The 117,654-nt window shown below is 31.9% G+C and overlaps 2 protein-coding genes across 5 annotated transcripts; one reads left to right on the top strand and one right to left on the bottom strand.

The window, feature by feature from the left end:
• Nucleotides 1–16,593: 16,593 nt before the first annotated feature.
• On the bottom strand, nt 16,594–32,204 carry LOC143080509 (eukaryotic translation initiation factor 2 subunit 2-like). 2 transcript variants are annotated; one of them, XM_076256379.1, is made up of 9 exons: nt 32,039–32,204; nt 30,051–30,225; nt 27,592–27,680; nt 26,090–26,261; nt 25,513–25,610; nt 24,282–24,430; nt 19,645–19,701; nt 17,970–18,055; nt 16,594–17,099 (listed from the first exon to the last, which is right to left on the bottom strand). In XM_076256379.1, the coding sequence occupies exons 1-9, from the start codon at nt 32,054–32,056 to the stop codon at nt 16,924–16,926; spliced, it is 1,020 nt and encodes a 339-aa protein (XP_076112494.1). In that variant the 5' UTR covers nt 32,057–32,204; the 3' UTR covers nt 16,594–16,923. The 2 variants fall into 2 exon arrangements, with proteins under 2 accessions (XP_076112494.1, XP_076112493.1); XM_076256378.1 differs by lacking the exon at nt 32,039–32,204 and adding an exon at nt 30,604–30,639.
• A 10,210-nt stretch (nt 32,205–42,414) lies between these two features.
• Nucleotides 42,415–115,914, top strand: LOC143080508 (H(+)/Cl(-) exchange transporter 7-like). 3 transcript variants are annotated; one of them, XM_076256375.1, is made up of 25 exons: nt 42,415–42,633; nt 52,268–52,300; nt 63,515–63,682; nt 64,986–65,060; nt 68,516–68,581; nt 70,382–70,414; nt 73,822–73,957; nt 74,278–74,387; nt 76,248–76,391; nt 86,052–86,138; nt 88,745–88,903; nt 89,386–89,499; nt 90,289–90,343; nt 93,295–93,355; nt 95,635–95,776; nt 96,349–96,442; nt 99,308–99,486; nt 103,886–104,062; nt 104,803–104,888; nt 105,338–105,455; nt 106,104–106,172; nt 108,088–108,174; nt 108,601–108,684; nt 109,594–109,674; nt 110,040–115,914. In XM_076256375.1, the coding sequence occupies exons 1-25, from the start codon at nt 42,535–42,537 to the stop codon at nt 110,136–110,138; spliced, it is 2,556 nt and encodes an 851-aa protein (XP_076112490.1). In that variant the 5' UTR covers nt 42,415–42,534; the 3' UTR covers nt 110,139–115,914. The 3 variants fall into 3 exon arrangements, with proteins under 3 accessions (XP_076112490.1, XP_076112492.1, XP_076112491.1); XM_076256377.1 differs by lacking the exon at nt 70,382–70,414 and having other exon boundaries at nt 42,416–42,633; XM_076256376.1 differs by lacking the exon at nt 52,268–52,300 and having other exon boundaries at nt 42,417–42,633.
• Nucleotides 115,915–117,654: the final 1,740 nt, after the last annotated feature.

Below are 117,654 nucleotides of genomic sequence, written 5' to 3'. Positions count from 1 at the left end.
AAAAACATTGAATATATCTTTCTGACTATAACTTATTAATGAAACTGAAACTGTAACCTTTCCAATATTGTTCCCATCTTACTATGTTGAAAGCTGAAGTGTCAAATTTTTAATTCCCCGAGGGTATCATCAGCCCAGTAGTTAGCACTCAAGTCTGTTATCTTGAATTTATACTAGTGTCCTATAGGTAACATGCATAGTCGCATTTGTCATCCATTCTTATGATTATTCAGATTGAGTTATTTTGGGAGAAAAACGACAAAAAAGGAGTCCGGATATGATTTCGTCATCAGATTGAATTTAAGTAATAGATAAGACTTCCGGTTTGAAACATGCACAAAAACAACCAATCGTATGATAGATAACAAAAATAAATAAGCCAATCAGAGCGTTCTCAATATCATGGTATTTAGATCGCAAGATGTAACTATTATACCTCCTTATAGAGGACAATTATTGTTCGCGTTTATCTACATGTAAACTACGATTAATACTACTTCAATATATATAGAGACTCTGTATTCTGTCTACTGTTTTCATACGTCATATTCATCTATACTACTAAACGAGAAGACCTCATTTTGTGTGTCGCTTCTCTTCCTTCCACAATAAGTCAATCATCATGCCTCTGTGTCCTATAGGTAACACGCATAGTCGCATTTGTCATCCATTCTTATGATTATTCAGATTGAGTTATTTTGGGAGAAAAACGACAAAAAAGTAGTCCGGATATGATTTCGTCATCAGATTGAATTTAAGTAATAGATAAGACTTCCGGTTTGAAACATGCACAAAAACAACCAATCGTATGATAGATAACAAAAATAAATAAGCCAATCAGAGCGTTCTCAATATCATGGTATTTAGATCGCAAGATGTAACTATTATACCTCCTTATAGAGGACAATTATTGTTCGCGTTTATCTACATGTAAACTACGATTAATACTACTTCAATATATATAGAGACTCTCTGTATTCTGTCTACTGTTTTCTTTGAAATGTAAACGTTTACTATCTAAGGGGTCATACCAGTTGCATATATATTAAAATAAGTAAACATGTGACACAAGTACAACCAATTGTATGAAAGATAAAAAAAAAATGAAAAATAAATAAGCCAATCAGAGCGTTCTCAATATCATGGTGTTAGATTGCAAGAATAACAACTATTACATGTAAACTACGATTATACTACTTTAATATATAGAGACTCTCTGTATTTTGTCAGGGACTTTCTATGTTAGTATAGAAAGTTCCTTGATTCTATCTACTGTTTTCTTTGAAATGTTTACTATTTAAGGGGTCATACCACTTGCATATATATTAATAAGTAAAACATGCTCAACTTCATCTAAAACTACCTCGACCAAAAACTTTAACCTGAAGCGGGACAGACGGACGGATGACCGACCGAACGAACGAACGCACTGATGCACAGACTAGAAAAAATAATGCCCATAAATGGGGCATAAAAAATTATGGTTGAAAGGGAAAAATAGTGATTTGGCAAAAATGAAAGTAAGGTAGAGATTATAGGGAGGCAAGACCTTTTTCGGGGCGTCGGCGGGATCGGGTGTTTTTAAGCTCGGGATTTGAGGATTGATTCTTACCGATTACGGGAATCTGTTTTTCGATTTCGGGATTTTGGGATATGAATTTCTTTAAATTCTGCATCTCGGGATTTCATGATTTTAAGCCCAGAATTTCGGTATCAGGTCCTCTCCGACCACCCTTCAAATTATCCTAAATCGGTCTTAGTCATTTATACATGATTCATATCCTACCATTGGTATGTTAATACTTGGCTCTAAAAAGAAAAGGCACTGATGGATTGTCCTAGAAGCATATTTTATTAGACTAATAATGGTCTATATATATAAGCAGTTACATTTATTTCATGTTTGAAACGGTGCAAATTTTTAATTTAATTTGACTTTTACCAAAAGAAGCATTGTAGCAAATGAAAAGAATAATTGTGGTCTGAGGCCCGAAACAAGAAAATAATTGAATTGAACAGAAAGGAAACAAATATCGGACTTTGGAAAATGGGAGAGGGCTTTTGATACCTTTTATGAAATTCTCCATACATAATATCTTTTACAAAAAATCATCCTACAACAGTTCACAAGCTGTATATGCCCGCGATTACGCGGGTGTGTTCTAGTTATCATTGATATGGCCATAATTATAACCAGGTGCTCCGCAGGGCGCAGCTTTATACGACCGCAGAGGTCGAACCCTGAACAGTTGGGGCAAGTATGGACAAAACATTCAAGCGTGATACAGCTCTGAATTTGGATTGTGATCAAATTTTTGACATTATATGTTTTTTTTTACAAAAAACAAATGTCAAGATTTTACAAATCAATTAAAGATTTCTTCTTCAAACTTATTTAAATCTAAAATTAAATAGTTGACACAGCATAGGTTTCTGACACAGAATGAATGTGGTCTAATGAACTTAAAATATTTTTTTTTGCCTTTGAGCAATTCACTATGCTGTTGAATATTAATACTCTCAAAAAAATGTTTGAAGAAATTTTCTTTTTATTTATGAAATCTGAAATGAGAAAAATTTAACCCCCCCTTTTTTTCACATCCTCCTTTCCCTTTTTCCAAAACTGATATCAATTCAAATTTCTAATGGAGTTTGCAACAATAACTACTCTTAAATACATCATAAAATATTAAAATGTGAAATAAAGTGCTTGTTATCACTGAATGGTAAAGATTGGTTGGTAGTAAAAGTGAATATACATTGTATATTGTATAAAACAATGATTTAAGTTGATTCAACTACTATTCTGAACAAAGAAAGATAACTCCAATTGAAAATTTCTTGCTATTGCACAATATTGTGCAATTAGATATTTCTTGCTATTGCGCAATACTGTGCAATTGAAAATATTTGCTATTGCACAATACTGTGCAATTGAAGATTTCTTGCTATTGCGCAATACTGTGCAATTGAAAATTTCTTGCTATTGCACAATACTGTGCAATTGAAGATTTCTTGCTATTGCTGAATACTGTGCAATTGAAAGTTTCTTGCTATTGCACAATACTAAATATAATAATTTTGGATCCTGATTTGAACCAACTTGAAAACTGGGCCCATAATCAAAAATCTAAGTATATGTTTAGATTCAGCATATTTCAAAAAAGCCCAAGAATTCAATTTTTGTTAAAATCAAACTTAGTTTAATTTTGGACCCTTTGGACTTTAATGTAGACCAATTTGAAAATGGGACCAAAAATTAAGAATCTACATACACAGTTAGATTTGGCATATCAAAGAACCCCAATTATTCAATTTTTGATGAAATCAAACAAAGTTTAATTTTGGACCCCGATTTGGACCAACTTGAAAACTGGACCAATAATCAAAAATCTTAGTACATTTTTATATTCAGCATATCAAAGAACCCCAAGATTCAAATTTTGTTAAAATCAAACTAAGTTTAATTTTGGACCCTTTGGACCTTAATGTAGACCAATTTGAAAACGGGACCAAAACTTAAGAATCTACATACACAGTTAGATTCGGTATATCAAAGAACCCCAATTATTCAATTTTTGATGAAATCAAACAAAGTTCAATTTTGGACCCTTTGGGCCCCTTGTTCCTAAACTGTTGGGACCAAAACTCCCAAAATCAAACCCAACCTTCCTTTTATGGTCATAAACCTTGTGTTTAAATTTCATATCTAACTTATACTAAAGTTATGGTGTGAAAACCAAGAATAATGCTTATTTGGGCCCCTTTTTGGCCCCTAATTCCTAAATTGTTGGGACCTCAACTCCCAAAATCAATCCCAACCTTCCTTTTGTGGTCATAAACCTTGTGTTTACATTTCATTGATTTCTATTTACTTATACTAAAGTTATTGTGCGAAAACCAAGAATAATGCTTATTTGGGCCCTTTTTTGGCCCCTAATTCCTAAACTGTTGGAACCAAACATCCCAAAATCAATCCCAACCTTCCTTGTGTGGTCATAAACCTTGTGTTAAAATTTCATAGATTTCTAGTCACTTAAACTAAAGTTATAGTGCGAAAACCAAGAAAATGCTTATTTGGGCCCTTTCTGGCCCCTAATTCCTAAAATATTGAGACCAAAACTCCCAAAATCAATCCCAACCTTCCTTTTGTGGTCATAAACCTTGTGTTAAAATTTCATAGATTTCTATTCACTTTTACTAAAGTTAGAGTGCGAAAACTAAAAGTATTTGGACGACGACGACGCCGACAACGCAGACGACGACGCCAACATCATACCAATAAACAACCAAAATATTTTCAATTTTTGCGGTCGTATAAAAACTGTTCACAATACTTAGAATTTTTTGAAATACTAAGGCTTTTCTATCTCAGGAATAGATTACCTTAGTTGTATTTGGCAAAACTTTCAAGTTTAGGAACGTTGGTCCTCTATGCTCTTCAACTTCGTACTTTATTTGACCTCTACTTTTTTTTTTATTCGAGTCACTGATGGGTCTTTTGTAACCGAAACGCGCATCTTGCGTAAATACCAAATTTCAATCCTGATATCTATGATGAGTTCATTTGATTTTAAAATACACTTGATTTTTTAATAATCTTTCATTTTATTAGTACACTAGAAAAGAATACAACACCAGAGTATTCTTAGCATTCTAGGAATCTAGCCAATGGTTGATTTCTAGCACATCCTTGCTCATTGTAACAGCATTATATGTCAGTTCAGTCTATAAACGGAAAAACACATATTTACAAATGTGGTTATCTGTTTAAAGAATATATTGTGTCATTAGTTGAGGTTGTCTCGACTATTATTTTTCATAGTAGTAGACAAATAATGATAACGTATGTGTGTGTGTGTGTGTAGTAGTAGCGGTGGTGGTGGAATGGGGCTGCATTTGATTATTCTAAACTACTACATTAAACATAAAACTTGATTAGAAGCTAGATAAACGCACTGGAACAAAGATGGAAAAGGAAACCTATGAATATTTGCTTTCACAGAAGTAACCTAATCATCTTTAGAATACACAGCATAAAAATTATTAAACAAATGTAAACAGGTAAAAGGGAAGTTCCACAACAGAAGTGTCTACAGATGAACTTACTTGTCAATCTGAAACGTATATAGTTAGAGAACGACCAATTAACATCATGGGGAGAGGGACACAGACATTGGTCTCTATTTTTGTACAGGAGTTTCCTCAATTTAGTGTTGCAGAACACTCATTTCCATCCTGTCTTGTGCAATATTATTCATTTCGACTCCTACCAGGCCAGGATATCATTTTCAAAATTCTACTCCTCGGAAAAACAAATGGTTTCCCCTACTTTTAAACTCCAGTCTACAGAATTAATATGCTTCAAATCTATTTAAACTTTCTGTAATCATTGATACCAAATGGTGTACCAGGACATGGTTCATTGATTAGTGAAATTTCCGACATGATTTCTTCATATGCAAGACGATTGCTGAAGTCCTTGGACTCTACATGGTTCATACATTTGTATAGTGAAATCATTGGCATTAAAAATTTTGATTGATAAGCATAATGAAATCCTTTGAATGGAAATGATTCATTGGTCAGCATTAAAATTCAACATGAAATCCTTTGCATTTTATATGATTCAGTGATTTGAATAGTGAAATCCTGCACATGGAAATAATTCCTTGTTAAATCCTTTGTATTTATATGGTTCATTGGTTAGCATAGTGAAATATTTGGCCTGGATCTGGTTTGTTTATTAACATCGTGTATTCATTAGCATGGACATGTTATAATTAATACACGATATAAATAAATAAATGAACCAGATCCATGTCGAAGATTTCAATATGTGAATTACTGAATCAGGCAAAGGATTTCGCTATGGATTTTACTGCTGATCAATGAACCACTTCCATGTCAAGAATTTCACTAAGCAAACCAACGAACCATAGAGAAAATCAATATGGTCTTTTAGAGGTTTTTATGAATTGTACTTGAATTTACAGTCTGCATCATTTCAACATGACATGGCTACCAAGTGAAGGCTCTGCCTCATTTTAGCCTAACTTTATATTGATATCACTGAAAATACATCATTTTTTTTTTTTTACTTTCACATAGAACCTGGTAATTTATGAACAGCAAGTGTTGTATTTCTTAATAGTCCAGTCAGTCTAGCATAAATTTGCCCCCAACCTTGAAGTAATTGCAACAGAAGATTTTAAAGTTTTAATCGTAAGCATTATACCCCAAATATACACAGAAAAAAGTCCCATAAAATCTATCTTGAGGAAAACTAAAAATCATGATTTGAAAATTGCTATGGAGATTTACATTGATATGGGAGATAACTCTGCAAAAAAGGCAGACATATCAGTAAAAATTTGATTCAAAATTATAACTTTACAGCTTCTGTTCAACAGAATGTATTGATTCTTGATATTTTAGAGTATAACAAATAACTCTAAAGGTGTTTTCATATCTTTTATCAAACTTCAACTTAGATTTCTTTATTCATTACTTGACCATTTATTAAGACTTTTCAGCATGTCAAGGTAAAGAATCTCAAATTGAATAAAACTAATTAAGCATATATTCTTCTTTTTGTGGTTTAAAGTTTTTTTAAACAAGGTAGATCGTGAACAAATATACATTACATATATAAACAATACCAAATATTCACATTATTTTTTCAAAATGGTCACAAAGCCATAAATTTGCAAAAAAAAAATAAAAATACCCACAACACTTCGGTTTTGTACATTTCATGAGCAGAAGATTATATAATATAGTCAAATACAAACTTATAACCCCATCAAAATATCACATTTTACATGAATTTTAAGAAAATCAACCAACAGCTGGAAAAAAGACTAATTTTTGCAGAGTTATCTCCCTTTCCAATGTTAATTTCCATAAGAAATTAAGAATTGCAAATTTTGAGTTTTCCTCAAGCGATTTTATGGGACTTTTTTCTGTGTATATTTGGGGCTTAATGCTTTGGATTATAAATAACATTTTCTGTTGCAATTAGTTTGAGGATCAAACTTAGTTTGACTGGACTATAAATCATAATTCAGTTAGAAAAGTTCATCATAGAAATGTGTCCTTACTTCACCTATAAGAGACAGGATTTATGCATCATTCAAAAACTTCTGAAGTTAATACAGTTACAATTTTATAGGAAATTTTTTATCTTTAAAGCATTAATTATTTCGATGTTTTTGTGAAAGAGAGCACACCCTAAAATGTATTGCCTATCATTACTGAATTTATGTCCAATTTTGTCATGTTTGTATTAATCATCAATTTTTTCCCTGATATCTCACCAACATTCAACAATTTCAATGGTCCAAGTAAATGAGGTCAAAGTCAGATGAACAATTTAAATCATTCTTGTTCACCTATAATAAATTGTACAATTGATTTTATTATCTGAGAAATTGACCTCATTATGAAACTGAATATCTACCAATGAACAATGAAAATGAGGTAAAGGTCAGAGATCAAACATTATAATTTATAACAATCACTATGTTTTCTACATGTTCTATGAGCCAATTTGTGACCTTACAGAACCTCTCTATTGTATAAATGGTTAACAGTCTCTTGTTCACAATATGCATGACACAAACAATAAATCAAATAATCAGAAGTCTTGTTCTGCCAGTGCCATTAATGATCTGATACTTGTGTTCAGAAAATAGATCAATCAAAAATATTTAAAGCAAAGAGATAAATTCATCCAGATATTTAGTTGATTCATTCAAGTAAGAACTTTTTAAATTGAAAGGGAACCTTCATGAATTTAAAAGTTTTTTCCCATACCTTTCAAAGGCATGAATCAAAGAGCTGATAGCTCTGAAGTGGAAGAAGGTGAATAAAAGGTAACTTGAATTACCATAAAAGCAGCCCCACTTACCCAGGCTGCTTTGTTCCATTATCGTTAAATGTATTTTTTTTCTTCAAACAAGAAAAGGTCATAAGCACATGGATTTCCCATCCGTACAATCATTTTCTATGTTCAGTTGACTATGAAAATTAGGTAAAATCTTTAATTTGGCAGTAATTAAGAAGATCATATCAAGAGGAACACATGTGTACTAAGTTTCAAGTTGATTGGATTTCAACTTCATCAAAAACTACCTCGACCATAAACTTTATAACCAGAAGCAGGACGGACGGACAGACTAGAAAACATATTGCCCATAAATGGAGCATAAAAATAGTCAGACTTGTTACATACCTGCCAACTTTTGAAAGTTCCCATATGGGTTTTTACTGCACAACAATTTTAAAGGTTACAATTTTTAGCGACGTATTTTGCAAGATCTGGATTGTCTAGAAAAAGTGTCATATTTGTATGATGAACTTACATGCCTTTTCCTTAAGTCTGTTTGCATGATTCTAGTTATATATTAAATCGGTAGAAAAAATATACATGAAGCTAGCAGACCAGGGTTTATTTTCCAGATTAAGAATATTAGATGCTTGTTGAAATTTCCAATTTTGAATTATGCACAAAGATGGACCTTTAACAGGTTGGGAACAACACTCCAAATGAGGGTAACCTAACTGGAAGATCATCACAACCCACTATAAAAAATGAACACAAAATAGAATTTTTCAATAAAATGCTGAAAATAGGCTTTAAAGTATTAAAATGCATTGCAAAAAACAAATATTTCATTAAATAAATTTAAGTAGAATATTCCTATGATATTCCTTTTCATATTGGATACAAATTTTATTGAGTCTACTGCAGACACTTTGTAGTCAAAGTGTTTCAACTGAGGTACTACACAGGCGTCAAAAGGCGTCATTATGGAGTAAAGGGGGTGGCGTCAAAAAGCGTCATTATGGAGGAAAGGGTTAAGTACTGAATGGTCAAAACATCATGTTTTTTTATCGACATAAATTTTGTCATAAATGTAACCAAATGATGTAGAAATTGTGTTTTTTCTTCAAATTTCCATCAAATTGTAATGTTTATAGTTCCATTATTGCCTCTCTATTTGAATAAAATAAAATAATAAGAAGAATCTGTTTCTTGTTTTGTTTTGTTTTGTTTTTGACAAATGATTGTTCACTGCTAGCAAATGAATCATTATATTTATATATCTTATCTGTATGATGTAGAAATTGTGTTTTTTCTTCAAATTTCCATCAAATTGTAATGTTTATAGTTCCATTATTGCCTCTCTATTTGAATAAAATAAAATAATAAGAAGAATATCGTTCGATGATATTGAGGCTTGTATAGGGTATATTGGGATACGGGATATTTGCCATTTTAATTTTAGGGATATGGGATATTTGTCCTAAAAGTAAATGGGATATGGGATTTTGATGCATTTATAAGGATATTGAACTTTTAACATGAAAAAAAAATATGTGGAATTTAAAAGTTAAGTACAGAAATATTTACATCTCACTTGATAGTCCTTGATAAAAATTGCCCAAAAAAGTTTAATATTAAAGGTCATTTTAGTGCTTTTTTATTTTAATTGAGTTTAAGGTCGTTTTATTTAAAAGTCATCCAAACCCAAGCGAAAAGTATTGATTTATATGCTCATGTGTACTGATAATTTTAAAAGTATTTGTTTTGCTTTCCATACCTCGTTCCTTATTGTTAATTTTCCTTTTTTAGATGGTGATGTTCCTTTGGCACTATCTTACGGTGTTTGTATATCACAACTCCTCCGCTTTGCCCGTGTCTGTTGTAACGTTTTGGATTTTAATGAACGTAATATATGTATTACTGGTAAATTATTAAGTCAGGGATTTCGTTACCACAAATCACTTAAATCTTTACTAAATTCTAGATTTGGTTTTGAAGTTTGGTTCTACCTGTAGAAAACTTATTTCCAACGGGATAGCACATCCTCATTTTTACGGAGATGTTGTATACCGTGCCATTGGATGCTGGATGTGTAATAATTGATAATTTAGTCTCAAGTTGCATTACTTTTTATTAGTTGTAATTGGCATTGAACTAGCTGTCAGTTACTGCGAGTACTCTCAGATCTGTACTGAGTGTCTTTTTTTTATGGGATGTACAAGTACTCGGTCACGTCCACTCTCTGTTTTTGTTAGATGTATTTCTATTTGTATCCATCTGATGAATTAAGCCTTTTTCAACTGATTTGTATAGTTCGTTCTTATGTTGTACTGTTACACCACTGTCCCAGGTTAAGGGTAGGGTTGGGATTCCGCTAACATGTTTAACCTCGCCACATTCTGTATGTATGTGCCTGTCCAAAGTCAGGAGTCTTTAATTCAGTGGTTGTCGTTTGTTGCTGCGTTACATATTTGTTTTTTGTTCATTTTTTTATACATAAATTAGGCCGTTAGTTTTCTCGTTTGAATTGTTCTACATTTGTCATTTCAGGACCTTTTATAGCTAACTATGTGGTATGAGCTTTGCTCATTGTTGAAGGTCGAACGGTGACCTATAGTTGTTAATTTCTGTGTCACATGGTCTCTTGACAATTGGCAATCATACCACATCTTTTTTTTTTTATATTATATGCTCATATGCATTGATAATTTTCTTGAAATAATCATAGATTTTTGTTAGATCTGATCTGATGAGTTAAGCCTTATTGTTGTCAATGTTTTTATTTGTTTTGATGCTTTATATGATTACAGGATATTTTCTAGTGTTTTACCTCTTGTTTTTTACGTGGCGAGGATCTTCAGAGGTCTCCACATTTCACAGATTGCTCTGTTTTGCCAAACAAGCTGGGGCCGAGGGACGTCAGAGCACGTCCCATATCAAAAAGTAGATATTTCGCCGTATAAACTATGTTAATAACGAATAATTACTAAATAATCAATGTAAATTAATATATTTTCTTTCTATTACTGGTGTTGTGAGGAAGGAAATTAAAAAAAAGTAACAAAAATATTGGGATCTATGTAATTCATAAATTTCAAGATCACAGAGTCAAATGTTGTGTTGTTTCTTTGCAAAGCAAGGGCTGTGCAAATTTTGCCTGCTGTAAAAATATTGCAACAGTTAAAGTGTAATGTAGGTACATTTAAGCAGAAAGCTTTCTTGTGTTAAATTTTGAGTTATTGAACTTGCATGCTAAATATCCACTTTTTGTTTGATATGGACGTGCTCTGACGTCCCACAGTCTCAGCTTGTCTGGCAAAACAGAGCAATCTGTGAAACATGGAGACCTCTGAAGATCCTCGCCACATAAACAGAGCAATCTCGGACAAGAGACAGGATTGAGTCCTTCTGTTCTTTCCAACATAGTTAACATGTAGGATGAAGTTTCTTATCAATGAAAGAAGAATGCTATCAAAATGAAATTTTACAGTCATATGCATCACGGTTTGAACTATTAAAAAAAAGTCTGAATTTCAAATTAGACCCCTTACACTAAATTTATCGTTTAAGATCACATAAAAAGAGATTGATGGAACACTTCATCTTTTGGACATATATATTCTTATTTAACACTGGAAGTATGCACTGTAAATTTCCTTTAACACAGTTTGTTTTCCCAGTCAAAATTGTTGACGTTGTGATGATGAGGGAAAAAATGGGCTTGGGAATGAATTTATAATGATTTTTTGGGATATTTCAAAATAGTTTTAGGGATATGGGATATTTGTAAAAAATATTTATTGGGATATTAGGGGTAAACATTATAGGGATACGGGATATTGGGATAAAACCTTAATGGGATATGGGATATTGATACCCCCCCTAAACAAGCCTCGATATTGTTCTAAATATGCCTATTGATATTCTATGCATTATTACTATTTGTATACCAGTTGTATGGGCCATTGCAAATTATTGTAATTGAGTTTGTGCCAATAAAATATTTGTATTTGTATTTGTATATTTTTGTTCATGTCTTCATCTCCTTAATATCATTTGTAAATGTATAGACAAATAAGAAAGAAATAAGCTCCACATGTATATTTGCAACATCGTAAATTAATTAAACAACATTCTGTTGTAAACAAAATTATGATATAAACTTCAATTTAATCCTTGAAAGGAGGTCTAGATTGCTAAAATAATTTATAAATTTTAATTTTTTTATTTGTCCAAAATCATTTAAATTCATTTAATCAACATCCTTTTATGATTATTTGATTAAAATATTAATCATTTATAGTCTTTTTACAATTTACATGTTTAAAAGCAAAATAACTGAAAACAGGATAAAACAAAGGGAAGTAACAAAAAAGTATTTCAATATTCCCAATACACATCGTTTTGATAACACAACGGCAGTTAGCCGGAGGTAAACATCGTTGATTACCAGTATGTTTGACACCCAAGCTGTCAAGTGAAGCCATATAATTATACATCTTCTTTGATGTTCAGGTAAAATTTAACACAGGTGTCAATTACACCCGTACAGTAGTAAGAAATGATCAAATATGGCGTCTGAAAAATTACACGGGAGTTTTTTTCTCCTAAACGGGAGGTTCACATGTATGTTACGAAGGGCATCTAATTCACATGACAAAGGAAAACCATGAATAAAGACAACACTTTATATATCCTTTTTGTCGAGCCTTCGACTTTAGTCGAAAAAGCGAGACTAAGCGATCCTACATTCCGTCGTCCTCGGCGGCGTCCACAAATATTCACTCTGTGGTTAAAGTTTTTGAAATTTTAATAACTTTCTTAAACTATACTGAATTTCTACCAAACTTGGACAGAAGCTTGTTTATGATCATAAGAAAGTATCCAGAAGTAAATTTTGTAAAAATAAAATTCCATTTTTTCCGTATTTTACTTATAAATGGACTTAGTTTTTCTGCGAGGAAACATTACATTCATTCTGTGGTTAAAGTTTTTAAAATTTTAATAACTTTCATAAACTATCCTTGATATGTACCAAACTAGGACAGAAGCTTGTTTATGATCATAAGATAGTATCAAGAAGAAAATGTTGTGAAAATAAATTTCCACTTTTCCGTATTTTACTTATAAATGGACTTAGTTTTTCTGCAAGGAAACATTACATTCACTCTGTGGTTAAAGTTTTTAAAATTTTAATAACTTTCACAAACTATCCTTGATTTGTACCAAACTTGGACAGAAGCTTGTTTATGATCATAAGATAGTATCAAGAAGAAAATTTTGTAAAAATAAATTTCCACTTTTCCGTATTTTACTTATAAATGGACTTAGTTTTTTTGCCAGAAACAAAACATTCACTCTGTGGTTTAAGTTTTTAAAATTTTTATAATGTTCTTAAACTATCCTGGATTTCTACCAAACTTAGACAAAAGCTTATTTCTGATCATAAGATATTATTCAGAAGTAAATTTTGTAAAAAAAAAATTCACTTTTTCCGTATTTTACTTATAAATGGACTTAGTTTTTAAAGCAGTTAACATTACATACAGTCTGCAGTTAAAGTTTATAAAACATTTATTAGATTCATAAACTATCCTGGATTTTTTTACCAAACTTGGAAGCTTCTTTCAATCAAAAGACAGTATCGTGAGGGAAATTTTTATTGATGTTTTTCCTCATTTTTGTTGAGTCTGCGATTAACAGAAAAAGTAGGCGAGACACCGGGTTCCGTGGAACCCTTACAAATTTTTATTTATATAAAAACAAAATCTTCTTGTCTGCAGGATTGCTAATTCGTAACTTCAAGGGCGAACTTGTAAACAGGGCGAGTTGTCCCGATACCAAATTCACGCATGCGTAATACAAATATCTACAGTTAAAACATCCTGTTACAAGTAAACAAATAACGTTCATGTGGATGAGATGAAATCTAATAATTTACATAAATAAAAGGGTCATATTTACGATAGTGATTGTTTTACAATCATAATTTACAAATTAAATGATTCAGATGCCTAATCATGTGTAAAAATCGGTGTCAGGAATCTAAGTTGTTTTGAAATTGTAATACACGAAATGAATGCGGCATACGGAGACTCAATGCCAATGGTCAGCCCCTTAAGTCTTCAGAAGACTTGACGTCTTCTTCCACTAAAAAACCACCGATATAATTCATGAAATTCTGCATATGACCTTGATAATGTCATACAACCATTTGTGGAGGAAAACTAATTAGTACCTGTTCCTATCTATCTCTCTCAAAATTTCTGTTCTTATCAAGCATTTAAAGCTTTTTACGTTTCCTCTCGAGATATATTGTTCTTACCAATTAATGTGTAAACATCAATTGTTCTTAGTACATTTTTCATCAAGCACATTAGAGCGGACTTTACAATGTACACAAAAATACTGCTTCTGTATCATTAAATTCTTTCCTAATTTACAAGCTTTTGAACAGAATGTAGTAGAAAATGTTTGAGTCGTGTATGAAAGATCTGTGTTACTTGACATCTCCATATAATATGTGCATAAATGGTTGACTCCAAGTTAAAGTATGGATAAACACAAGTCACTGAAATATAATTTACATATGGGAATAAATCTGTCCATGTTTGGTGGAATTCTTTCAAGTCCATTTTAACCCAGTTACTGATTTACATTGTACATAAAGAGTAAGGCAGCATCACATAGAACAGAAGTGATCCTTTTTGTGTTTGTACTTATGCTGTCCCCTAAACATAAAGTGTGACTTGAAAACTGCAGATGACAAAATATATCATTGTGTGTAGCCATTTACAGCTGGAGACAGTAAAGCAACTATATATAGTGTTATAATTACTATAGCATGAATAAATACTTTTATAATAAATTACTGTTAAGTTCAGATATTTTAAGTTGTTTTTAGTACTGTAAAATTGCAGCAGAAATTGATATTTGCATTTTAAATTTTTGGCATTTTAGTATGCAGCATTTACTGAAATCAATACGATTGAGCTTACATTTTTTTCCCAATCCTTAAAAAGCGCAAAATAAAAAAAAATCAAAGAGATGAATAGCTCTGAGGGGAAAGACGGCCCTTGTTTCTTTTGTGTGTGTGTGTGTGTGTGTGTGTGTGTGTGGGGGGGTATCTTTTGATAGTCTTCATATAAAGAATGAAAAAAGGAACAGCTAGAACATGTAGAAAGGTTGACAATATTGAAGTCAATTGTTGTTGTTTAATCTAATTTTGTTTCCTTAGTTTAGGATTCTATTTGGAACAATGGAAGATATCTGCATCTTCTAAATCTAAACATTCGATTAACGTTGATAGTTAATAAATATAATGTAAAATTCAAATGAATTCTATCATTTAACAACAACTACTCTGTTTTCTGAAATCTTAATTGTGTACCACTAAACTGCAGGCTAGGCCATTTTCCATTTTTTTGTGATAGTACTCTAAGATTTTTAATTATTTTCTTAAGAATTAAGTTAGGACTGAAAAATCCATTCAGTTTTAAATTTCCACTGATAAAGTTCCCAGTTACAACTTTCATCACAGGGATACAGGTACTTCACCCCGCCGCAATTTTGTGCCTGTCCCAAGTCAGGAGCCTCTGGCCTTTGTTAGTCTTGTATTATTTTAAATTTTAGTTTCTTGTGTATAATTCGGAGTTTAGTATGACGTCCATTATCACTGTACTATTATGCATATTTTAGGGGCCAGCTGAAGGACACCTACGGGTGCGGGAATTCTCGCTACATTGAAGACCCATTGGTTGCCTTCGGCTGTTGTTTGCTCTATGGTCGGGTGGTTGTCGCTTTGACATATTCACCATTTCCTTTCTCAATTTTACTAATAAAAAAAACCAATATGATTGATGTAAACTGTGTGAAGCTTGTTTCCAGATCCTACATTTTAAAATATTTGTAAATTTCATGAATTAATAGGTTTAAACTATAAAATGCAACGTTTTTTTTTAATTTTTTTTTACCATTACAATGATTTATCTATGATGAGTTTATTTATTTGTTGGTACACACAATTTAGTTATAATGGAAGACTACTAATCATATACTAAATGTACCATTTTAAGTTTTATTTTAGTGGATAATTACTCTTCAATTGAGGTGCTCCTGATTTGGAGGAAGATTCACAAAACAGAATTTTACAGAAAAAATGAAAAAAAATCATTTCTCTCCCCAATCTCTTGTATCTCCACAAACTTTGTTTACATTGAAAGTTGTTGACCTACAAATTAAAGTATTGAATGTTGATGTTTGAATCATCTACAGCAAACATAATTATGTTAAAATTTAACAAACAGCAATATAAAACTGGGTTGGGACCCCTAAAGTTAAAGAAGGCCGGATATATTTAGAATATCTCGTCATAATGATTTTTCCGGATTGTAAAATAAACGTAAATAGTGTGAAGGAGAGCTCAAAATACAATAATTTCTCTAGAAACAGAAGGGAAATGTGTAGAAAAGTGTTTAAAGTCAATCTATTCATTTGTGTGTTTCCTTCTTATCAATCTCAGTAAGATTTGTTGGGGGGTTTTCCACACTATTAAAACAAAATGAATGATGTGAGGGGATGTCACTCTGGTCAACCCCATAGGGGATTGACGGCTTGAAGCTGTCTTTCCCCAAAAAATTAAATTTTTCGGAGTTTACAGTTTCTTACATTATAACTTCATCACTAATTATTATCATATACTGATTTATAGATAAAGCTTTATTTCAATAGCTTTTTCCAGGAAAAAAAAGTAATAAACAATATTTGAATGAAAATTTATGAAAGAAATATCATTATAACTGTATAAATTAAGAATAGTTAAGATACACTGATCTCTTAAATGCTGAATTATCCAATGAAATACACTAATCATCATCAGTCCTTTCAACCAATCTTCCTCTTTATATCCACTGGCATTCATCTGACATAACGTCACCAAACTATCAACAACATTCAGATTAATTGTACCATTACAAGTACACAGATGATCACATTTAAACTGTTTTGACTTATTAGTGACAAGTGATAAAAGCTTTTTAAGCCATTTAAAGACAATATATTTATCCATATTATTAAGCTCTGCCATGATTGTCTTATGTGGTTTTCGCCCGTATTGCAGCTCTTTTTCCTGTGACGGCCTGGAAACCAGATTTGATGCTAGCGACAGAGCATCGAGATCCACATGTTTCACACTGTAGAAAGAAAAGTCTAGTATCTTTTTGAAGCAACGTGTCAGGTGACCTACAAGTATGACAGGTAACATACTCTTCTGCAAATAAAAAATATAGTCTCATTAAATATAGAGCATACTTTTCAAACTGCAAACTTCTTTTAAATATGGCAAACAAGCTTTGTCTACAGGTGTGATTTTAGATGAAACTTTTTTGGTAAAGGAAAAACTTACCTCTATTTTTAACAACATTTCTCCCCATAGAAACATGTGTGAAACAATAACCCTGGATAAACAGAACATGATCAAAGAATGTTGACACCAAAATTGCATGGTGCTTTGATTTGAAAATTTCATACATGGGCATTATGTGTAAGAATATACATGTATCAGTATTACTGAAGTTGAGCAATTCTTTGTATGTCTGTACTGAAATCAGGAGCCTGTAGTTCAGTGGTTGTTGTTTATTCATGTCTGTCATATTTGTTTCTTTCTAAATTGTATTGATATAATAAAAGGCATTAGTTTTTTTGTTTGAATTGTTTCACATTTTTCATGTCAGGGCCTTTTATAGCTGTCTCTACAATATAAGCTTTTCTTATTGTTAAAGATTGTATGGTGACCTATAATTGCTTATATCCACATCATTTGAACATATTGTGTCTAGCAGCTATGCAGACAACCTGATAATCGATTTATTGGGTTGTATTTGTGTGTTTTGCATGATAGAAACAAATTATTCTGGTGAAAGAAACAAATTATTCTTTGTTTCACCAGCAAACTAGAAAATGACCTGATAAAACAAATTTATCAACGTCGGTTCATGTATTATGACATCAGTGATATGTCCCAGTCAAAGTCATTAATGCCGGTTCAACATATTTGAGGTCACAAGGCTGTGATATGTATTTATATTAAGAGCTGAGCAAAGTGATACAAATGATGGGACGACAAATAATCTATACTTACTGATATATCTTCTAAGGACATTTTCTATCTGTTTCTGGTTATATTTGCCTTTGATAATCAACTGATTATTACCATCAACAGAACCACTGCAAGATAAAATATTATGTCAATGATGAAAATACTTGAAAAGTAGGAAGTAAGACGACAGTTAAATCGTTTGAATGACCATTCATAATGAAGCGAATGTAAGCCAATCATATGGTTTTAGCTAGCTGCACATGAAAGTTTGACAAATTATAATTTCATGTTTTTATGCTATTAAAAGATACAATGATGTGAATTGATAATTATCTGAAACCAGAAATTTATTTAGATTGCATTTGTCTTACCAAACTTGAAATTGTATTGATGTCTAATATATGTCAAGGCCTTATCAAGAAAGTTGCTTGAAATCTCCTCTATGGTGTGGTTCTAAGTACATGTATTACTGTGGATTCATTTTTATTCGTGGTATACCAATTTTCGTGGGTTTCGTGGGTCACAGCGAACCACGAATTTAAGAATTCAACGAAGAATAATCCCGAGAAATGTGTATGGAGTTGGATGTTTATTTCCGGTTATGTTATGCAGTTCTAGTATAGTGTTGACTAGCGATAAATATTGTAACATAACACGTGATTTTTATTAAAAGAAGATACAAGTATTTTGATTAAATCGATAATAAATATATCGAATATCAGTGATAATTAACTTTTTAAAATTGATTAAAACTGTTCATGGAAAATAACTGCAAGTTGTTAATTACCGTGTCATAGTTTGGTTTACCTGTGATTAAAAATCAATAGGATTAAGTACGGGGATATTGCCCGTAGGTAATATTGTTTATGACAGGAACATTTATTTTCACACCTTATACTTATATCACTGTTTATTATATCGTGATTAGGGAAATTAGCTTTCAATCATAAAGTTTTGAATGCCTTATAGAATTCAGACAAGAATTCATAAATTGTAAAACAAACAAATAATTAGTTGTCTCTGCCCATTATTGTAATCGAAGTTATCAATGAACACTTTAACCTAGAATGACCAATTAAGCGAGGATTTTGACAATTCAAAACTTTTTCAATGAATTCCTTCTTTTTTGTTTTGTTTTTATTATTGATCGAACCAAGGATGTTATATGATCTCCTAAATCAAAAAGAAATCCACGAAATACGTATCTAATTTTTTTTGTTGTAATCAGCGATCAACGAATTTACGTATACCACGAAACGTCTTTTTTTCTCTATCCACAAAAATTGATACCCACGAAAATAAATGAATCCACAGTAACTATTTCAGAACAAGCATCATATGTGGAGTACATGTATACACCTACAGAAAGCAACCCAACAACTCAAACAACAAAAGAGGATGATATACAAACTAGTAACATCACTCAACAAATGTCCAAAACAGAAAAATATAGATTGTATTTTTAAAGTTTTGATAGTCATAACTAGATTGAAAAGCATTTCATTACAAGACATTGATAACAAACACTTCTCACTGGCCTATATTGAAAGTTGTACTGTACTATTTGAACATCTTTCCTTTGAAAGACATATCAAGCTTTTAACCAGATTTTTTCTAACACCTTGTCTTAAATAATGAGTTCCCAAAATTTCTGTTTTTATCAAGTAAGTTATTATCTTAGCCCTAGAAAACAACTTTTCATTCATTACTATCTTACCTTGTTCCCAATTCAGCCAACAAGAAAGCTAACACATGTTTAGGCTGTCGATGTAACCTACAAGATAGAAAAATAATCATTATATTTTTTTGAAATACAAATAAAGGGGAATGATTTCACGTGGAAACAGATCATGTCTAACTTGCATATGAAGTTATAAAGGGAAATAACTAAAGGGAGATTACATCAGTAGATATAAACAATTCTTCAAAGTTTTATGAGAACAACTGAAAGCATTTTTTAGCTATTGTCCGAAAAAACTAGCAAATCACCCTTTTTTATGAATAAAACTCTGTAACTCAGAAACGTAAAATTTTAAAAATTTATAACCAGATGCTCCGCAGGGCGTAGCTTTATACGACCGCAGAGGTTGAACCCTGAACGGTTGGGGCAAGTATGGACACAACATTCAAGCTGGATTCAGCTCTAAATTTGGATTGTGATTAAATAGTTGACACAGCATAGGTTTCTGACACAGAATGAATGTGGTCTAATGAACTTAAAAAATTTTTTTTGCCTTTGAGCAATTCACTATGCTATTGAATATTAATCCTCTCAAAAAAATGTTTGAAGAAATTTTCTTTTTATTTATGAAATCTGAAATGAAAAAAATTGACCCCCCAATTTTTTTTTCACATCCCCCTTTCCCTTATTTCAAAACTGATCTCAATTCAAATTTCTAATGAAGTTTGCAACAATAACTACTCATTTAAATACATCATAAAATATTAAAATGTAAAAAAAGTGCTTGTTATTACTGAATGGTAAAGATTGTTTTAATCTATCAGTTGGTAGTAAAAGTGAATATACATTGTATATTGTATAAAACAATGATTTAAGTTGATTCAACTACTATTCTGGACAAAGAAAGATAACTCCAATTGAAATCCAATTGCAATTTCTTGCTATTGCACAATATTGTGCAATAAGATATTTCTTGCTATTGTGCAATACTGTGCAATTGAAAATATTTGCTATTGCACAATACTGTGCAATTGAAGATTTCTTGCTATTGCACAATACTGTGCAATTGAAGATTTCTTGCTATTGCTGAATACTGTGCAATTGAAAATTTCTTGCTATTGCACAATACTTAATATAATAATTTTGGATCCTGATTTGGACCAACTTGAAAACTGGGCCCATAATCAAAAATCTAAGTACATGTTTACTTTAGATTCAGCATATCAAAGAGGCCCAAGAATTCAATTTTTGTTAAAATCAAACTTAGTTTAATTTTGGACCCTTTGGACTTTAATGTAGACCAATTTTAAAACGGGACCAAAAATTAAGAATCTACATTCACAGTTAGATTTGGCATATCAAAGAACCCCAATTATTCAATTTTTGATGAAATCAAACAAAGTTTAATTTTGGACCCCGATTTGGACCAACTTGAAAACTGAGCCAATAATAAAAAATCTAAGTACATTTTTAAATTCAGCATATCAAAGAACCCCAAGGATTCAATTTTTGTTAAAATCAAACTAAGTTTAATTTTGGACCCTTTGGACCTTAATGTAGACCAATTTGAAAACGGGACCAAAAATTAAGAATCTACATACACAGTTAGATTCGGCATATCAAAGAACCCCAATTATGCAATTTTTGATGAAATCAAACAAAGTTTAATTTTGGACCCTTTGGACCCTTTATTCCTAAACTGTTGGGACCAAAACTCCCAAAATCAATACCAACCTTCCTTTTATGGTCATAAACCTTGTGTTTAAATTTCATTGATTTCTATTTACTTAAACTAAAGTTATTGTGCGAAAACCAAGAATAATGCTTATTTGGGCCCTTTTTTAGCCCCTAATTCCTAAACTGTTGGAACCAAAACTCCCAAAATCAATCCCAACCTTTCTTTTGTGGTCATAAACCTTGTGTCAAAATTTCATAGATTTCTATTAACTTAAACTAAAGTTATAGTGCGAAAACCAAGAAAATGCTTATTTGGGCCCTTTTTGGCCCCTAATTCCTAAAATGTTGGGACCAAAACTCCCAAAATCAATCCCAACCTTCCTTTATTGGTCATAAACCTTGTGTTAAAATTTCATAGATTTCTATTCACTTTTACTAAAGTTAGAGTGTGAAAACTAAAAGTATTCGGACGCCGCCGACGACGACGACAACGACGACGCCAACGTGATAGCAATATACGACGAAAAATTTTTCAAATTTTGCGGTCGTATAAAAACCAAAAGGGTTCTCATGTCAATAGAAGACAAATGGACAGTCAGATATCAATATACCATAAATGATAATACGTCCCCTAAACCGGCGAACAAAAATTTAGCAAGTTTTGCCATTTATAAAGGGGCACAACTGTAGAAAAGTTAAACCGACACTACCAAAATTCATGTCAATTATAAATAGAGTCTTCTATGTTCTATGAAGCATTTATAGCAGGGCAGATTTTGATATGTTGTCAAATATATACATTTCCACATTAACTGATAATATTGTCCTAAAAAAAATTTAAACACCAACTCCCCCGCAAAAGTGTATACCTCTTATTGACTTAATCATTAGAACATTAGATTGATTCAAGATTTATTGGGCTAAACTATGAAACATTTTAAGGCAATTATTTATATTCCAGTTAACCATGTACAGTTAAGGGTAAAACAATGCATATGGTTCACAAGACCTCATTCTTCTGAACTGAATTTGCACATAATGTCAAGTGCCATTTTGCTTGATAATAATAATAAAATGCTTTCTGAGCGCAGCCTGATACGACCACAAAGGTTGAACACTGAACAGTTGGGCCAAATTTGGACACAATATTCAAGCTTGATACTGTCTGAATTTGGATTGTGATAAAATTTTTGACATAATATGGGTTTCTGACGCAAAACAAATCTATTGCGCAATACTGTGCAATTAAAAGATTTCTTCTTAAAACTTTATAAAAATTTTGAAACCAGGTGCTCCGCAGGGCGCAGCTTTATACGACTGAAATGGTTGGCGGTCAAACCCTGAACAATTGGGGCAAATTTGGTCACAATATTCAAGCTTGATACTGTCTGAATCTGGCTTGTGATCAAATTTTTGACATATGGGTTTTTGTCACAATGTAAATTTGGTCAAAGATCTATAACACATCTATTGCAAAATACTGTGCAATTGAAGATTTCTTCTTTAAACTTTTGAAAACAAGCAGTTGTAAGGGAGTTATACATTGTCCTTTAAGCAGAAAAACCCTTGTTTTCCCCCTTTTTTGCTCCTAACTGCTTAATGATTTGAGCCATAACCCCCATAAACATTCCTATGTAGTATGAAAACTTGTGGTATAATTTCAGGGATATTTATACACTTAAACACAAGTTATTGTCAGACTGAAAACTACAAAAATGCTTATTTGGCCCCTTTTTTGACCCCTTAATTATTGAAACCCCCTCCCAACTTGAAGCAAGAACCCCAAAACTCAATTCCAGCCTTTCCTTTGTAGTAAGAAACCTTGTAGCATAATTTCAGAGAGATCCATACACTTGAACCCAAGTTATTACCTGTGATCTAGAAAAATGCTTCTTTTTGGCCCCTTACTCCGAAATGTTCAGGGATATTAACCCCAAACTAAATCAAAGCCAACCCTTTGTTATATTGAACCTTGTGGTACAATGTCAGAGAGATCCATACAGTTATACATAAGTTATTGTCCTGAAACTACAAAAATGCTTGTTTTTGGCCCCTTTTTGGCCCTAAATTCCTAGACTGTTTGCCCCATAACCCTTAAAATAAATCTCAAGCTTCTACTTTATGGTATGAACATTGTGGTACAATATCAGAGCAATTGAAATACTTATATACAACTTATTGTCCTATAACTAGATAAATACTTGTTTTGGGCCCCTAATTTCTAAACCGTTGGGACCATAACCGCCAAAATCTATCCCAACCTTCCTTTTGTGGTTATAAACATTGTGTAAATTTTTTTTGGATTTCTATTTACTTATACTAAAGTTATTATCCGGAAACCATCTGTCTTTGGTCGACGCCAACGTGATACCAATATACGACCAAATTTTTTTTAATTTTTGCTGTTGTATAAAAAAATTGGACCCCCCAAACACTTTTTGAATTCCCCCCTTGCAGCAATTACCACCACACTGGATCCCTGCCTTTCCTGTGAAGTATGGAACCTTGTAGTACAATTTCAGAGAGATCCATATACTTAAAAACAAATTATTATCTGGAAACTAGATATATGCTTGTTTTTGGCCCTTAATTCCTGCATGAATAGAGCAATAAGCCCCAAACTCAATCCCAGCATTCCTTTTGTGATATGGAACCTTGTGGTACAATGTCAGATAGATCCATACTCTTACATACAAGTAATTGACCAGAAACTACAAAATGATTGTTTTGGTCTCTTTTTGGCCCTTAATTCCTGAACTGTTGGTACCATAACCCCCAAAATGAATCCAAACCTTCTACTTGTGGTATTAAACATTGTGGTACAATTTCAGAGCAATTGAAATAGTTATATACAAGTTATTATCCTGAAAGTAGAAAAATGCTCATTTTGGGGCCCCTAATTCCTAAATGTTTCTTTGGACGACTCAAACGACGACGCCATCATACAATCCCAAAATTTTTCTGACAAAAACTAAACAGCAATTGTATACACTTACAATCTACAAATATCTGCAAAATTTGCAAATGAAGATTTTCTGGTACCAACTTTTAGCACTTGAGGAGGTCTCATAACAAATTTCTTCTTTTCACCAGTCACCATATCTGGATTTTTCTCTCTAATTATATCAAACACACGAGTCAGTAACTTAAAAAAAAAATAGTTAACATTTTACTGTGTATCATTATTCATATTTTATTTTCAGACTGTACAGCCACACAATTGAGCAAGTACTTGTATTTACAATTTGGGAATGAAAAATATAGTTTTCCAAATAAATCTTAAAACTTAATCTACACTAGAACACACCCGTGATATCGCGGGTCCGTGACTGAATTAAAGTATATAACTATGCGCAAGCCTTATCTTAGTATTAGTACTGTCATCTGATAAAGTCATGCCGATTATAAGATACACAATTTTCTCTGCTTTCAAATCTTTCTGTTTGAACCCGTCGAACTGGAACTTATCAATTATTGGTAATATTAAATATTTGGAAAACAAAAGGTCCTGGAATGGAGTATTTTTTAATCAACAGCATTGTCCTATATTAGTTATAAATAAAGTTGAATTCTTTGATTCGCTGTTTTACGTCATGCCTGCTAACAAATTGAAACTTATTTTTAGTCCAGATTTTTAGTATTCGAATTGTTATCTTAGAAAGTCTTACGGATTAAAATACTACAATAGGTAACAATTTGACAATTTAGTAGTGTCAACCCTGTGATTATGACCGGTTTATATAGCATATTAATCCTGAATACACCGTTTGGTGGTGCGCCTGTCAGATGCGGAACGTACAGATAAGGTAATAGGTAACAGGTGATTATACTATTGGTATCGGTATCGGACTCGACCCGGAACTTCCTAATTATTGGCGATATTAATTACGTGGAAAACAAAAGGGCCTGGAGTGGTGTAATTTTTAATCTACACCTTTGTACTATATTAGTTGTATATAAAGTTGAATTCTTTGATTCGTCGTTTTTACGTGATGACGGCTGACAAATTGGACCTCGTAATTTTAGTATAATTATAGATATCTGCTAGTCATGCTAATATAAGCTGCTGACCAAATATGTTCAATTTAGTACCAGAGAAAAGTGTGACATACTTAAGTTGGACAAACTGACATACAATAGGACAATGGGATAGACACGCTAAAAGCAATATAGACCCCAATCCTAGAGTTGGGGTATAGATACCCAGAACTACCACAGGAAACCTACCTCATCATATGTGTAATCTCTGTCTGAGTCCAACCAGGATTTACCAGAACTACCACCTGTTAATCTCTCTTCCTTCTTGGCTTCTTCTGCTTCATCAACTGTTCAATTAATATATAAATTGTTGACACTGAGTTATGTTTTACTGTGTTTTGGATAGTAAAATGCAAATATTGATGTTGAAATGGCAATACTTTAATATGTACACTATGCGAAAAACAGAAGTCAATTAAACTTGCCAGAATGTGTTAAGCCCAATAATCTCACCTGCATACAAAATATCATTGATTCACTATTAGTGGTTCCCCCTGAAACTTACATAATCACAAGCTTTAACTAATTGTTGACAACATCCCTCCCTTCTCAGCTTCTGTCTTTTCTTCATATATTTTTTTTGGCCATGGTGTTGTCACTTGTTTGACAAGAATTTTGATTGTACCTTTGATATCTTCAGCCTCTTTTTTTCAAACGTAATTTCAACATTTCTCAACCACTCAATATTTTTCATCAGCAACTGATTCAGTAAACAGAAATTACAATATTTTTTTATTTATAAGTTACTAAACTACTGTTTTCCTACCTTCATCCATCATTGGTTCTTCTGATTCAAGTGCATCGAAGTCAACCTTCTTCTTCTTCTTCTTTTTCTTTGTTGGAAGGGCTAAATTGAAATCTTCATCTTCTGGGGCTTCATCATTAGCTCCACCATCTTGATCCCCTGGGGCCTCTTTAGATTCTGAAGTTTGTGATTCCTATAAAATAAATGTATTTATGCCTTCAAAAATTGTTGTTTGTCACTACAAGAAATGCAAGATTAGAATGCTGTTAGGTTTGTTTTAATAAGGGTATGTTACTTGATGTGTTTAGTGTTAATGCACCATTTTAATTAAGCTGTTAATTTTTTCTCATATATATCATTTATTTGTTGCATTTTTATTTTTACTTAAGCACAGTTACTTAAAGTGCTGAAACAATTTGTATAGCTTCTTGTTTTGAAAAAAAAATAAACTTGGTTTGACATTACAGGTTGTTCAATTACTCAGCCAAGGAAAAATTCTCATACAGTCTTACAGACAACCAAATGCTAAAATGTATTTGCCTCAATGGACAAGATTATTTTTTGAAAATAAATAGAAATACAAAATCTCTCAAAAACACTTGTCTTAAGATTTAAATTGGACCCCATTTACCACATTGACAGATACAATTATTTTAAAAGGTCAGGTAGTGTTACCTGCTAAAATTAGATCACTTAAACATATTGGCCAATCAGAAAATGATTTGGGTACTTACAAATTGTATCTTTATATTCATTAGTATACTTTAAGGCTTTTAAAAAACTTACAACACTTTCATTTAACATTGATTGATTGATGGAGTTTTAACACCACTTTTGGGCTATTTCTTTGAGGTTAGTTTTTATAGGTGGAGGTAGCGGGAGTGCATGGAGAAAACCACAGACTTTAAATAGGAACACTGACAATGCTAGTCAATTAAGATTGAAGTTGAGTGCACCCGCAGGAGCGGGGTATGAATTTACAACCTCAGTGTTGACTGGCTACACAGCTACTTTTGCATAGGAAATATTTCTGTACTAAAAAAATGCAGTACTGGAAATTTACTTTGAATATTTAGTACTATTTCTTTACTTTAAAACTATTGTAATATTTAGGTACTTGTATTTTACAGTACTTGATTTGTACTAAATATTTTAGTACAGAAATAATACAATATTCCATGTTTGAAAATCATAACTTTGAGAGATTTGAAATAGAAAAACTTCCAAAATGCTGAAAATGTAACGGTAGGAACCAAAAATCTGTTGTACCTAAATTTCAAGTACAAATAAAGTACTGTAAAATACATGTACCTAAATATTACAATAATTTTAGAGTAACAAAATAGTACTGAATATTAAAAGTAGATTTCCAGTACTACAAATTTTTAGTACAGAAATACATTGTAGTACCTATGCAAAAGTAGCTGTGTAGTGAATACAGTAGAACTACTTAGACCACTTGGCCACTGAAGCCCCCTAATTTAACATAGAAACCAGATCTAAACTTTATACTTAATACTTACAGGCAGAGCATCTCCAAGGTCATCCAGATCAAATGCTTTCTTTTTCTTCTTCTTCTTTTTCATTCCAAGGCTAAATTCTAATGACATATCTGAAAATATTTAAACAAATTCATTCTTCTACATCACATTACTGAATCTGTGTGAAACCATATTATAATCTGTCAAATAAACACTTTTTTTTCAATGTATTAAAAAAAAAAGTTACTGTTTGACACAAACATGCCAGCCTGCAGCCTTAATAAAGGTGCATTTTAGAGAATTCATATACAAGGTAAAGTCATAGTGTACCAGGGACATACACAGGCAACATTGCCCTTATTTGTTTAGAGTGTGGCTATTATTATGAAATTGAGAAATTGAATTCATTGTCAATTTGTTGGAAAAGTCAACCAGATTGACAAATGAGCTGTGTTTGATAGAAATTGACCTGGTGCATGAATATCATTGGAAATCATGAGTCATCTCAAAATTAAACTTTCACTTCTCTCTATTCTCGGAGAAAGGTGTCCTATGACTCTTACTTTCTGAGTAGGAAGCAGTGTTCTCCCCAGGAATTTTGGATAGCATCACATTTGGCGTAAACAAAATAAACTGTTTTTTCCAACAACATTTGTCGCGTCGCAGTAGTGCTTTATTATGTTATTTATTTATACTGTTCAATTCATAACTGAGAATACAATTAAACTATACCCATGATAACAGCTGTTTGAATTTATGTTTTCTATATTCATTTATAGTTACAGAATTATTTTTTTCCTCTTCGGCCAAATATAAATATCTGTGTGGTTCCAGTTACCCTAGTACATACCTAACTCAAGAATGAATGAATGAATGAATTTTATATCAAATGGGAAGAGAAAGTATCATAGCAATAAAATTTCATTTTTTTGTATTTGTCATGTCTATGAAATTCATTGTTTCATGGTACTCAATGAATTAGTTCCAGTTGTTTCTTTATATCAAAATGATATATTTTTAACAAAAGTTAAGCTTCTTTAATCAGTATATTAACAATGCATTTTTCAAAAAGAATACATTTAGTAAGAATATCTAGCAATTCTCTTGACTTTTGAGATCTTTTTTTCTGTCTTGCTCTACTGTGCCATTTAGTTTGTCCATCTGTAGTTATTATTGTAAAATGCAGATTTTTTTACGTATCTGGCCCAGTTCTGATCCGTAGTTTACACAAATATTCAACAGCAGAAGGAAAATTTACGAAAATAAACAATGTTTGATAAGAGATTGGGAATGCATATGACGTTTTTAATGCATAGTAACTTTTTTTGAAAGTAGTAAAAATATATGACCAAACTTCTTTCTGAAAGGATAATTCGTTTGTATCTTTGAGTTTTCATTATGCAAACGTAGATTTCGAATTGTTATATAATTTTCTGCTTATGTTTTCTGCATGTCGAAATTTGTGATTTGACCATGTGGTATATGTCATGTCACAAGTGTCAGCTTGGGGTATTCGTATCCAAACCCTTATTACCCGAAGGACAATAAAAACCTGTTTAATCACTCTAAATTGACACTATTGTCTGACTAAAAGGGATTACAATTAAAAGTGATATTATAGTCTTTATGATACAGTCTTCACGCTGAGTGGCAGCCCAGGCTAGTAAAATTGCTCTCAGGCCTGTAAAAATCATATCTACAGACCAACAGAATCTAACTAAAAAAAATTGAAAATTGAGCTTCGGGCCTGTAGATTTAATAGTTCATCGGGAAGACTGTGATCACAAGTGGTAATTAGATGAAAGTTCAAATAGCATCCACAAAATAATTATAGCGTCCAGAAAATTATTATAGCATCACAGTGCCACGACGCTAAAACTGAATGACTCACTTTCTGCAGAGTAGTGAGAATTCTGATTATTGTTGCTAAAACAGATAAATATTATTATCAATGTAGCTTTGTGTGTTCATGCTTTAACTTATATGTCCTGTTTTATTTATCATATAATGAACATTTAGAATATTAATGATATTTATTGTCTTGTGCAATACCTGGTTCTGGAGCACCCCCATTTTTCAGTTGGGTTGGTGTTGCTCAGGCTTGAGTTTTCTATGTTGTGTATTGTGAACTATTATTTGTCTTTTTCATGTTTCGCCATGATCTCAGATTATTTTAGAGTTATGATTTTGAATGCCCTTCTGTTGTATTTTAATAAAGAATGACAGTATACATGCATAGATCATGTACATGTAATTAAGTTACTGACTATTTTTTTTCTATTCACATACTGTGGATTCATTATTATTCCTTGGATACTAATTTTCGTGGGTACAGGTAAACCACGAAATTAAATGTTCAACGAATGACAAATTTTGATTAGCCTTGTATGCAGACATCAGCAAAACCACGAAATTAAATATCCACGAACTTAGATTTTCTCCTTATCCACGAAAATAAATGAATCCACAGCACACCATGTACACTTCCCATTATTTCTTACCATCGTCTACTTTCTCCCTTTGATTTTCAGATTTGTTTTCCTCTGGTTCCTCAGTTGTTTCTTGGGTTGGTGCCCCATCTGTTGCTCCTTCTGGATCACCCATAGCTGCATCTAAATCAAATGGTACCTTCTTCTTCTTCTTTTTCTTTTTCATCATATTGGGATCAAAGGGTGTCTGTAAAGATAGATTATATTTATTTATGAAAATAATGAAATTAACTCTCGTGTACTTAAGAAATGTATGATAATATTGGCTGATGCAAATACAGGTACAGGAGTTCGAAACATCAATTAGTTTCATAAAAAACTTAATATTGCTTTGAAGTTGCATCATCTTAATTTTTGTCTCATTTTAATAGATATTACATCACAAAAATATATTATAAAACCTTACTTTGAATTAAAAAATGAAATCAAAACCTATGTTGATTTTCCTATACATTTTTTTCATAGTTTTTATGCCTCATACTGCCAGGACTGCCCATACAAAATTTGTATTGACAATTTCATAAATGTGATTTTTTTTCAAAATATACACATTTAAGGAACTTACCTTTTCTCTATCATAAACCATAATTTTATTTCTGCAGATCTAGAATAACAATGAATTATTGATCTTTTTTCACTACTCAAATCATATCACAATATTCCTGTATAGAAGAGGATTAGAGCTATATTTATTATATATGTTTCCTTTGATATTTTAAAGATAAATGTTCTCAATTTATATTGCAGTCTTTCTTTTATACCAAACCATGTCTGATGCAATAATGATTTGTATGTTTATTTATAGCCTAGCAGATAATATAACAGAATTTTATCTCCTTATTTTTTTCTGAAAAGTTATACTAATTTGGTAGATAGTTTATTACAAAACGTTTTATGAATACTTATATAACATGATTCAAGAAGGGTTAAAATATGAAGTACCTTACTAAAAATAAAAATCCTGTGATCTAGACCAATGTCAATAAGTATCTAACTAAACTCGATCTTGATATCACAGCAATAACATTGATGTTATCAACAGACCATTTCTATTGATGAGTTCTTCTTGCTTATATTATTGACATTTTGTACATTCACCATGTTAAAGTACTATGATGAGGTTATAAAGAACGATACGATTGATTTTCTTTTTCGAAGTGGTTGAATGGAAGATACAAGCACTCCCTCTAGACAACCTTATTAAATTCCACAGACCAAAACGACAAATCAAAGCAACAACCTTTTAACAACTTTATCATTAAGAACATTATAGACCAACAAGTCTAACAACAAACGAGCAGTCTTACGTAATTATTAGTTCAAAACAGTAAATAGGACCAGTTAAAAACTATTTTGTGCGCAGGTGCTATAGATTGGAACCCTCTGGATGACTCGGTAGTGTGCATCACTACAACTATAGAATTGAAATCAGCACTCCCCAGCAAGCATGACTATTACACAATAGCCAAAAGGAATCTGTGACATACCCATCTATTTACAGAAGTGGGAAATACAGATACAAGTCTGTTCCAACTTCATACTTTTTGTTTAACATGTTTAAATGGTAACAATATTGAGTGATAAAATTGTCTAGAAGACATAACTGTCTTATAAACCATAACTGAATTAAATTTTGTCAAAAGGAGGTACATTGTATTGTGGACAATATTGGCTGCATTGCAAACATCATCATGGTAAAACAATATAGGTGAATGTGGTTCAGGGACGAACACAAAAAAATTATAAGGCCAAACCAACCCAGATATGACATAATTTCGTGAGATTCCGTTTTTAAGCAGACCAATCTTCAGCAATATATTATGATTTACATCAACAACCATATATTAAAGAAAAAAAAAGTTACTTTATCATAACCAAATTATATGCTCATCTCGAATAATTTACTACACGTGTGAACTAGGATGGAAGTCGCCATATTTTTCTCATATAATTTCCCGGCTCAAAAAATCATTTTATCATTTATTTTTCAATCCTCTTACCAGCTCGTCGTCCTCCATTCTTAAAATTTAAGATCAACAATAAAGTTGCTGATTTTATCACAGATAAATTAAATAGCAGCTGGAGTTTCCTTGATTTTTCAGTTTTTCATCGTTCAAATTATTGCATCAGTCTAAGAACACTTGAGGTCAAGGACTCTGAAAACTTCGTCGTAAGGGAGATAATCCGAAAATAAATTCAAGAGGCCCAGTGTCGTAACATAAGGCATAAAGCATTTATATATAAGCATAAAAGATTTATTTAAAGTCGGTTATACATATAACAATACAACATAAGCTCTGTAGAACTTTTATCCGACATATATATGACAAGTACAATACATAAAACACAAAGCACATCATGCAAAATAAATAATGTTATCAAGCACAGCAATTAATAAGCACAATTAAAGCATATTAGCAAACATAAAATGAAGATAAACTATCATTCATGCAATAGCTATTATAAAGCACTAAAATTAATTCAAGCATTAGAAGAACATAAATAAAAAATTATGCTTAACAATTTCAAAGCCAGAGTATACAAGATAAATAATAAACTGATCTACAGCTCATTGAGATCTGCAGGAGGAACACTGACACGAACTGCCATCCCAATTACCGACCAAACTTTTAATCTGACCCAATGGCATTTCTTCCCTCATCTTATTTGGCAGTTTGTTCCAGAGTTTGGCTCCTGCATATCTAAATGAGTGCATCCCATGGGTAGTTGTCCTTACCCTGGGAACATCTGCTATGTTGTTATTTCTAAAAGAGTAATTACAATTTTTAATTTCAATAAGTTCATGTAGATATAATGGACATTGTTTATTAATAATTTTATATACCTCTATTGCTATCATTCGAATTCTTCTGATTTCTAAGCTTGCTACGGTAATTTTGATTTAATTAGTGGTGGAAAACAACTTAAAAGAAAGTTTGTATCAACGTTAAAATCGTAAAAGAATTATATATATGTCTGTAAAGTATATGTTTCTGATATAAGCAGGAAATCATGACAAATACGATGCAGATCATTATACTTCAGTTGTAGCCTATAAATGCGGCATATCTTCAGTTATCATAAAAAAAATCTGATGCATAACAGCATATATATTTGTTAAGACCCCCCCCCTCAAACCCCCACTGTTAAGGAGACACTGAGGCCGAGTTCAGCTGTGACAAATACTGCATGACTAGCGGAGAAGCAACACGTAGAAATGTTCAAGTATACTAGATTGCATATTTTGGCGTTATTATTGATTCACTTATAGGGTCTTTGCATCGGAACTAAACACATTTATTATTAATAAACCAGTTGTTGGCATGACACGGGTTATGTTCTTCTCATATATGTTATGATGGTATGATACTAAACCCCTCACGGGGAGGATTGTGCCTGATATTCATATGATGAAGACATAATTTTTCAATCAGTTTAATTGAAGTCCGGAGCTGGCATGTCAGTTAACTGCTAGTAGTCTGATGTTATTTATGTATTATTGTCATTTTGTTTATTTTCTTTGGTTACATCATCTGACATCAGACTCGGACTTCTTTTGAACTGAACTTTAATGTGCGTATTGTTATGCGTTTACTTTTCTGCATTGGCTAGAGGTATAGGGGGAGGGTTGAGATCTCACAAACATGTTTAACCCCGCCGCATTTTTGCGCCTGTCCCAAGTCAGGAGCCTCTGGCCTTTGTTAGTCTTGTATTATTCTAACTTCTGCTGTTGTCTGCTCTATGGTCGGGTTGTTGTCTCTTTGACACATTCCCCATTTCCATTCTCAATTTTATTTAGTATTTGGTTTAACCCGGCCGGGTTTGAAACCACGACCTTCCGGCTCATTGTATGCTGGGTCACAGTATAAAGAGACCATTAAAAAAAAAAAAAAAAAAAAAATACGACTGCATGTTAAATCCAAATTGAATAATAAGATTACAATAAGACCAGAAATGAATGCAGAGAGTTTCTTTTGAATTAAACGCATGCTTGACTCACCAACTTGATCAAAGGACGAATGTACAGGATATGTTGTTTGCTGAAAAGTTTAGAGAAAAACAATATTTCTCCTCGTGATTCCGGCAGAAAAAAAGCAATACTAATATATAGACCTATTTGACAACTACAACAAAAACGATGAATACCAGTTAAATTTAATTGTAACTGATCATTTGCCGTGAAGTTTTGTGAATAAACTAAATTACTTTTCAAGATATGATGGTCTTCATAAATCATTTATCCTATTGTTTTTCTTATGGGTTTACACTGGAACACTTGAAGATTTAGGTATGGTTTGATTGGTTATCGACATTACATTTAACACATTATTAGAAAATGAATGTCATCAGGCTCTACCTTGGTCAAGATATACTTCTAACAAAGAATAAGAATCGAAAAAAAAGATACCATGGGATGATCGAATCAAAAGCAATTGATGTGAGAATAAACCTTTGTAAAAAAAAAAAATAACAAAATAGAAACAATTGTTCACAAAACACTACTATAAAAAAACACATTACAAACATATGACTTATGAACGGTAGTGATCTCGGGTACTGTGAAAGGGTAGAAATTGCTGTTCATTTAGAGACAAGAGGGTCAAAGATACCAGAGGGACAGTTAAACTCATATACATGTAGATCGAAAATAAAGTGACAACACCATGGATATATAAAAATGAGAAAAGACAATCAGACAAATAATAATAGTACACATGACACAACATAGAAAACTACAGACTTAAGCAACACGAACTCCATCAAAAACAACCGTCGTGTTGCCAATGACAAGCTGTCATTGTTAAAAATAGTTTAACAAGCATCATTCGATAAACAACAGAAACAAATCAAGGTGGCGCCTATTTTATTCCAGGCAAATTAATGGAAAACTGCAACCTATAAACTGAATACCAATAAGAGCCATTTCTTCAGCATGCAGCGTTATAGCCCATTGGCGGATCAAGGGGGGTCCGGGGGTTGGAATCCCCCTTTTTTTGCCGATCAATGCATTTGAATGGGAGCATATACTTGGACCCCCCTTTTTACTCTGGGTTGGGAACCCCTCTTTTACTTTGGGTTGGGAAACCCCTTTTTGAAATGGCTGGATCCGCGCCTGTAGCCAGCAATACAATTCTCTGTCAATGAAATTATCCACTATGATAATGTTCATAAATGTAGGTGTTACAGGGATATTGCTGTTTAGACAAACTCCCGATGGGAAAATCATGATATGTTTTTCGTCTTAAATAATAATAAAAAAAAGATGTGTATGATTGCCTATGAGACAACTTTTCACAAGATACCAAATGACACATAAATTATTAACTATATTTCACAGAGAAAACTAACAGCCTGATTTTTGTACAAAATGATGAATTAAAAACAAATATGTAGCAATCACTGAATTATAGGCTCTTGACTTGGGGCAAGCACATACAGAATGAGGCGGGGTTAAACATATTAGCGGGCGCCAAACCCTCACCTAACCTGGGACAGTGGTGTATCAGGACAACATAATATAAAATAGAAGATGTGGTATGATTGCCAATGAGACAACTGTCCATAAGAGACCAAAATGACACAGACATTAACAACTATAGGTCACCATACGGCCTTCAAAACAAACTATAAAAATCAGTTGAAAAGGGCTTAACTTATCAGATAGATACAAATAAACAAAAACATAGAGGGGACGTGGACGGGTACTTGTACATCCAACTACAAAAAGACAGTAAGTAGTACAGATCTAAGAGTACCCACAACTATATATACTGACAGTTAGTTCAAAGCCAATAACAAATAATAAAGAAAATCATGCACCTAAGGCTAAATAATCAACCAGTACACAACCAACATCCAATGGAATTAGAGCATGTAAAGGCGTCATAAAAAAATCAGAGAAAGAAGTTAAGTGCTCAAACCTACCTTTTTTGTGTAGCCAATTTCTATATAAGCCAGTGTATAAATTATGTAGTCTGTTGTATTCCTACCTTCAATCAGAATGGGATAAATGATCGATATGGTAAACAAGTTTTAAATTGTACAGGAGAAGACATCATATATAAAGAGGAATGTGAAGACATAAAAGTAAATGTTATATCAGTACGAGTGCCTGTGTGTTTCAAGTCAAAGGAACTTTCTGTTCTGTTAAAACCAGAGTGTTTTTAAAAAGTGCAAAAGGATTTCTTGAAATATTTCAGGACCTCGGTAATTATGTGTTTAGGAAGTCAGTCATAAATCAGGCGCGGATCCAGCCATTTCAAAAAGGGGGTTTCCCAACCCAGAGTAAAGGGGGGTTCCAAGTATATGCTCCAATTCAAATGCATTGATTGGCCGAAAAAGGGGGTTCCAACCCCGCCTCCCCCCCTAGATCCGTCAATGGGCTATAACGCTGCATGCTGAAACAATGGCGCTTATTGGTATTCAGTTTATAGGTTGCAGTTTTCCCTTAATTTGCCTGGAATAAGATAGGCGCTTCCTTGATTTGTTTCTGTTGTTTATCGAATGATACTCGGTAAACTATATTTAACCCAAAAACAATAATTTTGCAACATGTCCAGAAGGGTTGCTCCTAAAAAGGACTCGATCTATCTTAACGATACATAAAATATTTGTTTTAACAATGACAGCTTGTCATTGGCAACACGACGGTTGTTACCCCCAGTTTTTGATGGGTTTCGTGTTACTTAAGTCTTTAGTTTTCTATGTTGTGTCATGTGTACTATTATTATTTGTCTGTTTGTCTTTTTCATTTTTATATATCCATGGTGTTGTCAGTTTATTTTCGATCTATAGGAGTTTAACTGTCCCTCTTATATCTTTGACCCTCTTGTCACTAAATGAACAGCAATTGCTATACATTCACAGTACCTGAGTTCACTACCGTTCATAAGTCATATGTTTGTGTTTTTTTTAAAGTAGTGTTTTTTTAACAATTGTTTCTATTTTGTTATTTTTTTTTACAATTGTTTCTATTTTGTTATTTTTTTTTACAAAGGTTTATTCTGAATCTCACATCTATTGCTTTTGATTCGATCATCCCATGGTATCTTTTTTTTTTATTCTTATTCTTTGTTAGCAGTATATCTTGACCAAGGTAGAGCCTGATGAGATTCATTTTCTAATAATGTGTTAAATGTAATGTCGATAACCAATCAAACCATACCTAAATCTTCAAGTGTTGAGTGTAAACCCACAAGAAAAACAATAGTATAAATGATTTATGAAGACCATCATATCTTGAAAAGTAATTTAATTTATTCACAAAACTTCACGGCAAATGATCAGTTACAATTAAATTTAATTGGTATTCATCGTCTTTGTTGTAGTTTTCAAATAGGTATATATATTGTTTTTTTTTTCTGCCGAAATCACGAGGAGAAATATCGTTTTTCTCTAAACATTTCAGCAAACAACATATCCTGTACATTCGTCCTTTGACAAGTTGGTGAGTCAAGCATGCGTTTAATTCAAAAGAAATTCTAAAAGTTGCATTTATTTCTGGTCTTATAATTCAATTTGGATTTAACAAGCAGTCGTATTTTATTTGTTTGTTTGTTTAATAGTCTCTTTATACTGTGACCCGGAATACAATGAGGAAGGTCGTGGTTTAAAACCCAAGCCGGGTTAAACCAAATACTAGTATACTTGAACATTTCTACGTGTTGCTTCTCCGCTAGTCATGCAGTATTTGTCACAGCTGAAATCCGCCTCAGTGTCTCCTTAACAGATGGGGAAAAGGGGGGGGGGTCTTAACAAATATGTATGCTGTTATGCATCAGATATTTTTATGATAACTGAAGATATGCCGCATCTATAGGCTACAACTGAAGTATATTGATCTGCATCGTATTTGTCGTGATTTCCTGCTTAAATCAGAAACATTTATCATACAGACATATATATTCTTTAACGATTTTAACGTTGATTCACACCTTCTTTCAAGTTTCTTTCCACCAGTATGCAGTTTAAATAGGATTTTTGTTCAGCATACGGATATGGATATAAGCAAGGAATTGTATATTTCTTTGATATAAGTAATTATAAACTACAATATGATACAAAAAGACAGGAAATACGAAATAAGATTTAAAGAATAATGCTCATATTTTTAAACAGAATTTTGATCTCACGCTACAGTCATTCCCAAAAAATGGGTACAATTCGAATGTAGACACTGTTAAAAAATAAATTTCAACTGAGCAGAGAGAGAGTGTTGTTTTCTTCTGTGTCTATATCTAGTCTGTCATTTTTTAAATTTTTACTTACACCATTTTAGTTGTTTTCTAGTTTTAGCATTTTTTGTAAGACAAGGTAAGTATGAACGTATCGGAGGTTAGTGTTGTATAAAGTCATCTTAAAAATTGCATTAGAGAAAAACACAAGATTTAAATCCAGGCTCATGTGAAATGGATTACATTTACCACCATAGCAAACTGATTTATACGTATTATTCTGTATATATTGAAAGCAAATACCAATTTTAAGGTCTGAATTAATATAGTGTTTAAAAAATAATTCAAATAAGTAGTTTTCACAACTTATTTAGTAATAAATTTAAACTAATGAAATGTTATGCTGTATAATATTTTAGTTTCATAATACAGCTTTCCAGGAAAAACCCTATTATTTATGTTTTGAATCACTTGTATGTATTTTTTATGCTTGTATTAGTCCACACCTCCATCTTTGTTACGGAGGTTGATATCAAACCAGTATCTGAATTCTGATACATAGTAACACTTAACTCTTTAATGCTAGCTTTTCTAAACAATTTATTGACATTACAAACTAAAAAACTGTTTTCTATCAAGTTATATGTTTCTTTTAGTCAAATGGACTTGTTCTTGTCAAAATCTCCGTAACGATTCATGAACTTTCACTCAAAAATATGTTTTACCTAAACCGAATACTGTTCAACTTAATTTTATTAGCTCTATACAGATAATGTCATCTTCCTTCACACCATAATGTATGCATTATACTCAACTATGAAGTTTTTGAGTCAAAATAGTTTCATTTCGAAAATTTCTATCCTCCGTAACGACATTTAAAACCTCCATAACGGACAATTCCAGTTCTTACCAACAGCAAACATATAACTGAATGTAAATATTGGAATTAAATGACAAACAAGACAACAGAATTAAACATTTTTCTTAGTAAATCGTTATCTAAAAAGAGTAAAGTCCTGTTAGAGAAAAAAAAACTTTTTTTCCTTAAATTTCTATCCTCCGTAACGTAAATCAATGATGTCGTCTATGATTGACATCACCTTTTGATTTTTATTAGTGATAATTGATGAACTGATTTGGTATCTATAACAATTTACAAGAATTTCAATTGGTATGATCGTGTTTACATGCATCTTTAGATTTTTTTTATTTGCATAACCTCCGTTACATTGATGAGTCCTAAATAATCTTGAAAATGTTTGCCATAAACCGCTGTTAAAGTTATGATTGTCGTCGTAATTACACAAGTTGTGTTGTAGACTATTTCAAATCTAAGAAAATGGCTGATATAACGTTTATTAAACGTTATAATGTTGCTCACATAATAGGGAAAAAACAAGTTAACATACCTTTCTCAAAACAACATTTTTTTTCTCAAAATCTGTATTTTGTTTGTCTGTTTCCTTTATAATAAATGATGTCTGCTACAAAAATGACTTTCGGCAGTGTCGGCAGCCGCTGATACTGATAAAAAAGTCTCACAACTTAAAACTGTAAATAACTGCGTCACGGAGGTTATTTAAACGGAGGTTAGTTTTATTTACATTATACATGGAAATATGTCACAATATTGTTGAGTTGCTTTCTCAAAACTGATTATTGAGAAGCTTTATGGGTGCTTTCAATGAAATAATCATCATTTTGATTTGTTCTTGGTTAGTGCGTTCCAAAATACACGTTACGTAGGTTGGATTCTTATATGCGACAATCGAAAAAAAGAGAAAGAGAAGATTTTTTTTTATTTTTCGTTTCATTGCAATAAAAGTTAAAGGCAGGATTTTAAAATTTGATGTATCAACTTTGCTTAAAGTCACTTTGGGCATGATTTCCAATCATATAAATATGTTTTGACTGTACCTAAAGATACGTTACGGTAGGTTATACGTTTATCGGCGACATTGGTTTAATGGGTAAATCAAAGTGTATATTATAACTTTTGATTCTAAAATATTTTTGTGGATAAAAATCAATATATAGTGTCAAATAAAAAGCAAATATAATCATGATTTATGAAATAAAGTATTTTAATTCACACCGATATTTGGAGTTTTTCTTGGCGACATTCGGAATTCGTGTGATTTCCGTATATTGAATAGAAAATCACACAAATATATTTACGATATACATCACAAAAGAATATAATTTTATTTTAGTATACATATTAATCACTTAGAACACGAAAAAGATTATCTGTGACATATGTTAAGCTTGCATTTTGTGGTTATTTGCCGGAGACACTGAAATTTTGTAATTGTACCCATTTTTTGGGAATGACTGATTAATCGAATCCCTGTGAAGACCGGATAGTACCTCCTCATGCATAATGCGTCATGTTTCAATACACCTTATCGCTTTTCCCGACTGACCCGGCCTCTTCAGTGAACTTTTGATGTCATACAACAATCATATTTCCATTGTGGTGTTAGATATTTTATTTTATGACGTCAAAATTTTACGGGAACCTGTGTGATATCCAGTAATGGCGGACAAATAGCGATAAGGTGTATTATCTATCTCAAGTTCGGTCTGGTCCCCTGGAGGTGGACAGTGAATTTAGAAATCATTGAATGCATAAATTCAAGCCAGGAAAAAAAGTCATAGGGTTGGGGGATTGTTTACATTTCGATAAATTTGCCGTCTGGAAAAGATATGATGGGTAAATAAATTCAGAATCTCACGGTGGGGTGGGGGGGGGGGGGGGGTTACTTCCTATTATTGGGTATACGGGGACCTGCCAAAAATTTGGGTCATAATTTTGCGAGATTTTATATAAAAATGACCCACCTTTTTAATGACATCCTATATTAAAATGCATTTACGTTTGATAATCCATGCGTATATATAACGATCAGAGGCGGATTTAGAGGGGGGGCCAGGGGGCCCGCCCCCCCCTTTTTGGGAAAAAATTTGGTTGCTTATATAGGGAATCAATGAAGCGTGACTGGAGCGGGCCCCCTCTTAGGTCAGTCAGTGGGCCCCCACTTATGAAAATTTCTGGATCCGCCACTGACGATAAAACATATGTGCCTGTTACCTGTTACCTGTCTGGTAGGTTCACCCTTTCTAAGGGTCACTCCCAATGGGATTTATTTAGGTTAGTAATTAAATATGTACATTATTTACAGTTGTACATTTAAACTTTTAAAGAATTATACCTGTACAGTAACACCATAAACCAAGAAACTCCTACTTTCGCTTGATAGACTGATATAGTTCATTTAGTCAAATTTAACTCTTGTTCAACAGGGTTGTTCGTTTTGTATGTAGACCATAGCATAAAGTTCGTGTGATATTCTCAATGTCTCTGATATTTTGATGTTTGATGTTAACTATTTCCTTGATCTTTTCAGATGATGAGTCCAGAATAAACTGCACCATTTGTCCTTCATTCATAATTTTATCGAATATCTTGTTGCCTATATTGTTTTTCACATATGATATAAGTGTTGTTAAATGTTTATCTCTTTCGGTTTTCAGTGCATTGCATTCCAGCATAAAATGTTCTGTATCTTCTGTAGCTGAATTACATAATTGGCACATGTCCTGCTCTACATTTCTACTAAACTTGGCTCTATCTACTTGGAGTGTATAAGTCCTTGTTATAAGTTTTGCTTTTATTTCTGCTTTTTTTACTTCTAAGGTGTTATTTGAAGTGAATTTCCATATTTGGTGAGCATGTCCAATTGGCCTTGCTTTAATGTCAAGGTACTTCATTGTTGATTTTTCCAATTTTTCCATCTCCCATTTCTCTGCCCAATAATCTTGAATCTTGTGCACCAAACGATGCCAATTCATATATAAAAACTTAAGGGTAGCTGGTATATTTATGAATTATGAGTGATGATGAGTTAAGCATGGGTCATATTTTAAATATTGTACTATAAGTATAGGTCATTCTTTCTTAAATATTTATATGACTATAGGTACTGAATTTCAGTGAGTGTTATATTAAAATGGGTACGTTTTTTGAGGCAAAAATGGCACACTCCTACCAAAAAAATTTCGAAGTTACCCCCCCCCCCCCCCCGTGCAGAATCTACGGTCTTTAATTAGGATCGTTGTAGTAAGTTGCGTGTCTAATAATAGTTTTCGGTACCGTGATTTATTTCAATTTGGCGCCAAACTTTGTCAACGAAAATGTTGACGTACACTGGTATCCTGCCAAGAGGTCATGCTTCTTTCTCAGCACGATAACAACCATTACCAGTCAAGGTTGTTTTTGAAGAAAAATTACGCTTTTTGGAATTTGTCCTTGGGGTATTATGGAGTCGCCTTCGGAAGAATCAACCAAACTGCCCACACAACAAGATAACACACAAGATTCGAACAGTGATGTCAGAAATAAAAAGACAAAAGTTAAGGTAAACTATAGAAACGAAAATTGAAATGTGATAATTATAATTGAAAATTTTGACTTGGTAGATAGTAAAACATGTATAAGAAAATATTATATAGCTTAGGAAAGAATTAATTTAGAACATCATCTTAGACAAAAAAGTGCTGCTAGTTCTTTAGATTTTGCAGCTCGATCTAGAATGACCAGGCTATTTTAGTATTTATAATAATATTATTTTAGTATTTATAATAATTATTATAATATTTATAAGGCACTGGCTACGGTTACATGGAAGACTAATTGCCGGAATGCAAAGTTGGGTAAGGAACCGATTAATTACGAATGTAACAATAATTATTGAGGCTACGGTTATTTTGCGTTATTGTTACAATAAAAAAACAGCAATGTACGCTAGATTTATGAAACTTAAATCTTCTATATAGTTTTGTTGCTTAATTCATTCATGTCTACTAAATAATACTTGTTATAACTGAGACTACTATAACTACTGTGTTCTAGTAGTCTCAGGTTATAATAATAAATAATAAATATTATTATTCAACAAATGGTGTTTAAATATTTTTAGGTATTAATGGATTTGATGTTCTTAAAGATACTACTTCAAATTAGTAGTGCCAAAGACGAAAAATATAGTTCAATGGTTTGTTGTTTAAAACTCGGGCTGAGAAAACTGTTCACTTTTAAGTATTTAACTGCACACCTTCTCATATTACTGTCATTATACTTTGAACAAAAGATGAAGAGATTCCTATTACCAATTTTGTTTGGGCAGACTATGCGAAATACGTCGGACCGTCGGACAAATCCGGTGAATAATGGATCGGTCTGGTAAAATTTTGTTGAATTCCGGTCCGAATGTCCGGTGTTTTTTTTTATGGAACATTCTAGCAAAATTGCCAAACGATCTCAAATTCATTTTCATCTTTATTATTCACCACAGCGATGTTTGTTTTGTTCAACCGCTAGCTTTATGCCGAACATCGACAACCAGTAATGTGTAAATCCGAGTAAAAACATATCTGACTGTCAAAAACAATAATGGATGCCATCATTGGCACAACCGGAAATGTAAATAAAACCGGATCAGATTCTGGGAACGGATAAGGATAATTCCGGGTTTGCCGATTTAAATACGATAAATGAATAAAAATTCAAGCAGATCACAAAATTTAGCTATGAAATATAACCACAAGAATTGAAAACCAAAAGATATATGAAAAAGAAAGAAGAAACAGGAAATAATATTTTATACAGAAACTCTAAATTATGTTTTAAAAAGTTCACAAACATTGTCAAAATCCAATAAAATGGGACATTACTCTTCACTGAAATGCATTCAAGCAATTGTGCACAACTTTCATAACAATATCCCCTCTTGTTACATCATTTTGTTTTAATTTTTGCATTTCGGGGAGGAGTAGGGCACAACAAAGTCATACATATGTTTGTTGTTTTTTGTCGGATAATATACAATTAGATGTAAAAAAAAATTGGTCTGGTAAAATTTCATTCGGTCTGGTAAAGCTAGGATGCTTACCAGACCGAATGTCCTGTAAAAATAAAATTCATTCGCATAGTCTGTTTGGGTGAAAAATTTAAAACTTACATGGGATGCGTTTGAAACGAAACTGAAACAATATCAAGACACAAATTTCATACACCTATACAAACGCACTTACCAAAAATTGATACATCAAAAGCAAACTTTGCTAACTGTGAACTAACACTGTGAACTTCTGTATACATGTATAAAATTGAGAATGGAAATGGGGAATGTGTCAAAGCGACAACAACCCAAACATAGAGCAGACAACAGCCGAAGGTCACCAATGGGTCTTCAATGTAGCGAGAAACTCCCGCACCCGTCGGAGGCGTCCTTCAGCTGGCCCCTAAACAAATATGTATACTAGTTCAGTGATAATGGACGTCCTACTAAACTCCGATTATACACAAGAAACTAACATTAAAAAATCATACAAGACTAACAAAGGCCATGCAAAGGCTCCTGACTTGAGAAAGGCGCAAAATTGCGGCGGGGTTAAACATGTTTACATGTTTAAACATGAGATCTCAACCCTCCCCTATACCTCTAGCCAATGTAGAAAAAGCAAACGCACAACACTATGCATAGTAAAACTCAGTTTAAGAGATGTCCGAGTCCGAGTTCAGAATCCATGGAGGACGTACTATAAAAAAATTAAAAAATTGTATGTTATACTTGTATGTACGGTATTGTAAATATAAGATAATGTCTTCAACTTATATTATTTAGTACATATTACTAGTCCCATCGAACATTGCTATTTTTCATGTAACAATAACACAATGTAACCGTAGCCTCAATAATTATTGTTACATTCGTAATTAATCGGTTCCTTATCCAACCATGCATTCTGGCATTTAGTCCCCAATGTAACAATAATATTTTTATTATTGTTACATTTCCATGTAACCGTAGTCAGTGCCTATTTATAAATACATACATGTGCATGTTTGATAAAATGTTAAGCAACTTTTTAAAGGTTTTCACTGCAATAAAGGTTGTAGTAATTGGTGATTTTGTTTCAAATCAATCCAATTTTTGACAGAAAATCCCCAGATTTTTGTGTTACCATTTTAAGGTTCATCATAACGAACGGACAAATAAGGCTGTATTTTAAATGCTAAAATTTCTCTGAGTACAGACTTACCTGTGAAGGTGGAAAAGTTTTAATGCCTAGCATCCACTAGATATAATAAAATTAAATGCATTTTGTGTTTCAGAAAGATAAAATCTCTTTTGGATTTTGATAGGCATTTTTTTTCCTTCATGCAAAAGCCTGAAAAGGTGTGAAAATAGTGTGTGTTGTAGTACAACTATGAGATGCTCCCTCAGGAAAAAAAAAACGGTTTGTATTGTTTTGATTGTCCTTAAGGGAATAAGATACAGTAACATGGGAGGTAATGACGTTGCTAGCGTAAATTGTTATTTTCGCGACGTCAAACTACAAATGAGTTCTATGACTTATCGGGAAAAGATTCAGTTTTCGACTGATTTTTATCATTCAATCGTATTTAACTTAAAAACGAGTTCATGGATCCCTCTTTTTTAAAATGTCATTTGGTTAAAAAATGATTGCTCAAGAAGATTATGTGTGCCAGTTTTCATGAAAACGTAAATAGTGCAAATTTTTTAAATTTGATAAATATACAGCAAAAAACTATGTATTTTGCTACATTCATGAACATTTGATAAATATGAGTTATTTCAGAATAAAAAATGTATAAATTTTTAAGATACTTATAAAATACAGAAAGTACAGATTATTTAACAAAAAACAATTTGTGTTTTACTTTTAACAATGTTTAAAACAAAAAAGTTATGTCTTTCTTTCGAAAGGGAAAATAAGACTTCAAATCTGCATTTTGAGAAAATATACAAAATTTCGACCTCTTTTACTTAAACAGTAGCACATGAAGGTATATTTTTTATTACATATTGATTTCATCTGGTAAAAATAATATGGAAATTTTTATCAAAATGTAAATACGGGATCCAAACTGTATCCTATGCCCTTAATTGACATGGACAACAGGTATCTTCACAACTATAGGTGAGTTAGAGTTTATCTGAGTCAGTGAGTGTACAGTATCAAAATAATTCAGGTGTTTGTTTATTTTTACACCTTCTACTGAAAGGAAAAAAAAAAGCCCATCAAAAACCAAGAAAGATTTTATCTTTCTTAAACACAAAATGCATTTAATTTTTATATATCTAGTGGATGCTACGCATTAAATTTTTCAAAACAGCACAGGTAAGTCTGTACACAGAGTAGTTTTTGAGGTGAAAATACGACCATATTTGTCCATTTGTTATGATGAACCTTAAACAGAATTATTCGTATATTTGTTCATGTTGTGCTAGCATATAGTTATGATTTACTAAAAGTACCAAACAATATTAACAATTTAAAAAAATATCTAAATAGGTAAGCCTGCAGATTTAACTAGTTGGTCGCCACTCTTGTCATTTTGTCTGCCTGACCATTTTCACTTCTACATGTATAATTATTGTATTCTCTTCATTGTAGATCTTGCCTAAAATATATTAAAAAGTCAACTTTTTTATGAATGTCTTTTTAAGGAAGGATTACTACAAAATTGAAACATAATCAAAAAGGGTATAATTTGCTATTCTATGTTGATTTTTGCAAATGGATGGTATTTACAAATCATGTGATGAGATATATATATATATATATATATATATATATATATATATATATATATATATATATATCAATCTAAAGATTTGCACAACGGTACTGATATAAGATGTTATAATACGAAAATGTAGTTATTAAATCGTGCTGACAAATATTTCGGCTCAACAAATGGCCTTCTTCAAGTGTCACAAGTTTTAACAATACTGATACATAATGTATAAGGTGTAAAAATAGATCAGTAATAATACAGGTAAGTTTTGGTCGATTGATTTTTAATCCAAAAGCCTGAATATCATAATATAAACAAAACACTATAAATCAATATACGTGACTGTGTATATTAACAATAAAAATGAGTGAAAAAACAAAAACGCTAGTATTTCTTATTGATGCCGTTTGGATGATGTACATTAAGTTCCTTTATCCAAAAGCTTTCCCGAACCTGTCGCTGGGCATCACTCCAGTGAATATTCTGTTCAATCACTAGAATTTTCATGCGGTTAAAGTCATCAGGTTTGTGACCCGACTGTCTGAAGTGCTGAGAAACTGGGAGAAGTGGCTTCTTAGAGATATCACTCCTATGGCCATTGAGGCGTTTGTGGAAAGGCTGCTTTGACTCACCAATATATTGGAGGCCACAAACCGAACATTCTAGTATGTAAACAACATTCATACTTTTGCAGGTAACATTGCAAAATATCTTATAGTTGTTTTCGGTTGCCTTACTGTGAAATGTTGATGAATGCTGCATCTGTAGGCAGCATTTGCAGCGTTTTTCTTCACACGAACGACATTCTCCAGAAGTACTTCTATTATCAGACACTTCAGCCCGCACCAGCAGGTTCCGCAGACTACTAGGTTGCCTAAAAGCTATCATTGGAGGCTCGGGAAAAATCTTGGATAGTTTGGAATTCTTTTCAACTGATTTCCAATGCTCACGAATGACACCAAAGCTGTTTTTGAGAGATGGGTGGTAAGTAAGAACACATGGAGTCCTTTTATTTTTCTTTTTAACTTTGTATTCCAATAGTTCACTCCTGGGAATTGATTCCGCTTTCTGAAAGCTTTTTTTGATATTTCTGTGTTTGTAGCCCCTTTTCTTCAAGTGAGTTTCAAGTTGACGTAGTTGTCTTTTAGTTGTTTCTGTGTTGGAACATATTCGCTTGACTCTAAGTGCCTGACTGTATGGAATACTCTTGGTAAGATGAGCAGGATGGCAACTTTTAGGGGACAAATATTGATGAGTGTCAGTGGGTTTAGAATATAAATCTGTAGATATGATGCCCTCTGTGAGCGAACTTGAAGTATCGAGGAAGGCGATTTTGGATTTAGACTTCTCATGAGTAAATTTGATACTAGGATGTATGTTGTTGGCATGAGTGATAAAAGTATCTAAATCCTCGTCGCTTTTATTCCATTTCATATCCACATCATCTATAAATCTAAACCAGGAAAGCGGTTTTTCGATGGAAGTTTCAAGGAGTTGTTTCTCTAATTTGCCCATAAATATGTTGGCATATGACGGAGCCATTTTGGTGCCCATGGCAGTTCCATTTACTTGCAAATAATGATCTCCATCAAAAGTGAAGTTGTTTTTCTTAAGTACCAGCGTGAGCATTTTGACCAGGCATTCGGTAGGTGGATATTCCACTGGTCTGGAATCCCAAACTTCTTTACATGCATCGATGCCATCTGCATGTGGAATATTAGTGTAGAGGGAGGTGACATCCATGGAAACAAGAGTCGTGTCGGAGGGGAGTGGATTTAAGGCCTGCATTTTTCTTAGATAATCGGTTGTATCTTTGATGTGAGATGGTAAGTCTTCAACATGTTGACGAAGATGGAAGTCAACAAATTCCGATATTTTTTCCGTTGGATGACCGTTCGCTGAAACTATAGGTCTTCCTGGGTTATTGGCCTTATGAATTTTAGGTAAAAGATAAAATCTGCCCGGTTTTGGATTTTCTGGTTTCAAATATTCAAGAGTTTTGTCATCGATGAAACCATCGTCATGCATTTCTACCAAACTATCAGTAATTTCTCTGCTAAAAGATGTGGTAGGATCAGAGTCTAGTTTTTGGTAGAACATTGCATCGCCAAGTTGTCGTTCAGCCTCTTGAATATAGGCAGATTTATCCATGACAACCACTGCACTGCCTTTGTCTGCAGGTTTAATGACGATATTGTTGTTAGATCGTAAGTTTTTTAGTGCAGTCCGTTCTTCATTGGTAAGATTGTCAAAAGGTTTATTGTTATTTTTAGTATTTCTAATAATGTCCGACTTAAAGTTATCAATAAATGATTCCAGGGTAGCATTTTTGCTCGGTTTAGGGATCCAAGAGCTCTTTTTAATAAATTTGTAGTTGTTCTCGTCTTCTGAAATTTCTGAGTCCCTATCCGAGCTTATTATGTTATCCTCCTTCGACGCGAAATATTCCTTAATACGTAGACTTCTAGCAAAATTGTCAAGGTCTTCCGACAATTTGGTGTCATTGACAGGAGCAGGTAGAGGACAGAAATTAAGGCCTCTAGAGAGAAGAGATGTTTCCGATTCCGTTAAATGGTGTTGAGACAGATTGACCACGATGTTGGAGGGTGAATCAGTCTTTTGAGGTCTACGTTTAAAGCGTCTAATTCGTTTAGTCTTTCTCTCTGAAGGTAAGGAAGGGTGGATGTATTCCATGCCATCCCTGCGGAATTTTCGTTTTTGTTTTTCACTTAAATTGTTGGATTGTATAGTAGTTAAGTCCTTGAGGCGAGTGTTGATAGCATCACAATTGTCAGATGTTAGATCTCTTTTGCAGCTATTCAAAAGGGTGTTAAAGTCGCCAGTGAGAGTTTTGAGATGTCCTTCGCAGTGTTGTTTGAGGAGGACCACTAACCGCTTTGAGCAATGAAAGAGGGTTTGGTCCCATCTGCGAAGTAATGTATTGGATAAAGAGCCAGGTGCTTGTGGCTTGATCTTGATTTGTAGTCCGTTAGGAATACTTTCATTATACTCGTAGTTAATCAAATTAGATAAATGGTGTTCAGTTCTAATTTGTTTTTGTTTTATAGCTCTAAGTTGTTTAAAAGTTTAAGTTGTTCCATACAGTCAGGCACTTAGAGTCAAGCGAATATGTTCCAACACAGAAACAACTAAAAGACAACTACGTCAACTTGAAACTCACTTGAAGAAAAGGGGCTACAAACACAGAAATATCAAAAAAAGCTTTCAGAAAGCGGAATCAATTCCCAGGAGTGAACTATTGGAATACAAAGTTAAAAAGAAAAATAAAAGGACTCCATGTGTTCTTACTTACCACCCATCTCTCAAAAACAGCTTTGGTGTCATTCGTGAGCATTGGAAATCAGTTGAAAAGAATTCCAAACTATCCAAGATTTTTCCCGAGCCTCCAATGATAGCTTTTAGGCAACCTAGTAGTCTGCGGAACCTGCTGGTGCGGGCTGAAGTGTCTGATAATAGAAGTACTTCTGGAGAATGTCGTTCGTGTGAAGAAAAACGCTGCAAATGCTGCCTACAGATGCAGCATTCATCAACATTTCACAGTAAGGCAACCGAAAACAACTATAAGATATTTTGCAATGTTACCTGCAAAAGTATGAATGTTGTTTACATACTAGAATGTTCGGTTTGTGGCCTCCAATATATTGGTGAGTCAAAGCAGCCTTTCCACAAACGCCTCAATGGCCATAGGAGTGATATCTCTAAGAAGCCACTTCTCCCAGTTTCTCAGCACTTCAGACAGTCGGGTCACAAACCTGATGACTTTAACCGCATGAAAATTCTAGTGATTGAACAGAATATTCACTGGAGTGATGCCCAGCGACAGGTTCGGGAAAGCTTTTGGATAAAGGAACTTAATGTACATCATCCAAACGGCATCAATAAGAAATACTAGCGTTTTTGTTTTTTCACTCATTTTTATTGTTAATATACACAGTCACGTATATTGATTTATAGTGTTTTGTTTATATTATGATATTCAGGCTTTTGGATTAAAAATCAATCGACCAAAACTTACCTGTATTATTACTGATCTATTTTTACACCTTATACATTATGTATCAGTATTGTTAAAACTTGTGACACTTGAAGAAGGCCATTTGTTGAGCCGAAATATTTGTCAGCACGATTTAATAACTACATTTTCGTATTATAACATCTTATATCAGTACCGTTGTGCAAATCTTTAGATTGATATAATTTTTTCCTTATCTGCATAGTATCGCCTATTCTAGACGATCCGGTACACTGTAAATTTGCTGGTTGGTCGTTTTTATAGACTTTTATATATATATATATATATATATATATATATATAATTATGTTTGAGTTACTTCCCTTTAGTCATATATGAAATGCCATGATCATTGATCTTGTGTAAAGTTACAGAAAATGACTGCAAATATATGTGTAGCCTTCAGACAATGTTAGAAAGAGTTGAACTCTCGGCCATCAGTTTACTAGAATGACGCTCTAGTTGCCAACTGAGCTCTGAAAGCTCCACATTAAATTATCAATATTCAATATTTATATCTAGACTTACTCTTCCATGATCTACATGTATGGGCAAGTATGTACAAGTGCACACATTTAGACACAGAAAAAAATAGCATTCTAGACATTATGTAGTTGTTTCTGTTTTACTTTTCCTGAGTACGAGACAACACAGTTGAATTTATGTTCATACTGTTATTACATCGATTTGTCTTCCTATTGTGTTATCTTACCATACATACATTGTACATGTATTTATTGTTTCTTGTTCTTTATAGATAACAATTAGTCTGTTGGCTTTCCTATTTGAATTGATTTACACTAGTTGTTTTGGGGCACTTAATTCATAGCTTGCTGCTCGATGTGAGCCAAGGCTCCATGTTGAAGGCTGTAATTGTTTATTTTTTACACATTGTGATGTAGAGTTGTCTTATATCACTTATACCCAATCTTCTAATTTCTATTGTCTTCATTGGAAGCATATTTTGATTACACTTAAATAAAATTTTGTCAATAATTCAAGATTATGATTAAATTTTCCAAAGAAAATCTTAGATGAAATATGATAGAAGAAAATAGATTAGGATGGCCAATATAAACTTCTTTTTCTATTTAAAAAACAAAGTTTTCTAGAAATAAAATGAAACAATTTAATCATAAATTTCACAAGTATTGTTTACATTGAAGCATTAATCAATGACAGTGTTAGGTACAGATTCATAGAAACACAGAATTGACATTTATAGGGTATACAAGAAATAAAAAACAAACCAAACATGCAGTTATTAGAAAGATAGAAACATAAAAAAAGAAATACTGAAAATAGACAAAAAAATCAAAAAAAAAAAATCATAACTGTATTATATTTTGGTGTATATATTTTGTCCCATACATCATACTTGAATATTTATATATATATATTTCTTTGATAGCAAGTCCAAATAGTGTGTTCAAAGGACCGTCAGGTAAGAAAAACAGTCCCTGTATAAACTGCATGCAATACTTGTACTAATAGAGCATGTTTGCACTGCTGATAGAAGTTAGACTTATTCAAATGGATGAGGACTTTCTTTGATGTTGTTATTTTGTAGTCAAATTGTCATGTACATGCATGTACTTGTACATCTGTACATTATAATGTTTTATACAATACATTCCAGGGATCTCACTAGGGATTTATGCAACCAGTCCAGTGACTCACCAATTTTTGGCCATGTTGAGTCCAACTTTTTATCACTACAACTAATTGAGGTTAATTAATCTTTAAATTTTGATGATAATCTGGGCTCAACTACCGGCTAATACAGCATACATTTTTGCTACATCTATGTACTCACCAGCCTCTCCAATTCAGAAAATGGTGAGTCCAGCCAGAATTTCTTGAATCCATGACTTATGGATTCATCCTAGTATGAACCCTGGCCTTCCATGGTCTCTTCCAAGTGTAATGAAGGTCTTGTGTCATACAGAAAATCAGAACGGGAATTGAGATTTTCAATCACTTGCATTGATATTTTTTATACTGTTATACATGAATAAAATTAGCTGTTTTGTAAAGTAGCATTGAGGTATTTACTCTTTTCACAATACAAAGCATATAAACAGATAAATGCATGCAATTCTGGACTATTAGTTAAGTTAACAATGCATGAAATTGGGAGATATATCTAACAATTATTTTCATGGGACTGAAAGCCATATTCATATGTCATTGGCCTACTATTGTGATAATAGTGCAACCTATGATAAAATAGGCACAGGTTACTAAGATAATTGCATGACCTTGCAATGCTTCTGATGTTGTCAAGTAGCAAATTTTCTTTAAAGTACATTTACACGTGCATGTTAAAATATATATACATTCTGTAGTAGCATGTGCATCTACATCTATATATTGTATGCAAAAATCTATGCATGATTAAACATAACAATTCTGCATGCTTTAGATAAATAATAAAAATGTATAGTTTATATTCTATGATGTCAGTTTGATATTATGAGTTTGTACTAGTGTCTTCGATATATAATATATTCTTCCTACTAGTGATTTAAATCTAAAAGGTTTCCATAATATAGATAAAATGTTCACGTGTTTCTTACTTTAAATTGGGTTTGAAATCCAAAATATTTAGAATGCATTTATGCACATTCCACTGAAAATAGAAAATGATAGTGCTAGTGGAACATCCATGTACTATGGACACATGCTTGTTTGTAAATGGATTACGATAAATAGGATATTTTCCAGTTTTTTGAAATCTTACTGAGTGTTTTATATCTATTTAACAGAAATCTTTAGAATGTTTCTGTTATAGAATTAATCTTTTCCTGTATTTCTTACTCAGTGTTTACAAATCCATTTAGAATATACATTTTACATGTAAAAAATGTTTCTGTAATAGGATAAACTTTTCTGTTTTCTCAAGTTTTACCAAATTTTACAAGAAAGGTCAGATTTGATTTTGGGTAATATTTAATAATGTTTATAAATTGTTCATTATGAGATGTGTCAAACTGCTATTTGTTGAACTTTAATAATAATTTACCTATTAGTATAGAAACAATTGCTACCTTTGCTGTTATGTGCCATAGCCTAGAGATCTCAGTGTATACATACACCAATGGCATAGAAGCCAGGGGATTGGGCAAGTGGACAATGCCATCTTTTGGTAAAAAAATATTTTATATTGAAAACAGAAATGAAAATGAGAAAGGACACTGACTTGCACTTACATTATAAGACTATTAAAAGCTTACTTGAATTTTCAAATTTAGAAGTCGGTGTCACAAGCAGAAAAAATACAGAAAAGTTGAGTAACGACTTATAGAAATGTTAGATGGTACATGTATCAAAAATAATTAGCCATCTTAAGCTTAGGACTATAATTGTAAAAAGAAATGTCTTAATTTTCTAAAATCTGGTATACAATATGCATAGATATAATCTTGTTTGATTAAAAACGGACATTTTTGTATATATACATAAAAGATAAAAACTAGTTACTTCCATTACTCTTGAAAGCAAACCAGTAAATTCTTGGCTTATCAAATGATATCAAAAACTTTATTAGGCGTGAGACCTTTAGTATGTCACTTTGATATATAGTGAGAAGGTGATAAAATGCATGATAATTTCCCCGGTAAATATACAGTCTGCCAATCGGGAAAAAAATTGGCATTTGAAAGTGAGAAAATATAAGATTAATTCTTACTGTTACAAATGGATGGCGCAAAAGTAAGTGAAAAAAGTTTTAAATTTTTTATATATTTTCCAAACAAGGGTGAGAATTGATCTGTTTTTATGTAGCTAGTTTGAATAAGAAGTTCGTTGGTACCATTTTATTATTCTTTTTAACGTCAGAATTGCCAATAGTATTTGTTTGAAATAAAAATTAATGATTGATCTATAAGAGCAGTACCCAAGTGTTATCCATTGCATTATGTTCCTTCAGTCACAGAAACAATTGAGAGTAAACTTTGAAATAGAACTTACAGAAAAGGTAATGTATTTCAACGCTCAGACTTTATTGTGTGAAAATTGCTAGTGTTCATTATTTAAATGGAAAACAGAATGAATTCATTGTGTTTGGAAAAGAAAGTGCCAATTAATTGGATAAAGATTGGAGTTTGTTAAAGTTGGGAGGTTGAATTGTTGATTTATATTGTGATTATGAAATAGCAAAATATTTAAAAGTATGGAATATTTTAATTTACCGTTATTATACAGAACTAAAGGTTGCTGCTTTCAATAATTTCTAACACAACCTAATAAATGATTAAAATTTACTAGAAATATTATGCAAATATAAGTATATTGTGTGGCTTATTATATTCTGATCATATTTAATAATATGTTGGGCTACATAATTATATGTTAGAATAAGAACTTTATACACTGTTGTGCTTGCTGAAAAGAATATTATTGAATCAATTTAACTGTGCTTTAGCTTGTAAATAGAACATAAGTTTGTGGTATTTTTCAATGCTGATGGAATATTTGAAGGCATTTTTTAGATTTTTCTTATATGTATTTCATGAAAATGAAATGATTGAAACATTAGCAATCATTTAAATTTTACAGTACCGGTACTAACATATGGAAAAACATAGCAGAATTCTTTGAGCTGTGTTTATATTAGAGAAGATAGGCAAATAACAGATACTGTGGAAAAAGTGCAGATTATTAGATGTGTAAATAAAAAGCTTTCTATTTCCTCTGAAGAAGATTTAGATTTATCTTTAAGGAATATGTGATTTGTATGTAAAAACAAAAAGTATAATCTAACATAATGTGCCAGTTTTGATCCATTTGGAAAATTATCAAGATTGAGAATAGAAAGTGCATTATTTGTGCTAGATGATTAAAAATTATAACTTCAATCAACGAAGGATATTTGAAACAATTGTATAAACTTACTTGAGATACTCACCTGGTGAACTTTTCAGAAAAAAATTATAACTTCAATCTAGGATATTTGAAACAATTGTTTAAACTTATTTAAGATAGTGATGAACTTTTCAGAAAAAAAAATTTGCAATGAAGTGACTGGCATTGGAGGAGGATTGTGGTAAATTGTCATGGTGTTCATATGTGTGATAGATTGTGTTTAGTAACATGAACTGTTGTTTAATTTGAATCATGGATTTTAACAAAAATTTTACAAAACTAGTAGAAGAGACTCAATTGGTATGTGTTTTTTTTTTTAATATAGTAGGTGTCATAACTATTGTATCATTAGTGAGTTTTGCTTCTTTCTTTTCACCATTTCTTTAGTATTTAGTTTAGAATTTTATACACAGTGAGTTTTAAACTGTAGAATTTTTCTGAAGTAGATAGTTAGGTGTTTCATAATAAATGAGAAATCAAAGCTGGGAAATTTTATGTTTCCGTTAAAAGAATAAAAATCTTCTGGGAAAACTGTTTTTTATGCCTCATTTGTTATGCACCATTTATGGGCATTTTGTTTTCTATTTGTTCCTTCATTCGTTCGTCCGTTTGTCTGTCCGTCTGTCCCGTTTCAAGTTTTTGGTTGAGGGAGTTTTTGATGAAGTTGAAGTCTAATCAACTTGAAACTTAGTACACATGTTCCCTCTGACATGATCTTTTCAATCTTAATGCCAAATTAGAGATTTTACCCCATTTTCACGGTCCACTAAACATAGAAAATGATAGTGCGACTGGGGCATCTGTGTACTATGGAGACATTCTTGTTATATATTTGCTTCTATCCTTCCTGTTTGATTTAAGATTGAAAGTCACAATTCACCAAAAATAGCAAAGATGGAATTAAATTGAACCCTCTTCATTAGGTTAATTAGAAGTTTAATACTAAGCTCAGTTGATTGAAAAAAAAAGGGGAAAAAATCAACTTCAAAGTAATTTAACTATAAGTATTTTTAAAAGTAAATTAACATATAAGAGCATTAACCTTGTCAAACCTTGTTTCAGGCAGTTAGATCGGGAGCAAACATTGAATTGTATAAGTTCAGTGACATAAAAAAAATACATTAAAAATGAAAAGTGATGATGTTCATTAGGAATTAAAACCATTGATTGACAAAAATAATTGAAATTGATACAGCCATGAAAACCAAAACTGATTTGAAAGTGATGTAGTTATAAAAACAAAACAAAAACCAATACATACCATACCTTCTTTGTTGTTCTGTTGTTATAATGTATGATCAAATAAAATATCAACTAATAACCTTATTATGTCTTACAATGTCTTAAAAGCTCAAAAGATTAAAATTAATTCACATATTAGGATAAATAATATACTTTTAATAAGGAGTGCATTTAACAAATAAAGAAAACTTTAAAATTTGTTAAATGACAAAATTGCAACGGAAAAAGGGAGTAACATTTTGTAGAACAGATTCAAATATTACCGTAGGCTTGAAATAATTCTTTCTTTGGAAAAGGTTGTATAAATTCTCTTACAATTATCCACTCATGATGAGCTTCGTTTTGTATGGAAATTGTAATCAGATGTTTAATACAATTGTACTTGAAAGAATAAAAAAATAAAAAAAAACAAGAGGCCATGATATACTTACAAACTTGAAAATAACAATCCATATGGTGACTAATGTATTTTTTTTATATTTTTTTTCAGAATTTTCTGTTTTTTTTAAAAGAAATTTTGAATAAAATGTTAAATATGTTTTAAGTAGCATTATGTCAGGTATTTATTTAGGGAGAGATCCTTTTGCGCCAAAAATGCGTCCTGTTGCGCCACAACTATTTTTCTCCAATGCTACGTTTGCGCCACCTGTTTTAAAATAACATGGTATCATTTGCAGCAAAAATAAAACATACGATTGCAGTTGCACCAACTAGAAGAAAAATAACTTCCCCCTCCTCAATTTATTCGGCAAATGTTTCCTTTTCTGAAACATACTTTATCACTGAACTAGTAACATATTTGTTATGGGGCCAGCTGAAGGACTCCCTCAGGTGCGGTAGTTTCTCGCTGCATTGAAGACCCATTGGTGACCTTCGACTGTTGTCTGCTCTATGGTCGGGTTGTTGTCTCTTTGACACATTCCCAATTTCCATTCTAAATTTGATTTTTTCTTACTGCAGCTGCTGCATGGGTACTTCCCAATTTAATGTATGAAGTAGCTTGTAACTTCACTTTATTGTCAAAAAAAGACAAACATTGAAAAAGGAAATGCATAAAAACAGTTCATAATAACTCTGCTCCATTACTGGTGCGTCTTGCGGTAGATAGAGCTTCAGTCCATAGGGATGGTAGGAACAAAGCTCTGTGTCATTAACATATTATGTGGCTAAAACCTAATCAGCAAAAGCTTCCTTTTTTCTTCTTTTTTGGCATATCTTGTATCAAATATTCAGCAAAGCAGTAAGTTTTCTTCTCTCTCTTTACATGGACTGTCTAATGCATTTCAAGTCATTTCTCTCAAGATGCTCATCTTCATGGTGAAATATCTCCTAACATATAATACTTTTTAAGCAAAAAATAAGAATAAAAATTAATCATTGATATTTATGATAGATATGTGTACAGGTAAATTGGCGCAAATGAGTTCTGAATATTGGCGCAATTGCTAGATTTGAAAAACAAAATTTGGCGCAAAGGGACTGCTGCCTTTACTTATAGGTCTCTGATAATTTATATAAGAGCTAGAGGTAAAAGTGATCCTCTGTGATGGTTTCCTGGTCATTACTATCAGCCATCACTATATATCCTCATGTTATATACATGCATTGGTGTGCAGTCATCAAGGATCACAATATTTTAGTGCAGATAATTTCAGAATTTACACCATGGTGTCTAATTGGACATATTGCATACTCATCTATTATTTACTATAAGATACATTACTGAAAGACTATCTCCTAAATTATCAAAACCTATCCTTTTACCTTAACCATGATATTTTGGTGTAAATTCAGAAATTATTTTATTAGATGTTTTTATTATTGCGAAAAATGCTACAGGGTTATAATCTCAATATATAATTTAAACTCGCATTTTGAAATTATGTATATCAATTGAACAAGATTTTTTTAAATGTCGCAAAAATTAAAATCACATTTTAGACTAAAATGACAAAATTGCAATAATATATATAAATGCACGCAATAATTTTGAATTTACAGTAGATTTATCAAATCAGGCTAACACAACATATGGGTGTAGCTATATCTAACAGTATGTAAAAAATAATGCAGGTGTATCTATAACTAACAGTATGTAAAAAATAATGCATGTTGAATGAAAGTGTAGATAGTTGTGGTAACAATGAATTTGTATGCTGATTTAAGATAAAAAGTATGGAAAGTTCAGAGAATGATCGTAGCAATGAAAAGTACGGAAAGTTCAAAAGTGATCGTTACAATAAAAAGTATTACTAATGTTAAAGATCATTTGTTTGACATTTAGATACTGTTAATGTTTCTATATAATATATTTTATTAAACAAGTAATATATAATATCATGTTAGATAAGGAATATAATCAATAAATAATTAGGCCAGATGATAAGAGTTGGTTAATTTTACATCACAATGTCTCTAGGGCTTTTGTTTTGCTGATTTTTATAGTAAAACTTCCTCAGTAAATTGCACACTCATCAATATTTCTATAAGAATTAGCTTTTATTATGTACTATGGGCATTGGGAAAGGTCTGGATTAATTTGTTTAATTTTGTTAAGATGCCATGATTTATTTATTTCGAAACATGTGTAGATGTTTTGATGTGTCGATAATTATCTGATTTATCAAGGTTTAAATTGGTCGAAAACAGCTTCATGCCAAGAAATAGTATCAAATGTACTCCAATGCAGATAGCTTTTTACATCTAACCAAATCATAAATAGTCTGCTGATTAAAATAAAAAATGATTTTTTTTTTATTTATCTGAAAAAGCGTAACTGTTTTTCAACATGGTATACATTGATAAATGTTATTCTCATTATCTGTGTTTGATGAAGTATATTTGTTTATGGTATAATTTGAACCTTGTTCTCGCTTACTTTGTTCTAGTTAGTCATTTTAGTGCAAAAATACACCAATGTGACCATACATACATTAAAATGCATAGTACAAGGCTTTGTGAGCAAAAATAATGTGACCAGATTGAAAGATAATATATTTGTATAATAAAATTACCTAAATAATATGCTATCAGAAAATGAAAGTGGAAATGTTGTTAGCCTTCTAAAATCCTAATTTCATATCAAAATAGTGTATTATTTGATTAAGCTATATAATCTGAGTTATCTCCCTTATTAAGGCCAAAATAATCTGAGTTATCTCCCTTGATAAAGAAAAGATTTTGGAATTCTTGAGTGAACAGGATTTTCTGCAATTTGTTAAAATTATTGTGTAGTTGGACAAATTTTCCAGTATGTCTTTTTTTCTAATAAAAATTGGGTATGAGAAAGTAATTTCATTTCTAGTACAAATTTCAATGAATTGAAGAAGGAAAAAAATATGTCTATTATAATTTGTATAAAGTTGCACTACTATCAGTTTGAATTAGTTAGACAAATTATTTTCAGACCCATCACACAAGATAATGGTCCAGCATTTGATTACATAAACCCCCATGCTGCTGATCAGATTGTCTTTTTCTGAATTTAAATTTGCTGTCAGGCCATGCATGTCTCTGTTTTAAGAATTTATTTTTTTGTGGACATTTGATTTTGTTGATTTGCCAAAAGTTTGCAAACATTAGTCTGTAAAAAAAAAAAAAAAAAAAAAAAAAAAAGAGTCACAATGTGGTTCTGTCTTTCATGTGAAAATGGATGTTGAATGCTTCATTATTGCAAAAAAGAAGCCATTAAGAGCCAAATGTTAATGAAAATGATTCAGTTGCAAATTAATTATTAAGTCATATGAAACCTAAAGAAAAATGATGCATATGTTTTTTTATAACAAAATAGATAGTTTTCATTATTAAATTTATGTACATATATTTTTCCAGAAGAAAATTCTTTAGGAAGCAATTTTGCCAACATATTTTCCATAAGCAAGTAACCTAAGCGTGTCCCTTCTCGTATAAATCTAGTGATTGCAATATGCATGAATCTATCACTGAAATAAACTATTATCTAATTGTACATGTTATAGGTTACACGTTGTAAATACAGCTGTTTCTCAAACCACACCTCTTTTGGGGAGATTTAGAATATTCATAAAAAATTAATTTTGTTATATACTGGTTCCGAGTTCTGATCCGCCGTGTAGGTTGCATCTCATAGACATAACTTGGGAATGTTACCAGAAAATATACATGTGAATATTGTTTCTATTGAAATCTGTGGTAACCCTACAGTTGAGGTAGGGATAGTTAAGAAATTTAGTGTAAGTTTAAACTCTTAGAAGTTCGTGGCATATAAACGTTGAAAAATATGCCGCACAACCCTATATTTTGACCTTTTAAAAAAAATAGTAGTGCAAATGAAATTTCCATTTTAGGATATCATTCTATTCAAAACATCATAGTTAAAGTGGTACAGTTTCAGCCGTAATAAGGGAGTTCCTATGGGAAAGTTCATTGTCAATATTTACAAAAATGCAACCTATATGCAAGAGCTCAATATCCATGCTTCTTTGTTGATTGTTAACTATAAGGTGACAATCGGTTAACTACGGCTTCAAAACACGACAATTAATGAGCTGCCATATTTTCACTTCATAACAGACAGAGAAAAAAAATTGACGAGTATACAATATATTTGCCTAAAAAATGACAAAATTGTGCACAGAAGACTTGAGTTTATGATTTATACATGCATTGGTTCAAGAATTGGATAAACATTATTTTTTCACCAGTCACTTGTTTCATATGACTTTAAAGAAAAGATGAAATAGAATTTTCCACAATATTTTTTATTTCTGTATAGAAATATACAAATTTTGTAAATGATTTTTTACTTTCATGTGGATTGATGAATATTCATATTTATCGTCCTTCCCTCTGCCTATATCACCCTGCTCTGTTGCTCCGTAATTCTCGTATCAAGACTTCAAAACGAGACAGGGCAGGCATTATCAGCAACGTCACAATGTGAGAGGAGAATTTATCAGCGACATCACAATGCGAGAGGAGACGTTATCAAGCTTGCTTTTGTCAAGCGTAAAACTGTCTTAGGGAGAAAGAAACAACCAGTAATATTATACAATGTAGAATGATAAAAAGATAATCGGGTTTTCTTCGTATAGATATCGTAAAATATCAGCCGCTCGACACAATGTGAAACTTTTTAGCTCGTTCGCTATGCTCACTCGCCAAAAAGGTTCACATTGTGGCTCGCGGTTGATATTTTACGATATCAATGTGTAGAAAACCCGATAATCTATACCTATAGTGAATGACAAATGACTTGTATATAATCAGATATTTGTGTTGTATTTGTTTCTCTGAATGCAGTGAGTGTTAAAACATTGATTTTGTTGTAAAGTGTCACTGAATGTAGGCTGCTAATGGTAGTGATTATGTTGTTTGTAGAGCAATTTGTCATTTATGTTTTATCTACAAAATGCCAAAATTAATGGTAATGGCTTTGGTTTTCATTTATTTAAAAGCGTTTTAAATTAATTTTGTTGAATTTTTTGCTCTTATGTTTATGAATTAAGTGTCAAAGATCAAAGTCTTTTTTTTTAAAACCTGAATAGTACACATGTGTTCATAGTATTGATTAACAATGTTTATTTCAGGGCAACTGTATACCATATCACCCCCTCTGATCTAGATCTATTGATCTGTACATACAAATTAAATTGGAAAGCTATTTTCAATCATTTATTTTGTTTAAACAAACTTTAAATTGTACCTAAGCATATTTTCTGTAACCAAAATGTACAAATCGTGTGAGATTTTGTTTCTGTTGAAAAACCAAAAAACAGGAATAAGTTGTCAATATTGTAATGAATTAGCCTGTATATATTTTTTAGCCTTTTTTTAATGCCCCACCTATGATAGTAGAGGGGCATTTTGTTTTCTGGTCTGTCTGTCTGTTCGTTGGTTTGTCCCGCTTCAGGTGAAAGGTTTTTGTTAAAATTTTTAGTCAAGGTAGTTTTTGAAGAAGTTGAAGCCCAATCAACTTGAAACTTATGTTCCTTATGATATAATCTTTCTAATTTTAATGCCAACTTAAGAGTTTTTACCCCAATTGCATGGTCCACTGAACATAGAAAATGATAGTGCGAGTGGGGCATCCGTGTACTGGGGACACATTCTTGTTCTTTCTAAACCATGATGTTATGTTTTTAGACTTTTTCATTATTAATAGTAAATATACATATTGTACTTCTATGTTTAAATCAAGTCCAGTTAAAGGATTTGCTTAACAAATCTTTGCTGTAGAAATTTATTTTGTCATTTTCAATATATACTATTTTTGTATCAAATAAATGTCAGAAAATACATGCATACAACTGCCTGCACTACTATTAAAAAGACTTGGTCTAACTGGTCAAAATGTTCCTTTTGAATCCCTGTCATGTGATTATTATGTATTATTTAATTCCATTAACTGAGGGGGTCAAATGGATGTCTTTCCAAATTGCTAGTTTTACATTGAATGAAACAAGTGCAGTGTAATAGAAAATATTCTAACCTATGTCTCAATTTGTAGATACTGTCTTTTTGTATACGTACATTTCATATTTTTAACCTTTTTGTGGATTTCATTTTCTAGTTTACAGTGACACCTGTTGCTGATTCCTACCATGACGCTCTTGATGAACTCCCTTGTGATGAAACAACCATTCTACAGTTTGAGAATGAGCTTAAAGGTCAAATGGCCGACACAAGCGACACACTTACGCACAACAGTATTACAGCATTATTATCCTCAAAGTTCAGAGTGAGTTATTTAAGTTATTACTTGGTCTATGGAAGATTGTTTGGGTTATAATAGATATAGGAAGATGTGGTGTGAGTTCCAATGAGATAACTCTCCATTCAAATAACAATTTAAAAAAAGTAAACCATTATAGGTCAATGTACAGCCTTCAACACAGAACCTTGTCTCACACCAAACAACAAGCTATAAAGGGCCTCAAAATAACTAGTGTAAAACCATTCAAACTGGAAACCAACGGTCTAATCTATATAAAATTTAAAAAAAAAACGAGAAACGAGTAACACGTATAAATTACATAAACAAACGACAACTACTGTACATCAGATTCCTGACTTAGGACAGGTGCAAACATTTGCAGCGGGATTAAACAGTTTAATGGATCCAAACCTTCTCCCTTTTTCTGAAACAATAGCATAACATCACAACATAGAAAAGCACACGATAAAATATCAATTGATAGGCTTAACTCCATCAAAAAACGTACATTAATACACTTTAAACGAATAAATTTGATCTGCGATATCTGAATGCAAGTGCACAGTTAATAAAATATAAGGGACAAACATTCAAGGCCAAAAAGCAAACAAACAAGTCCAAACAAAGCCTTGGCAAGTCACCACTGCGAAATATTTAACCCTTCGAAAATATTCACTTTAGAAAAAAAAAAACGGTTTTAAAAAAATACAGGTAAATCTTGAAGTTTATACAAATGTAGTAAGAAGAAGTGAAACTTAGAACTTATAAGTTTATTTAATTATTTATGAAACCTGACTTTACCAAGAACCAAACAATATTTTTTGTTGTTGTGTTTGTTTGATCCTTCGAAATATGAAAATCATTATTTATGTTTGCTTGTAGTAAATAGATATAATATTCTGCCGCCCTTTAATTGAATTTTGTGTAAACTCTGTTTTGTTTATCTTCAAAGAATATATTTTAGCATACCACTTTCTGCCTTCATGATCTTGTGGTAGCCTGCTTGCTGCAAGAGTTGGAAATCATTGAGATGGGGGAAAAGTGCATTAAAAAGATCAAAATTTGTCGACTCCTCGGAATTGGTATACTAGTAATGTTTCTTGGTTTAAGTTATGCCTTTCCTGTGGACTGTTACCGTTTGAACTAGTTTCTTGAAATTATCCAGCTCATGGTGTTGTTTTGTAGAAGGAAGGTTTATTCTCATATCAGTATTTGTCCTGGACATCAATTCACTCCCATAACAAAAGTAGGCAAACTTTTTAATTGTTATTGGTGTTATTTTACAATATTAAACTTTCTACTAAATTACTATTCATTATTATTACAGGATATACAGAAGAGACTGAAGCAGTATGGGATTGAAGCACCAAAGTTCAGAAAGAGGCTGGTTTCAAAATGGGAGGTATGTGAACAAAGATTGGTGGCACATAATAGATTTTGTTCCAAACAAATGTTAAATGAATTTTCTTTATTTAGTTGATGGACCTAATCTTTGTAGTAATCTATTGAGATGAAGAATTTGACAAATTTTGGTTTTTGAAATTGTGACATTAAATATGATCATTATGTTGCTCAAATTTTGGAAATTTTTCCGCTTCCTCTAACCCAAATAATTCAGTTCCTATATCTTGCTGATCTACAATTACTACATGGTACACTAACAAATGAATGCATAGACAATGACAAATTGTCAACCAATCATTTGGTATTAGCTTGGGATTGATCTATCTCAATTAGATTGAGCTGACTGCTGATTGGTCACCTCTACTGCAGGGATTTGAATCATTTAAAATCCAGGAATTTTAGCGTGTTAAGAATTTCAGGTCTTTACAAGTAGGAGAGATCGATTACAGGGAGTAAATCACTCACATTGCGCTCCTTAAGCAGGGCTCGATATTACCGTTTGTCCAATTGTCCGGGACAAGTGGAAATAGGTGTCGGGCAAGTAGATTCATCATACTACTTGTCCGATGGGACAAGTGAAAAAATCGATGTCAGATGTGAATAGATCAAATTCAAGACTTATACATTCCCAAAAATATAAATGATTGTTTTATTAATCATACAAAATGAAATAAATATTCATTGATTGAACCAGAGACATATAATACTTGTATTATATGTGTCTGATTGAACTATCTGTACATGCTGGCAGCCATTGACCAGGGGAAAATAAGTAAGGGGAAGAAAACCAATGTTAATGTTTCTTCTTAGTATAAGCCTCCTTGAATTAGGAGCACCTCCATATGCATGATATGGAGTTTTACCTTAATTTTAAAATTTTAAATTAAAATTTGTATCATTTGATTTTGCTTTGAGGCATAACAATACATTAAAAGAGGTTTTATTTAATAAGATCTATATGTTAAAATAATAAGTTAAGATGTAAAAATTAAATAAAATCTAAAAAGGCAGATTTTTTACTAAAATGTTTTATGTACTTCATGATCATATATCAATGTATGTAAAAATCAAAATAAATTGTAAAATCTTGTTTTGACACCATCAATAAATTAAAAAGGTTTATTTATAAACAAGGTGCCAGGTGTATTTGGTTTAAACCATACCACTACTTCAGAATGAATATAGGTCCATGAATAGGAGAACCTAGTGGTATGGGAAGAGATATGATTTAATGATCGTCACATGATAGTGACAATGAGTCAGAGAGCTCAGTCTTGCAAATAATCCTTCAGTCTGAAATAATAAAATGAACTTTGATGTGGTATTCATATAACATAATAAAATGCTCCCTTTATTGATCTTTATTAGGTTCAATCAAAGCGCATTATTATTGCATATAACATGTATAATCAATATGTAGGATTTTCAGTTATAAATTCGGACAAGTGAGTTAAGAGTTCGGACAAGTTGATTTTCTTGCAACTTGTCCGAAGGGACAAGTTAGAATAATTGATAATGTAGAGGCCTGTTAAGTCAGCATTCGAAACAATAAATGCATGCAAATTTTTTTTTAAAGTGCTTTAAAAAAATAAATAAAAATATAAGTGAACCAACACCTTGTGTAGTGATTGTGCGGTAGGGATTATAAAGACAACTTTAACTTTCACTTTCTATTTATATAACGTCACCATAACTACTATTATGTAACTTACACTTCCGGTAAAACCACCAAACGGCAAGATTCGTACTTCAGTGTCATATTTCTTTGTACAAATGTCCTGATGATGCCTATCTACTAGGCGAAACATGTAGACCCAATAAACAGATACTATGCGGTAAAAACATGAGTGTTGTTGTCTTTATTGTCGACACATTCTTTATTTTCAAGATGACTGTGAATACCTAGCGGTATCCACTCGTTTTTACCCTACCGCACGATCACCGCTTCAGGTGTTGGTTCACTCGTTTTTTTATTTTTTTATTTTTCTGTGAACCCCTGCATCCGCAAGGATCCACCCGCCACACTTGCGTTGTACCTTACGACCAACAGCATGGATGATACCACAGACCAATACCAAGATTCCTGATCTTTTCCTGAAAATGATCAAGATTCTGCACTGTCCAAGAAGAGAAGGAGCAAGAGAAGAAGAAACCGCTACAACCGCTGATAACACTAATAAGAAATCAAGACCACCTTGAATTTAGGACACAACGCAAAATTAATATAAAGATTTAATAGAGTATTACAATACTTTACCACCGGTTAAGAAAGAAGAAACCTGCTGGAAGCTCTTACAGATTCAACATCAAACCACAGCAAAAGCTTTAATCATTAACACAACTCATAATTAAATATTTACGGATCTACCACTATCTTAATTTCCAAAATGTGCGACGATCATACACTTCACACCATTAGGGAGCTACCATTTAATTTAATGGGGGGGGGGGGGGGCTAGGATGAAATTTGAAAAAAATAGGCAGGACATGAGTTTTGAGTAAAAAAAAAAAAAAGGCAGGATGAGAAACTTGTTAAAAAAAAAGGCAGGATGACAATTTGTGTAAAAAAAGTCAGGATAAACTTGTAAAAAAAACGGCAGGACCGAATAGAGTAAAAAATAAAAAGGCAGGACAGAGATTTCAACTAAAAAAAAAAAGCAGGACAAAATTTTTCATCCTAGCCCCCCCATAAAAATCAAATGGTAGCTCCCTTGCCGACACAATTGGAAGCAGTAACTCGAGGGTCCCAGAGCGAAGCCAGTTGACTGTACGGAATGAACAGTGAGGTGTTGTCCAATTTGGAATTCACTGACATGATTATTAGAATAAATAACGTACAATACCACCAAGGACCTCCCATGAGATTAACTACACAGAACGGGATAGATGTCAACCACACGAGCAGTCTTCACGATGAACTATTAAATCTACAGGCCTGGAGCTCAATTTTCAAATTTTTTTAGTTAGATTCTGTTGGCCTGAAGATAAGATTTTTACAGGCCCAAGAGCAATTTTACTAGCCTGGGCTGCCTGGGCTGCCACTCTGCGTGAAGACTGCACGAGATGCTGTTACCATTCAAGAAAACACCAACATTTCTATTTATATATTTTCTATTTTAATTTACTTTCACTTTCACTTTCTATTTATATAACGTCACCATAACTACTATTATGTAACTTACACTTCCGGTAAAACCGCCAAACCGCAAGATTCGTACTTCAGTGTCATATTTCTTTGTATAATTGTCCTGATGATGCCTATCTACTAGGCGAAACATGTAGACCCAATAAACAGATACTATGCGGTAAAAACATGAGTGTTGTTGTCTATTGTCGACATAAAAAAATAAATGTATAATAGAAACTATGAGACTTAGTGTACATATTCATGAAATCTATTCCTAAAAGGAATTAGTTTCAGTTTATGTTATTTTTTCAATATTTATTTTTCAGAGTCTGAATTATGACATCTGTGAAAATGTTCTGTACATTAAGAACAGGGACCAGTATAGATCTAAGGTAGGGATGATATATGACCGACAAAACAATTAATTTATTCACTAATTGTTAGTTCAATGGATTTAAAAAAATATTTTTCACCCAAATTAGTCACATTTTGGATGTTATTAAACAAATAATGTAATGCTCTTTTTTATGCCCCAACTGATGCAGAGGGGGCATCAAGTTTTACCCTTGTCTGTCTGTACGTAAGTCATAGGTCATGGCTTCCAAAAAATATTTCAGCCAGCCAGACATTTTATATCTGATCCCGATTTTAATCCCTAAGACTAAGTCACAAAAGGCAATTATGGTAATCAGATGGCCATCCCAATGATTGACATTAGATTTTAAAAACAAACTGATACTTTGATATGAATTTGACGTTCTGACATAAACTGTTAGATTGGCAGTGCATCATTCAAAGTGTGCACATCAGCGTTCTCATATTTGCCATAGACTCTTTATTTGTGCAAAATGACATTGTTAAAAACTTTACTTTCGTTTTTAAAATCACATATGACTTTCATTTTTTTAAATCACATTTACCTAAAACCAGATATTGACTTGACAATCGTAAACATGGATGCGTAAAATCCATGTACAATTACAAAGCACGACTGAGTGAAGAAGCTCTTTCCACATTATTTTTTTAAAAAATACTTGAAATGAACGTTAGATACAGGTATCAATGATAACGTTAGCATTTTTGAAGAAATGTAGGATGCATAATTAAATTTCCCACCTGTGCACATGGGCACACATGTTCTAGTTTATACACACTGTAGTTCTGATGATTTTTCATATAAACCTTTTTAAATTTTTCATCAAATCATGTTTACAAACGTATTTCTTATAATTTTAATCTTTTGAACTAAATCAATTAGATACAAACCGTTGAAATAATTGTGAATAGACCGATCAATTTATACGATGTCCGTTACTGAAAATAGTTTACCTGTCACCTGAACAGGTAGATTTCAGCTGCCCAACAACTAATTAGGCAAAATGTTGATCAAAGGTTGGGTCAAAAAGGTTGTGAATTATGTTAAAATGACAGAAAAAGCCTTCAAAACTAAAAAGTAGATGACCATTACATGCTTTGCCCAGCTTGACTTTTACCGGACATTATACAATTGTCCAGAATATATGACCGTTTTGGAAGCCCTGTCATAGGTCCTAAAGTTGGTCTCAGTTCTCTAACTTTAGTTTGCCTAAACTAAATGCTATAAAATGGATTCACAATGCTTATTACAATAAAATACAGATCAAGTTTGAATTTTGGGGGTGTCACTTTTATTGTTCTAGAGTTATGCCCTTCACAAATGAAAAAATAGCTGAATATTTTGTTTCCTTGACTTTCTCTAACTTTAGTTTGCCTCAACCAAATGCTATGAAACTTATACAAAATGCTTATTACAACAAAATACAGATCATTTATGAATGTTTGTGTTGTTGTTATACCTGTTCTAGAGTTGAGCCTTTTTACAAATGGAAAAATTGCTGAGTTAATCGTTTCAGATCTCTTACTTAAGTTGCCTCAACCAATATGTAATGAGACTTATAGACAATTGTTATTACCACAAAAGTCAGATGAAGTACAAATTTGGATTGCTTTAATACTTTCTCCGTTCTTCAGTTATGTCCCTTTATAACTTAATATGATTTTCAAGCGGGGGCATAATCTGTGTCCTATGCACACATTCCCTATTTATTTATTGATAATCTACATGATTTTTCAAGTGTCTGATTAAAATAAAGTGTTTTTTACTAGTTGGCATTCTATGCCTAGAGAAATATAGAAATAACATTCTTTTTTAGATACATCATGAATTTGGTGGAAGAGGTGTAAAAGTAAAATATTCTATGTTTGTTTGTTTTGTTTAACTTGATTTTTGTTACATATATTTTTCATTTGTAGTATTTTTGTATTTGTGTTCATGTAACCTAAAATGGAAGTGTAATATCATTGCTATCACTAATACATCCATTATCATGCCATCATGGATGTTACTCAGTTATGGATCCAAAGGAGGGGGGAGTGTTCCGCACATTGGCACCCCTCCCCCTTATTTTGGACGATCAATGGTTTTGAATGGAAACATATGGTTGGAACCTTCCTTATAAAAATGACTGGATCTGCACCTGCTACTTCAGGGAGAAACAAAATAATACACCCTGTTATTGATCAACAATTTCTACACAGTATATAAGAATCAAGAGGTTAAAATATTATTGCTAATTAGACAACTACCCACTTAAAATCGAAGTGCAATGGTGTGCACAACTACATGCAGGTCATTGTATGAACCCAAAAACATGTAAATGTTGCTCAAACCACGTAAATTGATACCCACAAATTAATTTAAAAGAACTTTCACAGTACCATTCAAAATGGAAAAATTGATGACCTAAAACACAAGTCATTGTGAGTCTATTTGTGCACATGAAAAATTCTCTTTTAGAAATAACTTGAATTCATTGTCAACCAATATATATATTCATTACTTTAATTTTAACATGTGTCAATTATTATTAACAAGAAACTAATTATTTGTAAGCTAATTGTTCACTTTTGCTGTTACATTTTACAATATTAAGGAAAAAACCCTCATTTAGTTCAACTGAAGGAAGCTAAGCTATGCAACCCATTCTTTTGGAAAGGTTGTGTTGTGTTTCAGATCTTTCAGCTAATATTTATTGGTTCCCCTAAAATAGGATTGACATGTCTGTATGTATATTTTTTTATTCACTATTAATTCTTTTCAATTTAATGGTTTATAAAATATCTTAAATGATGGTTTGAATAACATTTGTTAACCAAGTTAAAGATAATGTACGTAACTCAGTGTTACATGTATGTGTTAGCCTGCCAATAATTTTTGTGGCAAAGTGTTGTATGATCAAATACAGATTAAGAAAAACTTGGTAGATCAGCTCAAATTTTCTGGGCCATCCATGGGCTGCTTGACCCCTGAGAATTACCATCCTAGTATTATATGCATTTATCTTTTGATGAATTGGTGATATTTAATGTATGATAATCGTACATGTATTTCTGTTTACAGAGATTGGTGTTTTTTGGTTGGCTCAGTAAATGTATGATAATGTTACATGTATTTCTGTTAACAGATATGGGTGACATTTGGTTGATTTAGTAAATGTATGATAATGTTACATGTATTTCTGTTAACAGAGATGGGTGTTTTTTGGTTGGCTCAGTAAATGTATGATAATTAGGTCTTTCCACCTTTCCGTGGAAAGACCTATTGGATTTCTTCTGATTATTATTATTAGGTCTTTCCACCTTTCCGTGGAAAGACCTATAGGTTTTGTTCTGATTATTATTATTATTTTTTTTCTTCCGCCTAATTCTTTGCTTGCGTAATATTGATGTTTCAAAAGATGTCGCTTAGATATTTGGAATATGATATCATATAGTTTATATGCTTTAAATACTGACAATGGCGTAACAAAATACTTAACGTTATAAGAGTTATCTCCCCAAACACTGTTTTTCTTGTGGCCACTACTCCTTCACAACCGTAAAAGATTACGACAAAATTATTTTACCAAATTGCTCGTTACATCTTAGGATTAGGATTTTAATTTTGACCGAAGCTATCCAGAGACTCCATATGAGAGTTATTCCCCCTTATGTATTTGATATAGGTGATATGCGTTTCTAACTGGTAAACCATAAGTGATAGAGACCTAGGGTCTCTTGATTTGAGATCCTTAGTCCAAAAAAATGAAAATCAGGTCAAGGTCAAAGGTCAAGGTCATATTCTAAAATTTGATTTTGGCTTATTTTCACTTATTTTTAAATACCGTATGACATATCGACAAATATTTTTTCCAAAATTGTTAGTTGCGACATGTCCTTACTTGTATATTTTGGTTGAAAGGGTGCGCACACAAGAAATGGGAGTTTTTGTCCATCTTACATTTAGAATTACGCGTAAAGTGGTATTACTCATTAACCAAACATATTAAAGACCTAGGGTCTTTTGATTTTAGGCCCTTGGTTTGTGACCTTGAAATTGAGGTCAAGGTCATAGGTTTATACAACGTTCTAGATTTTGACCTTTGCTTTAAATTCATATAAATACCTCATAAAGCCATAGGAACTAACATTTGAAACTGATTTTTCATATTTCAATATCAAAATAGATCTTTACTTGTGGAAAGACCTACAATTGTTCTCTGAACAATTGGTTTTTAATTATTATTATTTTTTTTATTCTTCCGCCTAATTCTTTTCTTGCGTAGTATTGATGTTTCAAAAGATGTCGCTTAGATATTTGGAATATGATATCGTAAAGCGTATGCACTTTTAAAAATGACCACTGCGTAACCAAATACTTTACGTTGTAAGAGTTATCTCCCCAAACACTGTTTTTCTTGTGGCCACTACTCCTTCGCAACCATAAAAGATTACGACAAATTTATTTTACCAAATTGCTCGTTACATCCTCAGGATGTTCTGTTTTATTTTGACCGAAGCCGAATAGAGACTCCATATGAGAGTTAGTTCCCCTTTTGTATTTGAAATTTTGAAATGTATTTTAAACTGGAAAACCATAAGTGATAGAGACCTAGGGTCTTTTGTTTTGAGATCATTGGTCCAAAAAAATGAAAATTAGGTAAAGGTCAAAGGTCAAGGTCATATTCTAAATTTTGATTTTGGCCTATTTTCACTAATTTTCATTAACCTTATAAGATACCGACAAATTATTTTTACTAAATTGTTAGTTGCGACATGTCGTAACTTATATATTTTGGTTAAAAGGGTGTGTAGACATAAAATGGGAGTTTTTGCCCCTCCTATATTAAGAATTAAACGTAAAGTGATATAACTCATTAACTATACATATTACAGACCTAGGGTCTTTTTATTTGGGGTCCCTGGTTTATGACCTTGAAATATAGGTCAAGGTCATCAGTAAATTTGACATTCTAGATTTTGACCTTTGCCCAAAATTCATATTTATACATCATTAAGCCATAGGAACTGACATTTTCAACTGAATTTTAATATTTTCATATCAAAATAGATCCTTATTGGTGGAAAGACCTTCAATTGTTCTCTGAACAATTGGTTTTTAATGTTACATGTATTTCTGTTAACAGATATGGGTGACATTTGGTTGATTTAGTAAATGTATGATAATGTTACATGTATTTCTGTTAACAGAGATGGGTGTTTTTTGGTTGGCTCAGTAAATGTATGATAATGTTACATGTATTTCTGTTTACAGAGATGGGTGACATTTGGTTGGCTTAGTAAATGGATGATTATGTTGGGGATTGGTTTATTAACAGCTTTATTAGCAGCAGCCATTCATGGCATCGTGGAAGAAGTAGCTCATATCAAATTTAAATATCTCAGTGATTGTATCCTTTTAGAACCAATAGCATTATGAGGGCACAATGCAAGTTAAAAAAGAATTTGACCTCAGTTCATATATTAAAGATGTAATAAAAGAAAAAATACAAATGATAAAATATTAAAATTAAGGATGGAAATGGGGAATATTTCATTGAGACAACAACCTGACATAAGAACAGATAACAGGTGAAGACTTCTAATGGGTCTTCATTATATTCTTAATGACCTTGAACAGTTATCCATTTTAAATCAATTTCAAACCTTAAATCTATCTACATTGAGAATGTCTGTTCTAAGGACTATTTACCTTAACATTATATACCAGATTTTGATCAGTGTGCAAAAGATGATTGTTTATATTTACCTGTGTTTATGTGGATGGCCATGAATCTAGTCATTACATGTTTAGCCTCATTACTTGTAACATTCCTTCAGGTAACTTAACAGAAAATAGTTCAGTAATATTTTAACTTGCAGTCTGGAGATAAAAATGCTGTTAAATTTCAGTAGCAGTGCATATGGTAAAGTATGTAACAGTTTTGCAATATTCCTTCTGATAAAAATGGCAAACAGAACTGTATGTAACGTGGCGTCTGATAAAAAACGACCAACAGTATTCAGGGGTCGACGTAACCGCTGGCCCGCTGGCCCGTGGCTAGTAAATTTACTGTCAGGCCAGTCAAACTTAACAAAGAACGGCCCGACGGGCCAGTCAATATTCTAGGGTCACTTGGGCCATCAACTTTCATTTTCTACCACGCGGAAGATTGCACATACTTCCGTGTTATTGAAATCGACTGGTAAAAATAGCCGGCCAATCAAATTACTTGGTAAAAATCGACAATTCCGAGGTTCCCCGGAAATGTGCGAGATTATTTATTCGGGATTTGTCGAGTTAAAAATGGCAGCCCCAGTTAAATTAAATAAATTGATGATATGGAACGTTTCCTAAAGAACTACCCACAAAAAAGAAAAGCTGAAACTGATACTGTGGATTCATTATTTTTCGTTGGATACCAATTTTCGTGGATTTCGTGGGAACAGTTGAACCACGAAATAAAATGTTCAACGAATACAAATTTTCTATAGGCTTGTATGCATACTTCAGCAAAACCACGAAATTAAATATCCACGAATATGTAAGTTTTCCTCAATCCACGAAAATTGATACCCACGAAAATAAATGAATCCACAGTAGCAACCAAAAAGGAAAAGAATATGAAAAATCAAAAAGAAAAAGGGAGTTAAATAATGCATCAAAAGCTCTCAGATTGCAGGATTTTGTGCCAATAATAATAAAATTTTCTTGGAGGGGGCAAACCCCCCCCCTACCGCGTGGGCCCACTTCGTGGACTGACATTTCTCGGGCCAGTAAGATTTTGAGTGGGCCAGTTGATAAAAAAAATTGCCAGGTACTTCTTTTTTCTTACGTCGACCCCTGGGTATTTTAATATGTTAAATGATATGTATAAACAATTGTGCTGTGATATTGTAAGAGAGAGGTGAAAGATACCAGAGGGACAGTCAAAGTCACAAGTCAAAAATAAGCTGATAACGCCATGGCTTAAAAAAAGAAAAAGACCAACAGACAGAACAATAGAACTCAAAACATGAGAAAGAAAACTAAAGACTGAGCAACAAGAATCCCACCAAAACCTTGGGTGATCTAAGGTGCTAAGGAACAGTAAGCAGATCCTGCTCCACATGTGGCACCTATTATGTTAACGTATGATTTACAATTTCAAAAAGTGTTCTGACAGTGCTGTATTATTCCTTAAAGATAAATTTTTTGAATTTTTAGAATCTTATGAATATTTGGATAACCCGACTAAGGCACTTTTAAGATCTGTCATACACTTACTACTGCAAATTCGGAAATAATGGCATGCATTTACTATTGCGATTTTGCCATTTTAGACTTAAATGCGATTTTAATTTTTTACGAATTTGAGAAATTAAATTATTGTGTATACAACTCTGTCGCATTTTTCGCATTAATAAAAACCTCGCAATAATTTCTGAATTTACAGTACCCGTTTTCCAATACTTTGTATTAAGTGTTTGGGTCATAATGCTTAGCACAGCAATGTATTCAATTTCTTGTTTTAATTGTATCTAACTGCTAAAAGTCAGAAATGCAGTGTATGTCAGTTCAAGTGAGAGGTTTAGCTAGCTAGAAAACCCATGCATGTACAAAGATAGGAATATGACAGTTGTTTCACATTCATATGATTTCTCCAGCAAACGTCATCTTTGTATGCTCTGTATGATCAGTAATTTCTTTATTTTCTTCAGCAAAAAGCAGCCGGGAGTGGTATTCCATTAATCAAGGCGTATTTAAATGGCGTCAAGATACCAGGACTTTTGTCATTTAAATGTTTTATTGCTAAATCAGTTGGAGTTGTCCTTTCCATCCTAGGAGGTCTGTTTTGTGGAAAGGTAGGATTGAATACTTGCAAGTTCACTTAAGTTGTAGTTTGTTTGCAGTTATAAATTGAACATTAACAACAGTTTTAGTGTGCTGTGTATGTTGCCTCAGATTTAATTTTAGCATGCTAAAACTTTTATTTTCGTTTATATTTTTACCAGTTTAATTGGTTTGGCTATTATTGGTTGGAGAACATCTCTGACTTCTGTGCTTTTGAATAAATTACATAAAACATGCCAGTGCAAATTAGACACATACTGTATAATATGTATTTACAATAATTTTAATCAGGTTAATAGTAGTATGTACATGCTGATTTAGATTTGTTTATATTATTTGAAATCAAATTATTTACATACTTTTAAAATCTTTTCCTCAAAAATCTTTTTTTTTATGTTCACTCTGTCGAGCATTCAGTACAAAATATTGTGTTGTCTAGAATGTTTGACCATCCACATCACTTTAAGTAACCCAATAGCTGTGGACTTGCAACAGAGAGTCATTCATAGCAGATATTGAAGATATTAAATTTATGGATTCATATGTTTATTATTTTTTGCACTTAATATGTTTGGTACAGTTTTGCTTGTCATGCTGGTATCATGTCTATATTCATTTCTTTTTCATAAAAACTAATTTTCTACTTTGAAAACTGCATTGTTGACTGAATTTATTTGAACATCAAATTTTTGTCAAATGTTTTTTTTCTGTTAGCAAGATACATTTCTAACCTCTCAAGTTAATGTGAGAGATACATTTAATTAAAAATTGCCCTGTTTTGAATTACTTTGTACTCTTTGATAAAACAAAAGTTACTGATACTTATAACAAACTAATTTAAAATCATCTGGAGTAAAATTATAATAAAAATTGTCTGTTTTTGGAGCCGCTATTTTGTTTGAATTTTACATAATGAACTGTTTGATATTGCAGGCATGGATATTCACATTTTACAGCATGTAGATGTTAATGTATGTTGCAGTTATTTCCAGAAGTAGGTCACCAAATACGTCTTCCAGCTTTGTCAAAATTTGTATTCCCTTCTCTGCATGTCAAGCATGAACTGCTTCAATGGACACTGTACACATAAACTGCTTTATTTGTCACCCTGAAGTAAAATATTAGATGCTAGATTCCTAAGATAGAAAATGAATTTTCATGGGCTATTGGGTGTGTCACATACTAGTCATTCACTCTGACCTTTGACCCCTAATAAAGGTGTAATAAAACATTGTCAGAATTTTGTTCCATGCTGCTTTACTTTTTTTTTAACCACAAAATTGATATGCTGATTCATCATGGGATATTGGGGATGGCTGGATGTCATATTTCAAAGTTAAGAAGGTGACCTTTGACACTATGATAGTAAAACATCATGTGATTTTACTTTTGTGCATTGTCTTTGTACTGCAGGACTGACAAAACTTGTATGATGCCTCATGTAGAAGCATCATACTGAACTTGACATTGACATCTTGTTTCTTAATTTACAATATACAGACACCAGACTTTGTTTATAATTCTTACAAAATAACCTTTCAGTAACTATTTGTTAATTAAACTCAGAAGCACAATGATTATATAAATGAATGGCTACAAACAAAGATTCTTAGTGTTATTGTTTCAATACTGAATTTCTAAATTTAGATTAAGGGAGTCTGGGGACATTCTGGTTTCTTTTTTTATAATTACTTACCCTCTCATTGATGTAGAACCCACATGTCCTTTTGTTCGTATATCTAAGTGCGATTGAACATGTATATATCATTTTTAGCTCACCTGGCCCAAAGGGCCAAGTGAGCTTTTCCCATCACTTGGCGTCCGGTGTCCGGCGTCCTGCGTCGTCCTGCGTCGTTAACTTTTACAAAAATCTTCTCCTCTGAAACCACTGGGCCAAATTAAACCAAACTTGGCCATAATCATCATTCGGGTATCTAGTTTAAAAAATGTGTCCGGTGACCAGGTCAACCAACCAAGATGGCCACCATGGCTAAAAATAGAACATAGGGGTAAAATGCGGTTTTTGGCTTATAACTCAAAAAGCAAAGCATTTAGAGCAAATCTGATGGGGGGGGGGGGGGGGGGGGGGAAGATAAAATTGTATATCAGGTCAAGATCTATGTGCCCTTAAATTTTCAGATATATCGGACAACCCGTTGTTGGGTTGCTGCCCCTGAATTTGTAATTTTATGGAAATTTTACTGTTTTGGGTTATTATCTTGAATATTATTATAGATAGAGATAAACTGTAAACAGCAATAATGTTCAGCAAAGTAAGATTCACAAATAAGTCCAATGACCGAAATGGTCAGTTGACCCCTTTAGTAGTTATTGCCCTTTATAGACAATTTTTAACCATTTTTCGTAAATCTTAATAATCTCTACAAAAAATCTTCTCTGAAACTACTGGGTTAAATAATCCAAACTTGGCCACAATCATTTTTGGGGTATTTAGTTTAAAAAATGTGTCCGGTGACCCGTCCATCCAACCAAGATGGCCACCACGGCTAAAAATAGAACATAGGGGTAAAATGCAGTTTTTGGCTTATAACTCAAAAACCAGAGCATTTAGAGCAAATCTGACTGGGGTAAAATTGTTTATCAGGTCAAGATCTATCTGCCCTTAAATTTTCAGATGAATCGGACAACCCGTTGTTTAGTTGCTGCCCCTAAATTGGTAAGTTTAAGGAAATTTTGCTGTTTTTGGTTATTATCTTGAATACTATTATAGATAGAGATAACCTGTAAACAGCAATAATGTTCAGAAAAGTAAGATTTACAAATAAGTCAACATGACTGAAATGGTGAATTGACCCCCTAAGGAGTTATTATCCTTTATAGTCAATTTTTAACAATTTTCATAAAATTTGTAAATTTTTACTAACATTTTCCACTGAAACTACTTGGCCAAGTTCATTATAGATAGAGATAATTGTAAGCAGCAAGAATGTTCAGTAAAGTAAGATGTACAAACACATCACCATCACTAAAACACAACTTTGTCATGAATCTATCTGCTTCTTTGTTTAATATTCATATATATACCAAGGTGAGCGACACAGGCTCTTTAGAGCCTCTAGTTCATATTCTATTTATTATTAGTTTCTTATTTTTATTATTTTTCATCAGTTTTGTAAGCCTGCGACTTTTGTCGCAGAAAGCTCGACATAGGGATAGTGATCCGACAGCTATGGCTACGTCAGCGGCTTCAGCAGCGGACAATAACTCTAAAACACTTTCACCAATTTCCATGAAACTTAAGTGAATTGTTTATATCTATTGACGTAAGCTTCCTTTCGTTTTTTTTTAATTTCAGATTTTAAGTTTTGGATTTATGGGGCTTTATTCATAAAAAAAAGAGGGATTTTCAACACTTCGGACAATAACTCAAAAAGGCTTTCACCCAATGTCCATGAAACTTTGGTGAATTGTTTATATCTATTGATGTAAGCTCCCTTTCAATTTTTATAAATTTCAGATTTTAAGTTTTGGATTTATGGGGCTTTATTCATAAAAAAAGGGGGATTTTCAACACTTCGGACAATAACTCAAAAAGGCTTTCACCAATGTGCATGAAACTTTGGTGAATTGTTTATATCTATAGATGTAAGCTGCCTTTCAATTTTTATAAATTTCAGATTTTAAGTTTTGGATTTATGGGGCTTTATTCATAAAAAAAAGGGGGATTTTCAGCACTTCGGACAATAACTCAAAAAGGCTTTCACCAATGTCCAGGAAACTTTGGTGAATTGCTTATATCTATTGATGTAAGCTCCCTTTCAATTTTTATAAATTTCAGATTTTAAGTTTTGGATTTATGGGGCTTTATTCATAAAAAAAGGGGGATTTTCAACACTTCGGACAATAACTCAAAAAGGCTTTCACCAATGTCCATGAAACTTTGGTGAATTGTTTATATCTACTGATGTAAGCTCCCTTTCAATTTTTATAATTTTCAGATTTTACATTTCCGTGTTATGAATTTTTATGCTTAAAAAAGGGGGGATTTTCCAATTTTGGGACAATAACTAACACTTTCACAAAATTTTATGCAACTTTGATAAATTGTTTATATCTATTGACATAAGCTCCCTTTACATTTTTATAAATTTTAGATTTTACGTTTTCTTAAGTAATGAATTTTTATACTTAAAAAAGGGGGATTTTATGAAACTTTGGTGAATATATTAATGTAACATCCCTTTTGATTTGTATATATATTTCTAGTTGATCATATAAATTCATTTAAAGCAAAAAAGACAAGTTAAAAGAGCAACGGGCGTATCATGCGCTAAAGTGCAGCCCTTTATTATGGTTCAGTAGCTACTTGAAAAAAAAGTTAAGATTTTTTGTAATGTTTTATTCTCTTTTTATAAGTAATAGTATAACTATATTTGGTATGTGCATACCTTGCAAGGTCCTCATGCCCGTCAGACAGTTTTCACTTGACCTTGACCTCATTTCATCATTCAGTGAACAAGGTTAAGTTTTGGTGGTCAAGTCCATATCTCAGATATTGTAAGCATTAGGTCTAGTATATTCGGTGTATGGAAGGACTGTAAGGTGTACATGTCCAACTGGCAGATGTCATCTGACCTTGGCCTCATTTTCATGGTTCAGTGGTTATAGTTAAGTTTTTGTGTTTTGGTCTGTTTTTCTTATACTGTATGCAGTAGGTCTACTATATTTGGTGTATGGAATAATTGTAAGGTGTACATGTCTAGCTGGCAGGTGTCATCTAACCTTGACCTCATTTTCATGGTTCAGTGGTCAAAGCTCAGTTTTTGAGTTTTGATCTTTTTTCTTTAATACTATATGCAATAGGTCAACTATATTTGGTGTATGGAAATATTTTATGATCTATTTGTCAGTTGCACAGGTATTATTTGACCTTGACCTCATTTTCATGGTTCATTGCTCAGTGTAAAGTTTTTGTCGAGCCTGCAACTTTTGTTGCAGAAAGCTCGACATAGGGATAGTGATCCGGCGGCGGCGGCGTTAGCTCACTTCTTAAAAGCTTTATATTTTAGAAGGTGGAAGACCTGGATGCTTCATACTTTGTATATAGATGCCTCATGTTACGAAGTTTCCGTCAGTCACATGTCCAATGTCCTTGACCTCATTTTCATGGTTCAGTGACCACTTGAAAAAAAAAATCAGATTTTTTGTAATGTTGAATTCTCTCTTATTATAAGTAATAGGATAACTATATTTGACATGTGCGTACCTTGCAAGGTCCTCATGTCTGTCAGACAGTTTTCACTTGACCTCGACCTCATTTCATGGATCAGTGAACAAGGTTAAGTTTTGGTGGTCAAGTCCATATCTCAGATACTATAAGCAATAGGGCTAGTATATTCGGTGTATGGAAGGACTGTAAGGTGTACATGTCCAACTGGCAGGTGTCATCTGACCTTGACCTCATTTTCATGGTTCAGTGGTTATAGTTAAATTTTTGTGTTTTGGTCTGTTTTTCTCATACTATATGCAATAAATCTACTATATTTGTTGTATGGAATGATTGTAAGGTGTACATGTCTAGCGGGCAGATGTCATGTGACCTTGACCTCATTTTCATGGTTCAGTGGTCAAAGTTAAGTTTTTGAGTTTTGGTCTTTTTTTCTAATACTATATGCCATAGGTCAACTATATTTGGTGTATGGAAATATTTTATGATCTTTATGTCAGTTGTGCAGGTTTTATTTGACCGTGACCTCATTTTCACGGTTCATTGCACAGTGTTAAGTTTTTGTGTTTTGGTCTATTTTTTTCTTAAACTAAAAGTAATAGGTCAACTATATATATTGTATAGAAGCATTGTTAACTGAACATGTCTGTCTGGCATGGTTCATCTGACCTTGACCTCATTTTCAAGGTTCATTGGTCTTTGTTTAGTTATCTTGGTTAATGTTATGTTTATGTGACAGTTGTAATAAAGCTTAGCTTTATACTAAGGACTATCAACATAAAATCAATGATTAGTATAGAAGGCGAGACATTTCAGCGTGTGCACTCTTGTTGTGTTTTGGTCTGTTTTCTCTTAAACTATAAGCAATAGGTCAACTAAAATATGTGTTGTATGGAAGAATTGTTAGCTGTACATGTCTGCCTAACATGGTTCAAATGACTTTGACCTCATTTTCATGGTTCATTGGTCAATGTTTAGTTTTCTTAGTTAATGTTAAGTTCATGTGACAGTTGTAATAAAGCTTTATATTTAGGATTAGATGATTAGTAAAGAAGGCGAGATACTTCAGTGTGTGCTCTCTTGTTTTTAATGCACATAACTTATTTTTAGACTGCCAATTTTACCTGAGGTATGTTAGTTTTATATCATTTACAGGTAATTACCATAACTATGTACAGTTTATCAAGAACTTTTAATTATTTCCAAAGTCTTGATGTTTTCTTGATATCAATAACAAGCCATGTTGTATATATAGGTTGTATCTTTTTCATCAAGACTTTTGTTGCAAAAAGCTCGACATAGGGATAGTGATCGGCAGCGGCCGCGGCTTTAGCTATCTTCTTAAAAGCTTTATATTTTAGAAGGTGGAAGAACTGGATGCTTCATACTTTGTATATAGATGCCTCATGTTACGAACTTTCTGTCAGTCACATGTCCAATGATCTTGACCTCATTTCCATGGATCAGTGACTACTTGAAAAAAAAGTTAAGATTTTTTGTAATGTTAAATTCTCTCTTATTAAAAGTAATAGGATAACTATATTTGGTATGTGTGTACCTTGCAAGGTCCTCATGCCCGTCAGACAGTTTTCACTTTACCTCGATCTCAATTCATGGATCCGTGAACAAGGTTAAGTTTTGGTGGTCAAGTCCATTTCTCAGATACTATAAGCAATAGGTCTAGTATATTCGGTGTATGGAAGGACTGTAAGGTGTACATGTCCAACTTGCAGGTGTCGTCTGACCTTGGCCTCATTTTCATGGTTCAGTGGTTATAGTTAAGTTTTTGTGTTTTGGTCTGTTTTTCTTATACTGTATGTAATAGGACTACTATATTTGGTGTATGGAATGATTGTAAGGTGTACATGTCTAGATGGCAGGTGTCATCGGACTTTGACATTTTTTTCATGGTTCAGTGGTCAAAGTTAAGTTTTTGAGTTTTGGTCTATTTTTCTAATACTATATGCATTAGGTCAACTATATTTGGTGTATGGAAATATTTTATAATCTATATCTCAGTTACGCAGGTATTATTTGACCTTGACCTCATTTTCATAGTTCATTGGTCAAGGTTGACTTTTCTTGGTTAATGTTAAGTTTATGTGACAGTTGTAATAAACCCTGATATTTAGGACTATCAACATCATATCAATGATTAGTAAAGAAGGCGAGACATTTCAGCCTGTGCACTCTTGTATTAATAGGGGATTAATAAAGGAATCAAAAGAGCAAAAGAATGTATAGGTGAATGTGCTTGTTTTTGAGATATTAGCCATTGCAATTTTGGTAGGAAAATGTTCTCTCTTGAATTTTTATTGCTGTATCATTAAGTTCTCAAAAACTATTAAAAAATAATTATAATTTTATAAGATATTTACAGTTGGCTTATCATTATACATGTAACAGATTTATAAAAAGAAAAATGGGGGTCAATGGACAAATTTTTTTAAGGCATTCAAATGGTTAAAACCAGAGGATTTCTGAAAATCTAACAAAAATTTCAAAACATGACAGGCGAACATCCTTAAGTTTACATTTACTACTTTTTCTACGTCTGTAAAGAAAGAAATTAAGAAATACTCAGTTCTTATTGTGGCAGTTCATGTTGCATGTTATTATCATTCTATGAAGAAGGAAATATTGGTGGTGGTAGTTGCATGTTCGGAAGAAATGTTAATAATCAATCCCTTTCCTAATAATTCATAACCATTACAAAAGTTAATCTTGATTTGAATGTAATATTGTAAACTATGACATCAATTTAGATGGAGATTTAAGGTCAAGAAAGAAAACTAGAATTGAAGTTTCTATGTACCCATACCACATATCAATCAAATTCATAAATGAAATATACACATTTTAACACCTGCATTAGAAGAATTAAAGTTATATTTCATTTAATGGTTACACAAAAACAAAAGAATAATCATTTCAACAGCTAAAAAATGAATAACAAAGTTATTTAACTGAAAGATTCCTTAATGTACCACTTGAATGAGTTGAAATAGTTTGACCTACATTCATATGTAATGATTATGAATTATATATGAGTTTGCACTACCCTTACATTTTCACCATCATCATTCTCATATATTAGTAAATAAAACTACGATTTCTTGCATGTTTTTTTTATTCAGTCACATTTTAGCTTACCGGTACTTTTGGACAACAATTTATTTATAGATCCTAACAGAGTATTACCCAGCATGCTTTTGGCTAGAAACATATGTGTTATAATGTATTATTTTATTTGATTAAAAAGGAGGAAAATTTCATTTTTTTCATTGCTTGATAAAACATTCTTTGAATAAATTTAATATTTTTTAAGATGAAATTGAATTTGATACTCTTGGATAATCTCTTATCAAATTCTTATGTTTATTTTTAGTTTCAATACCTTCTATGCCATCATGTTGATACTTACAGACTTTCCTAATTTAGTTATTCCATAAAGAAAATTTAATGCCATTATGTTGGAAGTTACAGTATTCACTAATTTTAATAGTTATTCATATAGAAAGTTTAATGCTACTTAAAAGTGCAATTAAAATATATACTGTTTTGATGGTTATATGTAATGTGTTGTCTGTACAATTGTATCCAAACTATTGATTTTCAGGTCATTGTTAATTGTAACTGAGCTTGGAATTTATTTGTAACATTTTTAGATTTGCATATTTTTAGTATTAAAAGTCCTATGCAAACATAAAAGTACTATAAAAAACATTACAATGCCACTATTATGTATATTTGAATATTATTTGAATATTTTCAAGAAGTCTTAGAAGATGCAGTAAATTTTAATTGATATGATAGATGCAGTCAGTGATATATCATGCAAGCAGGCATACTCAAAATGTAATTTAGTAAAAAGATCATAAATGTTCACCCCAATCCACTGACCCTATTACATACATTTTACATGAGTACCAACTGAATATCTTAATCTGGCCCTTTAAAAATTCTCAAGAGAAATGTATCCTGTAATTATACAGTGGATGTGACAAGAACAATTATTTTTGTTTGTGAATAGGTCAGTTTCAGAGGAAAAATCAATTATAATTGAATGTAATTTGGTTCACAATTACATTAGTATTTTCAAAGCTTCTTTCCATAAAGATTTCATTAACTTTGATAGTTTTGAAAGTTTGCAGGTAGCTTTTTGCCAATTATATTTCAACAGTCGCATTAACCTATATAGATCAAAAAGTAAAATACCAGAAATACCAAACTCCAAAAAAATTCAAAATAGAAATTACATACAGACGATAGATACCAATTGAACATATCTTTGTGACAATTTATAAAAAGATATTGATTAAAGATTTTATGAATCAGGTGTTTTGGATAAGGTCAGTTTACAGACCAATCAAAATGTTACCTTTAATAAACAGACCAATCAAAATGCTACCTTTGATTAATAGACCAATCAAAATGTTACCTTTAATTTACAGACCAATCAAAATGTTACCTTTAATTTCAGGAAGGTCCTATGGCTCACTCAGGTGGCATCATAGCAGCAGGATTAGGTAAAGGAAGAATTAGATTATGTAAAGGCAAAGGTATTTCGGTAAGATATACTCCTGTAAATTCAGAAATTATTGGGGGCATTTATTTTGATATTTTGTCATTTTGGTCTAAAATGCGATTTTAATTTTTGTGATATTGAGAAAAATTCTGTTTAATTCATTTAAAAAAATTCAAGAATGCTTATTTAAATTATTGCGATTATAATTACCCTGTCGCGTTTTCGCAATAATTTGATTTTCTGAATTTACAGTACTATCAGAAAATATACTGGTATAAAACATTGTTTAAGTACTCAGGAATTTTATTATTATGCTTATAAAATAGAAAAAATAGGCTGTGTTAGATCTTGACAAACATTCCTACAAGCAACTTAAAGTAAAGATAAAAAACTTTCATTATTTTGTTCTTCATCTCAGAGTAAAAGAGCAACAGTTCAAGGTTTAGTTATATAATGTTTTTGACCCGTCCGTCCGTCTGTCCGTCAGTCTGTCAGTCCTGTTTCTTGTCATCGCAACTCCTCTCAAACCACACAACAGAATTTCACGAAACCTTTTCAGATAATAAGGACATACTATGTAGTTGTGCATATCGACGGGAAATTGCGATTCAATTTTTTTTCTAGGAGTTACGCCCCTTTGAACTTATTTACTTTAATGTACTACTGCAACAGTTTGTCATCGCAACTCCTCTCAAACCACACAACAGAATTTCACAAAACCTTTTCAGATAATAAGGACATACTATGTAGTTGTGCATATCGACGGGAAATTGCGATTCAATTTTTTTTCTAGGAGTTACGCCCCTTTGAACTTATTTACTTTAATGTACTACTGCAACAGTTTGTCATCGCAACTCCTCTCAAACCACACAACAGAATTTCACGAAACCTTTTCAGATAATAAGGACATACTACGTAGATGTGTATATCAACAGGAAATTACGATTCAATTTTTTTTGTAGGAGTTATGCCCCTTTGAACTTATTTGCTTCAATGTACTTCTGCAACAGTTTGTCATCTCAACTCCTCTGAAAACACACAACAGAATTTCATGAAATTTTGTAGATAATAAGGACATACTATGTAGATGTGTATATTGACAGGAATTTATTATTCAGTATTTTTTCTTATACAATTTTTTTTTCTTATACTTATTTAATTTCTCCAATGACAATGTGGGGACGTGGGGTATGTGAGCGTGCTCACTAAGGTTCTTTAATTTAAACATATTTATTTATAGTGGATTGGAAAACAAGTTTTTGCAACTTATATTAATCCCTTAATTAATCTTTGCGGGTGCGAGTGCTGCCTTGTAGCAGAATTGGCCTGCTCTTTTTTCAAAATCTACAAGGGTGTCTTTTACATGCAAGAGAGATGGCTCTCTCTTAACACAGGTCAGTCATTTATCCTCCCCTTCTGATGGACTATCATCGTTTCCTCAAGACCATACTCGTAAATGGTGTCAAGGGAGAGTAAAAAATTTAGTCAAAATTTTCATCCCGGAATGGGAGTCAAAACAGGAACCTTTGTGTTAGTAGTCCGATGCACTAACCACTACACCACGGCTCTCAAAGTGATCCCTTAGCAAGGTTTGCTTGGTTACTGCTGAATTTTACCAGTAAAACAGCTATAACAATAGTTTGATGATTTGAATTATGCTAGTTAAGGTGGCTCGTGGGTACAAAAATTTCAGCAAAAAGTTGAACCTTTATTTTTTCATTACAAATTTTATTTAGTACACTATTAGTTATTACTTTATGATATGGTAAAAAAATCAACCCAAAAAATCGATTCGGTTTGCCCCCAGATGACTATTAAAATGTTTATATCATTGAAAAGGCTCCAAATTATCTCTCTTTGGTGCAAAAATGCAATTTTTGGCATTAAATTTGAAATATCTTTTTAACTCATCGGTGACCTATATTTTTTATTATTGGTTTCATATAAGCTGCACATAAACTAAATAATTGTAAAATTTAAGCGATTTCTGTAATTAGGTTATTTTTTTATTTCGATATTACCTCTTTTTCTCCTATTAGTTCAACAGAAAAAAAAAGACATTAACAAAAATGTATGCTTCTTCCGGAGGCAGATTGTGAGCTTAAATGAACGGTGATCCAATTTTTTTATTTCATTTTTCTTTTAAGTATATGATATTAAAGTTCATTTATAAAAAATATAGCGAAATCCTATATTAGAAAAAAAAATTGATTTATACCCAGGAGCCCCTTAAAAGGCAAATCAATATCAGAAAGATTTGTTATTACAACTTTATATTTTTTTAAAAGCAAAGTGAGCAGGGGTCTAGGGAAATGTGTATCAGTAAGTTCAAGGCAAGGAGATATCAGTTAAGTTTATTACTGTGATATTAAACAGGTATAAATGTGATAAAGGCAAATTCTAATAAAATTTGTATCTGTGATTTTGATTGGATAAAACCACATATTTTGAGCGTTAAAATCTTCAGCTTACCTTTCTTGTGCATCTAAAACTTTACAGAACAGGCACAATTAAGTAATTATGTTTAAATATAAACTATTACATTTTGATATTTGGTAATAGATTGAGGAAAATATCAAAATATAAAAATCAAAGCTATGTCTATTTATCTATATATTAGTTAATTTAATTCATACAAACTATTTCAGTTATATGATGGATTCAGGAATGATCATGAGATCAGGGATTTTGTAGCAGGTGGGGCTGCAGCAGGGGTATCAGCTGCCTTTGGGGCTCCAGTGGGAGGAACTTTGTTTAGTTTAGAAGAGGCTGCCAGCTTTTGGAACCAGGACTTAACATGGAGAGTTGTAAGTTGATTTTTACCACAGAATTATATATATCATAGTCATCAGGATTTCTGTTAGGACATTGTATATCAAGAACCGTTTTAGAAACCTTAAGGTTTTATATTTCCCTACAAGGTAAATGAGATACCTTTAGTAAATTTCTTGAACCATGTAATTATAACAATTTCCACTGTATAATATGTTGACACATTTGCTTGTCATAGCAGGCTTGAAGAATCAATTTTCAATGATAAACATGACTGTGAGTGAAATATTTTAAATTATGCTGTTTTCCCCTCTATTTTAGCTATTCTCTCATGAAATGTTTTCTACATTATCAAGTTTGTCATATTCATTAAACAGGAATTGTATTCATAATGAAACACAAATTCTTTTAGTACAGTAGTCCCAGCTTTTATAGAAGATATTCATAAAAATAACAAAATATCTTTGTAAAAATAATAGAATTAGACTAAATAACTGTTAACTTTGTTTATTTTTAGTTTTTTGGTGCTATGATATCAACATTCTTCACCAACTTTTTGTTGGGTGCCTTCCATGGCCATGCAACAGAGTTATCGTCACCTGGATTAGTTAGATTTAATGTCTTTGATAATGTAAGTATTAGTTTATTTCAGTTTTGTTTTATTTTGAAATGATATTGCCCCTGATTAAAACATTAACATAGAAGAAAATATATACAAAAGTATGTACCAAGTATTGTTTGACATATAGCAAAACATACAGAAAATCTATCAAGCAATACATACCAAAAATATGTCTAGCAATACACACCAAAAATATGTCTAGCAAAACATACAAAAAAAATATGTCAAGCAATACACACCAAAAATATGTCTAGCAAAACATACCTAAAGAATATCTAGTATATCATACCAAACATATGTAGCAATACACACCAAAAATATGTCTAGCAAAAGATACAAAAATATTTCTAGCAAAACATATCTCAAATATGTCTAGCAAAAATACAAAAGTATGTCTAGCAAATAATGCCAAAAATGTTTCTAGTAATACAAAACAAAAAAGAATCTAGCAAAACATATACCATGCATACCAAAAATATGCCTAGCAATACAAACCAAAAATGTGTCTAGCAAAAGATGCAAAAATATGTCTTGCAAAACATACCAAAAATTTGTCTAGCAATTCATACCAAAAATATGTGTAGGATTGGATATGAAGAACTAAATCAGAAGGGTTGAAGACAAATATTGAGAAAAAAGAAAAAAAATTGAAGTAATATTTGCTACCTACAGCTTTGCTGCAAGCTAGGCGTGATTTATTTTGGGTTGTGGTCCTGTCCTCACTCTTGAGAAAAAAAAAATATTCTAACCATTTGAACTATTCTTAATTATTGAGAACTAATATGATTTATTTTTCAGGATTTAAAGTTTGATTTGATAGAAATTCCAGTCTTTGTTGTCATGGCAGTTGTTGGTAAGTATAAGGAAAAGTCATAAGATAAACCCTTCAACTAATATAGAAGAAAATTGGGAATTATTAATTTTATTTTTTCAAACTTCCTGACTTATGTGACCTACTTAAAGTCTTTTTGCATGCCGGAAGCGAAACTAATCTCATTTACAGTGACTTGACTGTTTGTGTTGCTCTCCGCCAATTGCAACTTATTCAAAATTCTGACCAAATTGCAATTTGTTTTATCAAATCAAATTGTTCAACTGGTCAGAAATTTGAACTAACTGCTGTAGAAAACCACAGCCAAGTCATGAAAGTGCAAGGTGATGAAATAAAACATACTTACAATCCTACAAGACTTTAACTCCTCTTTAATGATATCGTGACAAAATTAGTTTGTCAGTTTGTATAGGTATATTATATTCATTTCTATGCTGAAGGAACTGTTATTATTTTGAATTGCTATAAAAATGTCCAAACTAAGCTTTTATATAGTCTTTCTTTCTAAAAGTATTCTACATTCAAAAGAATCAGACATTGTGTGAGTTAAAACATTTCATATTCAGTAAAATATGTGTAAAATTGCAATATGTTTGTAGGAAGATTTCATGGGGAGACAATCAATTTTTCTTCCAAAAAGTCTTTATTCAAAAGAATAATATTTTAGGTTATCTCCCCATGGAAACTTATCAATAGCATATTGTTATTTCACACATATTTTACTGAATATATGATGTTTTATTTAAAATGATATCTGATTCTTATGAATATAGAATACTTTTAGAAAGAAAAACTATGTGAAAGCTTAGCTTGGACATTTTCATAGCAATTCAAAATAATAACAGTTCCTTCAGCATGGAAAGCTCTCCTTTACCCGCTATCTTTGATGAGGGTTTACAGTTAGATGATCTACGACTTACTACTTAAGATGACAGTAACCAATCCAAGCCGTACAGTAGACGTAGTAGTTGGCGTACCCGCGTTAACATGCACTCCAAAACCATTGTATCATGGGGAGTGTTATGCCGATTAAAGTCCAAGGGCTGTATCCTAGGTGTTTGGTCCTGATAATGCTTCCTGTCATCTTTAGAACTACGTCCATGACTCATCTACCAGTACTCCATCATCGAGGCTAGCGGACTGCCAAGCTGACCAAACTGGCCCTGAAAGCAGCCGTTGTGAAGAAATAACATCAAATTAGTCAACATATCAAACCAAAACAACCCACAAAACCAAGATGGCGACCTCCAAAATGGCGACCACCACTCGTTCCTGACCGATGGCGAAATAATTCAAACGCTCACCAAACGCCTTTGGGCACCGAGCCGACCGTGCGAGGGCTGTATAGCCAGTCAAGGTCGTTAAAAACTTCCATTTGTTGTATTGTTACAACATCATTAAAGTGGAGTTAAAGTCTTATAGGATTGTAAGTATGTTTTATTTTATCCCCTTGCACTTTAACATTTTGACTGAACAATTTGATCAATATTTTGACCAGTTGAACAATTTGAATTAATAAAACAATTGCAATTTGGTCAAAATTTTGAATGAGTTGCAATTGGTGGAGAGCAACACCAACAGTCAAGTCACTGTAAGTCTTGTTCTTTAACTGTCTAATAACGCGATTTAAAGCGCATCAACAACTTTTGGTGTAGCTATTAACCAAAGAAAAATAAGTGATAGCCATGCAACTTTTTAAATTAGATTGTAGGATTTATATGTGGATTATTTATATGAATTTTAGTAATAAAAGTAAATCATACAATAGAACATTTTTATGATTTTTTTTCTTCAAATACTTTAAACAAACATATGAAACTGACATGATCGATAGTGTATTAAAAATACATGTTCGTATTCAGACCTTTTTGCTTCATTCCAGCAAAGCTTTTCACTTACTCGTACTGTGGAAATAAAATGTGTATTGTTTTGTGACACTTAGTGAATGTTGAATGCAAAGTTAAAAGATTAGCATTATGTAATTCTAATCTTTTGATCTTCATTCAGTGAAATCTAGGCGTCACGGTTCGCCATTTCTGGTGTGAACAACATTTCGTATGAATGATAAACGGGAGTCAGTGATGGTTTTAGACACAGAAATGTAAAAAAAAAAGAATTAAAATTAATTTACGGGAGTAAAAAGGTTGCACAATAACTGGATAGCTGTTGTATATTTTGCATAAGCTCACTTTTAATTGAATTTTGACTTCTGATTACTTTTGTAACGATAAAATACTGAATTATTTTAATTGAATAGATTTATAAATAAAAATAGCCTTCTCAACACGAGTGAATGAACTAAAATTTATACTATTTTAAATTAGAATCGGCAACCTTTAATATTTCAAACATATCATTAACAATTGCAATTATATAATTTAGTCCATCCAAAGCGATCTTTATTTACCTATTTAGGAATCAATGTTCTCATCAAAATATTTTAAATCTCACAACGTATGAATACTTCAGCTATTTGAAATAAAATGTTTTAAAATATTGACAGGAAATTTAAGGATCTTCTTGGAATGGAATCGAAAAATATCAAGTTAGTTAGTCGGATAAATTGATAAGATGTCGACACACAATTACGACTACATCAGATTACTGTTGTTATGGTCCTTTGTGGTTTATAGACATATTGTGGTTTCTAATCGGAGAAGATGACAAAATGGCTGAACACAGAGAATTGATACTCTAAATTTAAAATTGATGGTGATCTCTTATCTAGCAGAATAAAACTTAAATATCTATGAATTTGAGCATTTTTATACAGATGGACATTTGATTTTTTTGCAAAGTTTCCCTTTAATGAAATGTAAATTTTCTATTTTTATCTTGGCTAAATACTGAAAAACCACAAAATCAATATTCACAAAAATACAATTTTTTCTCAATCCCTAGTATCCACTGAAATAATTGAATAGAATTGTATAGTCTTTCCTGATTAGTATCGACATTTTATATATTTACAGGTGGAGTACTTGGGGCCTCATTTGTTGTTCTTAATTATAAACTTACAGTTTTTAGACAAAGGTAAGTTATATTATATTTACCTAGCAATGCTTTAGTGACAAAATGAACTACTCAATATCAAGTTTTCATTTGTTGTTCTTAATTATAAACTAACAGTATTTAGACAAAGGTAAGTTATATTATATTTACCTAGCAAGGCTTTTAGTGACAAAATGAACTACTATAAATATCAATTATAAACCAATAGTTTTTAGACAAAGGTAAGTTATGATATTTACCTAGCTTTGGTTTAGTGACAAAATGAACTACCAAATATCAATTATAAACTAAGTTTTTTGACAAAGGTAAGTTACATTATATTTACCTAGCAAGGCTTTTAGTGACAAAATGAACTACTATAAATATCAATTAAAATTTGTAAGGGTTCCACGGAACCCAGTGTCTCCCCTACTTTTGCTGTAAATCGCAGGCTCAACAAAAATGAGGAAAAAAATCAATAAAATACTATCTTATGATTGTAAGAAGCTTCTGTCCAAGTTTGGTAAAAATTTAGGATAGTTAATGAATCTAATAAATGTTTTGAAAACTTTAACTGCAGACTGTATATAATGTTAACTGGAAGAAAATCTAAGTCCATTTAAAAGTAAAATACAGAAAAAATGAAGTTATCTTTTTACAAAATTTACTTCTGGATACTATCTTATGATCATAAATAAGCTTCTGTCCAAGTTTGGTACAAACCCAGGATAGTTTAAGAAAGTTATTAAAATTTTAAAAACTTTAACCACAGAGTGAATGTAATGTTTCCCCGCAGAAAAACTAAGTCCATTTAAAAGTAAAATACGGAAAAAATGGATTTATTTTTTTACAAAATTTCTTCTGGATACTATCTTATGATCATAAACAAGCTTCTGTCCAAGTTTGGTACAAACCAAGGATAGTTTAAGAAAGTTATTAAAACTTTAAAAACTTTAACCACAGAGTGAATGTAATGTTTCCCCGCAGAAAAAACTAAGTCCATTTATAAGTAAAATACGGAAAAAATGGAATTTTATTTTTACAAAATTTACTTCTGGATACTATCTTATGATCATAAACAATCTTCTGTCCAAGTTTGGTAGAAATCCAGTATAGTTAAAGAAAGTTATTAAAATTTCAAATACTTTAACCACAGAGTGAATATTTGTGGACGACGACGACGGAATGTAGGATCACTTAGTCTCGCTTTTTCGACTAAAGTCGAAGGCTCGACAATAAACCAATAGTTATTAGACCAAGGTAAGTTATATTATATTTACCTAGCTTTGGTTTAGTGACAAAATGTACTACCAAATATCAAGTTTTCATGTAGTTACTGTAAACCAAATCATTTTCATCTACATTTTTTTCTGGCTAAAGTTTTTGGTTTCCAGTGAAGCTGTGGTCACATCAACTTGAAACTAAGTGCAAATGCTCATAACAACATGAACTTTTTATAATATAGGATTTTGACCTATATTTTAACATGTGTTTATGATTCTTTGAACACTGAAATATGATAATCATGATAATGCCAAATGAATGTTGTGTCCTTAAGACACATTCTTATTCAATAGTATTTAGATAATATAGGTATGTACAGTTTCCTATAAAAAGGTATGAACTATCTTTGTTTTTTATTCTATAAGGTGTTTTTTTTCAAGGTTAATTACATAAATTGCATTCAGTTTTTAGGTCAGCAATTAAGAGAAGTCATCTGTGTTTCAATTTAAATCAGTTGGTGATTTCAAGAAAACATCAGATGACAAGAAATATTGTACAATCCAGGGCTTCCAAAAGGGTCGTATTTTCCAGACAGTCGATAGATCATATAAATAACTTGTTGTGTCAAGGCTAAAACAGATATGTTAATAAAGTTTTAAAAAAATGAAGTTCATGCTACCTATTTGACCTGACCTTTAGCATTAAACAACCACACATAAAAAGTCATATCATTTTTTTACATAAATAAGGCCGTTAGTTTTCTTGTTTGAATTGTTTTACATTGTCTTATCAGGGCCTTTTATAGCTGACTATGCGGTATGCGCTTTGCTCATTGTTGAAGGCCGTACGGTGACCTATAGTTGTTAATGTCTGTGTCATTTTGGTCTTTTGTGGATAGTTGTCTCATTGGCAATCATACCACATCTTTTTTATATAAGTGACATAATAAATAATTACTATCAAAAAGTAAGATTACAAAAAATACTGAACTTCAAGGAAAATTCATAATGGAAAGTCAGTAATCAAACGGCAAAATCAGAAGTTTAGAAAACTTTCCATACAAATGTATAACTGATGTTAATATATTTTCTGAACAGGTTTTTAAGAAAGAACTGGCTGAAGGTGATAGAGGCAGGTGTTGTTGCTATGGTATCAGCATTATTGGCCTTTATATTAATGGTGAGCGTAGATGACTGTACAGCTACTAAACCATTCGGAAACAACACTGTTACAGCAAGGGTATATATCATTACAGACTATTGTATTTTTATTCAAAATGTTTATGTATTTATATAAATTGTTTATTTCATGACAATAGCATGTCTTGAATCAGCTGTTTTATAAAAATTTATCTTGGGGAAATAAATAAAATAAACATTAGAAAAGGTACATTAAAGACTTATTAGGGTCCCACATTAAGGATCAAGAGCAGTATAGTTTTCACTTAGTCTGTCTATAAATTTTTGTCAACATAAAATCTCAAAAGGTATGGATATGACATTGATGAAATCTGATACATGTATATATTTTGCAGTTAAACTTAGTTTTTGTAAAAAATTAAATTGAAGAAATATCTTTTTCATGCTTAGGTTTTAAGGAAATTAATGTTAAGCTTAAGGTATAATATGATTTTCAAAATTTACCCCTTGAGTATAAACTTACTACTCACCAATGTGCAAGCAAATTCTTGTTGACTTGTTAGATTTTAGCTTGGTTTGAAAATTGACCAAAAATTCTGATATATTCTTGTTTTTTGTATGATTTTATTTTGATTTATATAAGAGACAAATATTATTTTGTTTTCTTTTTAGATGCACTGTAAACCAGGTGAACATCATGGGTTATCTAACCTGTTTCTTAACACACCAGAAGGCTGTCTGAAATCACTGCTTCATGATCCATATGGTAAGTCAATGAGATGAAATATATTGTAGGAAATGCTAGATAGTCTCCTTTCCTTTCCCCTAGTAATCATGTTACTGATGAGGATTTATTAACAGATCTGTACAGTATGTCAGGCAGTATGGCTGATACAATATGCATGGTATATAACAAGATTTATTAACAGATCTGTACAGTATGCCAGGCAGTATGGCTGATACAATATGCATGGTATATAACAAGATTTATTAACAGATCTGTACAGTATGCCAGGCAGTATGGCTGATACAATATGCATGGTATATAACAAGATTTATTAACAGATCTGTACAGTATGTCAGGCAGTATGGCTGATACAATATGCATGGTATATAACAAGATTTATTAACAGATCTGTACAGTATGCCAGGCAGTATGGCTGATACAATATGCATGGTATATAACAAGATTTATTAACAGATCTGTACAGTATGTCAGGCAGTATGGCTGATACAATATGCATGGTATATAACAAGATTTATTAACAGATCTGTACAGTATGCCAGGCAGTATGGCTGATACAATATGCATGGTATATAACAAGATTTTATAAGTGTTTTACAAATCTGAATCATTACAGCAGAATTGCTGGCCTTATCATTAAGAGTTTATGCTAAGAATTACTGTAAGCAAAAACAAGGGCTGATAATGAGTTTGATTTTTGCTGAAAGAGCATATCATGTGTTGTTAAAGTTAGAGGTCAAAGGTCAAGCTGTGATCACCATTCCTATTCAAAATATTGTCTTTATGATGTATATTTCACCTTTTAGTATATTACAATCAAATTTTGAAGTATGATAGATGATGAAACATTGTTGAATATGAAGTTTTGGTATCAACATAAGATTGGTTAATTTCCACTAAAGAGTGAATACATTCCCCATGATTGTATTTTTATGCCCCACCTATGATAGTAGGGGGGCATTATGGTTTCTGGTCTGTACATCCGTCCATCGGTTTGCTCGTCCATTCGTTTGTTCCTCCGTCTGTTTGTTCGTCTGTCAGTGTGTCCCGCTGCAGGTTAAAGTTTTTGGTTGAGGTAGTTTTTGATAAAGTTGAATTCCAATCAATTTGAAACTTAGTACAAATGCTCCCTATGATATGATCATTCTAATTCAATGCCAAATAAGTTTTTTTTATCCCAATTTCACGGTCCACTGAACATAGAAATTGATAGTGATAATGGGGCATCCGTGTACTGTGGACACATTCTTGTTTTGCATTTCATATATTTACATTTCAGAGTCCCACAGTCCTGCCAGTTTAGCAGTATTTACCGTAGTTTTATATTTTCTGAGTGTTTGGACCTATGGTCTAAGTGTATATTTACATTTCAGAGTCCCACAGTCCTGCCAGTTTAGCAGCATTTACCGTAGTTTTATATTTCCTGAGTGTTTGGACCTATGGTCTAAGTGTATATTTACATTTCAGAGTCCCACAGTCCAGCCAGTTTAGCAGTATTTACCGTAGTTTTATTGTCGAGCCTGCAACTTTTGTTGCAGAAAGCTCGACATAGGGATAGTGATCCGGCGGAGGCGGCGGTGTTAGCTCACTTCTTAAAAGCTATATATTTTAGAAGGTGGAAGACCTGGATGCTTCATATTTTGTATATAGATGCCTCATGTTACAAAGTTTCCGTCAGTCACATGTCCATTGTCCTTGACCTCATTTTCATGGTTCAGTGACCACTTGAAAAAAAAGTTCAGATTTTTTGTAATGTTAAATTCTCTCTTACTGTAAGTAATAGGATAACTATATTTAGTATGTACGTACCTTGCAAGGTCCTCATGCCCGTCAGACAGTTTTCACTTGACCTCAACCTCATTTCATGGATCAGTGAACAAGGTTAAGTTTTGGTGGTAAAGTCCATATCTCAGATACTAAAAGCAATAGGTCTATTATATTTGGTGTATGGAAGGACTGTAAGGTGTACTTGTCCAACTGGCAGGTGTCATCTGACCTTGACCTCATTTTCATGGTTCAGTGGTTATAGTTAAGTTTTTGTGTTTTGGTCTGTTTTTCTCATACTTTATGCAATAGGTTTACTATATTTGTTGTATGGAATGATTGTAAGGTGTACATGTCTAGCGGGCAGATGTCATCTGACCTTGACCTCATTTTCATGGTTCAGTGGTCCAAGTTAAGTTTTTGAGTTTTGGTCTTTGTATCTAATACTATATGTCATAGGTCAACTATATTTTGTGTATGGAAATATTTTATGATCCATATGTCAGTCGTGCAGGTTTTATTTGACCTTGACCTGGTTTTCATGGTTCATTGCTCAGTGTTAAGTTTTTGTGTTTTGGTCTATTTTCTTAAACTGTAAGCAATAGGTCAACTATATTTGTTGTATGGAAGCATTGTTAGCTGTACATGTCTGCCTGGCATATGGTTCAACTGACCTTGACCTCATTTTCATGGTTCATGTTAAGTTTATGTGACAGTCATAATAAAGCTTTATATTTAGGAGTATCAATGATAGTAAAGAAGGCGAGACATTTCAGTGTGTGCACTCTTGTATTTCCTGAGTGTTTGGACCTATGGTCTAAGTGTATATTTACATTTCAGAGTCCCACAGTCCAGCCAGTTTAGCAGTATTTACCATAGTTTTATATTTCCTGAGTGTTTAGACCTATGGTCTAAGTGTATATTTACATTTCAGAGTCCCACAGTCCAGCCAGTTTAGCAGTATTTACCGTAGTTTTATATTTCCTGAGTGTTTGGACCTATGGTCTAAGTGTATATTTACATTTCAGAGTCCCACAGTCCAGCCAATTTAGCAGTATTTACCGTAGTTTTATATTTCCTGAGTGTTTGGACCTATGGTCTAAGTGTATATTTACATTTCAGAGTCCCACAGTCCAGCCAGTTTAGCAGTATTTACCGTAGTTTTATATTTCCTGAGTGTTTGGACCTATGGTCTAAGTGTATCTAGTGGTGTTTTCATTCCATCTCTAGCAACAGGTGCTGCCTGGGGCAGACTAGTTGGTATGGGTGTTGTTGATATGCTCCCTGGATTAACTCATTTGGTAAATATACATAACTTACTAATGGTAACAGAATTGTATTATTTTACTTTTAAATTTGTATTAGTATTCTTGTTATTTAATTTCTTCCTTGAGCTAAAGATAATAGGAATTATAGATTATCGTTGATCATCTCAACGAGATTGATTTTCTCGCTTTAGCTGGTACAGCGAAAGTGAGAAAAGCAATCGAGTTGAGATGACCAATGATAATCTGTTTATCGCTATTTTACCGATGACGTCAATTTCATGTCAATTTCGTTAGCAACGCCACGTGGCCTCCTTAGTTTCTAGCGATAATTTTTCCATCTCAAGCGAGAAGCATGATATGAAAATTATCACAAAAAAAGATCAAAAGAAAAATGCACAAAATAGCGATAATATTGTTTATAGCTAATTTAACAGTTCTTATACAGGTAAAAGTGCCAAGCATGATGTATGTATGAAAGCTAATATGTTCATAGTCATGTGTGAATCATGTGAAAAAATAAGCATGATATGTGCACAATATTCACATGATTGTCATGTGGCACATTTACTTGCCATTATATAGAGAGTTAGTAAAAAAGTATATCTTTTGAGTAGATCGGTAAAATGGATTTGTAGGAAATATAAGTACTATACCAAGTTGTATGTCATTCAGCAGAAGACATTTTAGCAAAAAATTGCCCTTGTTATTATATATGGAAAATTAGATGAATTGTATAAATTGTTATCTTCTGAAAATTTGAGTTTAAAGAGAAAGAATATTGTAATTAACTAAGGTAAATGTGAACACTGAATTTTTGTCCCCGAGTTAATTTTGTATTTTGGTTATTATGGCAGCCAGGTCCTGTTACAGGTGATTCTGTCAATAATTATGTTTTTTATGTGTTAGATAACTGTTTATGTTTTCCAAGCATTCATCTTATGGCTGGGAGGTAAGCTCTAATTCCGTAGACAGTGTGATCTGTATGTTCAATGAATGCTGTTACTATGTTGCTACAATATGATATTCTGATTCTAAAGAAAAGAGATAAATTTAAAGAAAAGAAAATTAGGAATTTATTGATGTGTCCTAGAACTATTCTTATGTTATAATGTATAGAATAAGCTGGCTATTGGTTGTAACTGCAACGTAACATTTAATAAAAAAAATTAGGAATTTATTGATGTGTCCTAGAACTATTCTTATGTTATAATGTATAGAATAAGCTGGCTATTGGTTGTAACTGCAACGTAACATTTAATAAAAAAAAGTCTTAAAAATATCATAAGTTTAAATTGATGTTGTTTAACAGATAAGATAAATAACAGTAATCAGGGATGAAGACGAGTATAGATTAGTCATGTGATTTTACAGTAGTACTATTTCAGTGTTGACAAGAAATTTCTGTTTTTCAAATCTATCTGATACCAATTTTCACTGATTAAGGAAATATTGATATTTGATTTTATGGTTTTGCCAAAGTCTATAAATAACACTTAAGAAAATTGTACATTTAAATTTGTGGCTAACTTATACCAACAAAATCAATGAAAATTGGTATCCCATGAATAATAATGAATCCACAGTATACATAAGAGGTTATGACAACAACAGTGATCACAATTTTATTATTGTTCTAGACAAAAGATAAAGTAAGTTATATGCCTTGTCTGTGTTCTCTGTTTAACTAGATGTGATTCCCTACATTTCTTCACTGTTAGTTCTCTGTGCATAGTATCTTGGGGAATTATTCTCACATGGTTTGTACTTTTGACCTTTTTTTTTTAAATTGGGAAATTTTGATTATTTTAAGATTCCAAAGGAATATTTAAAATTACACCTGTAAACAAATTAAAAACTAGGCATTCGTAGTCAGTATGCAGTACACTTTTTCTATAATTGATACTTAAGGACGTATGGGGGTGTAAATAAAAAAATTACACAATTTGCTAAAATGTAGTTTATATAGAGTTATTTTCAACAAATTACTTAAGAGTGTAGTTCACAGCACTTGTTTTTAAGCTAAAGGTTGCAACCTAAAATAATTTTTGTTATGGCTAGTCAGAATAGTGTCAACATATAAATTTTGTGTATCTGAATTTTGTCATTCTTACATCTGGAATGAGTCAAGTTCATGTCAAATTCAAAAATTATTAAAGCATTATTGGTAAAGAGAAACAATTGTTAACTTCTTTATTTATATTTTCTTACAATAACAATCTTTTCTTTAACTTTTTATTTGCCATAGAAGAAAACAAATATCGTGAGTTCTTAACTTTTTTAAATGAAATCTTATTGTTATAATATAGTCTTTTTAAAAACTGCTTTGAATGCTCCATATTTTTGTCGAGCCTGCAACTTTTGTTGCAGAAAGCTCGACATAGGGATAGTGATCCGGCGGCGGCGGCGGCGGCGGCGGAGGCGGTGTTAGCTTACTTCTTAAAAGCTTTATATTTCAGAAGGTGAAAGACCTGGATGCTTCATACTTTGTATATAGATGCCTCATGTTACGAAGTTTCCGTCAGTCACATGTCCAATGTCCTTGACCTCATTTTCATGGTTCAGTGACCACTTGAAAAAAAAGTTAAGATTTTTTGTAATGTTGAATTCTCTCTTATTATAAGTAATAGGATAACTATATTTGATATGTGCGTACCTTGAAAGGTCCTCATGTCTGTCAGACTGTTTTCACTTGACCTCGACCTCATTTCATGGATCAGTGAACAAGGTTAAGTTTTGGTGGTCAAGTCCATATCTCAGATACTACAAGCAATAGGGCTAGTATATTCAGTGTATGGAAGGACTGTAAGGTGTACATGTCCAACTGGCAGGTGTCATCTGACCTTGACCTCATTTTCATGGTTCAGTGGTTATAGTTAAATTTTTGTGTTTTGGTCTGTTTTTCTCATACTATATGCAATAGGTCTACTATATTTGTTGTATGGAATGATTGTAAGGTGTACCTATCTAGCGGGCAGATGTCATGTGACCTTGACCTCATTTTCATGGTTCAGTGGTCAAAGTTAAGTTTTTGAGTTTTGGTCTTTTTATCTAATACTATATGCCATAGGTCATCTATATTTGGTGTATGGAAATATTTTATGATCTTTATGTCAGTCGCGCAGGTTTTATTTGACCCTGACCTCATTTTCACGGTTCATTGCACAGTGTTAAGTTTTTGTGTTTTGGTCTATTTTTCTTAAACTATAAGTAATAGGTCAACTATATATGTTGTATAGAAACATTGTTAGCTGTACATGTCTGCCTGGCATGGTTCATTTGACCTTGACCTCATTTTCAAGGTTCATTGGTCTTTGTTTAGTTATCTTGGTTAATGTTAAGTTTATGTGACAGTTGTATTAAAGCTTAGCTTTATACTTAGGACTATCAACATAATATCAATGATTAGTATAGAAGGCGAGACATTTCAGCGTGTGCACTCTTGTTTTCTATTTGTAGACTGATCAAAGTTTGATTCAATTCATGCGCTTATATAAATTCTTAATTTCACAAATTAAGTTGTGATATTTGTTTACACTGGATGGTTTATAAGTTTTGACAGCACAACACTTTTTACAATAACTGTTTACTCTCTGTTCGTACGTTTCAATGCATTTCTTGATTTTGTGCTAAAAGAAATTTTTCAGTATTGAATTTTCTGGAATTGTTTGTTAGCTGGCTGAGCATGGAAGTTCACTTTGACCTTACCATACTAATAATAATTTTGCAAGATTCAAATTTAAATCTTGAAATGTATTTCACATCTTAGTAGTATATACATGTATATTGTAATAAAGAAATGTTGTATGATTGCCAATTGGACAAATATTCATGCACAGGAGACCAAAGGACATGAAGTCACTGTATGACCTTCAACAATAAGAATAACCCATACTGTATATAGGTAGCTATAAAAGTGTCTAGCTGGACAAAATGTTAAACAAATCAAGAGAAACATTAATGCACCCCCATTATTAAAACATCAGGAGACACAAAAATAAATAGTATCGCTAATGACACCCACTGAGTAAACACCTCAAGGCTAGGGACAAGCATAGAAAAAAGTGGCGAGAGTTAAACATGTTTGTAGCACTTAACCCTCCCCAACTTTTGGACAGTGGTGTAACAACACAGCATAAGAACAAACTATAAAAATCTGTCCATTTTATCTTCACACCAGCATATTGTGTACCTATAATTGTATTATATTAACTTAAAGGAATTACGGTAACAAAGTCAGAATTGGCTTTCAAATATAATGCCTCAGAACTGTAAAGTTAAATGACTTAATTCTAAATAGTGTTCAGGTGTTGCCATATGTCAATTCTATAAGTCTTGCTATACAGGTAAAAGAATTTTCCAATAAGCTTAGAAATTCAGGTCATTTTGCATAAAATATTGATATTTTTTAATTAGAATATTTATATTTGTACAGTCAGGAGATTTTGGGAAGTATGCCCTAATTGGAGCAGCATCTCAGATTGGAGGAAATCTACGTACAACTATTAGTTTAACTGTGATAATCGTAGAATGTACAGGAGATATATCATTTGGACTGCCAATCATGATTGTACTTATGATCTCAAAATGGGTTGGGGATTTTATTACGACAGTAAGTAACAGAGACATGCATTGTTTTGGTTTTAAAATGAGATACAGGTTATGATTTTAAAGTGTTGAGAGATTGTATTTTGCCAGTATATATCAAAGAATTATATTATTTGGACTTTCAATCATGATAGTGTGCTATACTTGTTTTAAAAGGAGATAATTGATTTCATAACAACATAAAGTACTATAAATTCAGAAATTATTGCATGCAATTATTATTGCGATTTTGTCAGTTAAGACTTAAATACTTTTAATTTTTAAGATTTTGAGAAAAATCCTGTTTAATCATATAAAATATATCAAAATGTGAGTTTAAATTATTGCGTTTACAACTCTGTCGCATTTTTCGCAATAATAAAAACCTCGCATTAATTTCTGAATTTACAGTATTATATATAATTAGAAACATGCAATGTTTGGACTTCCAGTTCTTACAAAATTTAATTTTAGAATTAAAAGTAGGTTTAAGATTGAGCAATGACAGTAATTATCAGATTATTTCAATATTTATCTTGAAATCTATCTCTGTCACAACTCACTCACAAGCAGCTAAAAAAAATTCATAATAGATCTTACATTTTACAATGCCAGAAGTGTCGTTTCTTAATCGTGATAATTATTATATTTGCTCTGTAATTTTATTACCATTGATACTCAAGTATAAGTTGGATTGGACTATAAGTCGGTTGCCCTTTTCAGCTTCAAAATCTAAGGATGGTAATAATCTTACATATATTGTAGGGTCTCTATGATATGAATATAGAAGTAATGGGTATTCCTATCATACCCTTTGAAGCCCCACCACTGGTAGATGACATCAGAGCAAGGTTTGTATCTCTGTAAATGTGTAACAGTTGAGTTGTTTGTCCATTTGCCTTTTATCTTGAAAACTATAAGATAGAGAGATATCAAAAATCACAATTCTAATATGACAGCCTATATACTTTTAACCAGTATCAGCTGGTGAACTCAATTTACGACAGTAACTGTCATTTTACATAGGCCAAGCTGCAAATAAAATATGATATCTCTATTCCAATGCTAAATGAACAACTATATTTCATTCATAATATCGATAAAATTTCATAAAACAAAATACTGCCAAATGATGCACTTAGAACCATGTGAGTGAGTCTCTAGTTTGTATATATCTCAGATTGACCAGATGTTATGAAGGTTTGACACTGCGTTTGGATTTAGTTTTACCTTAATATTCCTTTGTCTTACACGTGTATTTTATTAGGACCTAAAGACATGCATGATTTTTATTTTTCAGTGAAGTAATGACATCACCATTAATTGGTTTTCGACCGAAAGAAAAAGTAGGTCAGATAATAGATATATTAAAGACAGAAAATATGTGTGGTTTCCCTATAACAGAAATGCCAGAAGATGTAAGTAATAATTGAGCTGCATCAGATAAAAGTCAACCTTATGCAAGTGTACATAAACATGTACATGTAAAAGACTGATTGATTTTTGAATATTCTAAGACGAAATAAAAGATAAATTTTGGACTGTTTTGTAGGGATTTTATGTCAACTCAATTTTCAAAGAGTTACAGAATTTTCATAGAATTTTTTCAACTCGAAATTTAGTTAACAGATGTATTTATATTCATTTACATAAGGTCGATTTCTATATGACGTAGCTCATTTGTTTGTTGCAGAATAATTATATTTATGCTTCCTTTCAGTAAATAAAATTATGGTATAACATATTTTGTTCTTGCTTTGACTACCTGTAAAGTTGAGTACATCAATTCATAGTTTTGACTTACTGTTTATAGGTCACAGGTTCATCTCAGGTTGATTGTTTTGATAACTTGAAATAAAAACCATGCTTTTCTGTGATAATAATCTGCAGGCAGGGTTGAATACCTCCTTCTGTACATTTTTTATGAACATAAATAAGTGTAGTTAACTAGGAAGTTTTTACATAAACTTATATTTTATAATTGTGAAATGACATTATAAACTAATTCCTACTTTCATGAATCTTTTCCTACCAATGGTTAAAAGAAACGTTCATTTATTTTATAGGAGCCTGGCAGAGTAAAGTTAAAAGGTTTAATACTAAGGGAGCAGTTAATAGTTATATTGAAGAAAAAAGTAAGTATCCTGATGTTTATACTTCAGTGCTAAGATATATGGGTATTAAATTAAAACACCTGTGTTAAAGTCCGATAAGAATATCTTGTCACTTGTCTATTACTGGTACAAATTATTGATTGATTGTTGTCTGCCTAACATCTAGCAGCAAATATTTCTTGAGTGATAAGGAGTAGAACAAATTACAAATCAATTTAATAGATAAGTTCTGCAGAGTTTGTTGAACAGTATGAAGCTCAGAAATTTAGACTGCCACTTGAAAATGAAGAAATGTTAGATAGAGACAAATCTTTTGCCTTGCTGCATGCTACTTATGGAACCCTCAGAGAGTTGTTAAGTTTCTAGTGCTTACAGAGGACAAGAATCTACCCCTATATTGGGCACAAGATTTAATGTTTCCATTTCTACCAGACTTAGCTTCATATTTAATATATATATTTAACACTGTCAAAAGGTCTCTAAGTTTTCTGCATGACTGGAGAAGATTAGGGATGACCATGTTTCTTAGGGTTACTTCTAGTGTTGTTCCGATGATCGGAATAAGTCGGAAATCAGTTGGTTGGGCCTCACGATGTCGATAATCGATTGGGATTTTGTTCAATCGATTGTCGCTATAGTTTCCGGACTTTTTGCGTATCAACTTCCGGTCCGTTTGCGGTTTGAATTTTATTTGCTCAGTCAAACAAATTGCAACAAAAAATATCAGTGGATGACAATAACAATGTCAAACATCCTATAATTAAAGACAAAACCATTTTTTCCCCTTTAAAACATGACAAAAGTATTGACTATATATATACAGATTGATCTTTAAAATAAATAACTTTGTATGAAATACTCTCTCAATACCAGATACTTGTTACTTGAGAGCGTACATGAAATCCTTCAGATTTTAGACAAAATAATTTCTTTACTTCATTAGAGCGTGTCGCAAATTGCCTTTTATTAATGTTTTATCCATTAGTAGCGTCAAAAGCGTCATATTCCTTCCCAAATTGCTTGTCAAACATCGTTTATGTTTGTAAATTTTCTGAAATTTGTCCGCCATTGAAATACATTAGAATCACGGATCGGATACGGTTCAACTATGTAATAATTCCGCATTTTTGCAATCATAAGTTCAGACGCTCGCTTGACACAATTGACAGAAAAATGATGATCATAAAGTGAAAAAAAAAGCATTCTACACGAATTAACAGACATTGGCTGGATCCTCTTTGTTTACTGTATATATTTCAATGCAAATGCATTGTTTTATTTTTTTCTGTTAATCTTAAATTTCTTAAAGTAAAATACTTTATATATATCTTTTCTTACTGTGAAACATTCAAATGTTTATACTGCTAAGTTATTGAAATTATAATGTGAGTTACACCATTGAAATTTAGAAAAGTTAGTGTCACTCTTGGTAATTAATGTTGTAATTATGAGATAAAATATGTTCAATCTGAATCTGGATTCTAATTAATTCATTTTTATAATTGCTAAATAAAATATGAAAAGGAAACAGAAGATCAAATATTAACATATAAAACTCTGCAATGAAATGGAATATACACATTAGACATGACCAATGAGACTAAAATGCATGATTTCATTTAAAAAAAGGGCAAAGTATTCTGATGCGATTATAACCGATAGTTGGTTGGTTGCTGTCAGACAATTGTAATAGATAATCGGTTGGTAATTTCAACCGATTATCCAACACTAGTTACTTCTACAAATGAAAGCTAATAGGAATAAACTGATGGAATAGTTACTAAATTTCGAGGTAGGGGTAAGCTTCTGGAATAGGTCTCTATTCAGGATTATATATTCTGATGTCAGCATCATTTCTTAAGTAGTGATAAGTAACACATGTATGAGCCAAGGTCATTTTTTGTCAGTAAGTATTATCTGACAACATATTTTGCAGATTTTTGCTCCAGAAGGTCTTCAACAACCAAAAAATATAACCATAGCAGATTTCAGAAATTTTTATCCACTGTATTTGAAAATAAAGGTAAGTTTATAAAACCAAATCAGTTTGTATATCACATATTTCAGTGTATGTAATTTGTCTTTAAAAACTGTACTGTTAAAGAGTTTCTGTGTAACAATTTATCAAATAAAAATATCTAGAAATTTGTACAAAATCTTTAAATATGGATTAATTCTTCTTTGCTCTGTTTAACCATATGTTGGATTTTGTATGTTTATAAAGAGACGATTCAAAATATCTCCATGAATTCCTGGACAATACTTTAATGCATAAATGAGAGTGCATGTTTTTTGCTTTCTAGATATATACAACTTGTAACAACTGGTTTATAGTTGAATTTATTTTGAAATTAATATTATATAAATAATAACCCATAGCAAATTATTCTTGTGCAATTCTATGAATGTTGTATTATACAACTAATACATTTTTAAATATTTTATTTAGGATATAGCCATTTCAGAAGAAGAGAGAGATTACATGATAGATCTCAGACCATTTTATAATCCAACACCTCATACCATTGAAAAGGTAAAATAGAAAAATCATGTGCAATTTTACTGTCTATTGTTGCAGCCTGCATGTTACGCTTTACATTTCTTTTGATTAGTTTTGTTATTGGGTGACTGTCTTATTGATGTATACCCCATAGTATATCCCATTTATCTTACCTCCTATACATTTCTAGGAATATGATTGGTTAAAAGTGTCCTCGTGGATACCGTGTATATTTCATATTAGGTTAGAAGGGAGGCGGGGCTTATTTCATACACGGTTAGTAGTTGTGTTATGTACCTTTATATTCCATATTAGGTAAAAGGGAGGCGGGCTTATTTCATACACAGTTAGTAGTGGTGTTACGTCCCTTAATAAAAAAATGGTACTGAGAAAAAAATCTTAAGAGGTTTCAACAGACAAAAGAAATTGATGATTAAGATTGAAATAAATTCAATAAAACACATTTAAACCTTACAAGTCGTTATTGTTGGCATCTGTTTTTGTAGGATCAATGAAAGTAGCTAGTTTCTTAATGCTAACAGTATCAAAGACTTGCTCATTTTGATAGGTCACTAGTCTAAATTTCACATGTTAAGATAGTCGGTAAGATAAATTCTTTACATAGTGTGCTAGTGACGTAATACGGTATTTATGGGAACAGTAAATTCCATATGGGGATTTGAGCTTCGCTCTCACCTCATATGGATTATCCTGACCCCATATATATTGTATTAGGTCACTAGCACACTATGTAACTAATAATATCCACTAAATTATACTTATAAATAAATAAAATATTAAAAAAAAATATTTTAAATTAACATTAATAACTTTATATTTTCTCGATCAAATGATGTAATATTTTGATGCTATGACTAAATTTCGATTTTATCTAACAAAAACATGAAGAAACTGTGATTGATATTGACTTTTACTTTCCAGACGTTTTCTCTGCCAAAAGTATTCAATGTATTCAGAGGTCTTGGATTAAGACATTTAATTGTAACAGATGATAAGTTAACAGTGAGTATAATCATATAGGTTGGAAAATTTTAATTACTACGTCACTTTGAGGATAAGACATCAGGGCCCAGTTGTTCAAAATACTAGATGTTGTCATTACTTTCATCTCTTTGAACTCGACAAAAAAACATTTGAAACAAGTATTTAAATAAATTTTTAAGTGATGCTAATACCAACACGTCATAAACTTGTAGTATAATATGAAAATGAAAGTTTTTCATTGATATTTGTAGTAAAACATTGATTTTTAAAACATAAGACTTCAATTTCAATCATTATCAGTAAAGCTGGCAAGACATTTAAATGATTTTCGTATGTGCACCCTTGTAAAAATCAAGTTCACAATTATTTCATTTTATTTCCAGCCTTTGGGGATGATCACAAGAAAAGATTTAGCCAAATTTAGAGCAGGTACAAAACGAGGTCTGGTCAAAATAGAACATCTAAAGATTGAAGACAATTAAGGAAAAGTACAGCAAATTACACTTTTTTATCAAGTTAATATTATATGGGCTATTGGGTTGTTGATATATTATACTGCATGAAAAATACACTTTAAAGATTTCCTATTTTCCTTTTTTGTGTAAACTTAACAATGAAAGACAGTTTATGATTATTTAAAAAATGTTCTATAGAAGAAATTCTTCTACATAATTGACAAAAAATGTTCAATTTTATATTTATTTTAATTAAGGGACAGGAGGGGATAGTAATCAATACAAACTCCTGCATGTTAGCAGGAAAAAAGTGAAAAAATATTTGATTTTTTTTAACAGAGTTTAGTAATACTGAATTTAAGGAAATATTTATCCTTTCGTAGAATAACCATTACACAATTTATGACAAAGGACACCCTTGATAATTGATTTACAATTCTATTTCAATATAATTTATATTTTAAAGGAAAGTTTTCTTCTCACAATTTTTATGCCTGCTCTTTTTAAATTAAGAGTTAACAGTAATGTGTTCTTAAGAAAGATAATTGCAAATAAATGTTTGTCTTAAGTAAAATATTGTCATGGTAACTTATATGAAAATTGTAAACGTCATTTCAGCAAAAGAATTGAATCTCTGTTCATTAAGATATTAGTCTTGTTTGGTTATTTATATTTTTTGATGTGTCTGTTTTAAGTACTGTGGATTTATTATTTTTCCTTGGATACCATTTTTTGTGGATTTTGTAGTTACAGGGGAACCACCAATTAAAATGTTAATTTAATTATTATGAATGTTAATATATAAGTATATGAAGACTGCCAAAACTAAGAAATCAAATATCCATCGAAAATTCACATTTGATTTAATCAATAAAAATTAGTACCAAGGAAAATTCATTAATTCACGATATAACATTTCATTGCCATATTTTTAAGAATACCCAAAAATGTTATAGGTATGTTTAAGTACTAGTAGTTTTATAGTAAAATTTTGCACTAATTGATCATAGAAGAATATTGAAATTTGATGATGTATATTCATTGACGCAGTTAATTCATTTATTAGTATGATTTAGTTGAACGTTTTTGCACTCATCTGTGTTTTCAAGTTATTTAAATGACTGTACATGCAACTTTTGAGTCAGATTTGTTACCATCATATGAAAACTGAAGATGTTTTGGAATATACCAATAAAACAACAATCCAACAGTATAACAAAACACATCCTAATGTCATCATGAGGCCGTCAATCATGTACTAAAAATTGTAGTAGTCATAATATGGATGCCTTTCTTAAATTTCAAATCTAAAAAATAGATTGGAAAACAAATATTTGATGGGTTAGAAAAGCAATTTATAATTTTGTTTATATTTTCACCGTGTATCATCAGTACACCGGATATAGGTACTAACCAAGCGGGCATGATCGATTTTGACCTTACAAGGTAACAAAGATCTTTGTTTTTCTTTATCAATATTCAATGTACATTTCTCAACATTTGAAATTCCTACTCCCAAATAATTTTTGCATCGATTTTTTCCTATTCATAAAACAACTTTGATATTCAAATAAGAACAATTAACTTGTTCATGCGCAAATAGTTGTGAAAGTCAATACCCACTTTCAATTTTGATACAGTTGTTGAGACAATTACATGTTTTATCTGAAAGAAACCTAATACAGGGCAACAGTAATAGTTACCAATCATAAACCTACCTGTGATTACTCATTCCTTGAAACTGTTTGGGTAATAAACGAGTATATAAATAAAGTTTCTGTGTACGGTGTACAACAACTTAACTATGCACCGTACATAAGAATTTATGTGGTCAGCTAAACACTGTACACAACGCTTCTTTAGGGATACAATATCGAATAATAACATATGTATGAAAGATTTCAATGCCAATTATTGAAACAGCTATACTTATTACACACACACATTGACCTCCTATCAGAAAAAAGAGTTGCAATGAATATAGAATTATATCGGATGAGACGAGGGCCAACTTTTTTTATAAGTATTTGCTCATGCTTTTAGTAATCTCTCCTGTTTTCGGAAAATAATGAGACATCTCTAATCATCAACCTACGACCAAATCATTTCTTAAAACAGCAATTATGTTTAGATTGAAGTACACATTGATATTATGTGAACAAAACAAAGATTTTTCGTTACCGTGTAAGATCAAAATCGCTCACGTCCGCTTGGTTAGCACCTATATCCGCTGTACGATGATACACGGTGATTTTGCCAGAAATAGAGTGTAGAAAATTGGCAGATAAGATTGGGATTACTGGATTAAATGGCATACACTATACATACATATCACTATTATATATTGTTTGTCTTTGGTTTATACTTATATTGCATATTTATTTAATGACTTCAGTTTTTGTTAGCATGTAGCACACTTTAACCATTGTAATATCACAGAGTTTTTTTTGTTGCATGTTTTTAGTGTTCAAATCAAACAAACATTTTTTTTATTTTTAAGTTCATTTTGACTTTTTGTTTATATTATATCCATCAGACACCATTGTTCACATTTTGTTCCATTTAACTATAAAAGAAGCTATCTCACTTACATCAGATAAATGTGATGTGAGAAATATTTTTTTGAAATATTTTAACTCCATCTTGCTATTACATAAGGACTTACATTAGAACATACATAGTGCCGGAGGAAGGAATTTCACAAAATAGGGTACCATCTTTAGAGGAATTATAGAATTTTTGTTATATTTTAACTGTACAAAAAAGTCTTTACCCATAGTAGAGATATAGAAGTAGTTTTCTGGGCCCTTTGTATGTTTTTATGGAACAGCCCTATTTTGTTAGGCAAATACATATTATTACGTTTGTGAAATTTGCACTAAAATGTTGTGTAGATGTAAAAAATAAAACCATAGTATATTTTGATTAACAACGAAGAGAATCTCCTAACACACTATTTAGAAAGTGCTGACATCAGATATGAATGAGATGGAATTTTTCATTCAAATTACATCAGATATTTTATTTTTTTGGGTACTATTTGTGGTTAAGTTAGAACTGCAAAATTAGAAAAAAAAAGTCCCAACTTTTATAGATGAAAGTTTTAAAACATTTATTCAAAGAATGTTGAAATAGATATAGGAAGATGTGGTGTGAGTGTCAATGAGACAACTCTCCATCCAAATAACAATTCATAAAAGTAAACCATTATAGGTCAAAGTACGGCCTTCAACACGGAGCCTTGGCTCACACTGAACAAAAAGCTATAAAGGGCCTCAAAATTACTAGTGTAAAACCATTCAAACGGGAAAACCAACGGTCTAATACATAGTTGATTTAATTAGTCAGATTGTAAAATGCATGAAACATACAATAAACACACTTATTGCAGTCAATGAACATATAATCAGAAAAGAAAATATATTACTCAAGAGTTGTGACTAAATTTCACTTTTGTTAATTAGTTCTCTACTGAAACTATGCACATATAATTGATCTCAGGGTATTAAGTTAATATTGTTTCCATTCATTAGTTATTCTTTAGAAATGTGTGTTCTTGTAACCTTTGACAATCAGAGTGTCCGATGAATATCCATAGGTCAAAAAAAAATTCTTACAAAGGAAAAACATTTCTAAATGGGAAAGAAATATTATTGTTAATTGAAGCTATAGAAATTCCTATATTCAAACCTTGTGTATAAGTTAGTTTTGACAAAAACCTTTAATTATTTAACCACTTGTTCACATTCCAACACAATTGCGCTTTTCCACTTATTTCTTATCTATATGGACTGATTCTAATTAATGTACATTATTATTACTCATACATTTTACTACTATTAACAGAATTATCATTTATACCCTTCTTCATGTTGGGTTCCTCCTAGCTAAGTTTAGAAAGTGCCAAATAAAAATTGCATTGCATTAAGATTGAAAAAATGTTTTATTTTGATAAAAGAAAGTGTATTATATATTTTTTTTTTGTCAAACCTTTTCTTAACACATTAACATTCACCCCCACATAGGATATTTTGACAATCAATAGAAATTGACCAGTTCCCAGTTTTCATTGAAATTTTGTTGAAAATCAGAACTTTTAATAACAGTGCTATTTTTAGATGTCATGAAAATAACTAAAACCGGCAAGTAAATTTTCACAGCAAGACATGTTTCCTATTTTGTCCTTGTTTTAGGTATGATTTATTGTGATATTTTTCCAGAAATCCTAATTCTAAATTTTAGCTTAAAGTAGTTGCTATTTATGACCTTGTGGATTTTTTTATTTTTGTAATTTTTTATTCATATTGCATCTGATTTTCATCTAAACTAACATCGAACTATTACCGAAACATTATGCAAAACTGATGTTATACATCACTGATAACAATAATTATTATGCGTTTTCTGAATTCAGAAAGGAGAAGGTTGTACAAATCCAATATTTAAAAATTGTAAATATTACCACTTAAAAATTGTAACCAAAGTATGTTTATCTCTGATTTATTTATTTTTATTTTTACTAGTTATTCTGGACTATAACTTTGTTCAATTGTTTTTTGTAATTATTTCTCCGCTTATTATTGCGCCATTCCAGTTAATTTCTGACAGGTGGGGATGGATGAGGAGATTTTTTTTGATACGTATCAGAAAAAAACATCATGAAAAACTACCTATTAGATATAAAAAATTTAGACCTATCAGATGAAGAGTTCCTGTTCATATTGGGTGGATGGGCTTTTATTGGAAAAAATGACCTATCAGATTTTTTTACTGCAAGGATTGTACCCATCAGAATTTTAAAAACAATACCAGATAATGCATGATACGAAACTGTCTACATTTCAAAGCACCCATCAGATCTGACATAGGCATTTTTGTTACCCCTAAGATGTAATCATTTTTAATTATTTACTGCTGCCAAGACCCTCAGAAGTTTTTTGCGTATAAGTGTACCTGTCAGATGAAAAAGCCCAAAATTTCACCCCTAAGATGTATAAATTTTAAACCCCTCAGAAAGGACCATCCATCCCCCTTTAAATAAAGAATTTATTATTATTATTATTATTATTATTATTATTATTATTATTATTTAGCAGATATTAACTGGAATGGACCATTTGATTTAAGGAATGACTGTAATATTTTTTCTGTCTATGAAGAAATAACATAAAAAAATTATGTCTATGGGCTGATACAAAATAAAGTCAGCCAATCAGAAGACACGTTACATCCAAAATTAAATTATGAAGAAATAACAGCTCATGATTTACAGATATTTAAAACTATCTGAGTTAAAGTATGGTAAATCATATATAGCTCTGTTGATCGCAGTCCAACATATTGCATATATTATCTAAAAAATGCCATGGTTGTTCATTGATTACCTTCAAATGCCAGACTGCAGTGGTTTTTTCAAGATTGATTTCTAGGGATTTGATTGTAACTGCAAATCTAAAGTACCAAATGCTAGCATCAATGTGTATTTCTAAATCTGCATACTTTTGCAAGAAACAGTACTATTGATATGTTTTCTGTCTTTACATTTTATCCAGTATAAGTGCACTAACTTGTTTCTTGTTTTACACCTTGTCTGTGATATTTGAAAAAAGTAACCATGTCTTGTAAATCCTATAATTATTTAGTCTCTTTTTTTTAACAATTATCTGTGTTAATATATTTCAGTGATGTCTAACACAGGGCATTGATTGCTACTTTTATGTGATAAATATTTGTTTGTCTGTTAAAACTTGATTTGAAATCAAATTATAAAACATTTTTGTTGACATTAAATTATTATCCAATTCGTTTGTGTCCATTATATTTTCAGGAATTGTGATTATCATAGCTAGTTTTGAGAGTGATCCCATAGTCATTACATCTAAAATTGGTTATAGTCAGTTCAATTTATCCGATGGTTAAATGGCATACAATACAGGTAGTTCTCTGTTTATTATTCATAAAACTTGATATGTACATTTGGAATATGTAAGCAAGTCCCTAGCAATAAGGTTAAATGGACCAATTTGTTTGTGAAATCATACAATAATTGGTTATAATAAACTCAAATTCAAATGCATACAGAAAAAATGTTCTGGCAAAATTAGATTTTCAGATTTGAAGCAGTACAAAGTTGATTAAAGGAGAAAAAATGTGATTCAAGTGGTAATTTTGTGACTGGAAATAAATAACTCGGATTTCTATATGGGGGAAATCCAAGTTCCCTTTTTGTGGTTCTAAATTAAGTCACTTTGCACTTTTAACCAACATGATTCTGCAGATATTCCTGTTGTACAGCAGTATTGTGACGTGACAAAGTTTTATACCAAAATATGATTTTTATTTCACTAATTTCTTTCATGGATATAAAGATGTGTAATGTAATAATGCTACAAACAACAAATCTAAATAATGATTCACAAAATGATATTGAATTTTGAATAGTCGCTGATGCAAACCTTGTGTAGTTTATGGCATATTTTCTGGCTCTCAAAGACAATCCTTTATTGATAGAGAGGTTAAAACAAGGTTTTTTTCAATCGAATTCAGTTTTTAGCTCACTTGGCCCTTCTTTTCTCATCACTTGTCGTCCGTCGTCGTCCTGCGTCCGGCGTTAACTTTTACAAAAATCTTCTACTCTGAAACTACTGGGCCAAATTAAACCAAACTTGGCCACAATCATCATGGCTAAAAATAGAACATAGGGGTAAAATGCAGTTTTTGGCTTATAACTCAAAAATCAAAGCATTTAGAGCAAATCTGACACGGTTTAATTGTTTATCAGGTCAAGATCTATCTGCCCTGAAATTTTCAGATGAATCAGACAACCCGTTGTTGGGTTGCTGCCCCTGAATTGGTAATTTTAAGGAAATTTTGCTGTTTTTGGTTATTATCTTGAATATTATTATAGAGATAAACTGTAAACAGCAATAATGTTCAGCATAGTAAGATTTACAAATAAGTCAGCACGATCGAAATGGTCAGTTGACCCCTTTAGGAGTTATTGCCCTTTATAGTCAATTTTTAACCCTTTTTCGTAAATTTTAGTAATCTTTTACAAAAATCTTCTCCTCTAAAACTACTGGGCCAAATTAATCCAAACTTGGCCACAATCATCTTTGGTGTATCTTATTTAAAAAAATGTGTCCGGTGACCCGGCCATCCAACCAAAATGGCTGCCACGGCTAAAAATAGAATATTGAGGTAAAATGCAGTTTTTGGCTGATAACTCAAAAACCGAAGCATTTAGAGAAAATCTGATAGGGTTAAATTGTCTATCAGGTCAAGATCTATCTGCCCTGATATTTTCACATCGATCGGACAACCCGTTGTTAGTTAACTGCCCTGAATTGGTAATTTTAAGGAAATTTTGCCGTTTTTTGTCGAGCCTGCAACTTTAGTTGCAGAAAGCTCGACATAGGGATAGTGATCCGGCGGCGGCGGCGGTGTTAGATCACTTGTTAAAAGCTTTATATTTTAGAAGGTGTAAGACCTGGATGCTTCATACTTTGTATATAGATGCCTCATGTTACGAAGTTTCCGTCAG

The sequence above is a fragment of the Mytilus galloprovincialis genome, chromosome 6, assembly GCF_965363235.1.
Source record: "Mytilus galloprovincialis chromosome 6, xbMytGall1.hap1.1, whole genome shotgun sequence".
NCBI lineage: Eukaryota > Metazoa > Mollusca > Bivalvia > Mytilida > Mytilidae > Mytilus > Mytilus galloprovincialis.
The sequence above is the reverse complement of the archived record's forward strand: the minus strand, read 5'-3'. Positions and strand labels throughout refer to the sequence as shown.

Coding starts and splice junctions, on each gene's coding strand:
- LOC143080509 (XM_076256378.1), bottom strand. CDS start 30,624: ATGGTTTATGATAGAGAAAAG. Junction 27,681..30,050: donor AAGGGAGAAAGTAGACGATG/GTAAGAAATAAT, acceptor AAATATTTTCAG/ATATGTCATTAGAATTTAGC. Junction 19,702..24,281: donor TTTGCAGATATTTGTAGATT/GTAAGTGTATAC, acceptor TCTATCTTGTAG/GTTACATCGACAGCCTAAAC.
- LOC143080508 (XM_076256375.1), top strand. CDS start 42,535: ATGGAGTCGCCTTCGGAAGAATCAACCAAACTGCCCACACAACAAGAT. Junction 42,634..52,267: donor ATAAAAAGACAAAAGTTAAG/GTAAACTATAGA, acceptor TTTCTTTGATAG/CAAGTCCAAATAGTGTGTTC. Junction 93,356..95,634: donor CTTACAGTTTTTAGACAAAG/GTAAGTTATATT, acceptor TTTTCTGAACAG/GTTTTTAAGAAAGAACTGGC.